Here is a 144,179-nt window from a genome sequence, read left to right on the forward strand (position 1 = left end):
GTGTTTATTTAAGCAAAAGGACCTCACCATTAGATTATAGAGAGTAACCAATAACTGTGACAATAGCTTTTGTTGTTTGGGAGGTCCCATGAGACCCCTTCGGTCAATGATTCAACCCATTCCTGGCACTGGAGGTTTTACTTGGTGACATGGTGGCATAAAGTATCTAGTTCGAGCATTGTCTCTCTTATTTGGTGACTCCATTTAGATTTCTTTTATATATATAATACATATACATATATATAAAATACATCTATATATATATATATATATATATGTATGTATTTTAGGAAGCTTCTATAGTACTAGGTTTTCATATAATTTTTCAAGTAGCCTTTAGTGTTAATTGTTCCTCCCCATAGTCCCTCCTTTACCCTTCTCTCCCAGCGCCCTCCCTATTTTATCCTCTTTAAAGTTTCCCCTTTGTCTATCCATAACACTATTTTCTCATTCCTCTTCCTTGATAAATCCTCTCTTCCATGCTGGTTACTTACTAGGTACCTAACCTCTGTGGTTATACTAATTGTACCACACATATGCAAAGCTGAAAATCTAACATCCACATATACGTGAAAACAAACAGTATTTGTCTATTTGGGTCTGGGTTACCCCACTGGGGACATTTTTTCTAGTTCTATGTATTTACTTGCAAATTTCACAGTTTCACTTTTCTTAGCAGTGGAATGATATTCCATTGTGTCAATGTGCGTGTTCTTTATCTGTTCATTAGGTTGTTTCCAGTTTCTGGCTATTATGAATAGAATGGTGATAGACATGGATGAGCAATTATCTCTGCAGGAGGATGTAGCGTAATTTGGATATATATCCATGAGTATTATCAGCTATGCTTATTACTATTATCATTATACTGGCTATAAGCTGAAATCTAAATTTCACTTTGACTTTTGAGGATCTCAAACTTTATGTTACTTTTGAAATTCATGGTTAAGATAGCTATTGAATTTATTCTTCTCTAAGTAAACAGTGGTGAACCATTTGCAGGAGTGTAGGAAGGTTTAATAGCCATTGTGCTTTGGTAGATTATGATTTTTATAGAGATGACACTTTTTTTGGAAAAGAACTATCACAGCTTAGGACATTCTGCCACATGTTCATATTTAACTACCTTTAATGTCCATTATAGCATTGGCATTTGCATTTTAATTACATAAGTGATTATGTGCCATGAGAAGAAATATTTTATTTTCTGGTGGAGGGGGTTAAATGCAAAGCCTCATTTATGCTAGGCAAACTTTATACATACCACTCAGTTACATCTTCAGAACCAAAAGGACTGTTTTAAAGTAATTGTTTTTGTATAAGTTTAAAACATGTCAAATAATAAGTTACAGCAGTATACTTGGATATGTCATTTTTTTACTTAATGAACTGTGAAAAGTTATGATTAAGTTAAATAAGATATTTTAAATTCATCGCAATGTGTTTTAAGATGTATGTTAAATTTAAGAGTTAACTGAGGAGGGGAGGAGCTGGAAATGTGTGGGCTTATTAAGTTACTTTTGATGGGTTGTATGGAAAATGTCTTCTAATTAGAAGATTTGATTGACTTTACATAGATTAAATTTGTAAGCAAAATCAAGGTGTATATTTGTGAGATCATAAATATTTTGAATTAGGTATTATTTTTCACTATCTATGGAGTTAATGCCACCAGCACACCAAATTCACACATAATTGCACTAAGTATTTGGACTAGCTTCTGATATATAAACATTTCATATCTCTTTGTTTCTATCTCTATTGCTCTGGCTTTATAACACATAACACATTCACATACCCATAAATGTGCATTTATATGTACACATTTCACATCTATACTTGAGACTGAAGACTTGCTCCCATCATATTTTTATTTTCCTTCTACCTGTTTTGACTTCCATATTTCTTTTTGGTTGTGAGCCTAGCCTTTAACGGCTGAGCCATCTCTCCAGCCCCCATATTTCTTTTTATTAAGAGATTTTCTATTCATTTTACATTTCAACCACGGATTCCCCTGCCCTTCCTCCTCCCACTCCCAGCCTTCTCCCCCAACCTAACCCCCATTCCTGCTTCCTCCAAGGCAAGGTCTCCCCTGGGGAGTCAGCAGAGCCTGGTACATTCATTTGAGGCAGGTCCAAGCCCCTCCTCCCTGCACCAAGACTGAGCTAAGTGTCTCACCATAGGCACTAGACTCCAAACAGCCAGCTCTTGCACTAGGGACAGGTCCCGGTCCCACTGCCTGGGGGCCCTCCAAACAGTTCAAGCTAATCAACTGTCTCATTTGTCCAGAGCACCTAGTCTAGTACCATGAGGGCTTCTCAGATATTGGTCCACAGTTCATGTATTTCCACTAGTTTAGCTAGTTGTCTCTATACTTTTTTCAATCATGGTCTCGATATCTCTTGCTCATATAATCCCTCCTTTCTTTCGTCAATTGGACTCCTGGAGCCCCACCTGGACTTCCATATTTAATTGAGGATCAGCTGGTTAGTTTTGAAAGCATTATGGAGGAATTTAGATTATTAATTACATAGAATCTGTCTTAGTGTGCCTATGAAGACCTTCGATGTTTTAGACAGAAGTTGAGAGAGGATGCCTAGGTCCTAGAAAAAGTAGAATTTGTGATGCTAATGTTTTGGTGAAGTCAAATTAAAAAAGGCAAGAGTCATAAACAAAAAAAAGTCAAGAGTGCCATAGGGAGAATCAACAAAATTTGATGTTACAAGGAGCCACAAAGATACCTAGCAGATTGCACATTGGTATGTGAGTTTAGCAAGTGGCACTTTTGCAGAAAAAGAGGAGTTCTCTATGCTTGAATATTTTCCAGGAGAAAAAGAGAAAGGAGAATTTATTTGCCTCCTGTCACTCTCCTTTCAATGACTAACAGTCATTAATAAATAACTTCCAAATAACAGTGTATATAAGATTATGCCTAAGAAGGAGTGGGCAGGGTTGGGGATTTAGCTCAGTGGTAGAGCGCTTGCCTAGCAAGCACAAGGCCCTGGGTTCGGTCCTCAGCTCCGAATTAAAAAAAAAAAAAATAGTAGTGGACAGTTATTAACCAACAGAGAGGAAAGACAAACCATACATTCCTTCTAACCCAACAGCCATCATCTATATATTGTCTTTAAATGTATGGACTAAGATCAACATTTACTTTTATATTCACTCTAAGAATTATTAGATACATCTTTTTTAATTAAAGAAGTTCTCTTCCATGCCAAGGTAGAATTTGATGAAGAATGACTATTATGTGAGTAATGTCAACAAGATAGTACTGTAAACTTTGGTGGGCTGGCCTTTACCTCCTAAAAGTACCATAATAAATATCAACATGATAAATATACATGAATGAGACTCAGTGGGATGCATCTGTACTAAATGTGTTGTTTGTGTGAAGTGTGTTGACTTGTTTGAAATAGCAGCTTATAAAAAGGCTTTTCTTTTCCTTTTGAATAATATACATAGTACACAGGACCCCAGCTCCTATCACAATAAGTTTTTGTCACCATGTAAGTTTATCGTATCCTTGATTATTTAAAAATGTATTCTACCTTTTGAAAAGCTTTGTTATGGTTATACAACTAGCTATACTCACTTTTCAACTCCTTATGGTCAGTTTGCTATTGTATATAGCAAAATATTTTTCTCAGTTGCTCATGGTTCTATCTTTATCAAGTACTCAAAACTCCAAATAATATTTAGTTGTTTGACTTCCTACAACCACCTTAATCTGTTTCTCTTGTGTCTACAACTGTCTTTGAGATTTTATGTGGGGCTCCCTCCTGAGAAGCACCAGGGTAATTGGGCTTCCACATCAGGTAAGGGGAGGAGCTGGAAAAATCTGGACTTATTTGATGTTGCTTTTGATTAGTTGCATGGAAAATGACTTTTAATTAGAAGATTTGATTAGCTTTGCATAGGTTAAATTTATGATTAAAATTTACTAACAAAAATACTTATGAAATTATATGATATATGAAAAGTTCTTACCAATTTGCTTGTGATCTCATTGCCCACAGGATGCTTCCATTCGTACCAGTCCTCTGGCTGGTTAGTTGACAATACTATGCACTTATCGTTCATAATTTTAGATATTTTCTAAAATGTTTACTAGAATCCCCTGACATGTGCCTTAGGGTTTCTATTGCTGTGAAGAGACACAATGACCATAACAACTCTTACAAAGGAAAATATTTAACTGGGGTATCTCACTTACAGTTCAAAGGTTCAGTCCATTATCATGACGGGAAGCATGGCAGAATGCAGATAGACTTAGTAGTAGAGAAGTAACTGGGGGCCCTACATCTTGCAGGCAACAGAAAGTGTTCTGTGACAATGGATGGTATCTTGAGCATATATGAGACCTCAAAGCCTACCCCAGTGATACACTTCCTGCAACAATCCCGTACCTACTCCAACAAAGCCACACCTTCTAATAGTGCACTCCCTTTGGGGGCCATTTTCTTTCAAACCAGCACAATGTATGAACCTAGAGTATTCAAAGTCAATGCTGTGAAGTTTGTATCACTTATTATGTGGTCTGAACTTTTAATCCCATCTAAAATTGGTATGTTGAAACTTTATGCTTCAGGATCCCATAATATCATTATATTTGGAGTGACTGTCTTTAAAGAAGTAATTTAGTTGGAGTGAGTTATTAGGTGGATCTTTGTGTATAGGACTGATGCCCTTAGTAAACAAATAAATAAAATTGAACAGGGACAGATGCAGAGGGAAGCTGAAGTATGTGGATAGAAGAGGATCATCATTAAGCTAAGGAGAGGTGCCTAGAGCACATACTTTCCTGATGGCCCTCAGAAGGAATCAGTGTTCTAATCACTTGATCTCAGACTTCTAGCTTCTAGGACTTGGATATAAACAGATTTCTGTTGTTCAAGCTTCCCTGTCTGTGATGATTTGTTAGACATACTTAGCAAACTAAGATACTTCCTTATGGGCGTCTACTACTACATATACACTTAGAGCTGACTCCAAACTTCCAAATCCATTTACTACATAGTACTAATACTTTTTTTCTGGTACACTCAAAATATATGACTGATATAGTATAATATGTTATGCTTTTACTATTCAATACTCAAAGATTTTGTAAAGTTTATGATCATTTATTTCTAATATGGTATAATATAAATTATGTTTATAGATATTTCTGCTGTGGAATAATCCTCTTATTCCATGCTGTAAAGATTTGTCACTCAAATTGGTTTAATAAAATGCTGATTGGCCAGTAGCCAGGCAGGAAGTATTGACAGGGCTACCAAACTAAGAATACTTGGAAAAGGAAGGGCATAGTCAGGAGTCACCAGCCAGAAGCAGAGGAAGCAAGAGGAGAATGCCATACTGAGAAAAGATATTAAGCCATGTGGCTAAACATAGATAAGAATTATGTTAATAACAAGCCTGAGCTACAGGCCAAGCATTTATAATTAATACAAGCCTCTGTGTGATAATTTGGGAAAGAGATGCTGGGTATTTGGGAGTTGCTGGTGGGACAGAAACTTCTGCATACATATTTCATAAAATTTTGGGATGCTGAGTCTGTGTTTGATCTTGGAATCAGTTACATTCCTAAGTGCTGAGTCTGCAGCAAAGGCAATATGAGCCCATGAAAAAGAGTTGTATACAGTTTTGATGATCATTGCTAAAAAACTACCAGACCATACCAGCAGAGTGAGTTAAGATTTTCCAAACATTAGTTAGGAAGCAAATGAAATATTATGTAGGAGCTTGAAGAATCTTATCAAAGAAAAACAATTTCTTTCTCTCTTTTCCATCTTGTAGTATCCTGAATAAAACCATCTCAATGTATTCTTGTCTTTTACCACAACATACATATACACATACACACATACAGAGAGAGACAGAGAGACAGAGATAGAGAGACAGAAATGTGTTGATAAGAAAGAAAATAGATCAATGTAAATCAATGACAGCTTTCTATACTTATTTATAAAATCAGAATTAGATTATTCTAATGTCTGACTCTTATACTTGTATAAATATTCAATCATAATGAAGAAATGAAAAATAGATTGTAATAGATTCAAGAAGAACACATTAATACATCAGGAACATTAAAATGAATGCATAAAAGGAAACTAAATTGACTTCATTCACAGTGGAGAAGGGATGACAGTGGAATGACTATTTGCAAGGTAATTTGTATATTTAATGGAAAAACTTTTTAGTTTTCTCATAAGTCATATGCAATTTATAAGTCTGTACAATAGCTCCCAGAAAAGCAAGTTGCATATAAAGCCGAAGGCTGTGCTAGGCACAATGTATGATTTTTTTTTTATAGTAAGAATAATTTTTCCTCCATCTTTTAGTCATCTTCACTTAGACTATCAATAATGTCATATTTATTATGATTGCACATGTAAGAGGAACATTGTATTGTTATCATTTTCCCAGTTTGTTCTCTCTTTTCAAACAATTACAATGCTCACATTAGTCTTTTACAGTTGCACTTTTACGTTCCACTCAGTGTGCAACATGTCCAGCCTGATTTTATTTCCCTTTTTCATGCACCTATTAACTGTGAAGTTTCCTTGCCCAAGTGAAGAGGTTATAGTGCTTCCAAAGCACTGGGCTGGAGAAACAAAGAGAATCTTTGCTGGACAATAGATGCATTTCAAGAGCAAATCCATGATTGTTCTGTGCTGTGTAATCTTGGGTGTTTGAGGTTGTGTTTTTTAATGGTGGTAGCTCCATGCCTGCTACACTCACAGCTTCTGCTTCAGGATTGCTCTCGTCTATCATTGTCTGAAAGCTCCTTTTATAGATGAAGACATTTTAATTTAGTTTGTGGAAAAGGCTTTGGTTCAGGCAATTATAGTCCATTTCTGAATTTTAATTTAAGTCAGTATTAAGTAAAAAAACACATTTTACTAATTTGTTCTTCCTATTTATGGCAAGACCCAGGTATAGGGGCTGACTGGTAGGCAGACAAGGGTTTTACCTCCTAATCAGCCTCCATCTCACAGTCTTCTGCCTGAGTGCATTGCTTTACTTTTAGCTGGTTTTGTTTCTCTGCTATTTGTCTTAACCACTCAATATCTATCCATGTCCTTTTCTTCTTTCTGGAGTGGCATCTGTATGCATTTGCACAGAACTCATGAGCTTTGCAGATTTTTCTTCATATTCATCAGTTGTTACTTGCTTAAATACTTGAAGTCCTAGCTTCTTCTTATATAAAATTAAAGATAGAGCTTAAATTAAATAATCTCTGTAAAGTACTTAATATGCTGATCATAAAACACTTGTTAAATTCTACACTGACCCTGTAGCTTCACTCTTGGGCTCTTTGAGATCACTGAATATAAAATTAGAGAGCTAATACTACTGAGGAAAGTAATAATGATAAGAATTCTAGCTAATATTTATTAGGAGTTCATTACAATATTGCCTCTTTATCCATGGAGTATATACTCTGCAAACTTCAGTGGATTCTCAAAACAGGAAATGGTAATGAGCAATTATATATTTCTTTTATACATATACCTATGATAAACTTTAACTTGCAAAGCAATTATAGAAGAGATTAATAATAATTAGTAATAAAGTAGAACAATTATAATTGAACAGTTAATAAAAGTTGTATGAATGCATTCTCTCTCATATCTTTACAAATTTCTCAGCATTCTCATACTATGATGTTTTCTTCTTAAGTTAAGAGGCTTCACTTTTTCTTAAAGGAAGCTCTTTATGGGTTCTGTTTGGCACACCAAAATGATTGTATCACTACTCTGCCAGACTGGGCCATTATTATGCAAAGCAAGTGTTACTTGGACACACCCCTGTGATACTATGCCAGCAGATCTGATAATCAAGACGAAGTGACACGTGAGTGGATGATGTGCACAGCAGGAACTTCATTGATAAAAAGATGATTCATGCTTCAGCAGGAATAGAACATAAGGTTAGGACATAAAACCTGAATTATTAGTGTCTGGAATTCTGGATTTAATATTTTCTCATGATTGATGCCTGCAGACACCTGAAACCAGAAGGTGAAGTTGCCAATGAAGGAGACTGCGCTCTGTAAAATCTATCACATCAGTTATTCAATTTGTTTTTAAAATGAGGTCTCTAGTGATGCAGTGCATTACCATAATCATTGTCAGCATTTCACTGTTACCTTGTTTTGCTCATCTTATGTTAACTGAATATCTGTTGCTCATTTTATTCAACAGTGGGCATGACACTCTCAACAAGATAGATGAAGGTTTGGCTCTTAAACTCTGATATATAAGGGCACGGAATAAATTTACAAATGAGTAACAATAAGAGCAAATAAAATAAGTTCTTTATAGAGCATTTTCACTGATGGAGGATGACTACTGGAGGGAAGTCTTTAGTTTGGTCAAGAGGAAAAGATTCTTTAAGAAATGGCCTTTAAACTAAGATAGTAGTGACAGGTCAACCACAGGAGATTTGTAAAAGGAATGAAGTTCACTAGTATGAAAGTAGCATTTAATCAGGCAGGGAAACATCACGTCAGACTCTTTCTGAGACATAGTGATCCCAAACGACAACGGGTGGATGATAATATTGGAGAAACCAGAACCAAATCACACACCGCTTTCAAGAGCTCATTTTAGAACTTTGGTATTTCTCTACGTAAAGTGAAAAGTTGCTGATAGGTTTTAGCTAGGGAAATGCATATGAAAGCATCAGTGGACAGGGTGGGTTAGGAGGGAATACAGATGCAAACATGGAAGTTAGCACCGAGCCTAAGTTTCTGCCTCAACCGATTATTAGATTCTTAAATTCAATGGAAGAACAATATTTCTCCTTCATGGCAGACACCCACATCTTGTTAACATATTATAGTAAATAGCAAATGTGAGTTAAAGTTTGCAGGTACAATTTAAGTTTCTAATAATCTGATTTAAAGATTAGGATATTGTTTTGGGTTGTCTAGGATCCTTAAAACACCTTCAAGTTATAAGAGAGGCAGGAAGTCAAAATCAGAAAGGAGGTTCATTCATGACCAAGACTCAGTTGTCAGTCTAAGGTTTGAAGAAGCAAGGGCTGCTAAGAGGCTGGAAAAGTCAAGAAAATGGACTCTTTCCTAACACCTCCAAAGCGGAACCTGCTGTTGACACTATGATTTCAGCCAGTTAGAACCACATTCTGAATTTAACCTCAGAACTGGAAGACAATAGGTTTGTGCTGCCGCCGTGTATGTTGACTTCTTTCAGTAGTAACAGACAAATTGAGAATAAGAGAAGGTACAAATGGAGGACCAAGTATTTGGGTATGAGGTTTTATGAAACATATTGGTGGGTAACATAATGTGGGCCTGTAAAAACTGAGTGAGTCAAAATTCATCTTAGGCAGCTGACTGACATGGGAAAGACTGGGGGAAGATATCAGCATTGGAGATGGAGAGAAGGTATGGGTTCTGTATTTAGAATGTTGTATGCAAATTCCTTGGTGCCCTTCAGACAAAAGGAATCTACCAACAACAAAATTTGAGGAAACCAAAATTCTGATTAAGACACTGGGCTTAAACAATGTTACAGTTAAGGGACTGGCAGAATCTTCAGGATGACAAATATTCTAGGCTGGAAGAGCTGTGTTGTCTGTGTCACAGGTTCTTCATTCTATTTCTGAAATGGGAAAGCAGATGTAGGAAATATGAAAACAAATAGGCAGGTTATGTTCCAACAAAGGTCTGTTTAAGAAATCAAATTGCAAACCTATCCACTGAGTGATGTGCAAGAGACTCTCGCTGAATTTATTTGAAATTTTCTTTCTTTTTGAAAAATTTTTACTACTTTTCTTTTTGAAATAAGGCCTCACTCTGTAGCTCTGGCTGGCCTGAAACTACTCAAAATGTAGACCATGCTGGCCTTGAACTCACAGAGATTTGCTTTTCTCCGTTTATAGAGTGCTGGGATTAAAAGCATGTGCCCCCATGACTGACTTAAAACTTCATTTTTTTTATTAAATAACATTAGTTCTTAGGAAAAGCATTTATTTTAACAGGAGATGTCAAACTTGATTACGATATAAAAGGCAAGGTAAGTCAGTGGGCTGAAGATGTAATTCATTGGTCATGGGGCTAAGATTCATGACATTTTTAAAACACTGAGGTTTTTCATGAGCTCTTTCTTGCTTGATCTTGCCCCAGCTTCCCGAGTTTACCTGGTACCATCCTTAACTTTCCAAACTAACTAAAATGTTGGAGGTAGCTAGGGTGTGGTGGGTTGTAAATCTACTTAACTAATCCTTTATTAATTATCAAATGAGATTCTTCACTGCTAGTTAGTACCAGGATTGGAGCTTTAGCCCCAATCTTCTAACCCCAATCACTCCGCTACCTGCTTCTGTTTGTGATAGCATTGCACATGTGTCATGTTATCGCTAAGAATTAGTGTTTCTGAGAATGCAAAACAAAATGTATGAATTCAAATCTTGTCTTAAAAATAAAGGTGAGATTTCATTTTCAAATTTACTAGTCCCTAGTTCCTGTCACCCCACACCAAAATGAGGGATATTTCAAAATGGACCTAGTCATACCATAAATACTTCTATCCCATATGAAAGTAAAAATGCATTTCTTCCACTCCGTGTAAAAGACATGCAGGTATCAATCAAGCCTGGTGGCATATCCCTGTAGTTGGAGAACCAGAGAGACTGAAGTGGGGTCATGAGTTTAATACCAGCCTGGGCTATGTAACAAGACCCTATTTCAAAATGTAGGAACACACATTATGCTGCACACACACCACCACCACCACCACCACCACACTGCCACTACCACCAACAACAACATCCTATCCACAGGTCTAATAAGTATATATATTAAAATTGTAGACACCCATTACCTGTTACTGTATGAAAGGGAGCATGTCTTCACCCATCTTGCCATTTATTACTCACATTTCAAGTAGAGCTTGCCATTTCGAGCTCTAGGCTGTGAAACATTTTTCTGCTTATCCCTTTTGTTGAAAATGAAGGCATTTCTATATTTCTTAACTCTTCCAAATATTTCTCCGAGAAGCCAGTGTGCAGTGCACCCCAAACACACTTTAATCATACTTAGTTTTTAAAATGAGATTTATAATTAAAAGGTGTGATTTTTAGATTTAAGGACAGCATTAACCTAATTCTACCCAAGTAAACTGTTTACAGGTGAATCAGGGAAGTTGATTACTCTACTTAAGACTGCGTGGATAATACAGAGAAGTGTGCTGCATTTTAGACAGGTAGGGCTGATTTCTAACCCTGAAGAGACTGGCAGCAAGAGAAGCTGCTGACTCGTGAGTGGGTGGAAATGACAGGGCAAATCTGCTTTTTGGCTTCTCTCTATGCTCTTCAGCACACAATATGCTTTCCCATGTATTTTGGGTTAGGAAACAACACTTGAATAAAGACTGCAGTATCTTATCAGTAGAATTATTAAAATAATGGCATGGTTGCATTTATTAGCTGTTCTATTTTAAAATACTTTAAAATATTTATTATGTTACTTAATTAAAAATCTTGTTTTATATATGTGGGTGTTTTGTTTGTATATGTGGCTATGCACTGTGCATGCTTGGTGCCCTCGGAGGCCCGAAGATGTTGGGTCCTCTAGGGCTGGAGCAAATACCACTACAGGTAATCATTAGTTGTCATGTGGGTTCTGGGAAACAAACCTGGATCTTTTGGAAGAGCAGCCAATCCTCTCTAACACTAACCCAACTCTTTCTGCCTCATGACTTATCTTATTTTAAGTTACATGTTTGTGTATCACATGGGTATGTGTATATATACATGAGTGCCTTTTGAGGTCACAGGTCATATTCCTCGGAGCTGGAGTAATAGGCAGTGGGGGGCCATCCAACATGGTTGCTGGAAACTGAGTTCTGGTTCTGTGCGAGATCAGTACTCAGTCTTAACCCCTTAGCCATCTCTTTAACTCCTGCTTGAAAACTCTTAACTGAAAGGTTTCACGATAGTATCCATTTTATTAAACACAAAGATTTATGTATATATAACACAAAACAGTTTATGTAACATTTGATATATCTAAAGAACCAAGGAGTTTGTGTCTATGATAATTTCCCTTGCTAATACCTGAAGTATAACCTCTGGAGGTTTTGGAGAAAACTATCATATCAAAGGAAAGAAATTTTCATAGTATGAAATAAGTTTTCCCTGTAAATACTTTTAAGGATTTATTTTTATTTTAAAACTACATGTCTGAGTATGTGCATACTTCTATTTATGGGTAGTTGTAAGTTATTACTGTGCCCACACAGGCCAGAAGAGTTGCAAGTTGGAGTTAAGAGGAGGTTGTGATCTGCCTGTCTTGGGTGCCAAGAATTAGACTCGGGTCCTCTATAAGAGTGGTATACACTCTTAACTCCTCACCATATTTCCAACCCAGAACATTATGAGTTTATAAAAAGGCATCTGTTTTAAAGACACATTTGGATTCTCTGTATAGTCAATTGCAGCTAAGATATTTTCACAAGTGATAATGATGTGATTTTTATTAGAAAACATGTATTTTAAAATATATTTTAGTTAAAATAGAATTACATCACTTCCTCTTTCTTTCCTCCCTCAAATCCTTCCCATCTTTAGATCACCTTTTCTTCTTGGCAACGTAAAATATGTTTTTAAAGTATTATGTAGAAACAAGGAAGTAAAAGTGGAAAGAGTTAGGGAAGCAGGTGAGTGAGAACCTTCCACTTAAAAAAAAAATGTGTTAAGGATGAAAACAACAATAACAAAACACCCTAGCAAGCTGTCCTAAGCTCCTTGAGCTTTCTGATTGGAGGGCATGGAAGGGTGAATTATGATGGTGAAAAGGTGACCCAGTTGAGAACGGACACATACATGGACAAGTTAGGTTTTGGTTCACTCAAAAATCTGGATCAGGGTTATTCCAAAAGTGACTAAGGGGGAAATAAAAATCAGACAAGAGCATTTGCCTGGAAATAGCTAAAAAACGGAAGGAGCAAAAATGCTGGCTAAGCAGAGAAGGCAGAACTATTGTTCTTGCTCACAGTAATGGCTCAGCAGCTTCCCGGCTCACTAAAACTCTCTGTAATCACACATTTTCCTTTGCTACTCTCTATCACCCTGATGGCCAATTTATCCACGGCGGCATATTTACAGGCCTGTTTGCAGAATTGAAATTCTTCACCAGTGCTGATGCTACATTGCCTCAGAGCACTATAGCATTAATTGAACCAGCATGAAAGAACTGATGAATGGCCTTGCTCGGAAGGAAAGTGGTGCGGGGCGGAATTTCAATGGAAGGTTTGAGCCAATACTTAGCTGCTGGGATACAAAACTGCTGGCCGTTGCTGTGTTATCTTTTCCTTCCAAGCGTACGTGTGCGTGATTATTATTTTCTCTGCCACATCCCCTGGGCTTTTTTCTCCCATTTTATTTACTGTCATCCCGTAGCTCAAGGCTAAGCAGCAGGCTGGGACAACTCAGACACAGATGCAAACTTCAGGAGTATTACTTTACCTTGCTTCTTTAAAATATTCCAAAGGAAGTGTGTATTCTGATCACCGCTGCTCATGTTATTGAGACAGAACATTGGAAATCAACTGTAACCAAGTTAGATATTGATGCAGCATGTCCCTGAAATGTACAAGTGTGCCCACTGCTTTTAAATCTTGATATCATTTTTTATGTCCATTTCATTCAGTTTTTGTTTATTGTAAGTTCCCTATTCTTGCCCTCAGGTGGCTTTCCAAATCAAGTGTCTACTATTCCCTTGCCATTTCCTTCCTTGGTCATCCTAATGGGCACAGCCCCATTTAGAATCCTTATGACAAACAGCTCTTTGGTTTGCTATTCTGTCTTTACTTGATGTCTCATAAGACAAATTTTGTACAGGATATTTCCTTAAGTCAACATTTCTCTAAACATTTATTTGTAGTGTTAGGTTTCAAAGTCTGATGGTCATTCTCTTTACATCATATGCTTTCTCCTTTTTCTGTCTAAAGAGATTTCTTCTGTATTTCTGTATAAGAACTAAGAAGGAATTACTCTTATTTCCCCTTCTTAATTTTTTAAAAACTACTAATGTGCTTTTCACCTTGACTTTTCAAGTCTTATCAAGTGTCAAAATGTTACTAGTGGAAGTAATCTTTCATACTTAACTTTGTTATCTCCATGACTAATCTATATATCTATATAGTTATGTATCTATATCTTTCTGTCTATCTATCTGTCGATCTATCTATCTATCTATCTATCTATCTATCTATCTATCTATCTATCTATCTATGTATCATCTATGTATCACCAATGTATTACCTATTTATCTAACATCTATCTGTCTAGTCAGCATCTTCTTTTAGATAGAAATCATGTATTCTTTGAATTTCCCTTTTCAGCTAAATAACATTTTTCTACTTCGCATTCATACTTAGATCTTTTTTCCTTGTCTCCATAGTATGACCATAAAATTTTGATTACTCTTTGATTTATTACTTTCAGGCTCTAGTTTTGGTCCTTATTTTGATATTCTACCTTATTCTACCTCCTTACTTGCTGTTGTGGATATGTCTTCAAATTTGTCATAATTAAGCACTGATTTCTGTCTGTCTGTCTCTATTCATGTGTGTGTATATACATTACATGTATAATTCATATACAATGTATTGCACATGTACATAGGGTTTCTGCTCACTATGGCGGGTTCATTACATAAACACTACCCACAAGGCCAATGACAGCTTTTGGTTCCTTTTATTTTTCATTTGCCTGTCTACATCAGAACATCGAGCTTGGAACATAATACATAATGAATTACGTTATTAATACACCACTCATTGATGTCAGAGAATCCTAAGGATTCATTAGAATGAAATTGTTTCCTCAAAACCACTTCTTATTTTAATTTCTGTTTTTTATTGTACATCTTATAAAGATGAATAAATACAAACTGTAGTTGACAAAAGTCTGTCCAGTTTAAGGTGTTGAAGAATGTATTGTTATCATGAAAATCAGAAGTTTCTGTATTTTATGTCAACTAGCTAAAATGTATTGAATTATATTTTGTACATTGATAATATCAGAAAAATGGTTCTTGAAAATTCTTTCTGAAATGGGTGAATAGTATATTTACCAGTCTCTATATCACTTTTTAAATACTATTTTCCTTTCATATTTTTCTAGCTGAATCAAGCAGGTTTAATTCATTTCTTTTTTGCACCACATTTACACCCTGTTGTGATACATTATTGAATCCACTTTGTTACTTTTGAAGCATTTGTGGCCATACATTATTATATATTAAAACAAAATTGCCATAATTAGAGGTGGTCAGAGACTCCAACACCTACTGATGGACTAGGAGAGCTTATAGTCTGGTTGCAACTCCAAGGAATGGATACAAATACAATAGAAAAGGCAAATTTCTAAATCAAAAGTACTATTGTGATATTGTTAAAAAGGTGCTTATCTTGGGCAGGACATGCCTTTAATCCCAGCACTCGGGAGGCAGAGCCAGGCGGATCTCTGAGAGTTCGAAGCCAGCCTGGTCTATAGAGCGAGATTCAGGACAGGCTCCAAAACTACACAGAGAAACCCTGTCTTGAAAAACAAAACAAACAACAACAACAAAAAATCAACTTATCTCATACTTTGAGTCTTTGTTTCAGATTGTTGAAGAAGATTATACACTTTCTAATATTCTTAATAATATCACTAAGGAAGACTTAAGGTGCCTCAGACTATGGTAAAGGCTTCCAAATAGTTTGAATAATAGAAGCTCTTTTCACATGAAAATCTTAAAATGAAGTAGAAAAACAAAAAGCTGGCATTTCCCCCCAGTCTTTGAAATTACCTTTCCTGTGTTTAAACCAACAGCACTCAGTGTCCAGGGTTCAAGGCGGGCAGAAGGAAAGGGGAGCAGGAGGAACCAGCCCCTTCCTTACACTCTTCTTCCGGTGCCATTTTACATGTCCACACCTCTACACCGAGTCACCAGCTCTCCTAAGATACCATGTCCATACACAAGGACAACATAACTTCTGCTTTCAGTTAGAGAAGACGAAATCACGTTTGCCACCTACTCTTCAAATGTAGATGGAATGTTTGCTTCTACTACTTATGGCGGGAGTGACTGGTTTCACGTTTGCTTGTATTTGGGAACGCTCACTGTGCAGTGGTGGTGTCCTCTGCAGGCTCTGGCACGCACTCTCCCAGCATAGAAGTCAAATGCAGGAGTCAGTGAGCCAAGATGGGGAGGATGAGCAAATGCCCTACCTGCTGTGGCCCAAGCTTCTATTGCATTTACATGGAAAGACCCTTTATTTAATTCAAGAATGGTTGATTTTAGACCATCCTTTTTTGTTGTTGTTGCTGTTGGTGGTGGGTTTTTTTTTTTTTTTTTTTTTTTTTTTTTGACAGGGTTTCTCTGTGTAGTTTTGGTGCCTGTCCTGGATCTCGCCCTGTAGACCAGGCTGGCCTCGAATTCACAGAGATCCACCTGGCTCTGCCTCCCAAGGGCTGGGATTAAAGGTGTGTGCCACCACTGCCCGGCTAGACCATCCTTGTTTATAAACAGGATTGTGTATAATATCAACCATGACCTAGTATACTAAATTCTTAGGATTATGCTTCATTAAAAAAGTCAACACACCTTATAGCAATTGCTGAAAAATAAAGCATAATTGTTAAATATGACTTTTCTTAAATGAACCTGGAATGAGAGTTTTCAAAGGAAATGTGCACATGTTAATATTTTGTTATAGTTTTCATAGACAAAAAGGTCTTACCAACCCTGCCATCAAAGTCATAAGTCCAAAGGCAAACCTAAACTACTAAGTTGTTAAAAACATTTAAAAATGTAAATTATAAGGGGAAAATAAAACTGTATACCACTTCTTAGTAATGTCTGAAAATCATCAATACTTGGTAGGGTCCTATAAGTCAATTAGATGAATTTAATATCCTATTTTGAAATAGAAAGTAAAAACAAACCTGGAAGTAAAGGCAAATCTCCATGTAAACAGGAGCAAAGTTTTGCTTATGACTACCTTGCACAGCCATTTATCTTTATCAGCAGGCAGATGTGATAAAGCTATTTAAATTATGAAAAAGAAATTTCTATGCCCCAAAATTCAGGTGAAAAAAATGTGTCCTTATTAACTAGGAATGGATACTTGTCGAGTATTCCAAACAGAATGTACCAATATTTCATCTGGATTAAATACATAAAATCACATACGAGAGTAAAATAAAATTAAGACTACAATTACTCTCACGAAATGTGAATAATTCAAGTATTTTAAAGTTGTATTCATCAAATGATTGCATCAACTCAGTATCTACATGTGTATAAATATTGGCTGCATAGTTTCCGGTATGAAAATGTTTTTCAATTGTGTGGGTGAGTACTCTGCATAGTATTTAATATAATTTGTTTATATTTTACATATACTTTTTATAAGAAGAGTAAAATGGATTTTCTTTTACATTTTATACTTATTTGTTTATTCACTTGTTTGTTTATGGGTGTGTGCATACACATGACACTATGTTTGTGGGAGTCAGAGAACAGCTGACTTGTGCGAGCCAGTTCCCGCCTTCCACCACGTATGTTATAGGATTGGATTTGGGTCATCAAGCTCAGCAGCAGCCTTTACCAGCTGAGCCATCCATCTACATAGCCCGGGACTTTATTTTCTTGACAGAATTTCTGTGCGTTCTAAACTTTAATAGAAGTTTACTTAAGAAGCCAAAAATGTGTGGAGGATTATAGAGTAATATGAGATACAAGACCATTTTCTCTTAAAGATAAGAAAAATTGAAAAACCTCTGACTATTACCTGACCAAACTGCATAGAAGAAGCGATGTGTCAAGCTGAAATACATAATTAACTACTATATATCTATTTGCCTGGACTGTATGCGGATAAGAATTTCAAGAAGTTTTAAGCTGAATTTTCTCACTTCTTTGCCGTCAGTCTTGTATGAAGGCCTCCACATGAACTGAAAAGCTTTCTGGTAGTTAAGTAACACGCTAATGTTTGTAAAATATGTATCAAGATCCAGTCTAGAAAGGAAAAAATAAAGAGAAGGCCAGTGACTTGAAGAGCACCACTCCCAGCAGGTACATGTGTTGATTAGCGGCAAGCCAGTAAGTGATGTACCAAGCCACTCTTAAAGCTGTGCCTTACATGTGGCTCAAGTACTAAATCCAAAACGGGTCCTTGTAGCACAAATCTTAAAGGGTCTTATTAACAAAAACAAACCTGGGAGCCAGGTATTGGGGTAAACGCTGGAAGACCAGAGAAGTAGAACAAGCCACAGCTTCCTCACCTTGCCAGTTCCTCAGCTGATCCTGTTTCCTCAGACTGGAAGCTTCTGAGTCCTCATCCAAATGAATCTCAGCTGAACTGCTACTCAAAAGCCCAAAAGCTTAACCAGCCTAGTTCCTGGTTTCTGCCATTACTTCCTGGAATTAAAGGTGTGAGTCACCATGCCTGGCTATTTCCAGTGTGGCTTTGAACTCACAGAGATCCGTATGGATCTCTTCCTCCAGAAGGCTAGGATTAAAGGTGTAAGTGCCACCATTTTCTGGCATCTATGTCTGTTTAGTGGCTGTTCTGTTCTCTGACCCCAGATAAATTTATTAGGGTGCACAATATATTGGGGAACACATTATATCACCACAGGTCCTGTTTCAAGGTGTTAGACCCTGGGTCAAAACTGGTAACGTTCAATGGAGAACTGCAGTCAGTCTCCATAAGACAGAGATGCTGAAGTCTAGACCAGGCATGAGAACCAAGTGGCGTGAAGGAACCAGGAAAAAGTCTCTCCCATTTCCTGTGTGGTGAACCAAAAGTGTTGCTTGTAGGAATCTTGAGAGTTGGACAAGTGTTCTTAAATCCTGGAGTTCAGGTAATTCAAGGTCTAGGAATGCTTCCAGATGGTGCAGACCTTCTTCCTCTTCCAGCAAGAAAAATTCCAGTGTTTAATCAATTCTCTGTACTCACTTTTCTCCCAAAATTTTGTTTCAAGAACATCTTCGTGAGCTTTTTTCTTTCTTTCTTTCTTTTTACCTTTTTTATTTATTTTTATTTATTTATTTATTTATTTATTTATTTATTTATTTATTTATTGAGAAAAGGTTTCTCTGTGTAGCTTTGTGCCTGTCCTGGATCTCGTTCTGTAGACCAGGCTGGCCTCGAACTCACAAAGGTCCACCTGGCTCTGCCTCCCAAGTACTGGGATTAAAGGCGTGCGCCGCCGCGGCCGCCGCCACCACCACTGGCCATATTTTATTTTTAAATTTGGAAGATGCTGTGAACCCCAACCATACATGTTGAAATTTAAGGAGGAAGCTTCTTTCCCTTTCACATAACAAACAGGATGGTGCAGATCTGTGCGATTTTGTGTTTCTGAGACAGATATAGAAGACTGAAGGACACAGCTGTTTTGAAGATCTATGCACTGTATTGTAGTAAATACATCTTTATCATTTGGTACAAGAGAAGAAAGAAATGTTATTAATTCACAGTAAAATTTTGTCTGAAAGTAGGTAGTGATGCAATTCCAATTGTAAACTAAGGGATTTGATATTTCTTTACTGTAAAATAAGGAATCGAATCTTGTCAGGTTTTGTTTTATCAATAAAGTCCCTATCAATTTGCAAATCGGTTTTTCATTTGCCCATTTGGGTATCATTCTAACAAAATGACTACTTCCACAGACATGTGGCCAAAGATGGTGGAAAGAGCTAGTAAGAAAACTGTTTGGAAACAGTGATTACTGAGTTAAGACATATTTATAATATGAAGCCTGGAACTAAACTGAGACAGGATAGAGAGTTAAGATGTCTTGCCCATTGTTCATTTCATTCATTAGGAAAAGGTGACTTGTTGTTTGATCTTTCCCTTATATTTATATACACAAGTCTTATATTGTTTTGATATTCACATAGGGGCTGGTTGAGAAAAAGAAAAGAAGAAATGTTCATTTTGCACCTAAGATATGCCGGGTACTTCTTAAGTTGATAATCTAATCCTCATAATTGTCCTACAATATGCATTTGTTGTAATCTCCATTTTACAAGTTATGACTTTTAATTTTTATAGAGGAATTGTTCTCTGCTAGCACAGTTCTAAGAAGTAGAAACTGGAGGTAAATTCAGAACTTTCTCGGTGGAAGACTCATAGATTACATGGAAGTTTCTTGTGAACTTCTAGCAGCAACTCCAAATAAATTCCAAATGGAAATAAAGATAGCTCCAGCAAGAGGGCATTCACTCCCTGGTGGCAGTTACAAGTCTTTTGGTTTCATAGGTATCTCTGTAATCATTTTCATCTCTTCAATACATATGCCTAGGACTCTGAAGGAGACAAGGGTCACAACAGAACTTGAATTAGGTCACAATTCCTAGAAACTACCTAGTAAAAGTTTGGAAAGTCTCTAGAGAGAAAAAGTATATTGCATACACCATTTTTTTTCCTTAATAGTGTTCTTTTTTTCCCTTAAATTAAGCTTACAAAAGACTGGTAAGTAAAAAATTGAAGTATAAAAAGGTTTAGGGTTTATTCAAGAACACAGTTGTCCACGGCTTAGTGACTCACTCTCTGGTACAAAATTGGGCTGACATACTTTCATTAAATACAATAATTTCCTTAAATTAAAAAAAAATTTAGGCTGTTTCAAATTGCTTTGCTGAGTGTTTTCATCTCAAGAACAGCAGGTGAATATGAACAAGTTCAAACCCATTTTTATTTTCCAGTAATCCCAAATGCCTTAGCTTTGCTAGCTAATAGCATCCAAAAACATGCTGATCTTGGCAGTAATGAGAGCCTTGAGAGAAACCAGGCTGAGTGAAGGAATACAGGGCTGGGCTTTCATGGGGAAATTTAAAAGCAATCAATGGAAATACAAAGACTTTTAAGTTCATCTCACCCTAATTCCCAAAATTTGAAATAGCATGTAGGAAACAAATTAACCCAACTTTCTTTTTTTTCCTTAAAAAAAAAATGCATTTCAACTGGAAAAAAAATAAAGGGGATATCACAGCAAGCACCAGGCATGCATCCTGAAGTAAATAAATACGCACTGACAGTATTTCTACTTATGTATAGACACTCAAACAGGCCACAAGCAATTATGAAGCAGTACAGTAGCAAGCCATTTCCTCTATGAAATTTACAGTCCAACTTCTAGGTTGTTTCTCTTCACATTCTGTTGCAAATATGTTGCTTGAATTTTGCATATCTGAACTTCCCAATTAACAACAGCTAAATGAAGATTTTATTTGATCTCTGCTCCTTGAGTATGTCTCCTGAGTTAAGTGTCGCTATGGTTGAACACTTTCTTCCTCGTTTTGATGTTGGCATGTTCGATTATTGGGGCACAAAGCATTGTTTATAATTACAATAATGATACATTTTAGAATGAACTGATTTCCCACTGAGCTGTGGGATGGATGATTTATATTATTGGCATTTGCTCCATATGTAGCTTGGAACATGGACATTCTATACCTTTGCTATATTAGGATCAGTCCTGCAGTGAAAATAGCACACTACCTTTAGTGGCAAGAACAATACATATTTTGCATTTTAAATTTTTATTTTTTGTTATTTTTGAGAATTTCATTGTATGCATATAATGAAATATTATCGTATCTACCCCCAATTTCTCCTCTCCACAATCTCCCATGTCCCACTCCCAACATATTTGACTATCAGATTTACATTCTCATTTTTATTAATAGTCTAGTTAGCACTGCCAATATGTTCATGATTTGTGGGGCCATCCATAGGAGACTGGGAAACCTACAGTGGTCGCATCCTTAAAACTGAATGATCATTCCTTCCTCAACAGCTGTCAACTGCCAATGGCTCCTCAGTAAGGGGTGGTCCCCTGGGATCATCTACTCGACTATGTTAATTTTGTGCTAGTGTTGTGCAGGTAACCACAGTTACTGTGAGTTTATGAGGGTGGGAGCCATGTCATGTGCAGAAGATCACATTTCATAGTATTCCTTCCTATCCTTTAATTCTTTTTTTATTAAGAAATTTTTTATTCATTGTAGATACCAACCACAGATCCCTCTGCCTTCCCTCCTCCCACCCCTTCAGTCTCCCCCCCCCCAAAAAAAAAACATCCCCCATTCCCTCCTCCAACAAGGTATGACCTCCCATGGGGAATCAGCAGAGCCTGGTCCATTCAGCAGAGGCAGGTCCAAGCCCTTCCCACTGCATCAAGGCTGTACAAGGTGTCCCACTATAGTTAGTGTGCTCCAAAAAGCCAGCTCATGTACCAAGGATGGATCCCGATCTCACTGCCAGGGGACCAACAACTGTGGAACCTCCATGGTACTGGACTAGGCCCTCTGCATAAGCGAGACAGTTGTGTAGCTTGTTATACTTGAGGAGCCTATCCTTTAATTCTTAATGTTTTTTGAGTTTTCCCTTCAGTGATGTCCCCTTAGCATTCATGGTGGAGCGCTCACTATAGATGTCCTTTTTAGGGCTGAAGACTCAGTATATTATTCAAAACACATTGGAACAGTTATGCTTCCCTATTGACTGCTTCTCGCTGCAATAAAAGCTTCTCTCTGGGTTGAGAGCAGCTCAGATTTATAGGTATAAATATAAATATTTAGAAGACAATTTTACAGCCTGGTAATTTAGCCAAATAATGGTAGCAGATTCTTTTCTGGGGCCTCTGAGCTCCACAGCCATCAGCTTTTGAACAAGACCATAGTACCAGGCGTAGAATCCCTGTGAAGCCAGCATCAATCCCGTCAGGAAGTGGATAGTTACCGCATGACAGTCATGCCACTGCTGCACTAACAGGCACCTCATGCTGGTAGGTCTACACTGTACTATTCACGTTCCAGTGTTGTAGAAGACCAATGATGTCTTTTCTCACTTGGCAGCCTACATAGCATCTCTCAACAGGATGGAAGACAGCCACAGGAAGGATGCTTCCTTGTCAGTTGAAGATTGATTTCTCCAAGACTGAGCCAAGCGTCCCTGCCTGGACTGAGTCTATCAGGTCGATCCCAGTCCTTGGGGGAGACCTTGATCTGGAGGAGGTGGGAATGGGGGGTGGGCTGGGGGGAAGGAGAGGGGGGCAGGAAGGGAGAGAACAAGGGAATCTGTGGCTATTATGTAGAACTGAATAGTATTGTAAAATAAAAAAATAAATAAATAAATAAAAATAAAAGAGAAGAAAAAAAAAAGATTGATTTCTCTATGTCCTGTAGTCAAAGTATGTGGTATCTTCAGCCATTAGCTCTCACCAGGTAGTTATGGTGTTTAACTAACAGCAATGATAGTGACCCTTGTTGGTTGAGAGTCCTCTGGGATCTGAGTGACTGAGAAATTTGTAGGAAGGCATCCCATGCCTTGTATTGCATTTTTCAGTTAGAAGTCTTTTTTTTTTTTTTTTTTTTTAATTTGCTGGGAGTGATCTTGTCCACCCATGTAGGTAATTTCACTCAAGCTCTTTTTAAAGTTGTGTTTTGACATTAGCTAACTATCTACTAGGTTTCCGTAATGTAGTGGGTAGCCATTCCAGCTTTGGTCTGGAAGTTCCAACCCCCAATGAGGCTTTGGTAACTGTCACGCCTACAAGGTGGGAGCCAAGAGAGGGCCCTGAAGACCTGAAATCTTCAGAATGCACCGTGCTCTCTTCCTACTGGGAGCCCGGATGCTAGAGGTGGACCAAGGAGAGTTCTTGGACTGCTCTGCGTCTTTCCCAGAACCCTCGACCTACCTATCCCTTTATTTGTAAGCTACACCATTAAATAAATCTCTCTTTTAGCTATGTGGAGTGGCCTTAATAATTTCACCAATACCATGAGGTATTTTTTAAAATAAATTCTTAGTTTTGGTTAATCCTCCCACTATGCCCTCTGGTGTCTATCCACACCTATCCCTTACCCTCAGTGCTCTCTCTCCTCTTTCATTGCACATATGTCCTGCTCCCCTTCCACCTATGTTTTCTTTCTGTAAGTTTGGTTATGAGATTATAAGCTTCCATATGATTTTTCATACCTCTTACCTTAAATTAACTCTCCCCTTCACCTCCTGATTTTCCCCATACTTCCCTGTCCTTCCCTGATGAAGCCATTCTACCCCAGTATTCCACCCCACTATCTTTATTTTACCTGCAATGTACTCGCTTACCTCCCCTACATGTTCCTACCTCAAAAGACTCCTTTCTAATTTCCTGAATTCCGCTTGAGCTCCAGGTTAAACACACACAACACAACAGATTGGAAGCTAATATCCACACTTGAGAGAAAATTGGAATTTCAGTGTGCAAGAAAAAAAGAAAGAATGAATGAAAGCAAACAAGCAAGGAAGGAAGGAAGGAAGGAGGGAGGGAGGGAGGGAGGAAGGAAGGAAGGAAGGACAAAGAAGGAAGGACAAAGAAGGAAGGAAGGAAGGAAGGAAGGAAGAGAAGGAAGGAAGGAAGGAAGAGAAGGAAGAGAAGGAAGAAGCTAGAGGGTTATCTTTCACTGTGCACAAACTCGACTCCAAGAGAAAGGACCTCAACACGAGAAATGATGTCCTGAAATTGCTAGAGGACAAAGTAGAACACAGGCCTCAACGTATAAATACAGCGAAGAACTTTCTGAGTAAAACTCACGTAGCACAGGAAATCACACCAACATCCACCAGATGAGGTCTCCTGAAACTCAAAAACCCTGCGCAGCAACGGAAGCTGTGAAGCAAATAGACTGGCAGCCACAGGATGGGAGAAAATCTTTGCTAGCTATTCATCTGGCATATAATTAGTGTCTAGAATATTCAAAGACACAAAAAATACCCAGATATGAAGAAAATAAATAACCCAATTAAAATTGGGATATGGAACTGAACAGAAAATTCTCAAAAGAAAGAAGAAATGCAAATGACTAGGAAAACACTTTTAAAAGTGCAAACATTTTTTTTCAGTTGCCAGGGAAATGTAGATTAGAACTACTTTAAAAGTCAATCTCGCTCTAGTCAGAATGGTCTTCAGAAATACAAATGAAAACAAATGCTGGCAGAGATGTAGCGAAAAACAAAGTTTTATACACTGATAGTTAGGGTGTAATTAAGGCTACCACTTAGGAAAGCAGCCCGAAAGTTTCTAAAAATCAAATTGCCGTATGTCTCAGCTATGCTTCTGCTGGGCATACACCCACTGAACTTTGTATCCTAATACAGAGGCACTTGAACGTTGATGTTCAGTGCTTGATTCCCAGTGTCTAGGGAATGAAATCAACTTAGATGATCATGAAGAGATGAATAGATAAAAAATGTGATCGATGTGTACACACAATGGGATATTACTCAGCTGTAAATAAAAATAAAATGATGACATTTGCAAGTAAATAGATGGAACCAGGGAAAATTATGTTGAGTGAGGTAACATAAGCTCAGAAAGGTATACTTTGCATTTTTGAATGCATAAAGGGAAAACACTCAAAAGAAATTGCTTTTCCCTTAGACAAAGATGATGACAATGATAATAAAAATGAAAATTCTCCGTGAAGGACGTGAATAGGTTTCAGAAATGGATGTTTCTTCAATAACATATAAAGAGTTACAGCAAATAAAAATATACATAACCATAAAGGTCGTGATGAAGTAAATGTCACAGCAGTGGGCAAACGTAGCACTTCAGGGAAGAGCATGGCATCTCATATTTGCCAGTGAGACAGAGAAAAGGGAGGACCTAACTCATCTTACAGTTGGTGTTTCAGCTGATGCCCAGCATTTTTGATCGGTGACCAATGGCTTCCTCGCTCTTACAGTCAGCAGGAGAGTGAGCCGCAGCCTACACAGAATGGCCTCAGAAGTCAGGGCAGTTTAGAAGCTCACAGTGCTGCTTCAATCAGAAGTTTGTTCTCATCGCCACCATATTTTTCTAAAAAGCAGACTTTTCTTAGTGCAGTTCTCTGTCTGACATTAAAAATTTAAACATATACTTCTTTCATCAAATAATCTGCTATTATAAAGTAACTATTACTATCTCAGAAATGATACAGAATTCCAAAGTTTCAAACTACACAGGAAACAAAGCCCAGCACTATCAGTACTTTATGCAGTAACCCATTGGAAACTAGGCATACTCTAAAATCTATTATTTATACTAATTAAAAACATGGAAAAATTGCAATGGAAATTTTGTACCTGAACAGTTATAGATGCAGTATGTTCATGGAAGTGTGTACAGACAAAAAAAAAAAAAAAAAAAAAAAAAAAAAGGTATATAACAATACTCCCCGGACTTCAGTTTCAGGAGCTTTGGGAACATTCAGGCTGATATGTGCAGATTGCACAACTCAACAATTGGCTAATAGACATTAGTAAATGTCAGTGATCTATCTAGAGTGTTGAAGGACACTGTGACACACTGATGAATCAAGTAGGCATCTAGCCCTATGCAGTGTATAGACTAACAATGAAAATGAGATCATGAACATACAAACTGACAAAATAATTCAATTTTATAAGATTATTAAAAATTGGCAAAATGTTGGGGAAATTGTGAGCTACTTACACAGTGAGGTCAAATTAATCTTTGAAATACAGAAAGGCATATTTGCAACTCCAACTTTATATTACTACCAGAAAGAGAGAGAGAGACACTGCTACTGTTGATTTGAATGTTAGCTAGTGAAGCCAAATCAATATGATTTTGCAGTAATAATGTTTGGAGTGGGAAGGAGAAAGGGCTAATGGAATCTGACTAAACCAAAATTGTATGTGAGAAATAAAGTGCACATAAAGCCAAGTTCCTTATATCCCAGAGGGTCCTGAGAAGTATGAAGGCAGTCAGGGTAGAATTTTAAAAGGGAAGAATTAATAACCAATTGTCATCTCCTTATTAGACACAAGGAAAGGCAAAGCTTTGGACAGTTAGAAAAGTGAATTAAGCACATCTATCTGTCCTGCTTTCTATATCTTCAAATACTCTTTGCACCTCAACTCATCTTTGGGATTCAAAGATGATCAAGAGTTTCTCACATTTAAGCATACCACTAATCATGATACACATGATGCACCATGATTTTACTTCTTTTAGCTCAATGTCTCCTATTTACATTATCCTAAACTTCTATTTCTTTGTCTTTAACTGTGGACTGTAACTACAAATAGCGACTGTCTAAGAGGATGAGAGCTTATTAGTGCCATCATATACCTACCAGTCCTTGAAACTGCAGCACCATTTAACTAGTGCTTTCTTATTATATAAATAAATATGCAATTTAATGCAAAATAAAAGATGCATGCGTATGGTGAGTGAGTATGTAACACACTTCTGAGCATATTCCTTTGAAATTGTACCTAGTGCAGCATTTTCAAGTTGGATGACAATAAAATCTTGAAGTTCTTATTCTCTTTATGATTTTGAAAGAACTTACGAAAAGTAGAGAGAACTGATGAAAAATTCCCAAATGGGATTGACTTTGTTATTTAAAAAGTAATCATCAGTAATGAAAATATGCAATTAGATGTTGACTTACATAGGGTTGGCTTTTGTTTAATAGATAAAGTAATTTAGTTATATGAAAAGATAATTACCATTCCAAATTGAATTTTATACCTAAATAATTTGATTAGACATGAAGTTATTATTTGATTTTAGATAATTTGTAAATCTGTATGTTTACCTACATATAAGAAGAGACAGTATAGCATAGTTGTCAAACACAAATGCTTACAGTGGAGAGTGAGAGAGAATTTGTTAAAAAAGTATTTTGTTAAAATTAGTAATACCAAGCTATTTTTCAATTCCTGTGAAATTTTAATGAATACAATTACACAAAACTTTTGCATATAAATGATATTGCTGAGCCTGGGATGTATATTTTTGTTAGACATTTTAGTTATTTATTTTATGGAGGAAGAACATCTGATGTCATGTGGTCTAAAAACTTCTGATAGCCCATCATTGTTGAGCACCTGTTCGTTCATGCGAGTCCTCTGTAAGTAACATGCAAATTATAATGCCATTTACAAAGAGCCTGTGTATAGTCTAGAATATGTAATGTGCAGCTTTTTAAATTTCACATTGAAAGCAGAGTCATCTATGGCAGTATTGGTGAGTGATGATTCAGATAAACTGAGCTCTTATAGAATAAATTCTATAAGCAGCTGAGAGTCATAACAAAAATGTCATGGCGTTAGGTTTGATATTTGCCACATGCCCTGTTCCACACAGAAGAACCTCATGGGCTTCCACTTCCTATCAATAAAATGGGGTAACAATAACTTAAAATTGTTATAAAATGTGAAAAATCGGGCATAAATTTAGTAATAAATCTGGAACAGTAGTTACTTATTCAGTTTTTCCTGTTGGAATTTAACCAGCTTTTCCTGGTTCCCTTTGCCTTGTTCTAGCAACAGATATTCTCTCTGAAAGAATTTCCTTTTAGTTGAAATATGATGCCAATACATTCAGAGAGCAACAATAATATTTTGTATTGATAAGAAGTTCATCCAAAATTGTTCTTTCCAGGTTAAAAAGCAGAGAAACTAAAGTACTGGAATCCTATATTTCTGTGTTCACCCTTTGTTCCAAGGACTGTGGAGCAAAAAGTGGCAGTGTAGATCCTAGAATGGAAGGTCCAGCTTGGAGATTAAGGCTTGCAGAAAAATACAATTAGCTAATGAATTCTAAAAGCCACAAATAAGAAAAGATGTGAAAAATTAATCTTTGTGTGTCTGAGCAGAAGGGAGACTAGGGAAGGGAAGAGACCAGAAAGAAGAAGAAAAGTGGAGGGAAATTGAAAGGCGAGAATGAGAGGGGGATAAATAGAGGAACAGTATATGATGTAGTTAAATTGTCTCTAGGAAACTAACACTATGTCCAGCGAGCAGCTGCCTGTGAAAGATCATTTCATGTTATAGACTTACTTACTAGGAGTCTGAAAAAGTCAGAAAGGAAGCTGAATTCCCCTGGTGTAAACGTAGGATATCTATGTTCACTACATGTGGGTCAATGAAGGGAAGAAATGGATGGCCAGGATGCAGAATTTGATAGGACTGGCAGAGACTGTGTTTGGAGAGAAGACCATACAGCTTTTGCTCAGACATCTGAGAAGGAGATATGACCCAGAAGAGGCACTGTGAAGATGATTCCCACTGGCAGACAAAACACAGGTGGGCAAGTATTCTGAGTGTCCACACAGAACACTGTAGCTGTTGACTTAGTTGCTTCCGAAGGAGGCGACTAAGACTGCTTTACACTCCCCGGTGAGACTGATTGGGTCTTGAAAACACAAACATGCGGTCTCCTGTCTGGCAGCCTCCCAGACACTCTCTGCTGGGGCCTTCCTCTGACATGACCTGCCAAGTGTGGATGTGTTTCTTTGGCAGGAAACTTTGAGAAATTTAGTTTGCAAATTCTCAGGGGTGGGGGTGGTGTAAGAGAAAAATGATAAGGGGGAGAGTTAAAGCCCATGTCATATTTAAGGCCAGAGAAATTAGGTAAAACTGTTAATCTTTAACTCTTGTGTATCAGAGATCTGTCTTCTGTCCAATATCATGCCCCATTAATCCCACTATAAATATAGATCAGTAATATCTAACTTCAATAAGCCTCATAACGCTCCAAGACTAAAGAATTCTTTTATGAGGAAGAAAACTTAGGCTCAGGGAAAGCTTAAAATTAGAGAGCACATTTTCTCAAAGTGACTGAACAATTTATTAGCCTCAATACACCATTTACTGTATGTATTATAGTGCCAACTAGAGAAAAAATAGGGCACTATAATCTCTTACCACAATTACAGCGATATTCAGTAAGGTTTATTGAAAGTATTCATGAAATGAATACCTTTTAACAAACTTAGACTTACAATCAGATTTTTTTTTTAACTAACAATAACAAAGCACACATAAAACACAGATTTGGATTTTGTTAATAAACATCCTTAAAAATGTGAACATTGTGACAGTTAGGTAACTGTCATCATAGAGCCTTTCTCCAGTAACTGATGGAAGCAGATACAGAGATCCACAGCCAAACACCAGGCTGAGCTCCAGGAGTCCAGTCAAAGAGAGAGAAGAGGGATTCTATGAGCAAGGGACATCAAGATCATGATGGGGAAACCTGCAGAGATGACCAAACCAAACTAGTGGGAACTCATAAAATATAGATCAATAGCTGTGGAGCCTGCATGGGGCTGGACTATGCCCTCTGCATAGCAAGACAGTTGTATAGCTTGATTTGCTTAAGGGGCCCCCTGGCAGTGGGATCAGAATCCATCCCTGGTGCATGAGCAGGCTTTTTGGAGCCCACTACCTATGATGAGACACCTTGCACAGCCTTGAGGCAGGTGGAGGGGCTTGGACCTGCCTCAACTAAACATATCCCTATGGGAGGCCTTATCTTCTTGTAGGAGGGTATGGGAAGTGGGGGGTGGGGTGGGATGGAGAGGCTGGAGGGGCAAGAGGAGGGAAGAGGGGGATCTTTGATTGGTATGTAAAATGAATTAAAAATTTTTCTTAATAAAAATGTGAACATTATTTCAAGACTATTTAGTAAAAAAATTTTTTTTTGAGACATGGTTTCACTATATATATCTTTGGTTGCCCTAAAACTTGCTCTATTGACCAGACTGGCCTTGAACTCATAGAGATCCTCCTGTTCTGGCTTCTGAGTGCTGGGATTAAGGGCATGTAATACCAAGCCTGGCTAGTTTTAATTTCTTTAGTGCTATTGTATAACATCTATGATGAGATTATTTCTTGAGATTAATTCTTAAAGATAGTTGTGGCTTCATGCTTTTAATAATAGATATAGAATTACATTACTTATAAATTTCATTTTAGAGCTGTTCAAGGAAGTTTGGCATTTGATATGGTCAAGGTTAAGATGTACATTCATGATGATATACTTATAGTTAATATCCTCAATTATATAATATGCACAGACCTAAGGATTTTTTTAAGTGTACCCTCTCAATTTTTTACATGTAAATCTTTAAAGTCATGGTTTTATTACTCAGTTAATCTGAGGACTCTCAATACTTATATATTGGATCTTTTAACTTACCATGTTGAAACCAATCTTCTAGACTTCCCCAGACTGAATATCTTATTGAGAACATAGAGCTTTAAGAAGAAATAAACAAAAAGAAAATATCAAAACCAACTGACAAACCAAAAACTTAAAAAAAAACCACTCCAGTTCATTTTTTAAAAAATGTTTTACTTTTGTTATTGTTTGAGAATTTCATACATATAATGTATTTTGATTACTTTGACTCGTCACATCTCTCATCCAGTTCCTCTCTGAGATCACCCACCACTCCTCTCTTCCAGTTTCATCTCTCTCCCTCTCTCTTGCTTTTATTTTCCAGCCCACTGAGGCCACTTACTGCTGCCAGTACAGTATGTACATGGGTGTTGGGCCATCTACCAAAACATGGGTAGCATCTCCAGGCCCACATCCCCAAAGAAGATGAACTTCTCTTCTCCTACCTGATATCACTTGTGAATCTTCAGCTAGGGGTGAGAGTTTATGACTACCTCTCCCCTCCAAGCTGGGATTGGATGTGTCTTAGACTTGTGTAGGTCATGTGCCTGCTGTCACTGCTACTGTCAGTTCATATATGCAGCTGCCCTGATATATCTAGAAACCACTGTTTTGCTGCAGCCACCCACTATCTCTGGTTCTTACAATCTCCTCTTTCAGGATGATCCTGACCTCTGAAGAGAGAGGGTGTGATATAGATGTTCCATTTGGATTTAGCACTCTATAGTCTCTTTGTTTAGTTCACTGACTAACGTGTCAGTCACATAATTCAGTCTACTAGGAAATTGTAGTAGACTCTGCCTTGAAACATTGGAATCTAAGATAGTCTCAACATCTCTTCTCTACTTTGGTTCTAGAGCCATTATTTGACTGCTTCTCTCTTAACTTAATGCTATTATTAATAGTTTTCTGCTCTTAATTACTTGCTTATACTCTTGTCTGCAAGTGTTTTTGATTTTCAGTGTAGCCATGATTATTCTATAAGATAACTCAGAGCATGCCCTTTTTCTACTCAATGTTCTTTGGTAAAAACTCCAGTATTTACACTGGATTAAAAGCACCAGACCATACACTAGTCAGTGAGATACAGGAGCCTCTGGCATTTGTGGTTTCTGTTGTATTTCATGTGGTCACTTTATTGTGACCACCACGTTGGCCACGTTTCAGGTTGTCATGCATAACTTTGATAGACCCTTTGCCTGGAAGGACTGTTCTTCCCCTACCGTTCCTTGTCAGGTGTTTGCTTTGTTACTCTTTTCCTGAATTTATATGGACCACTTCACTAAGACTTGAAGACATCCCCCTCCCAGCAAGTGCTAACCCTGCTTTGTTTTTACTGCACAGGATATATTTAGCTTTGATAGAGCAAATGTTGCACTGAACAAAATTGAATAACTAGAAAGGACTTTATTGCAGCAGGGACACAAACCCTCCAAATTGCCTGAATTCTATTTTACTGAACCAAAAGCCTAGAGAGTTTTAAGAGCTGAAGTAGGAAGGATCCTAGGCCAGCTTTGTATACAAATTGGTCTTACCCTAAAGAAAAGTAGAGTCCCTTAAATCTTCATGCTGGGGAGTTTTACAACATTAGCCATCCAAGCCAGGCTCTACCCTCCCACAGAAACCTGGAGGCAGAGGTACTATCTTTCTTCACAACTATATTTCAAAATATGAAAAAAATTACATTTCAAAGCAAGACAGTGCTATGCTGTAAAACAGTCAAGAGGCTATGAGAAGATTTATATTTCTAAGCAGAAGAGAAAGAATTTACACTTTTAAGTTTTCTAAAGTAAATGCTCCAAGAAAAGTAGTGTAGAGAACTCTCTGCTTAGGCCATCTGGAATCTATAAGTATCTGAGAAAAAAGATGATCAGAAGCCTCGAAGAAAGAAGTCAACAACTGCATCTTTTATTGTTATTTAGCCTTCCTTTGGACTATACATACCATACAGATGGGACTATCTTCTCTGTCTTAGTCACTGCCATTAAAAAAAAAAAAATCTGGAAACAATCCCTTCTGCTGAATCGGAATGTGAATCAGACCCTCTGGGAAGACTGTGCATCTGCAGAGATTAACATACTGTTTAGAAATGCAGGACTGTGGAGTGATTAGAAAGTTGCAGGTCCAGAGCCCAATTACATTATCTTGGGCTAGTTTAGGCTCCCTGAATAGCTATTCTTTGCCCACATCTGTTGGGACTAACATCATGTGACTAATGGATAAAACGATCTGTTTAGAACCTGTTATCAGACTCATAACTTTTACCAACCCCAAAGCGAAGAATGTCATCAGATAGTATCTGAGACCCACAGAAAAGTGTCCCCATCTTGCTGAAAACACTTCTCTGATGTACCTACCAATGTATTTTAAGTTTGTCTTGATTCATAACTTTATTGTTCTACAAAATTACAAAACTTCATGAAACTGTTTCTGTGTTCGACCTTTATATTTGGGGAGAACTAAATGTATGTTCCTGGGCTATTGTCATTCATATATGATCCAGAATAAAGTATGCCTTTTCTTTCTTTGGAACAAGAGCTGTTTCTCTTGAAGACAGGAATACAATCCCAATTCAAGTATATGAATTCTCGTATAAGACACCATCTAAGGAAAAGAATTTTGTTGTAGAAAGGTATTAAGTAATAAGACTAATGATTTAAAAGGTGTATCCTAGTATCCAATTAGAATAATAAAAAGCCTTGGAGCCTCCCTATGCCAGCTCTTACACTCTATAACCTGTTTTTATTAAGACTGACTTTAGCCGGGTGTTGGTGGCGCATGCCTTTAATCCCAGCACTTGGGAGGCAGAGGCAGGTGGATCTCTGTGAGTTCGAGGCCAGCCTGGTCTCCAAAGCGAGTTCCAGGAAAGGCACAAAGCTACACAGCGAAACCCTGTCTCGAAAAAAAAAAAATTGACTTTAAATGATAGATTTTACTAATTGATAACATTTCAAAATTAGGCATGCATAAACACCATTGAAGAGCACTTGGCATGTCTTATACCATTTGTCTTCTATTATACCAAGAACTCAAACTGTATTTAAATGATGTGTGATTCTCCTTTCATTAGAATATCATTTGTTTTATTTATTAAGAATTTTTTTTATTCATTTTACATACCAATTACAGGTCCCCCTTGTAACTGTGTGGTCATGAAACAGGTGTGTGAGTTTATGTGGATCCATGGAATGAAGATTCAGAGGCATCTTAAGAATGAATCTAGCCTTTCATGGCTGCAGGGGGGCGTCCAGTCTCAAAGAACTGAAGCATCTTCCCTTGGCCTAGGGCAGTTTTATTTCTCTCCAAAACAGTTTAGCCAGTTAATTTCCATATGCTCAAAACAACCTGAAAGGGGCTCCCAACAATACAATGACACGTGCAAATTCCTGGATTTGTCAGGTATCACGGTTTTCCGGGTTTCCCAATCAAATTTTGCATAGACCTTTGTATCCTTGGGAAACTCCAAGACAGGATTCACACAGAGGACAGCAAGAGAAACAAAAGGTGTCTGCTAAACAAAAGATGGATTAGGGCTAGGTGCTACTCTCTGGAGCCAGGCCAGCTCAGCAGGAATGCCACCACACCCCCTCTCATCCCTCCTCCCACTCCTCCCCGGCTTCCTCCCTAGTTCACCAACCCCCATCCCTTCCTCCAAAAAAGTAAGGCCTCCCTTACTTTTGGGAGTAAGGGATGGGGGTTGGTGAACTCCCATGAGGAGTCAGCAAAGCCTGGAGTTCAGTTGAGGCAGGTCCAAACCCCTCCCCCTGTATCAAGTCTTTGCAAGGTGTCCCACCATAGGTAGTGGCCTCAAAAACCAGTTCATGCACCAGGGGTAGATCACGATCCCACTGCCAGGGCCCCCTTAAACAGACCAAGCTACATAACTGTCTTGATTGTGTAGAGGGCCTAGTCCAGTCCAATGCATGTTCCACAACTGTTGGTCTAAAGTTCATGAGTTCCCACTAGCTTGTTTCGGTTGTCTCTGTAGGTTTCCCCATCATGATCTTGATGCCCCTTGCTCATAGAATCCCTCTTCCCTCTCTTCAACTGGACTTCTGGAGCTCAGCCTGGTGCTTGGCTATGGATCTCTGCATCTATTTCCATCAGCAACAAAACCCCCAAACAACAACAAAACAGAACAAAACAAACAAACAAAAAACAACAAAGAAAATCAGATCCATCGAGGTTTGTTGAACGACATAACTTGGTTAAATGGAAATAATTGTTATCTCACCTGGTGCTGTGCTGAGTACTGAACAGAGCCCTTGGTAAGTGAAGGGTTCACAACACGCACCCCCCCCACAAGGTCGCATTTACCAGGCGGACACTTCCGCCTAGCCAATTCCGGTCAGGCCGGACACCTCCGCCTAGCAAGTTCCAGCCAAGGCATCTCGTGTGACCAGAATCCGTGACGTTACATGGCTACGTAAGCGCGCAACATGACCATGTGATCTACGCACACGCGTGGAGTAGTGACGTGACCTGGCCACGCCCCCAGCCGGTTTTAAAGCGGAGCGCCATATTCCCGGTTCTCTTCTTCTCTCTCCCACTTCTCCACGCACGTGTCTCTCCCACAGGCCTGCGCACTCTGTCCCTTTATCTCTAACAAACTCTTATAAGCGGATTCTGTCGTGTTTCGTGACACTTCCTTGCAGAGTAAGAACACAACACAGCTAAATAACTAACAGTAAGTGCTGACACACAGTCTCATGTGGCCCAGGACCACTTGTGTCACCGTTGAGTTCTCATTTGTTTTGTTTTCCATATCATTTTTAAAACCCATCTTCTGGTCCTCAGATAAAGGGCAAGCTTAGTGGGGGAGAAATTCATATTACCACTGTCTAATTATCTAATGCTATCTTTAGGAACAAAGCCATTCTATTATCCAAATCCTAAAATGCTTATAATCAGAACAGTCATGCTTCAGCCATCAACAAAGGGTGAATCTTACTGATTCCCTCTTAATTGGTCTTAATTCTTAATTGATGTACTATAAAGAGCTCTAAAACCAGACATACATTTTTTTCCTCCTTGAGAAAAGGATTACAACACAATTTGACATACCATGAAAAATTCATCAGCAAAATTGCTTCTTTTCTACCAAAAACAAAAAGAAGTCAATGAATTTTAAAGGCGTTGTGAGATATTTAATTGAAAGTCTCCTCTGTCCTCTGTAGCCCTCTGGAGAAAATTTATGTGAATGATGAATAAAACCATTAAAACGACACAATCGGATCTGAAGTTTAGTTGCCAAGAAGACCTTCCCCCAGTGCTCTGTGGCAGTACAGTCAACTCTCAAATCCACATTTTAAAGGACAGACACATGGACTACTTGAGTAGTCTAAACTTCTTTTTTATGAAGATTATTGTATAAGTGATTTCTATTCGTTGTATTTTAAGAAACAAAACGATATCTAATAGGTTATAAGAAGACACAGAGAAACAAATTAAATAAAACCACTAGAAATAAATGAATTTTTTATTAGATATATAAATCTTCTGTTCTTTTATTAAGTCCTTCAAAGATTTATTAAATTTTCCCTTATTTGAGAAACACTGCAGAACTGTAATAAAAAAGATGGATGGATTTTAATTCAGTTTTTATAATGATCCGATGGGTTGATTGTAACATTTTGATGTAGAGGATATAGAGATAGTATAAAAAGAAGATTTATTTTTAAATTACATTTTTTGGAGTTATAGTAGGTTCTTTAGCACATTTAATTGTCATTAGACACTGAGTTTTCTCTTTAATATCTTACTGTCAATGATCAATTTTTAATTCCAATGAATTACAAGGGGTAGAGTTATAAAAAATTCTTCAAAATCTATCAGAAATAAGTTACATGAAAACATCACATTCCTGCTATGTGTACACCTATAGGCACACTCAATACATAAAATATTGTTCTTATACTATAATTCTATTTTTGAGAATGCTCTTCATTGTGCTGCTCTGCTTATTCAAGCCCACCCCCATTTTCAGCTAAAATTTAGAGCCTACTTCCACAAGGCTCATTTCTTTTTCTGACATTTTGAACTGTGTGCGGAGATATAAGTGTGTCACAACAATTATAAATTTGTATTTTCAACTTTCTTCTGGGAAGAGCAGTGGGTTGCCGTGTACTTTGGTTTGAGATAATGATCTGGTCTTAATGCATTCAACTGGCTGCCTGTACTCATATTCTGATCCTAGTAAAACTTCCTCTTGTCTGCACTTACTCACTGGACAGATACCAGTGATACTGGAAAGGTACCACTTGGGAGGCTCCTGGTGTAGGACTTAACTTCAAACTTCTGGTCATACAGTCTTCATTTTGCGATAATAGAAAAATAAACGAACGCATGGACGTACATGTTATATGCTAGTAAGTGCAGTGAGACTAAAGGATTAGGAGAGACTGTCACACATGATGTTAAAGAAAGATCTCTCGAAAAATGGTTTGAGTGATGACTAGTACAAAGTGAAGGCTTAAACAGTTTCTATTGCTGCGGCACAATACCTTCCTTATGAGGTCAGGATGGCTAGGATGAAGCAGCTAACAGTCGTAAACCACAGAGCTTCTGATTATAGTTCCACAGCCAGTCTTTTCCTCTGAGTACAGTCAGTCACACTCAGAGAGTGTTGAGCAGCAGTGTTAATATTTAGTGTGTATTTCTAATGATGGTTTGAAGTGGTGTTGGGAACGACGCTTCACAAGTACCAAGGTGGCCATTAGGGACACAGCTCAGTGACAGTGTACTTGCCTTTCATGCGAAAGGCTCCGGGTTTAATCTCCAGTATTGTTTATAAAAAGTACCCATGCACTCTACTCTTGCTAGTAAAATCACTGGCATGTTGTTGAAGATTGATAACTCAGAATTACTTCACACACTTGAGTCTCCAGAGATTCTGGTCAAAAGTTGATGAACCTGTAACCATACTATAAATCCTCCAAGCTGAAGAGGCAGCCTAGAAAGCCATGAGCAGTACCTCTGGTGGTCTAACTGCTTCCGATTGATCAGGGACTATGATAAGAAACTTGTGCTTCATTGAGGGAAAATATATATCCAAACATAGAAAAACTTAAAATTATGAAAATTCATAAATATAAAATAAGTAAAGGAAAGGAAACATTGAACCTATGCGCCGAGTAAATGCCGGGTCTAGCAAACAGCACTAGCCCTCAATTTCATGATTTAAAACAAAAAATACCAAAAAAAAAATTATAAAATATAAAACCAAATTAATGTTTCATAGACCCTGGGAAAAGAATTTTTAGCAAAGAACAAAATTTAAAGTGCTCCTTTCTTTAATTGTGTGGTTCTTACTGTGAAATAGCTTGGGAGTTCAGTTTAGTTTTAAGTCACAACTGATTGAGGTTCTGTAATTTGGCTGATAAAATTCTTGCTTTAATAAAATTTTCTTAAATAGTGAAAAAGAAATAAAGCTAAGTCAAGCATTATGGCTTATGATCCCAGTACTTTAGAGGTTGAGGGAAAAAAAACTGTTGTAATTTAAAGGCCAGCCTGAGTTGCTCTGTGGGTTGTAGGTTGGTTCTGGCTACAGACTGAGATTCTGCCTGAAGAAAATACACATAATAAATAAATAAGTGTAGCAGGAATCTTAAAAAGTTCTTATTAATAAAATCAAACCCAAGCCAGGTATTGGGGTGAACTGGAAGATCAGAGAACTAAAACAAGCCACAGCTAATCTCACCTCACCACGCCGGATCCTCAGCTGGTCTTGTTTCCTCAGACTGGAGGCTTTTGAGTCCTCATCCAGAATGGATCTCAGCTGAACTGCTAGAAGCCTGAATGCTTAACCAGCCAAATACTTAACCAGGCCAAAATGCTTAACCAGGCCAAAATGCTTAACCAGCCAAATGCTTCTAGTTTCTGGTCCTCACGCCTTATATACCTTTCTGCTTTCTACCACCACTCCCTGGATTAAAGGCGTTGTGTCAGCATGCCTGGCTGTTTCCAATGTGGCCTTGAACTCACAGAGATTCAGAGGGATTTCTACCTCTGTAGTGCTAGGATTAAAGGTATGAGTGCCATCATTTTCTAGCTTCTGCATCTAGTGGCTGTTCTGTCTCTGACCCCAGATAAGTTTATTAGGGTACATAATATTTTGGGGAACACAATACCACCACAAATAAGTAAATAAATAAATAAAATTTGAAAAAAAATTCAAGGCTTATGGTTGGAGGTCAGCTAGCATACTGATAGAATTGTCTGGATTAGTAGATGTGAAGGTGATAAAATATGGTTGGATCTTGAATATATTTTACAACTTTGTTGATTATTAGTGTGAAAATAATGTGAAAAATATTCGAGATCATACCAGCTTTGAAGGATCAGCTGCTGAACTGCTGGAGTTTGCTAGAAAATGACAAGACAGATTTGGGAAGGGTACTGTGAGGTTTTCTTTGGACATGGTGCCCATTAGACCTCTAGGGGATTTCAAAAGAGATTTGGGTAAAAACCTTCATTCATTAGACCTTTAGCAGAAATGTACTGTTTCTAATTTTTCCCTTCTCCCTGTCTTTAGGTATTCACATATTATACTATGTAACTAATTGAGCAAGGATGAATGGGCTACAAGAAACAAGTCCAAAGTGGAAATGTGAATTTGCATCTTCCAATTTACAGATGAATTTTTAAAGACACAGACTTCACTTCATGAAATAAAAGTCAAGGCCAGAGCATGAATGATAGTTGTACCAAAGCTTAAAGACTGAGTGGAGCCAGTACTGTTTAAAAAAAAATGACAATGTTGACTCAGAGAGGAAGGCAGAAAAAAAAGAAAAAGAATTTTCGGGAAAAAGTGATTGCTTACGAGCAGGCATGCTAGCTTCAGTTCCTTTAAAGGAAGAGTCTGAGATAAGAATTGAAAAAGAGAAAATGTTTTTAGGAATTATGTTCAACTGTACTTCCTTCATAGGAAAGCATGTATTTAATGGGTTAGCATATGAAAAACTGTGCCTTGAATATAGTAAGTAGGCAATAAATGTTCACAACTTTTTTTTTTAGTTAGGTTTTATTGTCAATATGTTACACCAAGAGTCACCTGGAAAGAGGGAATCTCAGGTAAGGGACTGCCCATATCAGATTGGCCTATGGTCCTATCTGTGGGTAATTGTTTTGATAATTTATTGATATGGGCAGGCCTAGTCCACTATTGGCAGTGACACATCTGGGTAGGTAGCCCTGAGTTGAATAAGAAAGCTGCCTGAGCATGATCCAGCGGGAGTCAGCCAGTAAACAGTACACTCCATGGTTTCTGAACCAGGTCTCTGCTATTAGTTCTTGTGCTCAGTGATGGAGTGTGATCTGCACGTATAAACCAAATAACTCCTTTCTTCTACAAGTTGCTTGTGGCCATGTACTTTGTTTGTTTGCTTTTTTTAAATCACAGTAACAGAAAAGTAACTTACACAATTTCTCAATGATGATCATTAATAATAATGGGATTAAAGAAAGATGTAATTATTCATTGTCTAACTGGTTCTGGAAATTGATTTTTTTAACTAGACCTTTAGTAAGACTATACTGTATTCTAAATCACTTTCTTTTCTCTCTTTATATACTGTTTATTGTGATATTTGCAGGTAATTAATTTGGAAAGATGTGTGGATGATCAGAATTTTTAAGATGTCCTGTGTCTGAAATGAATTGACTTTACTTACTTGCCTTAATAATTCACTGTTGGCTTAAAAAGCCTCTCTTAGAACTCTAGAATTGTCATAATGGGATTTGTAGAACTCATTCTAGTCCATCTCTCAGATACTGGGTGTCAGCTTTTATGGTAGGAAAACAGTTGGTCTATTTCTAAGCTGAACTTACAATTCAGAGCTTTCATCTGAGAAAGGAAACATGTGGAGAAACGGAGAACATTTCTTCCAGCTTCTGTATCACCATTCCATGAAAACAGAGGTGGGATAAGACGCCTGCACCGTCAGTTTGCACACATCCAAGAACTTAGGCCTGATTGTTTAGTGTTTTGCTGCTTTTGGCCACATTCCTTACAGAACAGAATGTGCACAAGGAAAGAAAGCTGTGTCTTGCTTCATATCTTGCCACTTGAAGTGATCAAATTTTGTTATTTCTAAGTCTAAAAGATATGTAGAAATATCTTTTTTTTTTTTTTTCCGGTACTACACTCATTTGTAAAGGCATTTCTTTTTTTTTTTTTTTTTTTTTTTTTTTTTTTTGGTTTTTCGAGACAGGGTTTCTCTGTGTAGCTTTGCGCCTTTCCTGGAACTCACTTGGTAGCCCAGGCTGGCCTCGAACTCACAGAGATCCGCCTGCCTCTGCCTCCCGAGTGCTGGGATTAAAGGCGTGCGCCACCACCGCCCGGCCTTGTAAAGGCATTTCTAATCTTTTTCTTTTCTTTTTTTTCTAGATAGAGTCAGGGATTTAATATAAAGCAGCTGGTGAAGAACCCCTATTTGAAAAGCACCCCACCCATGGGACATTCTCACTGCTATCATGTACGTCACACATTACATCATTGATTTGACTTTAACCTCCATATGGGCAGAATACTGGGAAGGAAAGGGGAAAGCTAGGTTTTAAAGACAGTGTGATTAGATGATCACCTCTTGTCCTTTGCAAATGTCTTTGTCACTGATTTCTATGATTTCAGTGAGTTGCAGACACCTTGAAAAAGCATTTGAGTTGAGTCTGTACGTCATTTATGAAAGTACTGACTGCTCCAGAGCTTTTCACGCTTATTTTGTTCCAGTTCCATGGGTGATGGTGACTCCTTAAATTCAACTCAAAGTCAGAATATATTTCCACCATAAGAATCTTGAATGGTTATTTTAGAGTGAGTGCCCTAGGAGTCCCTTAGAAATGTTAATACCACACTAAGAGCCAGGGAAGAGCCATTAACAGACTGAGAATTGGAACTGCAAAGTGAAAATGAGATGTCATCTACATAGGATGAAATGAAGCAAGGAGAACTCTGAAGGAAAATTTGGCTGAGAAATAATGGCTGTAGCCTGTGAGGGAGAGCTGAACCAAGTTAACAGTAAAGGTACATATGGAAGAACACTGTAAGGACAGTCACCGACTTATGTGATTGACTCCATGGTGTGGGGACAAAGCACCAAGCAGGCTTTATATGAATCTCAACCCAGATGACGAAGATAATGAAGAAGAGAGGAAGTTCAGATACTAAAACGGGTCAGGAAAAGTGGAGCTTCACATTCACTCGGGAGGCGTGGTGATCATGTCACCTGAGGATGGATTACAACACTGGCGGTAACCCTGAAAATAAACTTCAACCAATTCATAGAACTGTAAATATTAAAAGCAGTATCTAGACATCCCAGAGTTAGAAAACAGTGATGTTAAATCAATAGACAAATTAAAATATAACTGTACAGCTGACATCAATATAAGAGAATGAAAAAGAAAATAAATGAAGGTAACAAGCTTATTAAATGAGCTTTGAATATATGCCATTGATCCCTGAGACTCATTGTTTTGCCTCTATATAAGCAACACACAACACAGACACTGAGAATAAACAGAGTTTATCTACTGTGATGAGCAGTGTTGATCTGGGACTGATTTAACTTGAGTGAGGCTATTACTATAAATAAAGACCATCATTTAAAAAATAATTAAAAAGAATGAAGTGGATAAATGTGAGGTGTTGATTCCTAGAAAGACTAAATATAGTAAAAATGAAAATGTCTCAAGTTAATATACAGACAAGAATGTACTAGTTACCAGTCTTGTTGGAGGATTATAAAACTTTCATCAATGAGCTGGGCATGGTGACACACACCTTTAATCCCAGCCTTGGGAGGCAGAGGCAGGTGGATCTCTGTGAGTTTGAGGCCAGCCTGGTGCACAAAATGAGTTCCAGGACAGCCAGGGCTGTACAGAGAAACCCTGCCTTGGCAAAAAAACAAAACAAAACAAAAAAAACCCTCCCCCCAAAACAAAAACCAACATTTCATCAATGGAAACAAACTTCTAGAGAAGAAAAAAGATTTTTTTCTTAAGGTATATGTTAGACTTTCCCTCCATGTTGTTCGACTATAAGATAAGCATCTAACATAGGTGGTATTTAAGTGTAAACAACAATACTCTGTCAATTTTAATGTATTAATTCTAACTTATTAAAATTAAGTGAGGAACTAGTAATAATTAAAAACAAAAAGATGAGTGTCATTGTAATTGTAAGGGATAATTAAATGCATATGTGAGGATAGTGTAAATTTGACTGTCACATGTCAGTATATATGGGGTGAAGAAATATTTGTATATTAGGATAATAAAATCACTGTTCATAAACAGCTGAGATGAAGAAGTTTTTAATATTTAAAAAAATCAGAAGAATAGTCATACAGTCTATTAAAATACACACTATAAAATTTAATATTAAAATGAATCAAGAAAATATGTTGTGAGTATAAAAAGAATAGCTTTAGTGCTCTTGCTCTTGGTTGCCCACCCCTCCCCCCAACCCCCAGAGGTGGAAGGCAAGTTCTTATCGCTGAAGACACAGGACCCATAGGCGTCTGAGCTGTTCTGACCCACAAGCCTTCTCTCTAAGGACCAGCTTTCATGGTACCAGATGCAGCCATGCAAGCTTCCAGAGGACAGGACCAACCAACAGTCCTACCCAGCTACGAGACCTGTGAACCACATAAAGACCAGAATGGCACATAACCTTAAGGGTCCAGTCGTGGCACACATACCCTGGTGGTAACCAACAGCTCCCTAACTAGACTTAAGACCTGCTCAGCAAGAGGAAAGCCATGCCTGGTACTGGAAACCTAGCCAAGTACTCAGTGCCAGTGAAGTTGCAGATCGTGGAAAAAGAACCTACAGTGTTACTAAACCAGCATAATCCCTAACGATGCTCTAGATATTTGTCCTCACGTCCACAGACAAATGTAGTCTTCATCCCCCATTAAGGAAACTTCTTTTTGTAACATGTGGAGAACATTACAGAAACCCACAACCAATCAAAAGGCAGAGTTGTGGAGCCTAGTCCCGATGGATATATATATTTGTAAAACACCCCCCACACCCAAGGCTTAGGGAACAATGAGGAAGAGAGGCCTAGAAAGGTGATAAGAACCAGAGGACCATGGAGCTTTCTGTGAGAATGAGTCCCCTAGCAATGTCAAAAGCTACAACCATAAAGTCTCACCAACATGGCTATTGAAATATGAACTAAACAAGGAGGACACCAAGGAGCATGCCAAAGTGGTTGGGGGAAAGCCCATGAGGCCTCAGCCCCACAAAGCACTTTGGCCAGCTAGGGAATGCTGAGCACTGGAAAAATAGTCTTCCCCAGGGCAGAGCACAAGCCGTTGGCTATTTTTTATAACAAGTTATATTTATGTATTTAGGAATATACTTCTATATACTTTCGCAAATATGTATGTAACAATAAATAATGAGAAAAGATGCTATGAATTTGCAAGAGAACCAGGAGGAATAAATAGGAGTTTGGGGAGAAGAACAGGAAAGGATAAATGGTGTAATGGCATCATAACCTCAAAAAATAAAAGAAATCATTTAAAAAAAAAGCAGCCCTTATTCAAATGCATAAAACTCATTAAAACATGTTTATCTAAATAAAAGATTACAATATTTCAAAGTAGAAAGCATGTTTAATTAAAATAATAAATTATTGTTACTTTTTAAAAAAATTTATTTTATTTTACAATATAATTTAGTTCTACATATCAGCCACGGATTCCCTTGTTCTCCCCTCTTCCACCCCCCTCTCCTTTCTCCCAGCCCACCCCCCATTCCCACTTTCTCCAGGGCAAAGCCTCCCCCAAGGATTGAGATCAACCTGGTAGACTCAGTCCAGGCAGGTCCAGTCTCCTCCTCCTAGGCTGAGCCAAGTGTCCCTACATAAGCCCCAGGTTTCAAACAGCCAACTCTAGCAATGAGCACAGGACCCGGTCCCACTGCCTGGATGCCTCCCAAACAGATCAAGCCAATCAACTGTCTCACCTATTCAGAGGGCCTGATCCAGTTGGGGGCCCCTTAGCCATTTGTTCAGAGTTCATATGTTTCCATTCATTTGGCTATTTGTCCCTTGGTTTCAACAATTCTCGCTCATATAAATCCTCCTCTTTCTCGCTAATTGGACTCCCAGAGCTCCACCCGGGGCCTAGCTGTGGATCTCTGCATCCAGATCCCTCAGTCATTGGATGGGGTTTCTAGCACAACAATTAGGGTGTTTGGCCATCCCATCACCAGAGTAGGTCAGTTTGGGCTGTCTCTCGACCATTGTCAGAAGTCTATTGTGGGGGTATCTTTGTGGATTTCTGTGGGCCTCTCTAGCACTTTGCTTCTTCCTTTTCTCATGTGGTCTTCATTTACCATGGTCTCCTATTCCTTGTTCTCCCTCTCTGTTCTTGATCCAGCTGGGATCTCCCACTCCTCCAAGCTCTCTTTCCCTCGACCTTCACCCTTCATTACCCCCATTCATGTCCAGGCTGTTCATGTACATCTCATCTACTTCTCCATCATTGGGTGATCCCCGTGTCTTTCTTGGGGTCCTGTTTTCCAGGTAGCCTCACTGGTGATGTGAGTAGCAGTCCAGTCATCCTTGTTCCACATCTAGTATCCTCCTATAAGTGAGTACATACCATGTTTGTCTTTCTGAGTCTGGGTTACCTCACTCAGGATGATTTTTTCTAGATCCATCCATTTGCCTGCAAACCTCATGATGTCATTGTTTTTCTCTGATGAGTAGTATTCCATTGTGTATATGTACCACATTTTATTTATCCATTCTTCAGTTGAAGGGCATCTAGGTTGCTTCCAGGTTCTGGCTATTACAAACAATGCTGATATGAACATAGCTGAGCAAGTGCCCTTGTGGTATGATTGAGCATTCCTTGGGTATATGCCCAAGAGTGGTATAGCTGGATCTTGGGGGAGATTGATTCCCAATTTTCTAAGAAAGCGCCATATTGATTTCCAAAGTGATTGTGCAAGCTTGCATTTCCACCAGCAGTGGAGGAGAGTTCCCCTAGCTCCACATCCTCTCCAGCATAAGGTGTCTTCAGTGTTTTTGATTTTAACCATTCTGACAGGCATAAGGTGGTATCTCAGAGTTGTTTTGATTTGTATTTCCCTGATAATTAGGGATGTTGAGCAATTCCTTAAATGTCTATGTATGCCTGCACAGAAATTAAAAAAGCTTTCTAAGTCAGAATTTATATCAAGTTATATCATCTCCCAAATTAATAAAATGTTATATCATTCAGATGTTCCAAATACGTTGGTTGATTAGGCTAGATATTAACACCATGAAAAAGTCCAAATTGTAAATTCAACTCATATTCTTGCTAGCAAAAACCAAAACAAAATCAAACAAACAAACCAAACCAAACAAAAACTAGATGGGACAGAGGTAAAGCTTGTCTGGGACCGAGGAGCTTTGCCGGTGTGAAAGAGCCTACTGAGGTAGATGAACTGACAGAACCCATATAAACTTGGAAGTGGTGGCATCTAAGGATTCCTCCATTCTGTGAGACCCAAGGATGCAACTAACCTACTGTCCTACTGGAAAGTTGTATGAATAATGAAAGACTTGACAGAATTTTTAAAGATAAAAGAGTAGAGACGAATAGCCTGCTTTTGCATCCTGGGATTCTGAAGGAAGAGATCTGGTCTGTGAGCCATGAAGAACTGAGACCCTAAAAGGCAGTAGAGAGCCAGAATATACTAGAGAGAGACTAGAAACTGATATTCACAAAAGAAACAACAGAGTCCAGCTTAGAGCATTAAACAAAGTGATGGGAAGCTACTCTCTTAGGTCATACAATAAAAGGAAGGTCCACCAAACAAAGCTTTAGATGTAGAAATGTACACTGTGGTGCAGCAGAGGCTGGGGTTGGACATGACACTTGCCTTGCCTCTCCAACTCTCAGGCTAAGGCAAAAGACAGACAGATTTTCAGAAAAACACAGCAATGAAACTGCTCTGGAGCAGACAGGATATTAGCACTATAATATCTCCAAACATGAAGCCCTTCTCCATGGACTTAGTAAACAATGGCCCTGAGAACCACATACACACATAGGATAGGATCTGACCCAGACACAAGCTCATAGACACAAATATATCTTTACAAAGGCTGCAAAGCACCAGCAGGAAAAAAAAAAAGAGCTGAGTTCTAGTAAGACAAGAATACCTAACCTCTAATATAAGTAGTAACAGGCTGTGGCCTTTTTCAGAGCCTCAGACATTGTAGACCAGGAAAGCCTGACTATGTTGCACATGGATGATATTAGCTGGTATGGTGGACAGTGTGCTAGGAGAACCCCTCACTAAATGAACAGCTTAAGATAGTTTTCAACTTAGCAAATTCCACTTAGCAAAACCACAGAAGACAGACTGCACACAGCTCTCCCTGGTCTAACCTGTTTGAACTTTAAACACTCAGCTGTTCTCTTGCCTTCTGAGTTGACTGCAAGCAAGTTCAGGGTATGGGGAATCCCATTCTCCCAGTAAGGAAGAAACACTGGCTGTCATATTTTAATTTTTCTCTTTTAATTTTTTTGTATTGTTTCATGTGAGTTTTGTCTTGCCTGATTAAATTCCATGATATTTTTTTTGTCCTTTTTCACTTATTCCTCTTATTGTTTCTCCTACATTTAACCCCATATACTTTTCCCCTCATCCCTACTTGATTACTCTATTTTTAAGGATACTCATTTCCCCATCTTTTCATTTTATACTGATTTAATGCCATTAATGTTAACAATACTTAAACTCCATTTATTTTAATTGTATCTTAGCTTCTTTGTTTTATAATGTTATTTTGGATTTAACTGAAATACCCATTTTATTTTACTACAGTTTAGTAAATGGTTTGTTGTCAAATCATTGTTCCTTTTCCACTGTTTGATTCCCCCTTGTAAACAGTAGAGGGGATCATACAGCCAATGAAGACTACCCAGTGTAAAGACTCACACCAAAGATTAATGAAAATGTAGAAAAGGATTGAAAGATGAATTCATTCCAATAAATGTTCAAATCACAACATAGAAGCACTAAGAATTTTAGAAATCAAGAAAATAAGCAAATATGACCAAAATCTCAAAGTCTCCATTAATAACTGAAACCAAGATAAGTAAATAGCTAAAATGTCAGAAAAAAAATCTAAAATCCAACTTTAAATTGTAATGACTTTAAAGAGAATCAAACCAGCCATGAATAAAGTAAGGAAGTCAATTTAGGTTCTAGCTGAGAAAATTGGATATGTGAAGGATACAGAAATTCTGAAAAAGAATCAAGTAGAAACATTGGAAACAAAAAAGTCAATCAACCCAATTAAAAAATAATTGGAAAACATGACCAACAGACCAAATCAAACAGAAAAAAAATATCAAGGATGGAAGACCAAGATAATCAAGAAGATAAAACAGCCAGGAAATAGTAAATTACAAATAAGCATAATCATTACACCTGAGAGCTCTGAATACATACTCTATGTACAAACTGAATCATTGAGGAGAATGAACTTTTTTTTTTTTTTTTTTTTTTGGTTTTTCGAGACAGGGTTTCTCTGTGTAGCTTTGCGCCTTTCCTGGAACTCACTTGGTAGCCCAGGCTGGCCTCGAACTCACAGAGATCCGCCTGCCTCTGCCTCCCGAGTGCTGGGATTAAAGGCGTGCGCCACCACCGCCCGGCGAGAATGAACTTTTGTTTGCTTTTTTGTTTGTTTGTTTTTGAGACAGAGTTTCTCCTTGTAGCTTTGCACCTTTCCTGGAACTCACTTGTTAGCCCAGGCTGGCCTTGAGCTCACAGAGATCTGCCTGGCTCTGCCTCCCGAATGCTGGGATTAAAGGTGTGCACCACCACCACCACCACCACCACCACCACTGCCTGGTGAGAATGAACTTTTAAAGGCATAGGTTAAAAGTTCAATAAAACTATAGCAGTGACTAAGGAAATATTACTGGATCCTAATGGCTCCCTCTGGGGAGGGGCTGAGAAGGTGAGAAGGCATGGTGTCAATGGCACATATACCAGGAGTCAGTTGAAGGCAAACAACAAACTCATTTATTCATTAATGGGGAAGGCCTTATATAACCTCTCCTTGTACCCAAGCTGTGTCCCAGTCTGGTAGCATTGTGTGGTCATCCCTCATTTGCTGTGTATGCTCAAGAACTCTGTCAGCAACCAGGAACTCTGACAGCTCCTGTTGCTAGGCTCTTAGGCAGACTCCAGGTTGGCTCATAAGGAAGTACATTATATATGCATGCCTTGGTAACTGGTTTGAGCCAATTTCCTCAACCCTATGGACCTGTTTTACTATAGGGAAAGATACAGACATACAAGAAAAGTTATTTAGATCCAAAATAGATCTAGAACAAACCTCTCCATAAACATTACCATCAAAATGTCAAATCTGCAGACCAAGAAAAAGTCTAAAATATAATAGAAAAATTCCAAATGAATTATAAAGGCAAACTAATGACAGTAACATCACAACTCTCAGCAGAAAGGCCCTGAAAGTAAAAAATGTCAGTCATGATTTCCATTGCCAGTCAAGTTACTTTAAAAACCAATATAGAAATAAAGACATTTAAGAATTTTTTTGTTTTGTTTTTTGTTTTTCAAGACAGGGTTTCTCTTTGTAGCTTTGTGCCTTTCCTGGAACTCGCTTTGGAGACCAGGCTGGCCTGGAACTCACAGAGATCTGCCTGCCTCTGCCTCCAGAGTGCTGGGATTAAAGGTGTGCACCACCACCACCCAGCTCAAATTAAAGAATTTTATGACAGACAAACCAGTATTTCAGAAAATATTTAATAGAGTCTTAAACACGAAAGAGGAAGAACATTATTCCCAATCATTACAGCATAGAGCAATGAAAACTATGGATAACTATGGCTCTTCTTGGAGGAAATAGCTCCCATGAAACCACTGCATGGCTGTAAGACAACCTGGACACATGAGGTCCCAGTGCTGTGTATTGTCCATAATCTTATGTGTTAGAAAGGAAACAATGAATCAAGCATCGGTACAAAACAAGCCTTGTTGTCAATATGTGGAGATTGATCAAGTGATCATGGAGCCTTCAGTAGGAAATCTATGAAATAATGATCTGCACAGTCAATAAAGGAAAGCAAGCAAGCAAGCTATAAATACCTCAACATTATCTAGTTTTCCTTAATCAAAAGTTTTCATAATAAGACCCTGAAAAGTCCCTTAAAAGACATAGGACCACAGGCCTCCATGACTGAGGATACATCAAATTGTGTTCAGTAAGTACATCATTAGAAACAAACAAACAAACTCCCAAAACTCTTAGGCTGTGATTATTAAGATAATGTAATTTGAAAATATGGGTCTATGTTTTATTTGAAAGCAGAAGTAAATAACAAAAACTCAGCAGATTCAAGAAGAAAAGAAGAGTCAATATTCTATTGCCAGTGAGATGGCAACTTTCTACTAAATGTGACAACAGGAGTTTGAAGGAGAAAGAAGGAATTGCCTCCTGAAAATTGTCCTATGACCTCTATGCATCTAGATGTGTACACACACACACACACACACACACACACACACACACACACAAAACACTTGCTAATGTTAAGATCAATCCACATGAGTATATTTAATAGCTAATAAGGATTTATTAAGATATAATTGAGGAAATACACCCATGAATACAGAACTGAGTAAAGAACTGAAGTCGTCCTCTGTTCTATTCGGGAGCGAATGCATCTGACTGTCCGATCATGCCAGGAAGCAGGAAGGAAGAGACACTTGCAAGAAGCACCACCTCTTTTGGGCCTTATAGCCCAAGGTCATGGGCAGAGCAAATACCACTATACTCTATTACTGTAAGTAAAGTTGAAGGTCCCAAGGAGAAAACTCAAAGTAATCCAGGATAGAGTCTGGAGTCTTCAGCTAAAGGGCTGACACACAACGCAGAAAACAACTTCTACAGTTTGACTTGGCTCAGGCTGACAACAAAGTACCAGAGACTGGTGGAGACTGGGTGGCTCATACAAAAGTCAACTAATTTTTCATAGTTCTGGCATCTGCTAATTCCAAAGTCAAGGTTCATTTCTTGTTAAAAGCTTCCTGTCTGGCTTGTAGAACATTCTACTTTGATTATATCATAATTATACCCTCTCTTCACTTGAGGGTCTCTTACTGGTAGTTAAACTCCACTGGCCCATCTCCAAATGCCATCACATGGAGGCTTATGTCTCAACATATAAATTTTAGCACTGGAGGGACACATTTCAGTCCATTGCATAGTTTAACTTGAATTTTCCATTTAATTCCATTAAATACCAGTTCATTAAATTTGGCGTTGCTCAATGTGCTGCAACAGAGAGTAAACTCTAGAGGTGACTTTCTGGTAAGATAAAAAGGTAGATGATTTAATCTACTTTTAAAAAGGTGTAGCAACGCCCGCGTTACTACTCGTTCATCACGTCCGAGCAAGGTGCTAAGGATTAAAAAGAGAGACAAGACAGTGGGTCATTTGTCTCAGTAGAATGCTGAGACAAATTGAAGAAGGGAGGAGGCCTTAAATACAGACTTACAGCACAGTGGAAGAACCTGGGAGGGCAAAAGTTCACTACAATGTTTTACATTCTAGAATTACACCAATATGCAGGGTATGCAAACAAGGAACCTTTGGTAAGCTGTTTAGGAGGAAGGAAACCAGCAGGGAAATTAGCATAGGGAGGACATCTGATCAAGGTCATCAAGCAAGGCAACAGCTCCCAACAAAAAGGAATTACTTGTTTTAAATATTTTACATTGGATTGGATTTTTTTATATTGTATACAAATTTTGTATTGGACTCATCAAAATAGGATAAATAATGAATTTTTTTTGTCTGAATTTGTCAAATGTTAATGGATTGGACATTGTTAATGTATATAATGGAGTTTTTTTGGTCTGAATCTGTCAAATGTTAATGGACTAGACATTGTTAATATAATTCTTGACTGTATATATTGTATACACTTTCTATATTTTTTCTTACACTAGTTATATATTTTTGTTTTAGACAAAAAGGGGAAATGTGGTGATATTGTGTCTCCCCCCCCACCGCCCCCCAATATATTGTGCACCTTAAAAAACTTATCTGGGGTCAGAGAACAGAACAGCCACTAGATAGACATAGAGGCCAGAAAATGGTGACACACACACCTTTAATCCTAGCATTTCAGAGGCAGAGATCTGTCTGGATCTCTATGAGTTCAAAGCCACATTGGAAACAGCCAGGCATGGTGACTCACGCCTTTAATCCCAGGAAAGTGATGGCAAGAAGCAGAAAGGTATATAAGGCACGAGGACCAGGAACTAGAGGTCTTTTTAAACTTTTAGGCTTTTGAGCAGCAGTTCAGCTGAGATCCATTCAGGTGAAGACTCAGAAGCTTTCAGTTTAAGGAAACAAGATCAGCTGAGGAATTGGTAAGGTGAGGTGGCTGTGGCCTGTTCTGTTTCTCTGATCTTCAGTGTTCACCCCAATATATGGTTCCTGGGTTTGTTTTTATTAATAAGACCTTCTAACAATTCATGCTACAACTTTCTGAGTGAAAACCAGGCAAGGAAAGGCAATGCCATAGTGGAAAGTGGGGAAACTGAGAAAACACAGAGAACAAAAAGAAGAAAATTGTGAATTTGTAAGGAAACAAAGAAAAATGTAAAGCAAGAAAGACAAATAATTGCAAAATATTTAAAATGACAAAATAATATCAAACATGTTTGTTAAGGGACATGACAAATAAAAGGACAGGGGAATACATTTACATGTAACATGTTACATGTAAAGATGAAGGTTTTGATTGCATGAAAACCAAGGAATAAGAGATACAGGTGAAAGCTAGTCATGTGGTCTGTTGGTTACAAAAGAAGATGAAGCTAAGAGAGGGTGTGTGTGCTTGTGTATGTATGTGTGTGAGTTTGAGTGTGTATGCCTGAATGGGTATATGACTGTGATTGTATATGTGACTGTAAATGTGAGTGTGTGTGTGTATTTTATTCATTTAATTTTTAAAGTTTTTTGATTTTTTGACATTATGAAATAATTATATTTTTTTGTTTGTTTGTTTTTTTGTTTTTTGAGACAGGGTTTCTCTGTGTAGCTTTGCGCCTTATCCTGGAACTCACTTGGTAGTCCAGGCTGGCCTCGAACTCACAGAGATCCGCCTGGCTCTGCCTCCCAAGTGCTGGGATTAAAGGCGTGTGCCACCACCACCCGGCATAATTATATCTTTTTACCCTTCTCTTTCCACCTTCCAAACCTTCCCATATGTCTTTCCTTGCTCTTCATTAATTGTTGTTACATACAGGCATGTGTTTGTATATATATATATACATAAATATATATACATATATATGTATACATATTTCTAAATGCATAGTACAGCCTTCTCAGTCTGTATAATGTAACATGTATGTTTTCAAGACAGGCCATTTGATATTGGTTAACCAATTGGTGTGCTTGTCTCTAGAGAAGACTGTTTCTCTGCTCTCAGCATTCTTTGGTTGTGTTCCCAATCCCAAAAGGATACATCTACGATAGAACTCTCATATCTGAGGCTCAGAGATCATTGCAGAAGAGATTGTAAGAACCAGAGGAAAGAGGAATTTGCTGTAAAATTATGTCTCTTAGGAATGTCAGAAGCTGCACCCATAATATGAGCTGAACATGGGAAACTCAATAGATATGCTAACATAGATGACCCAGAAAACATACATGGTGTAGAATGACTCAATGCTACATTTAATTTTTAATCGAGCTGTCATATTTTAGAATTTTAGTTTGGACCCCTAATTCATTGCTTTGCATGTATTATATTTATAGTAAATACCTTGTGAGTACACATATGATATTGTTTTAAATAGAAGAGACATCTTTTAAATGTATTCATAATATTTAAAACAGATGTCACTCTATTATTCATTCAACAAAAATAAACTGTTTTTCTGACAGTCTGAATAGTCAAGTGTAGTTTACTTTGACAGAAAACAAATGCCAAGACACTTTAATTGTCCAGTCCACTTAAGCTGGAAAAGGAGTCGAGCAATGACTCTATAATTATGGAGTGTCCTGCATGTCGCTCCGTCAACCCTGCTCCTGGGAGAAAATCCCTTACATGGGCTAATGCACACTGTTTTTCACAATTTTGCAGCACTTATCCTCACTTTGTCTTCCCAAAAGTCCATTTGGTTCCTTATTTGACCAGTGCCCAAATACCTACACAAATCAGCTCCCTCACACCCTTTGACAACACACAGCATTCTTACACCAGGGTTCAGGTGTTTGTCTTGTTATAGAGAGCTATGGACATCAAATACTTTATTTCAGGTTCATGGAGTTGAAGTAAAAAGAATGACTTAACAATGCAGATGAGCTCTTTTTAAACCGGAGAGATGGCTCAGCAGGGAAGAGCATCAGTGCTCTTGCAGAGGACCTGGTTTCAGTTCCCAGAACCTCTGTAGTGGCTAATAACTGCCTGGAACTCTGGGTCCCGAGGAGATGGTGTCGTAGTCCAACCTTGCATGGGCTCTTGCATGCATGTAGTTAGCATAGATATACTTCAGCAAACACATATACATAGAATAAAATAAATAATATTAAAGAATATAGCTCATGAGTATGCTATTTTTACATTGCTGCCCTGTATACATTAATCATACTCGTTAAGAATGATGTATCTAGGCACTTCAACTACAACAATGCAGAAAAAGATTTATTTTCTATTGTAATTAAAAACAATTACCAAGACAAAATTAAAGACCAAGAAATATGTAGCATTACAGTTGTATTATTTGTTCAAAGATGATTATCATAGGTCCCCTGGCAGAGTGTGTCTGATGTCTACAGAAATATACCATGATTTTTGAAGAATTTTAAAAATAGGCTTTTTAAGGATTTTTAAAAATAGCTTATGTGTAGTGTTGAGCATTCATTCTTTTTATTGCAAATCTGTGAACCAAAACATACATTCTAATTACAACAGGCTTCCTAAGTTCAGTGTTCTGTTCTTAGACATGCCAGAGCTTCAGCTCTAAAGACGAATCTTCCCTCTAACTTCTACAGTATGAGAGAACAGTCCATTTCCTCAACCCCTTCTGTGTCTGAATAATTGGGCAGCTTTTCTTTAAAGAAGGCCTCCTGCTACTTTCTTTTTTTTTTTTTTTTTTTTTTTTTTTTTTTTTTTTTTTTTTTTTTTTTTGGTTTTTTTTCGAGACAGGGTTTCTCTGTGTAGCTTTGCGCCTTTCCTGGAGCTCACTTGGTAGCCCAGGCTGGCCTCGAACTCACAGAGATCCGCCTGCCTCTGCCTCCCAAGTGCTGGGATTAAAGGCGTGCGCCACCACGCCCGGCCTCCTGCTACTTTCTTACTTTATTGTAGCCTGACTAGTCTGCTACCATATTAATGATCCTAAAATATGCACAATTGTAATTAATTGTTTTATTTTTCCTTATATCCCATTTTAAGTAATTTTATTAGGACTTTAGTGAAGTTTTCTTCATTTTTGTTGTGTTAGCTTATTTTTTTTTTTTTTTTTTTTTTTTTTTTTTTTTTTTGGTTTTTCGAGACAGGGTTTCTCTGTGTAGCTTTGCGCCTTTCCTGGAACTCACTTGGTAGCCCAGGCTGGCCTCGAACTCACAGAGATCCGCCTGGCTCTGCCTCCCGAGTGCTGGGATTAAAGGCGTGCGTCACCACCGCCCGGCCAGCTTATTTTTTTTTTAAGATTTTTAAATCTGTAAATTTTTATCAAATTTATAAAATTGTTTCTTCAAACATGCATCTTTTCCATTTGCTAATGCTACTTCTATTCCCCTATCTTTAAAATTCAGGTCTCGAAAAACTTCCAGTTATCTCTTCTCTTAGACATCAACTTTCATGATATTATGAACCAAGTAATGTTTTTCTTATTGTTAGTATAAATGTATATAAAATTAAGCACTCACTTTCTGTCTTGTTTTTCATATTCCCAAGCAACTACAGAGTAATTAGAGATTTTTTTTTTCAGCTAGAGTTTTGGAATAATTTGTGTGAAGTCTTTTTCCATGTAAATGCTGAGTAAATATAAGCTTGTATTAATAACTACTATTAATTCAACTATTTTCCACTCAAAAGTGTCAGGCTTGCTTCTCTTATATCCTCAAAACTTAACACAGTTTCTTATACTTGGTAGTCAAGAAGCCATTTGAGTTCTGGTTAGAGAAATGACTGAATTTCTGGCTACTTGAGTAAGAACCTCAGCCAATTGTACAGAGATACAGAATACATTTGTTCAGTCACTGTCACTATTATTTATGAACTGCATGCTTCTGTTGGTCCTCATTCCAGACACTCCTTCTGCCTTTTTTTTCCCTGAAGATGTTGTGCTGAAATTGTGCTTCCCAAGAAGGCATGTATCACCAAGACCCATTTCAAATGCAATCTACACACCGTAGAAAACAATAATTTTATAAACTAGAATGCCTAATTCGGTGGGTAAGGGGTTAAAGAGATAGTTCGGCTGTTAAGAGAACTTGCTACTCTTTCCGAGTACATGAGTTTGGGTCAAGCAGTTCACAACCGCCTGTAACTCTAACTCCAGTGGATTTTACACCTTCTTGTTGTCTCTGTAGGCACCTGCATACATGTGTGACATACTCACATAGACACACATAATACATACAAAACAGAAGAAAATATAATTTTTAAAGGAAGTCCCATAGTTGTAACCTGTGTATTAAAAACCATAAAACAAATAAATACACAGATACAGATAAACAGATACATACAAGTACACAGAGATAGATATAGATAGATAGATAGATAGATAGATAGATAGATAGATAGATAGATAATTAGATAGATTGATTATTATGCTGGGTCAAAATCAAAAGATACTTGAGGCATAACATGGATTTTACCTTTCTGATTACACTTTGCCCATATTCACTCCTTTTACACTTTCCTTACCCCTTTCCATTGGCTCCCTGTTCCCCCTAAAATAGTCCTTCTCATGGTTTTATATTATATAATTGTTAAAACATTTGTGTGTATAAAATACAAATATATATGACAATGTCTTAACACTATAACTTTCGTGCTATAGGTCTTAGATATCACTATTTCATAAGAAGGTATCAACCTGTAGACCATTTTGCAACAATTGTGAACTTACTGCAACTCAAGAATGTGTGGCTTCCATGCTTATAACAAACTATATTTTTAGTCTCTGATTTAATAGCCTAATTATTATGCTCCTGCTGAAATCTTGCAATTTATAAGAAAAAAAGCCAAAGATCATAATCATGGACATTATTCATATACTTAATGACAGTATATTTCATTTTTTTCAAAAATTATTAGAATTCACTATATATATATATATATGTATATATATATATATATATTCAAATAATTCTAATATTTTGAAAGGATCAAAGCATGGCCACTTTTCTATTTCATACTTAATTGATGTTTATGAATCATAAATGTCATGAACTATAAATTTATTATTTCTATTCACCTAAATTAAAAATAAGAAACAACTTATAGTCATTAAAATATCTTCAAATGTACCATCATTATTTGTATATATTTACAAAATAAGAGCTACCTCTTCAAAAATTTTTTATCATAGTAATCATCAAAAGAATTTTATGGTAAAAATGTATTTCAATTTTCAAAGAAGTTAAAACAAAGGTCATTATTTCAACTGGATATTATTACCTACTATTTAAAGGAAAGAAATGGGTCCATTGAGGAATATCAAGGGCACCCTACAATGTCAAGGACATTAGTATTGCCAAAGAATGGAATGAGACTTTCAAAGCACTCATGAGAGACATAAATGTTACAAAATAATCATATATGAAGTCAATTATCTTACAAGTAGCTGTGGATTAAGACCTCTTCTGAGATAAAGGAGAAATATGAAACAGACTCATATATTAAGAAATTAGAGGATTTCACCTTGGAATAATAAAAAGATTAAGATAAAAAGTACCTTACAACCTTGCTTTAAGGAAACGAGTCATTCCACTATGGCCAAAAGTAAAAAGTCTGTACTAACTCTTTAAGCAATGATGGGATGACTGACAATTACAAAATAACAAAACAAGTAAGAGAAACATAAAAGAATTAATATGGAGAAAACCAGATGAAACTCAGAAACCTCAATGTGGTGGTATTGTATTCCCCAAAATATTGTGCACCCTAATAAACTTATCTGGGGTCAGAGAACAGAACAGCCACTAGATATAGAGGACAGAAAATGGTGGCACACACGCCTTTAATCCTAGCATTCTGGAGGCAGAGATCCATCCGGATCTCTGTGAGTTCAAAGTCACACTGGAAACTGCTGTGGGATGGTCTGTATGTCAAATTGCTCTGATTGGTCAATAAATAAAACACTGTTTGGCCAGTGGCCAGGCAGGAAGTAGGTGGGACAAGGAGAGAGGAGAATTCTGGGAAGTGGAAGGCTGACGCAGAGAGACCTGCAGCCGCCACCATGACCAGCAGCATATGAAGATGCCGGTAAGCCACCAGCCACGTGGCAAGGTATAGATTTATGGAAATGGATTAATTTAAGCTGTAAGAACAGTTAGCAAGAAGCCTGCCACAGCCATACAGTTTGTATGCAATATAAGTCTCTGTGTTTACTTGGTTGGGTCTGAGCGGCTGTGGGACTGGCGGGTGACAAAGATTTGTCCTGACTGTGGGCAAGGCAGGAAAACTCTAGCTACAAATGGTGCCCAACGTGTTGGCAAGAGTTTCTACCTAAAACCTGAGAAAAGATTCTAAAATGGAGCTAAAAGCAGCTTCCTAATTGTCTCTCTCAAATGAGTGGCTGCCTGCCGGTTTGAGCTACTGGCGGGTTCCTAGCGTGCGAGCTCGGTCTGCAGTATGGCGGGAATGAGGCCTCTGCAAGTGGCACATTAAGCTGCGTGGTGGATTTAGCCTTTACTAGTACAAAACAAAAAGAGGTTTCTGGGCTACACGCTGCTTGGATAAAAGCACAGACCCCACGATGGGTCCCAGAGCTGGCGAAAAACGTACCACCACCATGTTGGGAAGCTGAAGTGGGAGGAGCCAGCAGCCACAGCGCCGTTTCAGGCTTAAAAGGCTGCAGTTTAAAGCAATAGGCTCAAGGTAATATAAAACATAAGCCACATAAAGATGGCTACCACACAGAGAATCTGGATTATGTTCTCTTTGATATTCGTAACTGAAGAGAAACATTTGATTGCAAAAGCTGTTGAGTTATGCCAAAATGTGTATTTTAAAGGTACCTTAACTTCAAAATTTGGATGTAAGGATATGTTGCTTTGGAAAGGAGGCTCTGCTTTTGTTTCTACAGAAAGCCAGAGGCTATGGATTTGTTCCAGATTAGGATACATCAGGTTTCACCAGCCAAGACCACCTGAAAGGTCTCCGATGACACCATGGCCCAGATGATCCGACATCCAGAATCGTTTCAAGGCAACTGGTTCAGATGATACGGTCTCACGGACTACTCCATGATCCTAAAATTTTCTTTGTGTCCCCATAAGATACAGCGCCCCCCTCCAGCAGGAAGTAGTAAGAGAAGCTACGCCCAAATTCCCAAATATACCAAGCTTACTTTGGAGATGTGTAAAAGTTAAAACCTTCCTTTTAAAAAAAAAGAAAGGGGAAGTGCTGTGGGATGGTCTGTATGTCAAATTGCTCTGATTGGTCAATAAATAAAACACTGTTTGGCCAGTGGCCAGGCAGGAAGTAGGTGGGACAAGGAGAGAGGAGAATTCTGGGAAGTGGAAGGCTGACGCAGAGAGACCTGCAGCCGCCACCATGACCAGCAGCATATGAAGATGCCGGTAAGCCACCAGCCACGTGGCAAGGTATAGATTTATGGAAATGGATTAATTTAAGCTGTAAGAACAGTTAGCAAGAAGCCTGCCACAGCCATACAGTTTGTATGCAATATAAGTCTCTGTGTTTACTTGGTTGGGTCTGAGCGGCTGTGGGACTGGCGGGTGACAAAGATTTGTCCTGACTGTGGGCAAGGCAGGAAAACTCTAGCTACAGGAAACAGCCAGGCAACACATGCCTTTAATCCCAGGAAGTGATGGCAGGAAGCAGAAAGGTATATAAGGTGTGAAGACCAGGAACTAAGGCCTGGTTAAGCCTTTAGGCTTTTGAGCAGCACAGTTCAGCTGAGAGGCATCCAGTCTGAGGAAATAGTATCAGCTGAGGAACTGGTGAGGTGAGGTAGCTGTGGCTTGTTCTGCTTCTCTGATCTTCCAATGTTCACCCCAGTACCTTGCTCCAGGTTTGTTTCTATTAATAAGACCTTCTGACAATTCTTGCTACAAGTGCAGCTGCCTCACTTGAGGGAGTGTGTCCCCGGGGATGAGCCTTGAGGCTTTACAGTCTGATCTCAAATCTCGCTAATTTCCACTTCTTGACTGTAGATACAGTGTGCTCTGGCTTCCTTCTCTGTCACCATGTCTTCTCCCCCATGGTGGACTAATGCCCCAAGGTACTATAAGCCCAAATCAACCCTTTCTCCCTTGTATTCATCAGGATAGTTTATTACAGAAACGAGTAACAAAACCAAGGCTACATAAAATTAAAGTAATTCAAAGAAATGAGTATGGAAAATACACAGGGACAAAATATGGAGCCAAAGAAGATTTCTTATCTTTGTCATTTTGGTAGCGAATTAGATGTGTAACATTCAAACTAATGTTTATTTGTTTATATGCATTTTCAGGTAGCTAATAGACTTTGAATGACACAGTTAGAAGAATGTGCCTGAAAATATGCTGTTGACTGCTTAAACTGTGTGTGGAAAGTGCCAACAGAAGAGTTTAGGTTCTGCTTATCATGAGTAGGTTTTACAGTGGTCTCCTTTATTGTATGCCTATGATCTCTTTCTCTGAGCATTCACTTGAGAAAACTTGCATTTGCAAATTCCTTCTTGGCACTGTTGGAATGTAAACCTCATAATATTGTTTTTTTTTTTTTTTGTCAGTTTTAGGGTCCAGAAATATCTTTTTCAAGGATGTGCAAATCATTCCTCTGAGATTCATTCATTATGTAATCACTAGAGAAGATATAACCCTATTCTCTAATTTCTGTTGAAGATCGGTAGCTTAGTTTAGACAAATGCCATTTATCAAGGAAAGCTGCCCTAACAACACTGACCACCCTCCATTCATCATTCTCCTAGAGTTTCACGCCGTCTCCTGTTTAAACGGAGCTGTGTTCAACCTCTTTTCTATTGCAGTGGTCTTGAACAAAGTCTTCCTTTCTATTTACCTTACTCAGTGCAATGTTTCTTTAACAATACCTTTGAAAAGAATACCATCCAAAAGCCATAAATAAGGCCAGAGAGGTGGTCAATCAGTTAAAGTACCTGACATGCAAGTAAGAAAATCAGAGTTCAGATCTTCAGAAGCCATGCAAGGTGAGTGTGCTAGCATGTCTATAATGTTAGCCATGGAAGGTAGACACAGGGGTTCACTGGGCAAGGTGGCTAGCAAGACTAACCATGTCATCAAGCTCTAGGTTAGATTGAAAAGCTTCTGAATGAATGAAATGGAAAGCAACTGAAGAGATACTCCAACATCAGCTACAGTCCTATACTCACAAACATGTGTACAACTACACAAGTGTGTACTGATATATACATAAGAATGTACATACAATTGAACATGTACCACATATACACACATACATGCAAATCCATGTGGTGATATTTTGTTGTACCCTAACAAAATTTGCCTGAAGATCAGAGGACAGAACAAGCCACTAGATTAAACATAGAAGTCAGGTAGTGGTGGCACAATCTTTTAAATACTAGCACTTAGGAGGCAGAGATCCATGTGGATCTCTGTGAGTTCAAAGCCACCCTGGAATACATGAAATTGATTCAGTCTGGGAGAGAAACAGAGCTAGGCAGTGGTGGCACACATCTTTAATCCCAGTATTTTGGAGTCACCTTTAATCCCAGCACTTGAGATCTCATGCCTTTGCTACCAGTATTTGGGAAGCACACACACCATTAATCCCAGTGCTAGGAAGGAAGTGATATGGCTGGGTGGAGAAAGGTGTATAAGGCATGAGGAGACAGGAACTAGAATCCTTTTTGGCTGCAAACACTTTCAGCTGAGGACTCAAAGGACATTCGGTCAGAGGATTTGTGAAGATAGGATCTCACCTTCCATTTGGCCTGAGGATTAGGTAGTGGTGAGAAGTTTCTTTAGTGATGTGTTCCTTTGTCTCTCTGATCTTTCGGCATTTACCCCAATATCTGGCTCCGGGTTTTTTTATTCTAAGACCATTTAGGATTCGTGCTATACAGCTGCATGCATTTGTGCAACCATACACATGTAAGCATGCATAGACACATGCATACACACCAGGCACACATACACATGAAAAGCAAGCTCTAAGCACACTTGTATATACTTAGAACAAAAATATAACAGAAAACTAAAACATAAGGAACAGCGAATGCTGGTTATCTAGTATACCAACTGTTTGGTTTTAATGTATCTTGAGGTAGTTTAATCTTATCAGATCAGTCTTCACAGGCTGTACAGTTCCGCCTCACCTGGTGGGTGCTAAATTCTGATGTAGAATCATTGTAACTGCAGTGTGAACACTACACGGAATATCCTTGTCAATTCATAAACCCTAAAATCTGCAGATTGGCTTTCCTAATCTACCACATTCCTTTTAAGCAAGGGACATTTTATTCACTTGGTGTTTGGTGTAGCTTTGATTTTACTTTTTGTGAATGCTGGAGATGATTGCCAGCCTCCAGATGAAGTCTCTGATTTGGCAGCTTCCCACCACGGGAAAGAAGCTCTTGTAGACGTATTGGTCATTTTAGAAACTCTGCAATCACGCTTGATATTCAATATTATCTGGGGCTTTGGTTTTCTACTGTGATGTATCATTCCTTGGTTTAGATTATTCAGGAGATTATAGCTTGGCTACCTCTTCATCAAAACCAAATTCCTTCTTGTTCTTGGTTTAGGCTGAATTTTAGTCTGATGTGGTTTGTGACCAGCTTCTGCAGCTGGAGTATGTCTTTGTAGGCCCAAACTTTTCATATGTGGGGAATAACTTGTATATTGGAAGTTTATGGGTGTGTTTGAGGCTGATAATTTGTATTTGAGTGCCTAAGTCATTGGTGCATGTCAAGACACACTTCATTGCAACAAAAGATTCCATCTGACCCTGTGATCATGAGATTTGTTCTGAAATAGATGGAGATGAATTTATACTGTTTTCCTTGACAAAGGATGTGAGTATGTTGTATGTGCTTGGTGAAGAATGAAAATGGGCAACTGGTAAGTAGGAAGTCAGGGGGATGACTGTCAGCCGGGGATAACTGTCAGGTAGAAGACAGACGTGAATGGCAGAGATGGAAGAAAGGGGCTGCAAGGCAACCTACATCTTAATTCCTGCTAGTGCAGCCTGCCAATCTGTTGTGAAACCCTGCCATAGCCTACAGTGTAAGACTTCAATTTAAAAAACAACAAAATGCTTAACCCTGGAGCAACAATATGTCTTAACAAACAGCAGTCATGAGATCAATCTTTGGAACCTGGCACATTCTCAGAAAGGAGTTATACGAGATCACCAAGATAAGAGCAGTTTCATCTTGGTAACTGTGATGCTTGACAGTCAGATTATTCCTGTGTGTTTAAATGCCACCGAGACTGAAGGCAGGCTGTTACTACTACATCAACATCTGAACAGTGTCAGGAGATATCCTACACATATTCACCAACGAAAGGTCTGAATTATAACACCATTTATACTGTATTTTTGATTTCTTTGAATGGTATTTTCTAGAGGGTCACAAGAAGGAATATACTGAAAGGTAGCTAAGATCCAGATTTTGGATATGGGAGAAAAATGGTCACTTTATTTAACAAGTATATCACCCATCTCACAGATAATCATAAACTCCACTGAATGTTTTTCATTCAAGGAATCAAAACCATGTATCATCATTGGAGACTAAATTTTTTTTTTCTTAGAACCATGATAGTCATCTATTATCCTTCCCATTCAGGTTTGGCCACTCAGTTAATTCTTATCAATATTAAATATGGTGAGGTTGTGTCTATTATTTCAGAACCAAGCTTTGGAGGAACTGGATTTCCTTTTTTATAGTCTTTTACCCTTTCTATGGCTTAGCTGGAGTACAAAAGATAAAATTAAAGATCTTTACAATCTATCACTAAGTCTCCTTCAGTCTAGTTATCTGAAAAACTATGAAGGAGAGATGATGACTCAACAATCTGTTTTCCTGCCCAGGAATCCTCTAAGGGGCATTAACGTGGCTTGCATCCACTGCTTTATGTGTTTTGGAGTTTCTGTCTTTGTAGCTTTAGTGTTAGCCAAATGTTGTTCCATTGGGGGAAATTTGGCCCTCACTGGTATTTTAAAGCTAGAGATATTCATTGTCACAACTGGGTAGGGACTGTCTTAGGGTTTCAGTGTCTGTGAAGAGACACCATGACCACGGCAACTTTTTTTTTGTTTTTGTTTTTTTCTTTTGTTTTTTTAGAGACAGGGTTTCTCTGTGGTGTAGCTTTGCACCTTTCCTGGAACTCACTCAGTAGTCCAGGCTGGCCTTGAACTCATAATGATCCACCTGGCTCTGCCTCCCGAGTGCTGGGATGAAAGGCGTGTGCCACCACCGCCCAGCTGACCACGGCAACTCTTATAAAGGAAAACATTTAATTGGGTGGCTTACAGTTTCAAAGGTTTAGTCCATAATCATCATGGTGGGACATGGTGACATGCAGGGAGATATGGAGCTGGAGAGGGAGCTGAGAATCCTACATCTTGATCCACAGGCAACAGGAAGTGAACTGAGACACTGGGCATGGCTTGAGCACATATGAGACCTCAAAGCCAGCCTCCACCATGGTGGCAAATTTCCTCTAACAAGGCCATACCTATTCCAAGAGAACCATACCTTCCAACATTGCCACTCCCTAATAGTGCCATAAATAGAGCTTATGGGGACCAATTATATTCAAACTACCACAGGGACATTTGAAGGCACTTAGTATGTAGAACTCAGAGACCTTAAACATCCTACAATATGAAGGAATTCCCCCACCAACACAAATAAGGAATTATCTCACTAGAGTATTAGTAAAGCTGAGGTCTTCCTCAACTAAACATTATTGAGCCATGAATGAAAGTTAATTAACTTAATGTGAAATATGTCTTTGGAAAAAATTGCTTAACAGTAATTACAGAGAGAAGCCCTTTAAACATATGTATGTGCTCCTGAACTGTATTTAAACTGGATATACCAATATTTAAGTACACACAAATTGTTATCAACCTTATATTACTCATTAGGACATATAAATAATATTATTTTTAAAGGAGAAAAATATAATTTTGAGGTTGTAACAGTTCCTTTTATTTTTGTAGTGAGATGGATAGTCCAACCAAAACTTGAGTCATGGGTAGTCTGGACAGAGACTGTATGGGACCACTTTAATTTTGTTGGATCTTTGGAAGGTAGAAAAGGGGAAAGTGAACTTTAATAAAAGCTCTCTCCTTTGGAGCCAAAATGGTTTCTTCCGAAGAAAGGAGGCTAATAAAATAGCACAATTTCTTCCTAGTTTTCATTAGATGTATGAGGTTATTTATTTTTCCAGTGGTAGTGTTCTAAATCAAGTCTAGAGCTTCCTGCATGCTAGACAAAGGCTGTACCATGGAGCTATATCCACACCTTGTAGGAAGTTATCTTTAATGCTATTCTGCGTTACTTATAAATAGTTTCTTTTAAATAGGGTGAAAATGATACATCGCAGGGAAATTTAATGAGCTATGAAAATTAAATTATATCCAATTACAATTTAATTATATGAACATTAAAATAAAAATTCAATCAAATGAAGGTTTTTAAAAATGTATACATTATACAGCTAAGTTCTTCTCACTTAATTGCATAAGGTATACATCAATATTAAACAACTTTTTTTTCTGAAACTAGGTTTGTAACACAGAACATATACTTACCACTTGTAAGAGTACCCATAATTGTCCCATCAAAGTATGTTGATTATTTCACTCAGTTGGATTCTACCTTGGTGGAATGAAAAGCAACAGTTCAACAACTCCTAAAGTTTCTAGTATTAAGTTGGAAATTTGATATCTTTTGGTGAAATTCTGGTAAAATAATACATATTGGTTCATATGTCGGAAGCATAGCACATAGATGTGTGCATCCAGGTGCAGAAGGTAACTTGGATCCTGTCACTGCTACTGTGGAGCTGCATAGGACCTGGGAGGAGTGGACTGCACATCATTGTGGACATGGGGGTCTGTCTTGGATTGTTGCTCCTGGGGAAGGAACAGAAGGTCCTCCTATCTGTGTGGCGACCACGAAAGTAGGTGACTACCAGCTTTCAGTCTTCCTCGCCATTGTCTTAGTGGTCACTTGTACTCACCAAAAAAAAAAAAAAACCCCATGATTTGAGGACATATAGTCTATGCCAAGTGTCTTATGATATGAGCTTTCTTCTTTCATCTTCTTTTGAGTCCTCAGCTTACATAAAGTAGGTGTTGGATTTTCCTGAGCTGGAGTTACAAGCAGCTGTCTGTCAACAGAGTGGGCGCTGAGAGACAAACGCTGGTCCTCTTCACTGAGCTCTCTCTTCTGGCCCTTTGTGCCCTTTCAGAGTGGTGTGCCATTTCCATGTTAGAGTGCTACCTGTGGATTTATTGCTTGTTACAGCAAAGGGAAGAAAACAATTTCTTTCACCATCCTTCCAAGTCCTCAGACATCCAACTAAGTACTCAGAAAAAGCTAGTTTAGAAGAAAAGAAAACGAATGGACAATTTTTTAAAGGTAAATTGATCTTACAAAATAAGCTCTGATACAAACATAAACTTTTGGTAAGTATTGATAATTGAAAAGATATCAATTAGTGAATTAAATTTGTTTCATAACTATTAAATGAAGTAAAGAAAAGATTCAATATTTGGCTTTATCACTAAATGTAAAACCGACCTTAATTTGTCTTATTTACTCTATGACTTCATACGAAACTCAAATAACTCATAAATACAACAGTAATTAGTTAAAGAAAAATGTTTGTGAGTAGCATAGACCAGATGTGTAGGTATCAATAAAGCAATTTATGTAAATATTTAACTGAAAAGTCATTAAAATATATCCTCTATACTATGAATACTATGAAACCTTAAATCCCAGTGAAGATTTGACTATTATTATTCTTTCTCTCTCTCTCCCTCACCGTGTGTGTGTGTGTGTGTGTGTGTGTGTGTGTGTGTGTTGTTTAAATATGTGTGAGCTGTTACATGTGGAGACCACAGGTTGATGTCAGGATGCCTTCCTCAGTTGCTTTTCCAACTCAGTTTTTGAGACAGCATCTCTCACTGAAGTTAGAGCTTACTGCTTCAGGTAAACTGGATGCTCTGCAAGCTTCTGTGATTTCCCCCATCTTTGGCCCCTCAGTACTGACATAGAGAAGTTGTTATATGAATGTTGGGAATCCAAACTCAGGTCTTTATGTTTGCATATAAGCCATATCATAAGGCTTTTATTTTAAATGAAATTCTGTCATTCAATATTAAATACCTCTTTTGTGAATGCTGTAGACAGTCTTTCATATTCTTTATTGCATGTTTTCTGTTACTCTCAACCATCGAACGTTGGCCTAGCATCCTTGCAATACACAGTTTAAGTGTATATTTAAGTAATTTTTACATTCTGCCACAGAAATTCTGATTGTAACTCCAGCTAAAATGTATACTTACCTAGCTCAACCTCTCTAGCTATTTATCGACCGTCTTCAGTTCTCCTACGTACTTTCATGCCCTGTACATACTTGTATACATGGCATATGTTATTGTTAGCTTCATTCTCTGCTCAGTCATCCTAAGTAGATTCCTTCATGGGTAAAACTAATTTTAGCATTCTTCATGTCTTCCTTTATTAAAACAATGGTTAACCGAAAATTAAAATATTCAATAAAAGCTTTCATTGGGAAATATTTATTAATAATTACTTGTAATATATAACAGATTATGTAATTAATATAAAATATCTTTTTTAATCTTAGTAAAAATAAAATCATAAATCTTAAAGCAGAAAATATTACAAAGATCAGTTCATTTGAGTGTCACTGAAATTGAAAGTTGAATGAATAATAGCTTATAATGTTAGAAAAATAGTCCCATAATTCTGTTTGGACCTTCATTTCTCATAGAAATGGGTCATCTGCTAGGATTATATGGGTCCAGGCCAATTCTTTCCATACACTTCTGTATATATTTTTTCTCTCTGTAAAACAGTTTTAGGTATGTTAAGCAAGTTCTCACTTTTATGTCTGTCTAGTGAAAATTGAGCAGTCAGTCATGTAGGCTGTTTCTCTGGCTGCTCCTGTCAATGTCCCTGCCCACCCCACCCCACCCTACACCATTTCAGATAGGCAAGTGCAATGAACCAGTACATCTTTTGCAAGTTGTGAAAAAATTAATCTGGTTAACTCAGAGAGCTTTATCATCATTGAGTGGAACTGTCTGAATTGGTGTTTTCTATTTCCATCAGTGTTTGCTACACATCTTTGTTTCTCTAATTACCTCACTAGATTTCCTCTGACATCTGGAGGGTAACCTGAATGCTTATGATTGCTTTGAGACAAGGTCTCACTATATAAGCCAGGCTGGCCTCTAACTTACTATGTTGTCAAAGCTGGCTTTGAAGTAGTAGCAATCCTCCAACCTCTGCCTCCTGAGTGCTGGGATTATAGGTGTAAACACTGGACCTAGCCGTGGGTACTTCTTTGATAAATTTCTGACTGAAAACTATGATAATAATGTATCTTGTATGTAAAATACAGTTTACAGTAATTCAATTGGATAATCTCAATATGACCTATATACTATGCTAGTATATTTTACTATGCTAGTATATTTTACTATGCTAGTATATTTTATATTGGAGAGTATCAGTGATTGAGGTACAACTAAAATATGGCCTACAGGAACACACTTTCTTCTTTACCACACCAGTGATTTTATTAATGCCTGTGATGCATTTGTACATGTGTGTGCAGATATGCCCCCCTCCCCATGTGTGCGAACCCAGAGGAGGACATCAAATGGCCTATCGCTCTCCATCCCATTCGCTTGAGACGAATCTCTCACTGAATCCCAGGCTAAGACTGGTGGCCAGTCAGCTCTACCAGTCCTCCCATCTCTGTGTTTCACAGTTCTGGCATTTCAGTTCTGGGATTACAGCCATGCCTGACTTTATATGTAGATTGTGAGATTTTGAATGTAGGTCCTCAAGTGTATGCAGCAAGTACCACCTCATCTATCTCCACTGCCCTCACTGCTGTATTTTAGAGTAAGTTCGAGTCCTTATGATATTCCATATAATGGAAGGAGAGTCAAAGGAGGTCGGTCATTGGCCCACAGCAGAAGGGACAATATAAGAAGCATAGGACTCGATTGGTTGGTTTCTGTGTCCGAAAGATAATGAGATTTAGAGTCCAGATATACTGTACTCTAGCCATCCAACCATAGGGATATCTATGCGATTCTTTAACAGCCTCTGGTATCCTAAATTGGTGAAAATATTCTAAAAGGACAGACTGAAAATAAACCAGGCCTTTAATCCCAGAACTTTAGAGGTAGAGACATGAAGATCAGGAGTTCAAAGCTACACAGCATACTGGAGGATAGTCAGGGCTACATCAGGTTCTGTCTCAAAAACAAAAACAAAAACTAAACAATAGCAACATGCTAATTAAATATAAAAGAGCGACAAAGAACAGATCCCAAGAGTATTCTACATAGTTATGTATGATAAAATACTGGAGAGATTTTATAAATTTGTTTTAAGCTATTATTCTATTTAAGCTATTATTTTTCCTTTTTTATTAAGAGATTTTCTATTCATTTTACATATCTACCACGGATTCCCCTGTTCTCCCTCCTCCTGCTCCCCAGCCTTCCCCCCCAACCCACTCTATTATTCAACTCTTTATTAATACACATTCATTATATAAAAATATGGGCTTGATTATGACATTGCCATCCACATATCATGTACCCTGCTCATATCTATCCCTCATTTCCCTACCTTGACTTCCTCCCACTGGTCCTCTTCCTCTCCCCAAAAAGTTCCCTCAGAAAGAAGATTGTAACTGGAAGACTAATAAAGCAAGTGGAGCTATAATATTCATTGATTTAAAATTGTGACAGTTGGGGCTGGAGAGATGGCTCAGAGGTTAAGAGCACTGACTGCTCTTCCAGAGGTCCTGAGTTCAATTCCCAGCAACCACATGGTAGCTCACAACCATCCGTAATGAGATCTGGTGCCCTCTTCTGGCCTGAAGTCATACATGCTGTATACATAATAAATAAATAAATCTAAAAAAAAAAAAAAGAAAGAAATAGTTAAGATGATGAGTTTAAAAAAAAATAAAATTGTGACAGTTAGAACATGCAAACCAGGGTTCCCATTAAAGAGTCTTTAGTGCATTAATTTTGGCCTTCTCTATAATTTTATTGCCAAAACCAATAAATATTTAAAGGTGATCTTCAATATTTGGAAAAGTCATACATAAATGGTTTAGATTTCAAGTATTAATTTTCAAAACTGAGCCTGGATTGTATTTTGTTGCACTAAACACAATTGTAGATATAGTGTTGCTGTTAATCATGTTACTTTTAGTCACAGTAAAAATAGAATATAATTAGTCACAGGATAAGTAGAATGTATTCATATGTTTAATTGTTATCTACCACAAAAGCCAACATTTATTAGGACTAGAACAGAAGCACATATAGTTGATCTCAAGGGCAAATTATAGCAAATATAGAAGGTAACCTTAAACGTAGTGTGAATAGAGCACTTACATGTTAAAGCGCTTATGATTTTGTTCCATAATATAAGAATATAGAGCTAATGAGAAGGCTCTGCCTGGTGATCTGAGTTTTATTTACAAGAACCCATGTGGTAGAAGGAGAGAATAGACTCCCACAGGCTAGTCTCTGAGCTCTGCACATTTGCCACGACATATGTGCAGCCACATGCATATGCATGTAATTGAACACACACAATAAATAAATAAATACGAAAATGTGTACTTGTGTATAGAGAGGGCTTTGAGAACTTCATATTTATTATTACATGTATAGTTACAATTAACCAATTTCAAGGGTGGTTAGATATAGATATTTTTTACTAGCTTACCCTAACATATTCTCACTTGATTCAGAAGCTTCATTTTATAACTATCTATATAAAATATAAAAAATATAAAACACACACAAGTACACACAATTAAAAATAAAATATATCAAATATTTGCTAGGCATGGTGACCCAGGCCTTTAACCTCAGTACTCAGAAGCAGACAGAGGCAAATCTCTGTGAGTTTGAAGCCAGTCTGGACTACACTGCGAATTTCATGGTACTCAGGGTTATATGGTGTGTCTCTCCCTTCACCCTCACCCTCTGTCTTTTACACACACACACACACACACACACACACACACACACACTACGTCCACCTGAGAAAGTTGGCCTGAGCTAATTAAATAAGACAATAAATAGAAAGACGCTCTTGTAAGGTCTCCCAAAATGACGAGCACGTTTATCAATGATCAGCAATGAACTCAAAACTATCTGGAATGAGCTGTGAAGTTGTGTATAAAACCCCCGGGTCAACAGAGCAGCAGACAGAGTCGGTGTTGAGCCGCTGATACTTAGCAAAGTACTGAACATCCATCCTGAGAAATATTTTTATTAAAAAAAAAAAAAGGTGATTGTGAAAACGTTTGGTAAAATGCAAAAATGCGGTTACTGTTTCGATGAAATCTGGGCTTGCTTGCTCTCATGCCCTCACAGCCGGTTCACCTGTACCCCTAACAACAGCATTAGCTCTAGTGTGCTGCCCAGGCAGGGTACAGGGCCTGCTGGACTGTGTGCTGTGGCCAGTGAGGTGCAGGGTTAGTTCTCTCGCTCTCCTAACCGCCGGGCCATCTCTCTCCCCTGCTGAAGGTGGTAAGGGGCAGAGAGTGGAGGTCATCTTTCTCTCTCTCATGCCACTGCACAGCAGACAAGGAGTGGGGCTAGTGTCATCTCTCCTGCTCTCACGCCCTCAGAAATGGCTCACCTGCATCCCTAACCACAGTGTCAGCACTGGTGTGCTGCTCAGGTGAGGTGCAGGCCTGTGGTAGGGGGTGGGGCCGTTCTCTGAGTTCAGGAACCAGTTCTCCCCTGAGGGGTGGGTCCAGCTCTCCTGCTGCAGTATCTAGCCAGGGGCAGGGGGACAGTTATCCCAGGGCCAGTGAAGGGCAGGGCTGGTTCTTCATAGAATGATTCCAATGTGCTAATATTGGCCATGGACATCATGGCAGACCCCAGCTTCAGTGGGACCACAGCCCAAGACATGTCCCTTAGCAGCAACTTGGGCCTGGATGTCGTCATGCCCCAGTGGCAGCACAAGTTATCCAGATTGTCATGGCCCTGGTGGCAGCATGGGCCTCAGACACTGTCTTAGTTACAGGTTTCATGGCTGAGAAGAGACACCATGACCATGGAAACTCTTATAAGGAAAACATTTCATTGAGGGGGCTCACTTGCAATTTCAGAGGCTCAGTCCATTATCATCATGGTGGGGAGCATGGTGGCATGCAGGCAGATGTGTTGCTGGAGGAGCTGTGAGTCCTACGTCTTGCAGGCATCAGGAAGTCAGTCTACTGAGACACTGGGAGGTATCCTGAACACAGAAAACCTCAAAGCCTGCCCCCACAGTGACACACTTCCTTCAACAAAGCCATATCCACTCCACCGAAGCCACAGGTCCTAAAAGTGCCACTCCCTATGAGATTATGGGGGACTACCACATCCCATTCCCTGCCTCCCATAAGCTTGCAACTATATCATGATGCAAAATACATGTAGTCCAATTTCAAAAGTCCCCATGTAATAATATCAACAATGGTTTAGAAGTCCAAAGTTCAAAGTCTTTTCTGAAATTCTTATAATCTCTTAATGTAATTCCCTATAAAATCAAAATAAAAAACATCACATATTTCCATCATACAATGGCAAAGGATTTACATTATCATTCCAAAACATAAGGAAAGGGGCAAAGTGAGCAAATACTAAACCAAAGCAAGACAAAAAAACCAGCTGGGCAAACGCCAAACTCTGCATCTTCATGTCTGGTGTGAAAATGCTCTTCAGATCCCCAATTCATTCAGCTTTGTTGAATGCAACACACTTCTTTCTTTTGGGCTGATTTAAGTCCCTGTTAGCAGCTCTCCCTGGCAGGTAGCCCATGACTCTGGCATCTCTAACATCTTGGATTCTCTAAGGCAATCTAGGCTTCACAGATTCACCCAATGGCCTCTCTACTAGGCTTCCATTCAGGGACACTGCTGACACATGACTTGCTTAAGTGGTTTATTCCATAACTTCTCTCTTCTATCCATAACTCTAAACACAGAATCAAAAGACAAAAGCTGTCAAGTTGTGATGCTTTCTGGAGCTGGAACATGGCACTTTCATTCAATTACATCTTCACCAGCTTTCTGTCCTTCACTATCTAAGCTTGGCTGTCCTGAAACTCACTCTGTAGACCAGGCTGGCCTCTAACTCAGAGATCCACCTGCCTCTGACTTCTCAGTACCGGGATTAAAGGTGTACCCCACCATACCCAGTTCTAAGCTTTTCTTTAGTTTATTTCCACAAGTTGGAAATGTAACTGAGTGGGATCTTGCCGTGAGGGCACCACTCCTTTTATTCCATTTTTTAATATATTTATCTACTTGAACACAGGACTTAGTTGCATTCCACTTCCTGGTGCTCTTTTTCTCCCTTAAAATTTACATTCTATATTTTACTCTGCTCAGCTTGTTCCTTTTCATTATAAATCTTTATCAGCATGAATACTTGTAACACAGGACAGTCTATACTAGGCTGCTTTGAGATTTCTTTCTTTCTTTTTTTCTTTTTTCTTTTGGTTTTTCGAGACAGGGTTTCTCTGTGTAGCTTTGCGCCTTTCCTGGAACTCACTTGGTAGTCCAGGCTGGCCTTGAACTCACAGAGATCCGCCTGGCTCTGCCTCCCGAGTGCTGGGATGAAAGGCGTGAGCTACCACCTCCCGGCTGAGATTTCTTTTGCCAACAGGATTAATCCAAAACTCTTCACAATTCCATTTGGTATTTCTGAAACCAAATAGATTTACAGCTTCATTGAAATGTAACACAAGGTTGGAGAAAAGGCTCTTGTAGAGAACTGAGGTTCCGCCACCCAGATCAAGGAGCTTACAACAGCCTGTAAGTCTAGTTCTAAGGAATCTAGCACCCTCTTCTGGCCTTTTCAGGCAACTACATTAAGCTGTTGCACAAACATACAAACACACATACACATAAAGGATTAAATTCAGAAATAAATAATTGCTGCATAAACAACTGAGATGTAATTTGAAATTGGAAGATATATGAATCAAGAGGATGTTCAGCTTTTTTTTTTTTTTTTTTTTTTTTTTTGGTTTTTCAAGACAGGGTTTCTCTGCGTAGCTTTGCGCCTTTCCTGGAACTCACTTGGTAGCCCAGGCTGGCCTCGAACTCACAGAGATTCGCCTGCCTCTGCCTCCCAAGTGCTGGGATTAAAGGCGTGCGCCACCACCGCCCGGCGGATGTTCAGCTTTTAAGGAACACATCCATGCTATGCTTTGCCTTTGAGTTTCAGCTGCATTTAGATTTTAGATAAAGATTTTACCCATCACTGCTGGTGATACACAGCATGCCACCTTCAGCACCCTTTAATGACTAAGTTATTAAAAGACTCAAAGAATTTATGTACCTAGAATGATTCAACTTCTAGTATGCCTATAGAAGCATCAAAATTATCAGTAGCATTCCATTTCACCTTAAAGAATGTTCTGAAGCCGGGCGGTGGTGGCTCACGCCTTTCATCCCAGCACTCGGGAGGCAGAGCCAGGCGGATCTCTGTGAGTTCAAGGCCAGCCTGGGCTACCAAGTGAGTTCCAGGAGAGGTGCAAAGCTACACAGAGAAACCCTGTCTCGAAAAACCAAAAAAAAAAAAAAAAAAAAAAAAAAAAAAAAAAAAAAAAAAAAAAAAAAAAAAGAAAAAAGAAAAGAAAAAGAAAAAAAAAAAGAATGCTCTGACTTGGTCAGAACATAATGAACTATGTGGTCAATATACAAATTAAATTGTGTTTCTGCCCATTATTCAGTCTCCAAGAATGAAGGGAGGATCATGATTACATGTTCCTGCTTTTTCCTGTTGTGTTCCCAAGGTTCAGGTAACAATTCATTCTTCAGAAACTTGATGTTGGAGTTTTATTTTCTCCTAACATCATTTCAATGGTACAACTTCTACAATAGTCATAAATAATACTTAATATGGTAACAGAACCTGGATTTGCCTCAGGACAACAAGCCAGTCAATTGTTTAGAAGCAATAAAGATGGATTTTGCAATGATGATATGGCTTAATCCTCCAGTTATATGAATTAAAAATGATACAACATTATCCTTTAGGCTGTTACACAGAATTTAGTGTTCTGCTTGAAAAAGGAAATAAAGGGCATTATTGCTGCCTGTTCCTCATAGCGCTGCCATAAACTACATTTTAGTGCCATATTTTTATGTACATAACTCCAAGAGTGAAACAAAGTAATAGAACATAAGATTTTGAGTTATTAGGATGAAGAAAAAGGAGAAAATGCCATGGATATATATGTGGCTCTGTTCATCTGAAATATAAACATGCACATACTATGTGATGTGTATGATTATATAGAAACAATATGCAAATGTATGTGTTTACTCATTTTTTTTTTTTTTTTTTTTTTTTTTTTTTTTAGATTTATTTATTTATCATGTATACAGTGTTCTGTCTACATATGTCCCTGCAGGCCAGAAGAGGGCACCAGATCTCATTACAGGTGGTTGTGAGCCACCATGTGGTTGCTGGGAATTGAACTCAGGACCTCTGGGAGAGCAGTCGGTGCTCTTAACCACTGAGCCATCTCTCCAGCCCGTGTTTACTCATTTTTAATGTTTTATGTGTGTATATCTTTCCATCACTATAAACTGTATGTAAGTGGTATTATTTTTCACAATCTTCCTATGCAAAACTAAAAGAAGAGAGGTGTTTTGCCAAATATCACATATTTCAGAGGTAAGATCAAGAGACCATTTGGCTCCAAAGAGCTTTGTTGTTTTAGAAAATGTTTTACCGAGCCAGGGGGTGGTGACGCACGCCTTTAATCCCAGCACTTGGGAGGCAGAGCCAGGTGGATCTCTATGAGTTCAAGGCCAGCCTGGCTGGCTACAGAGTGAGTTCCAGGAAAGGCACAAAGCTACACAGAGAAACCCTGTCTCGAAAAACCACACACACACACACACACACACACACAATGTTTTACCTAATCTTCAGACATGCATGTAGTGTGTTTGGCTCAAACCCACAACTCGTTTTCTCTCCTCCAATTCCTTTCCTATCTCTCCACCACTTTCTCATTATTAAAGCCTCCCTTCCCCAGCAGCCATCAAATAGCTCCTCAGATAGGGGTGAAACTATCAGCTCCTCCCCAGATGATGTTGGGATTCTGACTGGCTCGATCTTGTTCATGTAGTCCCAGCCACAGTGAGAGCCTGTGTTCAACTACATGGTGGTATCCAGGAAATACTGTTTCGTTACAGACATCTACTCTCTCCAGTTCTTAAAACCTTTCTGATCTCTTTTCTGTGGCGACCCTTGAGCCTGGAGGGGAAGAGGTGTGATATAGATGTCCTGTTTAGAACTGAGTATTCCACAGTCTTTTATTCTTTGCACTCTGGCCATTTATGCATCTCCATATTCATCACCTATCTTTCAAAAAGAAAGTGAGACATTTTCTTTAGGTTTGAGAGCTATACTAACCTATGGTTATAAAGACCAATGTTCATTTAGCAGAATAATAGTACTAGATTTTACCAGAGGTCCTGTGACCTAGTCAGCCAAAAATGTTTTAATTCAGATCATGGCACCAACCATAGGTTTCACCTTGTGGGGTTGGCTTTACATTTAATCAGAATGTGGTTAGCCACTCTCCTAACATTCAAGCCAATATTGCAGGAATTGGTATGCCTCGCCAGACCAGTAGTTACTATAGCTCCTAGTACTCACAGCTGGGTAAAACTATTGTTCCCCTTGCAGGAACCCGAAATCTAGACAATACAGATGGAGCTTTCAGGTTAGGACCAGCTTGATTTCTCTACATCCTATGATGCAGATCGGTGTTGTCTTTAGCAACAGAACCTTACCATCAGAAAGAAAACACTGTTCTAAGTCATGAAGCCAATGATCATTGGGGAAAGGAGGTTCTTAAGAGCATCTCCGTTGTGCATAGCATGAGAGCCTAATACTGGATGACTCATCAGCCTTTAGAACCACTCCAAGCCAAAGGCTTCCGGGACCTCTGCCTGCTCAATCTAAAGAATGAAAGTCACAGACTACAGAAAGATGAATTTTCAAAAAGAATTTATTACGCGCTTATGGGTGAGAGCTGAGAAGACAGCAAGCAGAGCTCCTGCGAATTAGGAGTGGTTCCTCAGAAGAAGGAACGAGCTGCAAAATTAGGGGCTTTTTACAGGACTTGTGCCAGAGACTAGGGTGAAGCACAGGCATGAAAGTTGGCCAGTGAGGTGGCCCACCCTTCAGGTGTCCAGTTTCAGTCAAGTTCACACGAACAAATGTGGTGATATTTTATTTGTACTGAAATGTTATTTTAATTTCATGTTAATAAATAAAGTTGCCCTGGGGTCAGAGCTATTAGAGCCATAGTACGAGCGTGGTGGTTAGAAGAGCTAGGTAGATTTCTGTGTGTTCAGGGATACAGCCAGTATTGGAGACATATGCCTTTAAGACCTGGAGGGCGGTACTTACAGGCAGTGATGAGGCAGTCATGTGGTTGGGTTTACAACCAATGAGAAGGCAAAACAGAAAGATTATTTAAACAGGGACACAGGAAGTACCTCCCTCTCTCGGGGAAGCTAGGAGCACTGCAGGAGGTAAGATTTTATCTCTGAGCTCTGACCTCTCGGCTTTTCTCTTTTACCTTGGCTCTGTGTTTCTTATTTTAATAATACGATTGGTTACATCTACATCTGGCGCCCAACGTGACAAGAATCCATTAAAAACTGCTTGGGGCCGGCTCCCTAGCCGGAACAGCCGGCTCCCTAGCCCCGGCCCAGGTCTGGGCTCAGGCTGGACTGTGAGCTGCTTGCTTAAAGCCAGTGCTACAAACAGCTCAGGCCTGCCCTGCTAAACAGGGCCCCTGGCTGTAAAGCCAAGCCTTGACTCGGCTCAAGAGTCAAATCTAAAAAATTTTATGTCTTCTTAAATGTTTGTTTCTGCTTTTCTCTAAAGATTTAACACTATTGGTTTTCTAATAGTCCCAGTTTAATTAAAATTTAAAGCTGACTTTGGAGTTGGAGAATGGCTCTCTCCTTCTTTAAACTCAAGCATGTTGTTAAAATGAAAATACAAACTCCCTGTATCATAACAGAATAAAAGAGCCATTTTCTGCTGTGGGACAGGACAAAAGCCAAATTAATTAAGGGACTATTCTATTACTAATCTCAACTCTTTGATTCTATTCTGATTCTTTAAACTTTTCTTAAAGTATAAATTTTATATCAAAATTTACAAGATTGATATATATATATATATATATATATATATATTTTAAACTTTGTTAAGATATAAATGGTCATATAGAGTACTAACTAATTCTAGAAAAAAGGCTTCAGTTAGCTGCATATATATGTCTTTGTGTTCGAGTCTCTTATCAGTTTTCTGCAGGAAATCACGGCCAGGCCTAAAATCAACTGAAGTCTCCGGAAAGAAGATGGGGCCCCACAACAACAACAACAATTCCACGTGGACAATAATAATATCACTGAACTGACAAACATCATCTACAGATCAGCTTTGAACTACAAGGTGCTCTGAGCAATTTTGAGATGACTAGCTGAGATGATCCAGTCTCAAAGACTACTTGAATAAGGACTTGAGATAAACCCTGAACTTTGGCATTATACACAGACTGGATAATAATGAAGGATATAGTTACCTTTCCTAGAATTTGACAATTAACTTAAATTTTTCTTTCAGGATAAAGATAACTTCGCCCATACCCAGCAGGAAGCAATTTTAAAAATATGACACCCACATTGCCAAAGAAGTGGTGCGGGGCGGGTGGTTTTTTGGTTCTTTTAATGGGTTTTGGGTCTGGGATAATTTTCATTATTTAGGGGGGTAGGTTACAAGTTGTCAAGGGTTAAGAAAAAGACTAAGCAAAGGAGATTAGATTTAAGGTTCTTGTTTAAAAAAAAAAAAGAAAGAAAGAAAAGAAAAGGACAATTACTAGTTTTAAATACTTGACATTATTACCAACTATTAGGATATAAAAAAATGAAAGTTAGTAGTTAGACATTACAATAGAAATTGTAGTCATATTAGATATGTTTTAAAAATTGAGCAGATGTATTTTAGACAGGTCATCTTCAAACCCTTCAGAGATCTACAGAATATGACATTTAAAATGTTTTAATAACTTAGAAATTTTTCTTTTTTGAGACATGTCGGCTCCTGGCAGTACCAATCTACTTCAGAGAAAATATGGGCATTGAAGAAACTACATATGGAGTTAATTTTCACTGTGACAAAAGTTAGCCACTAGACAACAAAGTATCCTCAAATCAACAGAAAAAATGGACAGACAGAACACAAAACAAAGGACTACCAATTCCTGCCAAAACAAGTGTGGTTATGGCTTTATCAAAAGGCATCTTCTGAGGCCAGGACAATATGGCACCATCCCTGAAGTCGCCTTCACAATCTGGAAAAGGTACAGTGCCCTTTTCTTCAAAGGCAGCTGAACAGGCAGTGGGCCGATGGCTTCTGTTGTGCAATGGAACAACAACTGAAAGCTCACGCCTCTCAATAGTAGACTGGCATTTAATAGAGGGATGTGGAGAAGGGGATGCTTAGATAAAGCCATATATACACAGCCAAGAAGAATGGACAGCTAAATTCAAAAACCATCAACAATTTCCAGAATTTAAAATCCTGAATCATGACATGACACTAGTGGAATTCAGGTGTTTCTGGTATATGGACTGCTCTCACCCAATGTGAGGTTGAACTGTTGACCTTGTGTACAACCTACTTCACAAATGAGTCTGTCAGATATGATAAGCCTATAGGCTAAAGATGATGCCCCAACACTGTGGAGAAACCTCAGGTGACTGTCCAGGCAGCTGGCTGTTTCTGTCAACTCACAAAATTTTTGGAAGTTGCTTTTGTGCACTTCTTGTTTTTATTTTTGTTAGCTAATATTATTTCCTTCTTGGGTCTCTGAGGGAGTTGAAGATTAGTTAGTTATAGTTAAAGATTAATTAGGATAGAAAGTAAATTAGATACATTTGGACTTACTAAAATAGGATAGATAAGGGAATTATTTTCTCTGATTTGTCAAATACAAATGGACTAGACATCGTTTAGGTATTTGTTACTTGTATATATTGTATATAGTTATTGTACTTTTGTGTATAGTTTTTCTTTTGTTAGTTATAACCTTTTGCCTTTTTTCTTTTTATTAAAATAGAAAAGGGGAAATGTGGTGATATTTTATTTGTACTGAAATGTTATTTTAATTTCATGTTAATAAATAAAGTTGCCCTGGGGTCAGAGCTATTAGAGCCATAGTACGAGCGTGGTGGTTAGAAGAGCTAGGTAGATTTCTGTGTGTTCAGGGATACAGCCAGTATTGGAGACATATGCCTTTAAGACCTGGAGGGCGGTACTTACAGGCAGTGATGAGGCAGTCATGTGGTTGGGTTTACAACCAATGAGAAGGCAAAACAGAAAGATTATTTAAACAGGGACACAGGAAGTACCTCCCTCTCTCGGGGAAGCTAGGAGCACTGCAGGAGGTAAGATTTTATCTCTGAGCTCTGACCTCTCGGCTTTTCTCTTTTACCTTGGCTCTGTGTTTCTTATTTTAATAATACGATTGGTTACATCTACAAACAAATTTTGGGAAGTGATGCTCATCCAGGTGGTATGAATGGAGAAGAAAGATAAGATGCCTGGACCCAGGAACCACAGCCCCCTTTCAGCATTCCTGGCCTCTGGCCTGGACAGAACCAAATACATTTCTGGGTGTTTTTCAGGTCCCTATTCTAAACTGCTTGGTCAGATCTCCTGTACTCATTATAAGGACAATATTTTAAAATTAAACACAGTGTTAGTATTCTGACCCACCTCTTGGAGATCCTCCCAGCATCCTGATGTCATCTTATATTAAAGCCCCCTTAAGAGGAAAAAACTCCTCCCACTTCTCTCTCTCTCTCTCTCTCTCTCTCTCTCTCTCTCTCTCTCTCTCTCTCTCTCTCCACCTTGGCCAGAGGTAATTCACACCTCTCTTTGTTTGTTTGTTTCTCTATCTCTGTCTCTCTTTCCTCTTTCTCTCTCCTCTCCTTCCTTCCATTCTCTCTCCCCTCCCCTCAAACCCCAAAATAAACTTGCCAGGCAGACTTCGAGTCTGGGGTGTGAGTAGCTTTCCACCATTCACTGTGGTCGCATGGAGTGTCCTTGGTCCAAAACCTGCCAAGGCCTCCCACATGCTATATCATTACACAGGGAATGTGAGAGACAAAGAAAAATGCACAGTGCAATGACTTTTGGAAACATATCAAACCAGAGGATACTCAGCTATCTATTCAGAATCTGCTGTAAGAATGAACATTATTGAATTCTGTTTGTACCAGGTCCTGTTTATTCCCACTCCTCCCCAGTGAATGTACAAGATTATATTTACTGGTCCTTGAACTTTACAGAAACATACCAAATGTAGCTTGCTTCTTAACATCAGTTGTGAAATTCACCAGCTTATGCATAAAAAAAATGAGTCATTCTATCATATTCCTGTGAAGCATTTAATTGAATGATTATATCACAATAGATATTGGAAAGACATTCGCGTTGATCAGCTTTTGAATTGATACAGCTTCATGTTACTGAACAATGATATTGTTTGAAAATTTATATGAATGCCTTTGCCATTCAAATGCATTTCCACTGTATGATGGCCCAGGAGGAGAATTGCTAAATTATAAGGAATCACAGGGCCCATGACTTAATCTCTTAGTGAGTTCTGTCATTGTCTTCCTTTTAAAAAGTACAGTTGTTTGTTTGCTTGTATGACCACTCAAGTATAATCGCCACAGCATTTGTGTGAAGGTCAGAGGAGAGTTGGCAGGGGTCAAGTCTCTCTTTCCACCATGTTAGTGCTAGGAATCAAACTCAGGTCACCAGCCTTTCTTAGCAATTTTGTTTTTTGATGTGCTGAGCCATCTGGCTGCCTCAGATTCTGTCATTTTCTTAAATGCATGGACCAGGATCCTCACAATCAGCAGGATGACTTTTCTGCCTTCAAATTCTCCCCCCATACTGGGCATTTTTTTTCCTTTTTAATTTTAATGCTCTGGAGGTTGTGTACAATATTGTAGTTTTAATATTCATTTCTCTGATGACTAGTGGAGTTGAGCATGTTTGTTGGTTATTTGTATATTTGCTTCTGTGTAATATCTACACCTAGATTTTATTAACTTTTCTTAATTATTTGAAGTAGCTCAGTACCCATTATGGATACAATTATTTTTGTGTGTGGACTAGAATTTCAGCTCATGTCCTTGACTGTACTTGCTAATGAGATTTTTAGATTTCCCAGTGAGATTTTGAACTTCCCAGCTAGTCACTCCATTATTTAAGTGAGCTTCTTATAATACATCTCACATACATCTGCATATGTCTCCCACTAGTCTGCTTCTTTGGCTGAATCTTCCTGGGTACAATGACATCCTTCAGCATGTAGGATTTCCCTTATCTTCTCAGTTCAATAAAAAGGTTTTCATCGAGAATGGATGTTGATTTTTATAAGTGCTTTTCTGAATCTATTGACATGATAATGTGGCTTTATTGCACTCATATATTAATGTGATGAACTATGATTCTTTAATAATGACCCATAATTTATAATAGTTCCTAGAATAAGCCTCACTTGTTGATAATAATTTGATAATCAGGGTCTGTGTTCATTTTAATATCTTTTTTTAAATCCTCTCATACAGTATATGCTCACAGCAGATTCCCTTCCATCCATTCTTCCCAGCACCTCCTACCTCTTCTCTCCCCAAGATCCACTCCTCCTCTGTTTTCCTTCAGAAAAGAGAAGGTCTCCCAGTGATATCAGCTGAACATGGCATAACAAGTTACAATGAGACTAGGCACAAACCTTCATATCATGGCTGGGTGAGGCAATCTAATAGAAGGAAATGGGTCCCAAGAGCAGGCAAAAGAATCAGAAATAACTCCACTTCCACTGTTAGGAGTCCAACAAAAACACCAAGCCACACAACCGTAACATATATGCTGATGGTCTAAGTAAGACCCATGCGGGCTTCGTGATCATCACTTCAGTCTCTGTTAGAACCCTGCTTAGTTCGTTGTGTGGGCCATGTTCTCCTAGTATCCTCAATCCTGTTGGCTCCTACAATTCTTCCTTCCCCCTGTCCCAGGGTTCCCTGAGCTCTGAGGAGGAATCCATTGGAGATCTACAATTTGGGCTCTCTCTCTCTCTCCAGCTAATGTTTGGCTGTGGGTCTCTGCATCTGCTCCCATCAGCTGCCAGAGGAAGCCTTTCTGATGACAATGGGGTTAGGCATCAACCTATGAGTATAGCAGAGTAGCATTAGGAATTGTTTTATTTACATTTTTCTATGTCTCTGAGCTATCCATGTTAGTTATTATTCTTATGCTTGTGTATGGTGCATGTGTGGGTACAAGAGCATCAAGGTACACATGTTGAAGACTGGATAACTCTGTAGAGACAATTCTTTCATCTTTATGTGGGTCCCTGTACTACTAAACACCAGCCAGTAATTTTCCTTTGTTATCAATGTTTTTACTGGGTGTCAGTAAAAAAAAATGCAGTTTTATAAAAATGTTATCATTGTTCCCTTTATGGGAGCACAGTCAATGAAAAATGATTTGGATATTTGCATCATTTCCCTTTTATTTAGAATTCTTTGCCAATACAGTCATCTAAGCTTGAATTTTCCTATATTTCTTCTGGTTTAGTATAATTTCCTGAGCTGTACGCTCTATATTTCTTTAATAGGAGATCATTTGAACATGTGTTTTCTCGTCTTGTGTTAGTTATGGTACATATTCTTTACTAAATTATGTTCCATTTTTTCAAACTATAATATTCATTGGCAAGAGTTATTTTAAGATATGATTTTATAGTGATATCTTGATCATTTATGTTTTTCTTCCTTCTGATTAACTTGAAAGTATTTCACACATACTATTTTATGTCTGCTCATTATTTTAGACATGTCTGTAACTTTGACTTAAATTTCTGTGATGGATTTTTTACTTTGGTTTCATTTTTAGTTTTTTACTTTCTCAGTCTTATTTTCTTTTAAAAGATTTCTTTAAGAATATCATACATGAACAATGGAATGTGATTATATTTACTCTGGCATATTTCTCTTCTCAAAAAAATCTCTCCATTTGCCCACAGTATACCTTTCATCTAACTTCATGTCCTTTCTTTTCTTTTTCTTTCTTTCTTCCTTTCTTCCTTTCTTTCTTTCTTCCTTTCTTTCTTGATTTCTTTCTTGATTTCTTTCTTTCTTTCTTTCTTTCTTTCTTTCTTTCTTTCTTTCTTTCTTTCTTTCTTTCTTTCTTCCTTCCTTCCTTCCTTCCTTCCTTCCTTCCTTCCTTCCTTTCTTTCTTTCTTTCTTTCTTTCTTTCTTTCTTTCTTTCTTTCTTTCTTTCTTTCTTTCTTTCTTTCTTTCTTTCTTTCTTTCTCTTTCTGCCTCTCTCTCTCTCTCTCTCTCTCTCTCTTTCTTTTTTTAATTTATAAGTCTGGTTAGTGATACCCATTTGCATGGGTGTGAGGCCAGTATGGGAAGCCTATAGTTGCCACTTCCTCCAAACAGAATGATTTCCTCCAGCAGCTATCAATTGCCAATAACTACTCAGTAAGGTGTGGGGCCTGGGATCTGGGGAATTTTGGTTGACTTGATCTTGTGCAGATAAATACAGTTATCATGAGTTTGTGAGTATGATAGGCATAAATATCTTGTCCAGAAGACAGAATTTCATAACACCCCTTCCCATCCTCAGATCTTACATTCATTTTACCTCCTCTTCTAGGACATTACCTGAACCTTGGCAATGAAGAGAGGGGATTAATAAAGGTATGCCATTTAAGGCTGAACACTCCATATCTTATTCATAGCATTTTGGCCAGTGATGCATTTCTTTATTGACTACTGCCTACTCCAAAAAAGAAACTACTCCAAATCAAGGTTTGAATCAGCTCAAGATTTGGGCTCAAATCTTGAATATAAATACTCTGACAGAAATTTTACAGCATGATCATTTAGCAAAATGACAATAAAGGGTCTACCCTAGGACCTATGACCACCTCAGCCATAAGATTCTCACCAGGATTGTAGTACCAGAAATGAATTTCCCTCTAGTCAGAAAGTGGTTAGTTATTCCATATTGCACTGGGGGCATATCTTGTCTGGCATGTCTGTATTGTATTGTAGCACTCAGGGTCCAGAGTACAGTCAGACCATTAATATATAATCTCCCTTAGCAATCTGGATAGTATCTTCTGGCAGCATGAAATCAAGCCAGTAGGAAGAGAGTTCTAGGTCAGTTTGAGGTTGATTTCTTACTGTCATGCATGCAAAATGTGAGGTATCATCAGCAAATTTTTGCTATACCTTATATTGGAAATTAAATTTAATTAATTTTAATTTTCATCCTTGAATTTTTCATTTTAAAAATTTTCAAATGTATCCCTATATATTTATTAGTTCCTTGAGAATTTTTGTCTTAGTCACTGTTCTGTTATTGAGACGAAACACTGTGACTAAGACAATGATTATAAAAACAAAAACAAAAACAAAAACAAAAACCATTTACTTGGGGGTTTGCTTACAGTTTCACAGGTTTAGTTCATTATTATCATGGTAAGGAGCATGGTGGCAGGCACCCATGATACTGGAGCAGTATCTGAGAGCTACATCCTGATCCACAGGCTGAGAGAAAGAGACTGGGTCTGGCGTGGGCTTCTGAAATCTCAAAGCCCACCTCTAGTGACACACTTTTTCCAATAAGGCCTCATCCCCTAACCCTACTAATCCTTTAAAAGAGTTTCACTCCCTGGTCATCAAGCTTTCAAATATATGAGACTATGGGGGCCATTCTTGTTCAAACACCCACAACTTTGAACATGTTTTTGATAATATTCACCTTCCCTCCACAACTCTTGACAGATCCACCCTTTATTCCATACCCACCCAGTTTAATGTCATTTTTCCCCATCAAGGACAATGTTCCCAGATTTCTGTCCTTTTACTGGCTATTTTACCCTGCAGCTAACAATTGCCAATAGTTCCTCATCTAGGGCGAGACTTCACTCAGCTCTTATCCCCATTCTGGGATTTATTCCGCTTGAGCCTGCACAGGTCTGGGGCATGGTATCATAACTACTTTGACTTCTCACATACAGCTTCCCTGCTGCGTCCTCCGGATATTGTTGTCTTATAGTCATCCGCTGCTCTGGTTTTCACACTCTTGCTCCCCTTTCTTCAAAAGTGGCTCTAAAGGATTTACAAGTACATTCTTCATGGAGGACTGTTTAAGATATACATCTCTATCCATAATTTCCTTATGAACTGCCTCAGGGGATCACCACGTAGCATGAAAATACCCACATGGGCAGAAGTTACAAGAAGCCATGGTCCAGAGTCTATTTGAGGCTGTCTGGTTCCAATATATTTATTCTGAGAGACTCTCTCATTCAGAGAGAACAATTAGAAGAGGGGGCCAAGCCTCTCTAGACCTTCTGTTGCCATGGTTATTCTTACTTTGCAGTTTTTTTAAACTCTTTTCCTAAACATAGAAGACAGATTTGAATGTATTGTCGATTATCATCTTATGCATCTTCTTTACCAGTGAACCCTACTTAGCAGAAACCACTCCTGAAGGCCTGGGTCCTTTATCATTCAGTCCAGTGCATTTTATCAACTACATTATGCTTTGTTATTTGACCTCTAAGGACATCGGGATGGTGTTCTTTAAGTTCTAAGTCTTTGGGTTTGACTAACTATCATTTCATAAATTGATTTTTAATTTAATTCAATGAGAAAAGAGTTTTAACTTTATTCTATTTTAGCACATGGTAGATCTTAATAAATCTTTCTGACAATTTAAATGTGCCAAAGCTACACTGAATCTCATCTTGTTCTGCATGCGACAATTACAGCTGTAGGAAGCACAGCATAGACCTTGTTTCTATGATCTGCCCATCCTGCCAGAGACAGTGAGACTGTGTGGAAAACCACCACCACTGGAGATGGCTTTCGCTCTCCTTTTATTCTTTCATATTTTGGCCCTGAGAGTTTAGGTATGTACAAATACAGAGTTGTTGTTGAATTTTCCTTTGAAATAAATACTCTCATTTTTATGCAATGCCCTAATTTTGCTTATATTTCTTTTCTTAAAATTTATTTCTTTTTGTTGCATAACTCATGTTCTTTTCTCTTTTGTCTTTTTATTTTCAGCTTCCTTTAAAGGATTTATTTAATGATTTATATGTGTATTTATGTCTTTATATGTATGCACACATGAATGTGGGTGCCTGTGGAGTCTGGAAGAGGGTGTTAGAGCCCTTGGAGCTGGAGTTATAGGTGGTTGTAAGCTGTGGGTTCAGGGAACTGAACTCAGGTCTTCTTTTTTTATTTTTTATTTTTTAAATTACACTTATGATATTCATTACTTACACTCATGATATTAATCACATTTGTGGTATTCATAGATTACATTCACAGTATTCATTCAATTATATATATATAATGTACATATATATACATATAATTGTTAATATACAATTATATATATAATTGAATGAATATATATAATATATATATTTTTATTATTTTATTTTATTTTACAATACTATTCAGTTCTACATAACAGCCACAGATTCCCTTGTTCTCCCCTTTCCTGCCCCCCTCCCCTTCCCCCAGCCTTCCCCCCATTCCCACCTCCTCCAGAGCAAGGCCTCCCCTGAGGACTGAGATCAACCTGATAGACTCAGTCCAGGCAGTTCCAGTCCCCTCTTCCCAGATTGAGCCAAGCGTCCCTGCATAAGTCCCAGGTTTCAAACAGCTAACTCATGCAATGAGCCCAGGACCTGGTACCACTGCCTAGATGCCTCCCAAACAGATCAAGCCAATTGACTGTCTCACCTATTCAGAGGGCCTGATCCAGTTGGGGGCCCCTCAGCCTTTGGTTCATAGTTCATGTGTTTCCATTCGTTTGGCTATTTGTCCCTGTGCTTTATCCAACCTTGGTTTCAACAATTCTTGCTCATATAAACCCTCCTCTTTCTTGCTAATTAGACTCCCAGCGCTCCACCCAGGGCCTAGCCGTGGATGTCTGCATCCAGATTCCTCAGTCCTTGGATGGGGTTTCTGGCACAACTATTAGGGTGTTTGGCCATCCCATCACCAGAGTAGGTCAGTCCCGGATGTCTCTCGGCCATTGCCAGTAGTCTTTTGTGGGGGTATCTTTGTGGATTTCTGTGGGCCTCTCTAGCACTTTATTTCTTCCTTTTCTCGTCTCATTTACCATGGTCTCCTATTCCTTGTTCTCCCTCTCTGTTCTTGATCCAGCTGGGATCTCCTGCTCTCTTTCCCTTGACCCTCGCCCTTCATTGCTCCCACTCATGTCCAGGTTGTTCATGTAGATCTCAGCCATTTCTCCATCATTGGGCAATCCTTGTGTCTTTCTTGGGGTCCTGTTTTCCAGGTAGCCTCACTGGTGATGTGAGTAGCAGTCCAGTCATCCTTGTTCCACATCTAGTATCCTCCTATGAGTGAGTACATACCATATTTGTCTTTCTGAGTCTGGGTTACCTCACTCAGGATGATTTTTTCTAGATCCATCCATTTGCCTGCAAAACTCATGATGTCATTGTTTTTCTCTGCTGAGTAGTATTCCATTGTGTATATGTGCCACAATTTATTTATCCATTCTTCAGTTGAAGGGCATCTAGGTTGTTTCCAGGTTTTGGCTATTACAAACAATGCTGATATGAACATAGCTGAGCAAGTGCTCTTGTGGTATTATTGAGCATTAAAATATATATATTTTAATTTTAAATGTCGAATGTCATTTCTTGAAGGAGGTAGGAGGTATTAAATACAGGCTTACAGCACAATGGGAGGACCCCGGAAGGCAGAAGTTCGCTACTAATGTTTTACAATCTTGCATCTAAGCTGTTAATGCCCATTATTCAGGATACACAGACAAGGAACTTCCCTTAAGCATTCAGGAGGGTGGAACCTGGCAGAGAATTAGCATTGGGAAGATACCAAGGTCAAGATCTGCAAGCAAGGCAACAGTTACCCAAAACGGGGGCCAGGGCTCTGCAGGTCCCCCTTTTATTAAAAAAATGAGCTTCTGACTTGGGTTGCATGGGACGTCAGCAGGTCACCTTACCCATCATGGAGATGCCTGCCCAGGCCACACAGGCGCTCTGTCTTAGGTTGGTGAGTGGCCCCCAGGTATTACCCATCTCTGAATACTCATTATCATACCGGCTCAATCATGTGTGAGCTGCATAGTTAATTGCTGCCAAAGATCTCAAAGTGGCACTGGGCTTGCAATCTGTGTGTTCGATACAGAAAAGACCAACAGAGGTCCTATTTCACTCATAGCCAGTAGGCTAAAGGCAACTGAGCCATTCCCTTCCTTAACGAGCCATACTGTATGTTGGAGTCCTTGTAAGATAGTATCCCAAAAGCAACTGGAATTTGTGAACTCAGGTCTTCTACAAAAACAAAGTGCTATAAGTTAATGAGCCATGTCTTCAGGCCCCTATTGTTAATTTGTTTTTCTTCTAATTAGTTGAAGTGTGTTTTTTGTAAATAGGACAGTATTACATGTTTATTATTATTTTTTATCCAGACTACAAAAACTTTGATAATCATAATGGTGTGTGTGTGTGTGTGTGTGTGTGTGTGTGTGTGTGTCTGTGTCTGTGTCTGTGTCTGTGTCTGTGTATGTATGTCCACACAGGTATTATATGTAGGTATAATGCCTTGGTGATTTGTTGTCCATTGTTTACTGCTTTTTATCACTTTTTAAATTTTTTGATCTCCCTCATTGAAATTTTAGCAACATAGTATATCATTCAGCAATAGCTAGCATACAAACTATAACCATAGGTACTTAATTTTCCATAGTTTTTTCACCATCTCTTGAAAGTATTAAAATCTTACAATTTAATTCCATTTATCCACCAATGAATTCTTTGTATTTTTGCATAATTTGCTTTCTTGATATGCTTTGCATATCATATTATTGTTATTTTTAGAAATCAATATGAATTAGAGAATTTGCTATGATATCTTTAGATTTTTTTTGTTCAAGTCACTCATTTTACTAGGCATAAAATTGTGTACAACAAAATGAAATGATGTATCCAATTAATACATCTTGCCTTAGCAGAGCCAAGACATGAAACATCTGAATTCCGGGTCAGTGCTCATCTCTTTTTAAAAAACAGTTTCAAATATTTTGAGATTGAATCAGAGCTTTGATAGCTATTGACACACATATAGTTATGAATATAAATATGGACTAACATTCAGAAACAAAATGTTCTTTTCACCAGCTACAATTGGAACAAGAATCAGCCTGTGCACATTAGTGAAACAAGAGTCCCCTCCAAATAGGACATATTCCTAATGTATTATTATTAAGGATTTAAAGATTATTCTATCTGACCTCTCCTCTTGTGACAGGTTGGTTAGTTAAGTTAAAGGCATTTGACAAGCAGCAGAGATACAAGGTCACGCTGAGCTTCGTGTTGTCTTGAATGACAAAATCAATGTCCCAAACAACTGATACCTTCCATGTACTAGGAAGAAAGATGTGCTCTTTTTTCCCTTTTATTTTATTTTACAATACCATTCAGTTCTACATATCAGCCACAGATTCCCTTGTTCTCCCCCCTCCTGCCCCTCTCCCCTTTCCCCCAGCCCACTCCCCATTTCCACCTCCTCCAGGGCAAAGCCTCCCCCAAGGACTGAGACTGACCTGGTAGACTCAGTCCAGGCAGGTCCAGTCCCCTCCTCCCAGACTGAGCCAAGCATTCCTGCATAAGCCCCAGGTTTCAAACAGCCAACTCATGCAATGAGCACAGGACCCGGTACCACTATGGCGCTTTCTTAGAAAATTGGGAATCAATCTCCCCCAAGATCCAGCTATACCACTCTTGGGCATATACCCAAGAAATGTTCAAAAGATGTGCTCTTGTAATGAAGATGAGGAATAAAAAAAACCTTGTTGCATCAACACTCATCTTATTTACTTCTCTTTGTAAACAAAGAGCCCAGTCCATGCCCATGTACCTCTTCACATAAGCACATTTTACAACTCTTTGTCCAACATACTATATAATGTTTTGACTTGGGGCCTTCACTGCATTATGAGGGTAATTGTGCTACAAAATGCATGTGAATGGATTTACATGCTTTATCCAGTTCTTCTGTCACCACATATCCATCTAATTCTTAGATCCAGTGGAGATAGTGAAATTATAAGGGTTGATGTTTGTCTCCCATAACTAAGTTTTATCAACTCCAGCTTCAGGGGATTAGGTAGCCTCTTCTGTCTCCATGGGCACTTGCACCCAATATCACATTATCACCCACGTACATATGATTTACAATAAAATAAATATTTTTTTTTGAAAATTTGAGCATGGTTTACATTAGTAGAAAGGCAAAGGTGGATCCCAAGAGTTCATTGACTAAACAGCCTACTAAACATGATTACTTTCCAGCTCAGTGACAGACCTTTTTTCAAGGTAGTAAAAGGGAAAACTAAATGAAGACACTTAGAGTCCTATTCTAGCTTCTATGGCCATTCACACTCACACACCCAAATGCATACAACACAATATTGAATTCTTTGTTATTATCCATGATACATTGCAGAAAAGAGCACCAGGATTCTTCATCCAAACCTAAATATTTTGTTGTAATTTTCAAACACAGATGCCATATAGGAGCAGATCACTTCTGAATTGTAAGCTCAAGAAATCAAGGCCTCTTGTCAGAACTTTGTCAGTGCTTGTTTTTCTCTTTCTATGAGGAACTCAACTAATGGACTAACTGGTTTATGAAATAATTTATTGATATAATCTAGGAAGACATAGTGTACTTCACTTATCAAGCTCTTTGTTTTAGATTGAGTCTGAGATCCTGAAATATAGTGTATTTATAGGTCATAGATGCCAATGCTGCTTGATACTGAATGGGCATCACTGCTTTACACAAAGCCTCATAGCTAAATGCTGTATATGGCAATTCTATGTTGTATACCCAGGATAGACGTCAAATATAGGTATATTTGAAAACTTGGTCTTTCAACTTTGAGAGATAATAAAAAAAATCGAATTGTCAAGAAATTACTTCAAGGCACTGCTGTGTAGCAGCTACACTCTATTTTAACAGGGTTTGTAACAGGCACTAATCTAATGTAAAACAAAAGCAAGACAGCAATGTCACAAATAGAAAATAAACCCTGTTTTCTGGAAGAGCTGTTCAATATCTGAAAATAGAATTGAAAGATAGGAAAACAAAAAAGTAGAAATCTTTTTTTTCAAGGAAATCTAAGAGGGCACTGTAGGTAAGCTCAGTTGATGCGAAGAGTGTTAGGAACTTATATAGCTGCTGATTAAATGGTAAGAAAGCAATACTAATGCAGTTCTTCAAGGCAGAAAAGCTGATTAATCATTAAGGATTCATTGTAAAGACTACAGGGAAAAAATGAGTTGAAAAGAATAAAGAAAAGAAGAAAGCATTTTTTTCCAAAAAGTTATTGTATTTTCAAAAGTACAGTAAAAGGGATTGTTCGATACCTTCCTGCCATTGCAATGAAATGCCATGATCAAAAGCAACTTTGAGGAGAAAGGGGATTATGATAGATTACAGTTCCTGAGAGGATACTGTTCATCATGGTAGGAAAGACATGGTGGCAGAAATGTGAGCCTGGCCTGGCAGGAAGGAAGCAGAGAGATCATATTTTATCCATACAAAGGAACCAGAAAGAGAGAACAGGAAATGAGCCAAAGCTCTACAATCTCAAAGCCTGTATCAAGACATACACAAAAAGAAAAAAAAAATTAAAGACACATACTTCCTTCAGCAAGGTATGATTGTCTAATGGTTCTATAACCTGTCCAAACAGTGCCACTCACTGGGACAAAGTGTTGCAATACATGAGCCCACACGGGAGGGTGTTTCGTATTTAAATCACTCAGTGGGGGATATATAAGTATGACTGATATTTTAGAGCTAAGTTCAACTCAAGATATAGTCCATGAACACAAAGAAATTGGGGATCTAGACTGACTTTAGGGACATGTTGATTCAACCTCTGTATGTTATAGAAAAGCCAAGAAATCCCTGGGAGGAATGACTCCCTAAGGCCTGAGAACTAATTAACTGGTAAAAGTAAGGCTAGATTCCATGTTAATCTGAAATAATTTGCCAATCCTTTAAGACTTTACAACATGGAAATTATGATCATTCTATTGGATGTACCATGCCTTCTTCTGTCTTAGGTACTGGATATCCATCCCTTCCTAGTTGATACTTCTATAACCAACACCATAGTTTTGCTCCTTGAGTTCTGTTATTTGCTAGGAACTGGGTTATCTGCTGTGAGTCATACTGTTTGTCTTAAGAAAAAAAAAATGGTCTCAATGTACCTGTAATGTTTCAAGTAGCCAAATGGGGGATAATTGTGTTATCTATATTCCTTTACCACCTGAGTTCTCTTCTCTGGAGTTATCGATAGAAGTCTGCCCGCTACATTTTCCATACAAGCTTGCTCTGTGATATATGTGTTCAGCTAATGTGGGGCCTCGGCAGGTAATTTGAAAACTAGAAGAACAGAGATGCTTTTATCTTCGCTATAGTGGCTGTTGTTGCTTGCTGTCAGTAATTGCTTCTATTGCTAGAGTCGAAATGAAACGAGTGACTGAGGACTTTGTGGGTCCTATCAGTGGCTGAATTTGGCTGCTTGTTCCCAGCCCTGATATCCATGGCAATTCTCTAGCAGTTTGGAATCTTACAATGCTGGCCTCCAGCAGCCCAGCAGGAGATGCAAGCTCATGAACATTATTCTGGCGGTATTGGAAGGCTTTCAGGTACCACACTCCCTCTGCTGTTCTGCAGGCAACTTAGCTACACCAGGCCTCCTAATGCTGAGCAACAACTGTCTGTTTAGACCCCACCTTGTTGTGAATGTGAAGCATATTTCTATTTTCTTCCTTGTACCTTGACTGATAAAATTTCTAAAACATAATGGCATGCTTACTCCTAGGAAAGAAAAACACAGTGTTTGAATCCACAACATTTTTAGCTGAGAAAATGAACATTATTTGTAAGTTCAAGATGCCAAAATGCCCACAAAAGAGGTTTCGTCAGCATACAAACAAAACTTCTCAGCTTTATCTTCCCGGCAGTAAGCATTCTTTTCTCCTAGGTGAAAGTGATTAAGTCCATTTTCTCTTTGTTGGGGATATCCACCTAACACACTTTCTCAGGGATGTGGATTCAAATGGAATTAAACCTGAAACTCCCTATAGTGATGATAGTCAAAACAAAGCCTCTGCACTAACCAGGGCCAGGCTACAGACATTTTGCAGCCTGTGAAGAAGAAGGGGGAGGAACAGTGAGAGAGGAGTGTGGGAAAGAGAGAAAGAGAGAGAGAGAGAGAGAGAGAGAGAGAGAGAGAGAGAGAGAGAAATTGTTCTAGATGTAAATGGATACTCTACACCTCCCTTCAGAAAAAAATTTACTCAAACACATTATTGAAATAATTATTCACATATGTCATAAGCTCATTATTATAAGACTATTAACAGTATGTTATAAAATAATGCGTAGGCCTACCATAGAAAAAAGAATTACAGAAAAAAATTGACAGTAATTTTTATGACTATAAATAGTACCATATACCAGGGTTTTCTTTTTCATTTTTTTCTGTTTTTTAATATTATAATTACAACATTTCTGCTTTTCTTTCCTCCCTCCAAACTTTTCCATATATATGTCTCCTTGTTGTCTTTCAAATTTGTTATCTCTTTTTTCATTAATTCTTATTGCATGCATAGTTGTACATGCATACACATACACACACAAGTGCGCGCGTGCACACATACACACACACACACACACACACACACACACACACACACACACACTTCTAAATATAACCTGCTCCGACAGTTACTTGTAGGTATGTTTACAGGGCTGACCATTTGGTATCAGATAACCAACTGGTGTGCCCTTCCCTGGGGAAGACTGTTTCTCCAACTATCAATACTCATTAGTTGAATGTGGTTGTAGTGTTGAGATTCCAGGGCTTTTTCCTTGTCCACTTTGACATGACTATTGTGCTTGTTCAGCTCATATTTAGGCAGTCTTGTTGGTGAGACTTCATGAGTAAAGATTCTGAGAATTTCTCTCCTAGTAATGCCAGAAGTTAGGTTGGTTTTCCTTAGAAAAGCGTCTTTGAGGTCAATATGTATTTTCACTTTGGGAAAAAAAGACCACAATTATTCATGAAATAAATAACACATGAAAATAAACAAATACTTACAAATCCCAGTGATTCTGAGGAGTGACTCTCAGTCTCTAAGAACAATCATATTTCTTGATCCACAGTAAAGAAAAATGACAGTGTAAAGAGTAAGAACTTGATCAAGGGTTAAAACAGAGACAACTTTGGAACCGACTAATAAAAACTAATTCCACTTGACAGAAAACACCAGATACAGAAAACAAAGTCAAAGAACAAGATTGTGAGAGTTACCTGTACTAAGACATATCTGTAAGTGACACTGAGTTGGGGAAACTTGAAGACTTCAGTGAGAGAAAAGAATGGAAGAGTTAATTTCTGGACAAAAGGACAAAAACTAAATAGAGAATATTATATATTAGATCAAGACAGAATCCTCAACATAGCTGTTGAAAAAATAGGGATAACTTAGTCATATTAGTTCTTGACTTTAATGGAGTGGGAAGTTTCTTCCCCACATCTCATTCTATTACTTAAAGAACAAGATTTGACTTATTTTAATACATATAAATAACAATTAAAATATTATAGTTCTCACAATTTGAGCCAGCAATCTTGATCTTGTATCTAGTAATGTTTGCAGAAACAAAAACACCAATATTATACTTTATGGAATCAAACTGTTAGAAATTCAGTATCAAAACTGAATAGAAGCCAAGTTTATTATGACATTTGATACTTGCATTATTCCTTTGTACTTGTAGATTCCTTTATAGAAAATTCGGTCCAGACGCTGAATACAGAAGATGCCTGTGATGCTAAAATAATTGCTGCCCATTCTATAACCTCAAACAAATAATGCTTTTGATTTAAGACTGTTTAATCTCAAAGAGATCAGTATAGAAAACAGATTAGAAACGTGGATGGAGTGCTTTCAAACAGAGGCTCCATTCAGCTCCGCAGCTACGCAGTGACATCTCTAAAAAGATGGCTTCGTGATGGGAACTGGAATCAAAGACATGACTGCATTCCTTTGAATTTAAGTGAGCCTTTAAATCAGAGGGTGAGGGTATCAAAAGCAGCCCTTTGTGAAGGACTGAATATGAGCCAATGCTAATTTTATATCTTTGCTCTCCCAGGAAACATATAATGGTTAAAGTGAAAAGAAAATGAAACTCTTCTTATATTTTTAAAATCAAAATTCACGCAGACAGAAATGTTCTAACGCTAAACTTGCATTCACTGCCAAGATACCCGAGTTCACATGAATCGCCACAACAAAAATAACAGCAAGAAAAAAAAAAGAAAGAAAAGCAATTTCAGCAACCACCACCAATATTTACTGAGTGAACAGCGTGAGCCACAGATTCTTTTTAAGTATTTTGCATGTGCTAATTTAATCTTTGAAAACACTGCATAATTTAACAGAAAAAGAAATGGACTGATGAACATCTATGCTCTGAGTACTTGAGCTGAGTAAAATGTGGCTTCTCTTCTTCATAATTAGAATATCATGATATGATTTTGATGTATCTTAAAATTTTAAATTATATTTCATGTAGTGTGTACCTGTGAGCATCCATGTTGTTAGCACAGTTCATGTGTAGAACAGAGAACAACTTAGGAAAGTTGGCTCCCTCCTACCACTATGTGGGCTCTAGGGGTTGAACTCTGATTGTCAGGCTTGGAAGGAAACACCTCTACCCACTGAGCCATTATGCCAGCCTGCATGTGCATGTATTTTTGCAAAGCCATTCACATAAACCAAGCATCTAAACTGGGAAATAAAACCAAAATCACATAAAGATGTACATTTGCAACTTATTAAAGAAACAAAGCTCTTTCATACATGATGGCCTTCCACAGAAAGCTAGACTTGTTAGATGTCTTTATAAAGGCTTTTAATAACACTGGTAGACTAGAACTAGAAAACAATTATAAATTAAGAGGCAATAATTTAAGCAGATTAAGTACAGCATGAGACCAGGGAGTATTTTTATGTTTGGGCATGAAATTTACTATGTTTCCATGCAGCCACAGTGAAATATAAATCAAAGATAGTGTTTTAACTATTGGAAGCAGGGCAAATCCTCTCTCTCTCTCTCTCTCTATATATATATATATATATATATATATATATATATCTGGTGTTTTCTTGTTTTAACCTTAAAATATCTCTAAAGGAAAAAATTTCAGAATGGATACTATGAATAAATCTATGGGCCTGTTTCCAAGTAAAATACTGTTAACTGAAGAAAACTTAGAATTCAAACAAAATTATTCTGAGTCCTTGAAAATTGTTCAAAGAAAGTGAAGCAAATGATTACATTCCCAACTAATCAGAGAAGTGTACTGACTCACTATGAATGGCTGGCCTGTCACACTTGAGTGCTGGTGCACCTGAACTTACAGTGAAGATCTCTACCACAGGCAGGCAGGGACAATAGGGAAGGCTTCCTTTTCCGACCAGATCGTTGCCGATGCTCTGATATCATCTCATCTCTGATATCACCATGGTACCAACATTTGTGAATTCCTTAAGCTATGCATGGCTGAGGCTGGACTCCAGGTGAGTTTGGCCCTAATGTCCAAGCTCATTTGCATATCTAGTGTCTATTTATAAAGTGGAGGCTCTAGCCCAGGCACGAAAGACCAAAGATTGCTAGCGCCTTACCATCTCAATATTCTTTGCCATAACTTTATCTAAATGTGGGTGCTTCGCAGAAAAGTAAGCTTCCGGGCTAAGGACACTGTTTCTGCTCCACATTCTACACATAAAGCAAGGAAGCACCTCAGAGAGAAGATGGCCACCATCAAGCTGTAGCTCTGGATCCCAGGGTTTGGCATGATGCCTATGGGGAAAGAGGAAATAATGGCAGAAATGCTCAAGTTGGCTTTAATAAGAACAGAATGTGGGGAAATTCTAGGCTTAGGGCATTCTCAGACACAATGGAGACTGGGTGGGAAACAACGAGAGGGTGCTGGGGACTCTGGGACAGCACTGAGCTAAATGGCAGTTGCTGTCCCACACAGAACACTTACCATGGGGTACAATTTCTAAGATTTATCCTTGGGCTCACCAGGGAATCCCAAAAAAGGATTCACAGAATACTACTACAATGTAAAACAATGTAACTGGCTTTGAGTACATAATAAGCTATTCGCTACATAAATTGTGTGTGTGTGTGTGTGTGTGTGTGTGTGTGTGTGTGTGTATTTAAAAATGAGACTCCAATTTGAAATATAGGAAATAATATGTATGTATAATTTAAATTACATACTCTGAAATAATTCATGGATCCAAAGAGGAAACACATATTGCAAATGAATATTTAAATCATAATAAACTATAGGATGAATGAAAATACTGATAAGATGTAAAAATCAGTAAAACACAAGATACATATGCTCTAGAGTGGTACTTATTAATAATGATGTAATGATGACTTGTCTGTGCTCTAGACAAACCAGGAAAATTCTGTATAAAGCAGAAGAGCATGGCTGCACAGACAATGCATTTTTGTGGGTCTGTTTGTCTTTCATAACCATAAGCTGGCACAGGAACTCAATATAGATTAGTAATTGCCTAGTGCTGAGGTGCTGGTGTGAAATGGAGAATTGACAGCTGATGGGTACAAGACTCTCAAAGAGGTGATGGAAATTTCTAAAATTTATTGTAGTAATGGACACATGATCTTGAATATGCTAAATCCTACTGAACTGTATTGTTTAAAAGCTTAAATTGTATGATTCTACAATATTCCACAATGGCAATACTGGGTAAAAAGGTAAGTTTTATAGATATATTAGGATAGCTATTACTGATTCCACTGAATAGCTCAAAGATAAGTATTTTCCACAAGACATATACTATGCCTTCCTAATGCTCATTTGTAAACTAGCACATTGAATTAAGATTTCTCATTTAAAACACAAAATCCACACAGCAGCTCACAACTGTCTCTAACTCCAGTTCCAGGGGATCAGACACCTTCTTCATGGACACCAAACACGCACATGCTGCACAGCCATACCCATGTGCAAAACACCTGGAGAAAATTTGTATTGCATGATTGGTAAATACAGTTGTTTATACCACAGCTTGTGTCAATTCTGCAAAATCTCCTCCTGTCTACCTACTTGCCATGAAAATTTCAGAAGGATTTCTAACCCTTTATCTCTTTATTATCTTGTTGATAAACATAATTTTTTTTACAATATAGAATAATAATAAAAAATATGATCCCAAACAGCACAAATGTTCTGACTTTATAACATAGAATGAAAGAATATAATGAAAACGCTTTCTCTGGAAATGAAAAATGAGCCCTCGAAAGCACTTTGGATATTTTTGTGAGAATTAGCTGAACTTTGAGTAAGGAGGTATGTTCCTAGGACTTCACTTTACGGAGGATTGGTTTAGAGTCCCCCAAAGGGAAGTCCTAAAGAATGACAACATCTCAAAGGCTGCACCATTTCCTGTATAATGAAGTTGTGTGAGTCCTCTGCTCAGGTTGCATGCAGTTGCAGCTACCTAGTCGCCATGCCCTTACCTCACAGCGGGCGTCCAGACCCTGAGCTCTACAGCTCCAATTACTGTGACTCACTTACTTCAGCTTTTGCTTTTATGTCTAATGCCGTTTTCAGTGCCCACCTACTCTCCCCTCTCCCACTCCGTTTTATGGCTGTTACTTACCTTCGCTTTCAACTTTCCATTCCTGCTTCCTCTACTTTAAAAAAAATCAGATAAAATCTTTTATTGGATGTATGTGTGCATGCACACATGTGCAATGGCACTCACGTGAAACCCAGAGGATTAATTGAGTGAGTGAGTGAGTGAGTTCTTTCCTTCTGTCTTGTGGGTTCCAGGGGTGAAACTTGGCTTGTGAGCCTTGACAGCAGGTGCTTTCACCCACCGAGTCATCCACAATGCCCTATTCTTTAAGTCTATATTAATTCACTTCCTACTGAGTCTCTATATCAACATTCAGCTCCCACCCTTAAGAGAGAATTCAGTTTTTCCAGTCTGCTAATAGCTATGGCAAAATCACATTTGATAATTTAGACAATTTTGTTTCATTTATTTTTCTTGAGTGGGGAATCAGATCCTGGTTCATGTGCATAAGAGGCAAGTCCTCTGCCACAGGGCAACATTCTTCTGTCCCAGATAAAACTGTATAAACTCTCCATTTTTGTTATTTTTATTAAAAATCAAACAACAAAGTGCTACATTCTATTTTTACCTTAACCAATTAGTTTTATGTCATATTTTTATTGACAAAGACTGACCATTCACTGTGCCAATATATCTTTGCTTGTAAGACTTACAGGAAATAACAGTGGCTGAGAAGAAGGAAACACAAAGAGAAATGGATGTAACTGTTCTTTGTTTTTGTGTTAATACTGTTTAAGTTTTGATTTTTTTTCTTTTTGACAGGTCTTTACTCTGTAATATGTGATAGCCTGGAACTCATACATAGCTCAAGTTGGCCTTGAATTTGCTGAAATTCAGTTGCTTCAGCCTCCTATGTACTGGGATTACAGGCACAAGCCACCTCCTCAGGCTGAACTTTCTTGAGGAAGACAGAGGTTGAGTTTGAGAGAGAGCAAGGAGAGGTATATGGGAAATTTTGGAGGAAATAAGGAAAGGGGGGATATAATAACCTCAAAAAATAAAAGATGTAATTAAAAATTAAATATTATCAGACAATAAGAAATTATAACATAATTATAAATATATGGAATTAGAAACAAATTTGAAATAACCCCAAATGTTAGGAAAATGGAAGTATCTTTCTTACGCTGAAGTGCAGCCAGTTGTAAAGCAGATCCAGGTCAAGGGTAGAAAATCCTGTGGGCTCTAAACTGAGGGATATCCTTCAATCTGGGCACACTGCAACTAAGCAGTAGAATGAATGGAGACAATGAAGAGAATTCAGGAGGTTTCTGTGGGTCAAACTGCCCATATCATACTGAGCATTGTTAGTAGTTTATAAGGAGAAGCATTGTCCCATATCATTAAACACCCATCCAAAATAGATTTAAACTATTTTAAAGCTTTATTGGGTTGGGTGTCTGAGAAATGGATTAATGGCCTTTATAGATTTAACTAAAACATTGATTCTCTTTTTTGATGTTTGTTTTCATGGGAATAAAGAAAATTAGCAACATTTATGCTTGTCCTATTCTTTATAAAACCTAAAATTAAAATTGAGGGTTACTCATTGCTTGTCATTTTGAAAGAAAGTCTAGTAGAGGTCATCAAGGACAATGGTTGATCATACATTTTGTGCCTTTAGGAGTTGGGTTTGCAATGGGTAGAGTCTAAATGGAGTTCTATGTGGTCCAGCCTGCTAGGGAAATATCTCTAAGGAAATAGACTTGTGTCTAAGACACTGGATAATGAAACTACTCTAAAATCTGTTGGTGTTCTCTGTACCCCAAGTCAGCTTTTTTTTTCTCCCCAAGAAGGGAGATTCACTGGGTTCATTTGGGGAGTTTGAAAAGTGATCCTAAGTTATATGAATGCAGGGACTGTGATCAGGCTCACACTGCAGAGGCCAAGAGGCAAGGTTATGTGTGTGATATGTGTCTCCTTTATGTCTAACAAGGAAGAAAAGCAAAGTGCAGGTGTAGATGTGTGTGGGCAAGCAGCAGCCCATGTTCCCCAAGGTCCAAATGTGAACCTCATTAAAAGGGTCTCAAGTCACTTTGTTAGAAACATCAGTGGCAAGGATTCCTAGGTACTAATAGAAGGATAAGAGATGGAGCCCAGCTAGAGGATAAAAGGAGTGGACAGCAGCTATCCTGAAGGGGGCCCATATCAGAGACATCACCACAGTCTCTGTCAGATAGAAAAAGGAGCTAGGAACTGTTCACATGACACACCAGATCTCAAATGGCAACTGATGCATCTAGCTTATTACTTGGTATTTTTAGCATTTGTTCTAAACCTGGTCTCTTGGTATCAGAAACAGTGGCAGCGTAGCAAAGAGAAATCGGAGTGACATAGCACTTGGCCTTGCCGGGCTTTATGATGTGCTGTCCACTCCCCAGTAGCACACTAATGCTGGGGACCCTTCTGCCCTTCACTGCATTATTCAGGTTGGGGGGCTCTGCAAAAAGTCATAGACTTGGAATTGTCAGCAACTGGATGGGATTTAATGATGGAAATGAAACTTCCTACAACTAATGGGAACCCACAGAGTTTGTAATTCCTAAACATAAGGTTCAAAGCATAGACTCTGTGCTTAAAGTGACATCAACAAAAGGTTCAAAAGCCCCTTCAGCCTATAACCCAAGGGAAACATTTTTTTTTTACTATAAAACAGTTACATTCAGAATTACTTGAATTTTTATAATATCCTACAGTACATCAAAGTTACACAGCAGAAAAGAAAGCTACTATTTAAATGTGTGTGTGTGTGTGTGTGTGTGTGTGTGTGTGTGTGTGTGTGTGTGTGTCTGAATTATATCAGTGTATCTTCTTGATGTTAAGACAAAGGATCAATTCTGACAATTCAGTCCAAAATGTCAAACTAGATGTCTGGCATGAGATAAGTATAAACAACTTCAGCATTGACTGAATTTTTAACATTTCAACCAGTTATTTGAATGTCAGAGAGATCAAAATACAGAATTTGGTGACCTAAAGCTTGAGCCAAAAGGTTGTGTTTTCAGATGCTTCATATTTTATGCGTTATAGATTAATTTGCTAACTAAACAATTTCTTCTGGCTTAGCCTTTTAATAATTCACAGGCAGCTCATTGAGTGCAGATAAGTTCACAATTAGTTTCAAACAAATACGTTAGGACTCTATAGCATAATGATTATTTTGGAACAATCATTTACAAAGATTAGAGTGTGTCATTCAGCTAGTCAAAGCTACAATTAATTATCATATTCCTTTTCTTCCTACAAGCTTCAAATACCACACCATTTTCCTTCCCATAAAGTATGTAGTTTCATTTTAGAGGCCTGACGCAAGCTAACTGCTTATGAGGCTTGCAATTGTATAGAAGAGTGCAGGAGATACCAGCCATACTCTGACATTGTGCATTGCTATATGATGGGGCTGTTTGTGTTCTGACTTTTATCTCATAACTTGCAGGGAATACATGTAAATTTTATCACTTACAATCTTCTCCTTCACGTCCTGTGTTCTTCCTTTCTTTGCGATGCCTCTCTTGTCAAGCCAGCAGTGTTTTTATGAACATTTAGGTGAAGAAGTTGCATAGAGGAATATGAGCTGATATTTTCATGAGTTATGACTGAAATGACAAGTAAAGGATTATAATTTAAGCATCTGTGTACTAAAACAGGTTTTTATGTGTCTATAGAAATAAGGGCAATGTTGGGATGTTTCCTTGGAAAGCCGAGGTTAGCTCCATAAAAAAGATTGACTCTTGACCTGCACTTCACACCATGTGACACTGCTCTGTATTGCAGAAAATCCAGATTTGCACCTTGTGATATTGGCTCAAGAGTTTGATAGGTCTAGTATTTGTGTTTTTTAAATTTGTATTCAGCTTCTGTGACATGGCCTGTCAATAGTTCTACTCAGTTTATGATGGGCCAAACACAGGGCTGACGAGGAGTCTTTTATCGGCAGCCAATGCTATTGCATGGGCAGTTTAGCTTTCTTGGTGAATATGGAATTCTTTCCACTACTTAAGAGAAAATTATGTAACCTTTGCATATATTAACCATGGTAAGCATAGTGAATTGAGATATAACCAAATAAAAATGACTATATACTTTTAAGATGGTTGTATATGATAAGAAATGAGGTTATCCAAACTTCAAATGTGCTCCCCCAAAATTTACTTTGATCATGCCACAAATAGTGTCACATTAGCTAAAAATATGTATGGTTTTTAATGTAATAATCAAAAACTAGGTCACAAAATTGCACAAATAAAATTCATTAACTCTGCTTCATAGAAAAATTTCAGAATAATCTAACCAGGAGAAATTATATAACTTTTGTGATTCTATGGTTGATTTTAAAATATTGAGTCCTACAACAAACTCGATGATGATTTAAATTGTGCTAAATATTTTGGTGAGAAGGAATATTAAATAAGCAGTAATTGGACCGATGCTCATAATTTCATGCTCCTGGGAGAGTAATTCTTATTCAGAGGTGAAACAACTTATATATAAGGCATGAGAAAAACATTTAGCTTGATTTCTTGCAAAATAATCTATTTTCTCACTATGCTGTAAATAATCTCACCACTGAATTATGACATTTATAAACTATGAAATATAAAATCACAATTCACAGATGAAAATCCCATCCTTCCAGCAGCCAAGTCAGATCTCACTAGTAGAAGGCCAATGTTCTGCCTTTCAGAATACTAATTTCCAGAAAGGTGGACATGAAGAGTGCATTGCCCTCCAAGGTCTGTTTTTCCTCCCATCTAAACCCTGATCTCTGATCAGGGAGCTTGTTCTCTTAGGAATGTCAGGGATAAAGCAGAATCACTCATGACTGATAGAAAGCTTAATGCCAGTGAGTTCATTTTACATGGGAATGGAAGTAGCCTTGGTGACCATACACTGCATAGTCTGCACCTTCAAGGCAGACTGCCAGGTAACCTAGAGTCACTATCACAACTGCTCATGGAAGGTGAGCTGCTTGGGAGAACGATTGACTTTTTGCATTCACGCTTCTGATGCTTTACTGTGTATCCAGGTATGACGTCTTTACGGCAAATTTTATGCACAATTTTGTGCCAGTTTCCTCATTCAGGCTTGAGAAAGCCAGCTCTGACTCTGTACCTCTAAGCTGGAGGTAATAGTGTCTGCGTTGTCCTTCTTGATTGGTTTAATCTGCCTGCTTAGTTGTCTACCTGTTCTGTTCTCTTTTGACCATGATAGAACATGAATAAACACATTTTAAGATGTAGTAAAGCAGACTCTAGCCCCGGGCCTATGACACAGCAACAGCTCCAGCCATCTGTGGCTGGTGGGAGCAGGACTCAATTAGGAGCGGCCCCGGCACTCGCACTCTAGCTCCAGGCTACAATGCAGTAACAGCAATAGCTCCCCACCATGCCATGTGGTTGGGGGAGGAAAGCTGCTGGACTTAACTGGGAGGCCCCTAGGACTCCAGCCCCTGCTGCAGCATAGCAACAACGCCCAGCCATGCCATAAGGCTGGGAATGGGGGTGGTGGTGTAGACGAATTTCTAAATGGTATTATTAATTAAAAAACATGGAGCCAGATATAGGGGTGAAAACCTGAGAGATCAAGGAAAATAGGGAAAGCCACAGCTAACCTCACCTCACCAACTCCGCAGTTTCCAAAGAGACCTACTCCTGTCTACCCACGCCCATGTGCCTTTCTGTTCTGTTCTCTCATTCGCTCTCTCAGCCCAGCTACATCACTTCCTCTTCCTGCCCAGCTCTGTCACTTCCTGTCTGTCTGTACAGATCTCCAGACCTCTATGCTTGGTGCTGGGATTAAAGGCATGTATCACCACGCCTGGCTCTGTTCCCCAGTGTGGCCATGGACTCACAGAGATCCAGACAGATCCCTGCCTGCCAAGTGATAGGTTTAAAGGCGTGTGCTACCATTGCCTGACTTCTGTTTAATATAATGGCTGGCTTTTTCCTCTAAGCTCCAGGCAAGCTTTATTAGAGCACAAATAAAATATCATCACAGGGGGGAGAGTGGGGGAGGCAGGGGCAGGTCTCAACCAAGTGCTGCCAGGTGCTTATGGTGACAGTATTATGGTAAGCAGATACAGGGTCTAGAGGTGGAAGGGAGAGAGAGGTGGAGTAGTTCTTGGGATGGGGAAAGAGGCAGATCTGTAGAGATGAAGGTGGTGAGGAAGAGGCTAATTTGGATGGCCTGCTAGCCCCCTGAGGAGTCCAGGGTCATTCCCAAGCCTGGGCTACTCTCAAGGTTCAGTCTTGGTTAAAGGCCCTGAAGCAGCTGAGGGGACATGAGGCGATGTCTGTGGCTCCTTTTCCCACCGGGGGCCATGTAGAGGCCTGTGGTCTGGGCTGCCACTTGGGGCCAGGTTGGTATTGGAGGGCCATGCTGCCTTGGGGGCTATGCTGATCTGAGTGACCTGTACTGCCATCTGGGGTCAGGGTGACATCTAGGTTCAGGCTGATGCCAAGGACTACGTGGGGGTCCATGGTCCTACCGTGCTGGGGTCTGTGTTGTTGTCTGGAGGCTCATGGTGCAAAGAGGGGCCACATGGATGCCCAGGGTCTGGGCTGCAACCTGTGCCTATATTGGTGCTTAAGGGCCATGCCAAGTTGAGCGGCCAGCACTGTCACCTGGGCCCATGGTGTCGTCTGGAACAGGGCTGCTGCTGAGGGCCACGTATGTGTAGGAGGCCCTCTAGCAGCCAGGGTCTGAGTTGATGTCCATTGTTCCTGATGCCACTGAAGGCCATGCCAACGCCAGGGGTCTGAGCAGCCACCTGGGAACACGGTGGTGTCTGAGGGCCAAGCTGCTGGAGGGGCCATGCTGAACTCATGGCCTGAGCGGCCACCTGGGGTCATGGTGACATTTGAGTCCAGGCGATGGCCTAGGACCATGTCTGGGTCCTGCTGTGGTTGGGGTTTGGCTGGGGTCTGTCTCTCACTGGCTTTGGGAAAGCTGGTCCTGCCCCTCCCTGGATACTGCAGCAGGAGAGCTGGTCTTCCATCCCCAGCCCTGCAATCAGGAAAGATGGCCGCACCCCTCACCTGGGCAGCGCACTAGAGATGACCCTGTAGTTGGAGACACAGGTGAGCTGGTCCTGAGGTCACAAGAACAACGGAGTTGACCCTGCCCCTCCTCTCCTTGTCAGCTATATGGTAGCTTAGGTGAAGGAAAGATTCCCTTCCCCCACCAACCCCTTGCTATCTGCAGCAGGCAAAAGAGCTGGCCCCAGGGTCATGAGAATGGGGAAACTAGCCCTGCCCTTCACCAGCTGTAGCACACAGGAGAGTGGGCCCGCACCCTGCCTGGGCCGCACACTAGAGCTAACCCTGTTGTGTGTGTGTGTGTGTGTGGGGATACAGGTGAGCCAGCCCTGAGGGGATGAGAGCAGGTGAGCTAACCTGGCCCCCACTCCTATAATCCCTACAGCAATTGAGAAAAAAGGGCTCTGCACTTTGCCTGGGCAAGACAGTGGAGCTGGCCCTGGTCATGTGAGTATGGGTAAACAGAACCCAAGGGCCTGAGAGCAAGAGAACTGGCCTGGCTCTTTGCTGCAGGCTGCGTTGGGTGGGCTGGCCGAGGCAGTGCTGGAGAGTTTGCCCAATAGTGATAATTTGGGACAGCTGGCGGGCTGACCAACCCAGCTACCCCTCAGGCCCAGAACTAGGGCTATGAGTTGGCCCACTCTAGCATCCACCTCATCTGTGAACTGTTAGAGCAAGGTAGAGGGACGAACCTGCAGATCCAAACTGCAGGATCTCTAGGACACAGGCCAACAACAGGATACCCAAGAGGAGGCCCAGTGAGAGCCCATTATCTACGGTGTCATGGAAGCCAGAGGCCTGGAACCAGACCAATGATTTGTGGCAATGAACACTTGCAAGAGAAGATGAAAGGACTAAGGATAAACTGAGTGAGGCTCAATGGACCACACTCCAGCTCTCAGAACAAGATTCTTCTTCTTTGTTTGTTTGTTTTGGTTTGATTTGTTTGTTTTCTGTTTTGCTTTGTTGTTTTATTGTTTTGTTTTTATTTGTTTTGCTTGCTTGATTTATTTATTTATTTATTTTTTTTAAGTATTGTTTTGTTTGGGGGCAAGGTTGCAAGGGCAGAGGGCTAATGTAAGGGGAGGGGCAGGGAGATGAGAGGGATCCAGATGCATAATGTGAAATCTGCAAAAAATCAATAAAAGTAAAAAAAAAAAGATGTTATAAAGCAATTTCATTTTTCTATTTACATTACATACTATATATAGTCATTTCCCTCTTTTCTATATGAGAACAAGTTTTATGGTTACCTGAGATTTTGAATAAGAAAAAATGACATTTGAGATTATTACAAAATCAGCTAGGTAAATATTGGCAGAACCAAGATCTTCCATCATTTAGGCATTTTCCTTCACAAACACAATTTGTCTCTTCGTTGACTCAAGGCTTTTATATCAATGAAATCTTATTATCTATGTTCTGGCCCTATCTAATTTTCTAGTATTTTATATTTTATATAGGGATGATGGTAGATCTTTTTTCATCGTATCTCATTATTACTGGCATCCAGAAACGTTATTACTGAAAATTCTATTTAAAATATTCCCTTGTTAGCATTCTCTTTTATCTTATTTTTTTATTGAGAATTTGATAAAATGCATTTTGATCATATTCATCTAGCTTCCCCAACTCCTCCAAGATCCACTCTCCTTCTCTAACCACCCAACTCTGTGTCCTTTTTGTTTGTTTCTTTGTTTTTGGTTTTACCATGACGTCTGCTTTGTGCTGCCCATATACACTTGGATGTGTGGCCATTCACTGGAATGTGGTTGACTTACCAGGGGCCACATTCTTTAATTGCCAGTAGCTCCTCAACTAATGGTAGGACTGCATGCCCCCCTCCCCTCTCCATGCTAGAGTTTTGTCCGGCTTGAGCTTGTCCAAGCCCAGTGCATGGTATCTAAGTGTTGGGAGTGCATATACAGAGCTGTCCTTTTGTATCCAGAGAAACATTCTTTTGTTAGCTTTCATAGCAACTGAAGGCACAATGCATGTTCCTGGGATACATGTGAAAGTCAACATTAGTCTTAACCAGCTGTGACCTCTGTTAAGTACAATAATGACTAGTGTGGCAAGATAAGTCCATGGGTGTGATAGTGGCACTGATGTGATTGGGGCAACTGATTTCTCATTGGATTTAAAACCTATTTCAGAGCAAGAAACACATGTCTGATACATCAAGTCTGGCCAAGAACCAATGTTTGGGATGACCCTACTTCTATTACTTTGCTTAACCAACAGGACAGAGTATTACATTTTCCTCTAAATGCACATCTTTCTGCCCATAGGTTACACCCCTCATTAGAGATGTTTCTCTAAAACCTGGACATCAGTTAATGCAGAAACTCACAATTAATCAAAGTGCAGAGAATGTCAGTGGGACGCTCAGCCACAAATGGAGTATCTATCTCATGTCACCCCAGGAACTTCACAAGGCTTAAGGATCACCATGAAAGAAGGGGCTGAAAAGACCAGAGCAAGACAGTGTCTTCTGGACATGACAGGACTGCTACACTCCTGAACTTATGGCAGCTGTGGTTGCCTGCACGAGACCTGTACAAGTGTAAGCAAATCAACATTCTAGCAGGGAGAAGGCAGGGGCTCCAGAACACCCACCTTTCCTATGGAGCTACTGGCAGTCGATGGCTTCTTGAGCAGGGAGAGTTTGTTTCCTTGTAGGTCATGGCATGTAGAAAACACTTCTCTGAGTGGTCCCACATCCATAAGTAGCACAAATTGGAACCTATTACTAAAAAAAAATGAAGAGGACATGAAGATGGTGGGTTTCAGGGACTTGTCGGGTAAATATGGGAGGAGTTGTGGGACGGCGGAGGGGTGAAATTGATCAAAATACATTGAAATTCTCAAAGAACGAATAAACTAGTATTTATCATTTTATCTAGGCAGTTTATCGAAGCATCTCACTATTCCTTCCTTGCTCATTAATGTTGGCAGCAGTAAGTTTGCTGTCTTAATTTTAAATGCCCCTTTTTGTCCTGTCCAAGTTAAGTTGTTTGTGTGAAAAATGTGCAGTTGGGTTCCGGAGGGTGCTGGGGATCAGTTCCCCTGTGGTTTTTACTGTGTGGAAAACAGTGTCCAGCTTGTCTACAGATACAGAGTAACCATTCCTTGACTCCTGCTGTTAGAGGGGTATATAAACCCATGTTGGTACGAATAAAGAGAGCTGCTTCCCTGACCAACTGAAACTGGGTGTCTAGAGTGCTGTTTAACCTCGGCGTCCCTCGCCAGATTTTGTGCTGCAGCTGCGCGGGCCATGGCACATTAAGTCACCATCCTCAACTTTATACCCATGTTTTTGCTCAGTTTGGACTTATGATCTTGTATCAGGGCATGATGTGAATGTCTGGAGCCAGAGATAAGAGCTTATGACAGTTGCACAGAGACAAGACATTCTAGAATGGGAGAGAAAATAAAACTGGGATAGAGAGTCAACATTGAAAAGACAAGAACAAAACCCCATGAGTGGGAGGCCTTAAAGCAGTAGGCAGGATAGTAGACCATTGTTGTGGAATAGAATATTTGTTTAACTATATAAAGATGTGTTGTTGCTGCTTCACCTTGCCTGCCTAAGGCACCTGATTGTTCTACTAAAAAGATGAACAGCCAACACCTGATCAGAGGATGGATAGGTGGGGTGGGCAGGCAGAGAAAAGGGGAGTCAGCCAGCCAGATATGGAGGAAGCAGGAAACAGAAACAGATGGAATGTAGACAAGATAAATGAGCCTGGGGACAGCACATAGATGAATAGAAATGGGTTAATGTAAGTTAAAAAAAAATCTAGCTAGAAACAAGTCTAAGCTAAGGCCAAGCATTCATAATTAATAATAAGTCTCCATGTCATGGTTTTGGGGCTGGCAGTACAAGATAGCCTGCTACAGAACACATATGATCTAACAATAGAGGGAGGGAATGTTGGGACAGAAGCATTGAAACAGGGATGGAGAACTGGGATCTGGGGAAAAGGGATAGAGGAGGGCTACTCAAAATCAAGGTGCTGTGAAAAGGTCATGTGGAAACTTTCTACTTTGTAAACTAATGTCGATAGTTAAGCAGAGAAAACTTGAAGATCATTGGAGAACATTATTTTTGCTCTTTTGCTTGCATTTTATTTTGTTACTTTGATGATATGATCCAAGAATCATAACTGATCAATAATAGACAATGTAATCTGCTATGTATCTACTACAGCAGACTCACAGTCTCTAGGGAGACATTTTGCTGATGGTGAGGCAAACAGCCAAGAAATTGATGTTTGATTTCATACTGTTTTCTTACTTGTAGAAACTGCTTTTTAAGAAAATAGCCTGGATACATCTAAGTCAAATTTCAGACATTAGAAAGGTATGAGGAGGGGATTATTGCTACACAATTATGCTGACTTTAAGCCAACAACACTGCCTCCTGAGTCTGAGAGAGTAAGCAGAGCAACAAACACTTAGCTCTATTCAAGGATCACCTTCATTAGCATGGTTCTCATCTGACCCGGAACTGACCCTGGAGCTCTAATTACTTCACATTTAAGTATGACTATACAGTAAATGAAGGATTCATAAACTCAAGTGAATTTAAAGACTCAGCAGTGAAATTATAGATTCCTGGAGCTCAGATTATACTAACATGTAAATCCATAATGATTTTCACCTCCAGAAATAGAGGTTATTTTCCCCTCAAAGTAATTACTATCATTCTGGCTTCATAAGTATGTATTGTTAATGCATTGTAAGACAGACTGCTTCCAAATTTTATTTTCCCCTCTATTTTATATCCTCACCATAGTATTTTTATATTGACCTAGACTCATTTAAAAAATGTTCTTATTTTCTAAAATGTAGCTACAACTGACCTTGTCAAGAACAGTCCTGTTTTTATATAAAATTTCTAACTGGTGAAAGCATGCACAGATAAAAATATGGTTGTAAGCAGTGATGCTGTTGGGCCTATATTCCACAGCATCAGCATGACTAAATGGCCCTCTATATCCCATAAGCCCCTATCCTAAGCTTATTCTTTCCAAAATGTGTTCAATAAATACTGTGAAGAAATAAAGAATTTACAAAAGATGTTTATTATATGATTGTTCTCTGAAACCCAAAATCATTTGAAAACCCAAGACTTGAAAACAAACCTGGAAGTTGGGTTAGGAAACACCAATGCTTATCATTGTTATAGTATTTTTCAATGTGAGATGTATATGCAGAAGTGTTTTCTCTCTATTACTATTTGATATATTAGCAAGGCTTGGCCATGATTAATCTATATTCTTTGATTGACGTCTTAATTGTAACAAAGTAAGCAAACTTATCTTGTTCTTCATAGAAACAGTCATATTTCATAAAAGCTTTGTAATATCTGATGTATATTCAAGGAAATTATCACACCAGCTAATCACTAATTATAGTTTTTGTTTTGACATAAAAATAATGATCATGTAAAGAATGATTATGGAAAAGAAATTATAAGTCATCTGAGGTTATTTTTGATAGAATTATTAATTGAAAGTAAAGAAAGCACCTGATTTAAATCAGGCAGACAAAATTCACTTGGCTCAAATCTCCAACCTCATTTTCTTTGACATTGAAACATTAAGGTAACTAATTAAAATTTCTGTATACATATGCCAGCAAGCTAATTGTGTTTACATTCTAAAACTACAGTCTCTATTTTAGCCCAAATGTGCAACCCAAAGAATTTTCACAATCCTCTACTCTCTACCAAACCACCTGACAACAAGGTAAGATAAGGTATACCAAAACTGGATGGTTTATGTGTATTTCAGATGAGTAAATGGAGTGTTAAAATTGATAAGGTATCTCATGGTGAACTTGAACATAGTGAGGGCAGGTTGTTGACTGAACTTTCAAGGCTGATTGATGCAATTGCACCGTCTGACTGAGACTTCATTTTGCTCCTCTGGTGTCTCTACATAAAAAGCAAACACATTCAACTACAGTGCTCCCGTGAAGCCCTGCACCAAGTCAAAACCATTCATTAGAAAGGCATCGCAGTATCAGGGGAATTACACCACCATACATTTCACAAATTAAATTGTTCTTTTGTTTGTTGAGGAATGAAGTTCTTTATTCATATATGGACTTATTTTTCCTACAAGCTCCAGATATCTGTTTTGCCAGCTAAATAGGTATTTTTTCTGTGACTAACTTACTACTCTAGAAAAAAAAATGATTAAACTGATTCATGCACCATAGAAAGGCAAAGGTAAAAAGGCCACTTCTGCAACCAATAAATTTCCACTTAGGGATTTCTTGATTTTTAACACCAAAAAAGGAGGAATTCCATGAACCTCAAGCCATGCACTACTTATATTTTAGATAGACTTACAAAGGAGACTAAATTGAATATTTAGGTTTTTCACAAGATTAAAAAACACATTTGTAGAAATAGTACCATGGATTACACCCTGAAAAGTGATCAAGTAACAACTTCTTATCCTAAAGTTTAAATTTTATGTTCCTTGAATTCTTTACTTCAAATTGTCCTGCAGCTCATTTTATTTCTGAAAATATTCAAATTTCAGACTTTTTTTTCTAATTTGCTAAGTATTTTATCCTCAGATTAAAAACAAAAAAACAAAAACAAAACAAAACAAACAGAAAACCCCTTTATCCACAGTTTCGGAGTATCCTGAGTGTACAGTCATTACTCTTTCTGAAACCTTTGAAAGGTATTTTGCTTCATGAATGTTATTAATTGCCATACTAGTCTTATATGTAAGGTATCTCTAAATTAATATTTGACAGTGAATGAGGTTCTTGTTTAAATCAATGCTTATTTCTTTTGAATTTTTCATTCATTTCAACCTACAGTGCTCTGCAGTTTTACTTCTTACCACTTTGCTGTTTTCAATTTATTCCACAATGATGTTTTCTTATTTAGAACAACAATCAGTACAATTTTAAAAGAGTAGCTTAGTAACTTTCATAATTCCATATCCCAAATGGCTTTGTGTTCTTTTGAGTTATTTATATTTATTTTGAAGTGAAGTTAAAATTCTAAATATCATCTGGGATCTGTCAACTGTTGTAAATATGCAAAAATGTTTCAGCTTGCCTCACTAGGAAATAGGAAGGTTAATAAGTACAAAACATTGCTTCCAATTTTAACTTAATTTAAAAATAGATTTAAATAGCTAAAAACATGAAGTTGTAGATGTTCCTGAGATACTTTCTGTATATCAGAAGTTTTTATTATCCACCAAATTTTAGAAATTGCAGGGCTGTATATTTAAATTTGCTAGTATAAATCTACAGGATCAGCAGGATATTGAAAAGCATAAAAATGAACTTAATATTCAGTAAATGTGACTTTTAAATTTACCAGAGAAAATGGGCTTCATACTGAGTAGAGTTTAGATATTTGATTATATGTTTGGATGCAAACAGGATAGCTAAATATCTAATGAAATCTTTCATATCAAGAATCTTACAGACTATAGAGTTACACAAAGGAAAACACAAGTTTATTAGGAAAACAAATGTTTTCATTTTAATCATTAAATTTAAATTTGGGGAAGAGTTTTTTTTCTTTTTCAAGAATGCTCAAAGCCTAAAAAAATGAACATGTAATTGAGAGGGAAATGTGGTCAGGGATCCTGGAGAAAGCCAGATGGAGGCAGTAGAAAATGGATAGGATTAAAAATCTCCAATATACATGTAAGAAAACTTCAAAAGATAAATAAAAATCATTAAAGGCCTATGCATATATGTGTGCATAACATAGTAAAACTTGTAATATTTTATAACTTTAAATTTAGAACATTTTATGTAAAAAAGGAATAGTGAAGAAAAAACTCTTTCTAACTAAAATAAAAATTTCATGTTGTGAAGCAGCAAAAATAATTCATATACAATATATGTTTGTAACAATGAGTAAAAACAAGCAACTCTCAATAATACTCAGAAAATTGACCTAGAAAGATTTAGTTCAAAAGACACTCTTCAAGGAAATAGGTAGGCTAACAGCAAATCTCTCTCTACTCTCCTCCAAATCCATTCTCCAATCCTCACCCCCTTCTCTGCAGCAAACCACCTGCTATGGCCCACTTCCTCCCTGCTTTCATCTCTAGGGGATGAGAAAGATCTTCTGTTCCAATTTCCCTCCCCCAATCATTGCCTTTTCCCAGTCCTCAACTATAACAGACACTCCCTAGGGATCTCTGACCAGGGAGACAGGTAGGTTAACTCCAGATCTTCACCTCCTCTTCCACTCCTCCAAATCCAGTTATCCAGTCTTATCCCCAGCTCTTTAGCCAACCACCTATTGTGTGGCCTCTCCTCACTCTCTGCTTCTATTCCACGGCAACCGAACAGATTCTTGAGGGACACCTTGCTTTTCTCCCCAGTGTGGACCCACTAAGTGTCCTTATGCAGTCCACCCCCATATCTAAGGTCAACTTCTAATACTTAGAAAAACATTTTATCTTATCTGGAAGCCCAATTGGGCCACACCTATCAGGAATTTCCTACTGAGCAACACACAGTCACTACATCCTTCTAAGAAGCAGAAAGGGTAACAGGAACCAAGGAATAATGCACCTACCTTACAAAGACAAGACCAGATATCCACACCTAGATTTATAACCCCGCCTAGGCACCAGAGTAAAAACAAAATCAATAACTGCCAGGAAAGTATGTCTCCACTAGAGCCCTGCAGCCCTATTACAGGAATTGCAATATATTTGAAGTAAAAGACATGGACTTTAAAATAGCATTTATGAATATGTTAGTGGTCCTTAAAGAATAAAGTAGTGAAATAAAATGAATAAAACAAGTCAAGACTTTAAAGTGGAAATAGAATCAATACAGAAAACCCCAAATGATGGAATTCTGGAAAGGAAAAATTCAGGCACTCAAATGAGAAACTTGAGGCAAGTCTCTCCAACAGAATACAAGAGACAGAAAAGAGAATCTCAGGCATTGAAGACATCATAGAAAAAATGAATAGCTCAGTCAAAGAACATGTTAAATCTAAAAATCTTCAGGAACAAAATACCCAGGAAATATGGTACACTGAAAAAACAAAAGTCTAAGAAGGAGAGGATGAGAAGAAGGAAGAGAAACACAGGTCAAAAGCACAGAAAATATTTTCAACAAAATCATAGAAGAAAATTTCCCTAACCTATAGAAGATGCCTACCAAGGTACAAGAAGCATATAGAACACCAAATAGACTGGACCAGAAAGGAAATTTCCCTTGGTATATAATAATCAAAACAGTAATATACAGAACACAGAATATTAAAAGCTGCAAGGAAAAAAGACCAAGGAACATATAAAGGCAGACTTATTAGAATAATATCAGACTTTTCAATGGAGACTCTAAAAGCCAGAGGGCCTAGATAGATGTTGTACAGACTCTAAGAGACCAAAGATGCCAGCTTGAATTACTATATTCAGAAAAAAAATTCTATTACAATAGATGGAGAAAGAATAACATTTCATGACAAAAACAAACTTAAGCAATAACTATCTACTAATCCAGTCCTACAGAAGGCACTAGAAGAAAAATTTCAACCTAAAATAGTTAATCACACCCAAGAAAAGACAAATAAATAATCCCAGATCACCAAATCAAAAGAGGAAACACAGCCGGGCGGTGGTGGCGCACGCCTTTAATCCCAGCACTCGGGAGGCAGAGGCAGGCGGATCTCTGTGAGTTCGAGGCCAGCCTGGTCTACCAAGTGAGTTTCAGGAAAGGCGCAAAGCTACACAAAGAAACCCTGTCTCGAAACACACACACAGACACACACACACACACACACACACACACACACACACACACACACACCGCAATATAACAAAATAAAAGTGATCAACAAACATTGCTCATTAATAACTGGTATCAGTTATGTTGATAAAAAAATAAAAAGACACAAACCAAGAGAATGGATGCAAAAACAGGATCCATCCTTCTGCATCCAAGAAACATACTTTAACATCAAGGACAGGCATCACCTAAGGATGAAAGGATGAAAAACGATATTCCAAGCAAATGGACCTAAGAAGAAAGCTGGTGAAGTCATTTTAATATCTCACAAAATAGACTTCAAAGTAAACTAATCAGAAGAGATAGGTAAGGACACTTCATGCTTATAAAAGGAAAAAATCCACCGAGAAGACATTGCAATCCATAACATCTATGTATCAAACACAGGTGCGCACAAGTTCATAAAATCACACATATTGACCCTCACATGTACTGAAAGTGGGAGACTTCAGTACCCAATTCTTGTCAATAGACAGGTCACCCAAACAAAAACTAAACTCAGAAATAACAGAGCTATCAAACATCATAAACAATTGGACCTATCAGATTTACAGAACATTTCACCCAAACACAAAAGAATATACCTTCTTCTCAGCAACATGGTACTTTCTCCAAAAACTGACCACACACTCAGACACAAAGCAAGTCTCAACAGATACAAGAAAATTGAAATAACACCCTGCATTCTATCTAACCACCGTAAGTTAGGGCTAAATATCACCCAAAATTAACAAATTTAGACAGGAAAAGCAGGGCATTTCCTAGATACCAAGGTAATCCAGAAATTCGTAGGGACATACCTTAAAAACATGTATTCCATTAAAGTGGAAAATCTAAAAGAAATGAATAATTTTACAATACATACATACCACCTACCAAGGTTAAATCAAAATCAGACAAGCAATTAAAACAGATCTACAAACACTAGTGAAATAGAAGCAATAATTAAAAGTCTCCAAACAAAGTAAAGTCCAGGGCCAGATGTTATTAGTACAGAATTCTACCAGACTTTCAAAGAAGACTCTTCAAATTATTCTACAAAATAAAAACAGAAGGATAATTGCCCTTTTAAGAGGCCACAGTTACCATTATACTCAAACCACATAAAGACAACATAGAAAGAGAATTAAAAACCAATTTCCCTTATGAACATAAATGCAAAAATTCTCAATAAAATATTTGCAAAATTAATCCAAAAATACATAAAAAGATCATCCACCTTCATAAAGTAGGCTTCCTACCCCAAATGCAAGGATGGTTGAACATATATAAATCAATAAATACAATCCACCATATAAACAAACTGAAAGCATGTGATCATTTCATTAGTTGCAGAAAAAGCCTTTGACAAAATCTAACAACATTTCTGGAGAGATAAGGGGTAGTAAGGGACCCACTTCCACATAAAACAGGCAGTTTACAGAAAGCCAATAACCAACATGAACTTAAATGGATAAAAATGAAAAGCATTCCACTAAAATCACGAACAAGACAAGGTTGCTCAGTTTCTCCACACATATTTAATATATTGCTTGAAGTCTTTTTAGAGCAATAAGGTAACTGAAGGAGATGATGGAGATGCAAATAGGAACGCAAGAGGTCAAAGCAGACGATATGATAGTAAACATAAGTGAACTTAAGAATTCCACAAAGAAAACCCTATAGCTGATAAACATTTCAGCAATTAGCTGGATCCAAAATTAACAAACAAAAACAATAGCCCCTCTATACACAAACGACAAGCAGTCTAAGAAAGAAATCAGGGAAACAACACCTTTCACAGTGGCCTCAAAAAAACATAAAATATCTTGTAGTAGCTTTAGCCAAACAAGTGAAAGACTTAAGAATTTGAAAGTGGAACTATCTCCCATGTTCATGGATTGGTAGGATTAACATAGCACAAATGGCCATCTTACCAAAAGCAAACTACAAATGCAGTGTAGTCCGCATCAGTATTCCAAAACAATTCTTCACAGAATTTGGAAGGTCAATTTTCAGCTTCATATGGTAACATAAACAAAACAAAAACAGGATTGCTAAAACACTCCTATATTTTAAAAAGCAGTCCTGGATGTATCATCTTCTCCAATATCAAATGTACTACAGAGATATAGTTATATATTGTATTGACAAAACAGACATTTTGATCAATTAGAGACTAGACATAAATCCAAACACATATGGACAGCTGATATTTTTAATAAAGCAATCAAAATACACACTGGAATGTAGATGTAACCAACCGTCTTATTAAATAAGAAACACAGAAACAATGTAAAAGAGAAAGCCGAGAGGTCAGAGCTCAGAGCTAAAATCTCACCTTTCCTCCTGCTGTCCCAGCTTCGTGAAAGAGACCTACTTCCTGTCTGTTCGTTTTTTTTATAGTATGTTGTTCTGCCTTTTCATTGGTTGTAAACCCAAACACATGACTGCCTCGTCACTGTCTGAATGTACAGCCCCCTAGGTCTTAAAGGCATATGTCTCCAATGCTGGCTATATCCCTGAACACACAGATATCTATGGGATTAAAGGCGTGTGCCACCACCGCCACACTCTTGCTATGGCTCTAATAGCTCTGACCCCCGGACAACTTTATTTATTAACATACAATCAAAATAATATTTCAGTACAATTAGATTACCACCACACTGGAAAAAAGAAAACATTTTCAGCAGATAGTGATGGTCAAACTGGATGTCTGCATGTAGAAGAATCCAAATAGATTCATACTATCACCCTGCACCAAACTCAACACTAAATGGATCAAAGACTTTAGCACCAGACACACTAAACTTGATAGAAGAGAAAGTAGGAAATAGCCTTGAACACATTGGCACAGAAGCCAACTTTCTAAACAAAACATCATTAATGCAGGCACTAAGATCAATAATTAATAAATGGGACCTCATGAAACTGAGAAGTCCTGCATTGCAAAGAATGTCATTCAGACGCCGGGCGGTGGTGGCGCACGCCTTTAATCCCAGCACTCGGGAGGCAGAGCCAGGCGGATCTCTGTGAGTTCGAGGCCAGCCTGGGCTACCAAGTGAGTTCCAGGAAAGGCGCAAAGCTGCACAGAGAAACCCTGTCTCGAAAAACCAAAAAAAAAAAAAAAAAAAAAAAGAATGTCATTCAGACAGAGAGGCAGCCTACTGAATGGTGAAAGACTTTTACCAACTACACATCCAGTAGAGAATTAATATTCAATATGTGTGTGTGTGTACTCAAAAAATACAACCCAATTAAAAATGTGGAACAGAACTAAACAGAGAATTCTGCAAAGATGAAATTCAAATGGTTAAAAACACTTACAGAAATGGTTAACATCCTTAGCTGTTGGGGAAATAAAAATCAAAACTACTTTCATATTTCATCTTACACCCATCAGAATGGCTAAGATTAATAAAATAAATGACAGCTCAGGCTACTGAGGATGCAGGAACACTCATCCATTGCTGGTGGAACTGCTAAATTATACAGTCACTGTGAAAACCAGTGTGGTGTTTCCTCAGGAAAACTGGAATCTATCTACCTCAAGATCTAGTTACACCATTCTTGGGCATATATCTAAAGGATGCTTCATCTTTATTTCAGAGACCCTTACTCAACCATGTTTATCGCTGCTTTATTCAGAAATAGGAAACAATCTAGATTTTCCTCAACAGAAAAATGCATAAAGAAAAATGTGATGTATTTATACAATGGTGTTGTCAGCTATTAAAAAAATTAAACATGAAAATTCACAGGTGAATGGATGAACTAGAAAGAACTCATCCTGAATGAGATAACCCAAACCCAGGAAGACAAATATGGTATGTTTTCAATTATTGTAGATACTCGCTGTCAATGATAATGAAGCTACAATTCATAGAACCACAGATGTTAAGTATAGAGTAAGAAACTTGGAGTGGACAGATCTATCTTTCTCGGAAAGGGAAATAAGATAGATATTTATTGGTGGATGGGGGTGGGTGGGTACTGGCATGAGAGGAGCAAGTAGAGAGGGAAAAGGAAGAGGGCGATGAGGTAGGGAATATGAGGAATAGACAGCTAAAATTAAAGGCCAGTTGAAGGGTAGTATGGGAACCTAATACTCTAGAAGTTTTCTATAATATAAACATTTATGAAGGCAATCTAAATGAAATGGCCAAGTAATGAGGGAGAGAAAGCCTCAACCAGCCATCTCTTGTCACCAAATGAGACTTTCATTGTGAGGACTGGGTTATAACTAATTAAGTTGTTGGCCAATGTGGTCCCATGGGAACTCCCAAACAAGTGATTTTTTTTTTTGCCAAGACCATAGGTTCTTCTACACAAACTGATAGCAAGTCTCCACTACTGAAAAGAGCAACTATAAAAGTCATTAAACAAGAAGTAAAGCTGGTGCCTACCTACAGACTTCCCACAACCCAATTGCGCTATTATCTTTCATACAGGAAGGTACAATGCACACTACCAAAAGAGAAACATGAATACCATCCCAGCTCTAAAACTTTTGCTGTATAGTGGTGTCCTTCCTATGGTATGCTAGTGCAATAGTGGCATGAAACTTGTGGGAGTAACCAACCACTATCTGATTTGAGTAGGGCACAGTCCACAAGGTGGAACCCATGCCCAGCACTGCACGGGTGAATAAAAACCAGAGACTAGAGAACCCAGGCACCGAGGGTAAAACCAAATACTACTTTTCCACTAAAAGAACATAGCAATAAAAATGACTCCTAATGACATTCTGCTTTATTATACATCAGTGCCTTATTCAGCCATCACCAGAGAAGCTTCCTGCTGCAGGAACAAATAGAGAGAGGAATAGACAGACATTATGCAGGTTGTAAGAGATCTCAGAACACTCAAACCCTAAATGGTATGTCTCCATCAAATCTTTCTCCTTAGGATTCAAGGAATCCCATGAAAGGGACAGAAAGCATGTAAGAGCCAGAAGGTGTTCATTCAGGACACCAACACAACAAGGTCCTATGTATTGGCATGATCAAAGCTCGTATGAGCTCAGATACTGGGGCACCACAAACAGGGCCTTCATGAATCTGTATAAGATAAGGTCCTAGAGCTTAAAGGAGAAGTGGATATATGCCCCGCTTCCTAACTCAGAAGCTATCTACAATTGATAATTATTTCCAAATGAAAATTTAGCTCCTTCCAAGGAAGCCTCATTGGGTTAACAAACTACTCTTAACGGTAAGTCACATGTCCAGCTATAGATGGTCCACAGAAAACAAACTCGATGGCATCTTTGAAGGGTCTTTGGAAGTCCCTTTTCATTTTTTTAATTTTTATTTTATACACATGTACATTTTCTCTCTTTTTTCTCTCACCCAACAGCTCCTTTGTATATATATTTTATGCCTTCTAGTTTAGTGTTTTGTGGGATTCCTGATTGTGGGAAAGAGAGTCTTGGTATCTGTATTTGTTGGGTTTCTTTCTGTGTGTGTGTGTGTGCGCGTGCGCGCGTGCTTTTTCTTCAGCTCTTTTTTTTTTTGTATGTTTGTATTTTCTTAGGCCAATGTGTCAGTTTTTATATTATTTTATTTTCTCTTAGAAGCCTGCTTGTTTTCTAATGAGAGGCAGAGATGATGTGGATCCAAATGGAGAGGAACTGAGAGGAGTAGAGGGAGGGGAAACCACAATCAGGATATAGTGTATGAGAAAAAAAAAACCTATTTTTTTTGAAGAAAGAACTTTTTTTCCCCTTTTATTGAAAATAGGTTCTTTTACCATACAATATATTAATGCTGATAGTTTCCCCTCTCTCAACCCTTCCCAGTTCCTCCCCTCATTCCCTATCCTGGGGATCCATCCCATTACTTTCCCTCATTAGCGAAGGATAGGCCTCTAAATGATAACAACAAAATAAAACACAGTAATATGAAATAAAACCTATCACATTGAGATTGCACCCTGCAACCCAACAGGAGCAAAAGAGTCCCAAGAGCAGACACAAGAGTCAGAGATCCACTTGTTCTCTGAGTGAAGACTCTCATAAAAATACTAATAGCTATAATGTACATGCAGAGGACCTGCTGCTGACTCATGTAGTCCCTGTACCTGCTGATCTGATGTGGAAACCTCTTCTCTGATGACTAGATTTTTTTTTGTATTTTATAATTTAATTTAATTTTACATATCAGCCATGGAATCCTTGTTCTCCACCCCCCCCCCCGCTTCCCCCCCCCCCCAGTCCACCTCCAATTCCCATCTCCTCCAGGACAAAGGCTCCCCTGAGGATTGAGTTCAACCTGGTAGATTCAGTCCAGGCAGGTCCAGTCTCCTCCTCCCAGGCTGAGCCGTGTCCCTGTATAAGCCCCAGGTTCCAAATAGCCAACTCATGCACTGAGTACAGGACCCGGTCACAATGCCTGGATGCCTCCCAAACAGATCAAGCTAATCAACTGTCTCACTTATTCAGAGGGCCTGATCCAGTTGGGGGCTCCTCAACTATTAGTTCATAGTTCATGTGTTTCCATTCGTTTGGCTATTTGTCCCTGTGCTTTATCCAACCTTGGTCTCAACAATTCTCGCTCATACAAACCCTCCTCTTTCTCGCCGATTGGACTCCTGGAGCTCCACGTGGGGCCTAGCCGTGGATCTCTGCATCCAGATCCCTCAGTCATTGGATGGGATTTCTAGCATGACAATTAGGGTGTTTGGCCATCCCATCACCAGAGTAGGAAAGTTCGGGCTGTCTCTCAACCATTGCCAGTAGTCTATTGTGGGGATATCTTTGTGGATTTCTGTGGACCTCTCTAGCACTTTGCTTCTTCCTAGTCTCATGTGGTCTTCATTTATCATGGTTTCTTATGCCCTGTTCTCCCTCTCTGTTCTTGATCCAGCTGGGATCTCCCTCTCCCCTAAGCTCTCTTTCCCTCGACCTTCACCCTTCATTACCCCAACTCACGTCCAGGTTGTTCATGTAGATCTCATCCATTTCTCTGTCACTGGGCGATCTCTGTGTCTTTCTTGGGGTCCTGTTTTCTAGGTAGCCTCCCTGGTGTTGTGAGTAGCAGTCTAGTCATCTTTGTTTTACATCTACTATCCTCCTATGAGTGAGTACATACCATGTTTGTCTTTCTGAGTCTGGGTTACCTCACTCAGGATGATTTTTTCTAGATCCATCCATTTGCCTGCAAACCTCATGATGTCATTGTTTTTTCTCTGATGAGCAGTATTCCATTGTGTATATGTACCACATTTTATTTATCAATTCTTCAGTTGAAGGGCATCTAGGTTGTTTCCAGTTTCTGGCTATTACAAACAATGCTGATATGAACATAGCTGAGCAAGTGCCCTTGTGGTATGATTGAGCATTCCTTGGATATATGCCCAAGAGTGGTATTGCTGGATCTTGGGGGAGATTGATTCCCAATTTTCTAAGAAAGTGCCGTCTTGATTTCCAAAGTGGCTGTACAAGCTTGCATTCCCACCAGCAGTGGAGGAGAGTTCCCTTAGCTCCACATCCTCTCCAGCATAAGGTGTCCTCAGTAAAAACCCCTATTTTTAATAGAAGAAAAAAAGATGAAACACAATCCTTATAAAATTTGAATGGAGGGTGGGCTGGGGGTAAGGGGAGGGCGTGGGAGCGGGGAGAATAGGGGAACCCATGGCTGAGATGTAGAACTGATTGGTATTGTAAAATAAAAAATATATATCACAAAAAAAAAGAAAGAAAAAAAAATTTGAATAGGTGCAAAATAACTGCGCATACACATATATACATAACTCATAAATGAGTATTTAGTGTTAAAATTAGAAAAATTATGTCCGTACAATAAATAGAATTAGCTGTTTCCACATTAAAATATTTCTAAGATACATGTGTTCATTTGTGTCTGTTTTACTCATAACAAGAGCAAGAATACCAAGAACAGCTTCCTCTAGGTCCATACTGGGAAGAAAAAGGAATAATAATATACTGTGATATCCATATTTTATAATGTGAGGTATTAAGTTTTTATATTTGAACATATAGATATATTATTTTAATTTTAAAATAAAATAATGCTGAAATACTAGAACCCATATTATTCAATTCATATTTATTCATTTTAATTTTCAGATGTAATTGATGTTAAAGTTTTTAAATATCTTAATAGATGCATATATGTTATGAATTTAGACATTCTAAAGTTATATTATTGAATTTCTAGGATGATAGGTAATTACATGTTTAAATAGTCATCCATTGAGTTGATCATTGAGTCATTCATTTTGGGATCTACTGATTTGTCCATTTTTTAATCTTTTATAGAGTCTAGTAAGAAGTTCTACATTCTTAGTCTATGAATTTATGTTTCTGTCTTTTGTTTGTAGACTTTTTGTATTGTATCACAATGAGAACATGAACATTGATTCAATGACAGTATAAAATCAATGTTTTAAGTAACTTTGGGAAAGCTTTATATAGAGATTTGTGTTTTCCAAATAAAAATGGACATAGAGATGGCTCAGTGGTCAGGAGTGTAGACTGCTGGACAAACATGTACGTCTCTGTGTCTATACATGTTTCTTGTGTTTTTTTCTTTCTTTGTTCTTTTATTGTGTTTGTTTTGTCCTATTCTGATTTGTGTGCTTTTGTCTTAACTTATTTTATCATTATTCTTCAGATGCGTGTTTGTTTTCTAAGGTCAGAAAGGGTGTAAATTCAGGTGGGAGAGGAGACAGGGAGGATCTCAGAGAGTTGGAGGGGAAACTGTAATCAGAATATATTTTGTGAAAAATATCCATTTTCTATAAAGGAAAAAAATGAAAAAAAAAAGAGTGTGTACTTCTCTTGAAAGGACCCCAGTTCAGTTCACAGCACTAATATCAGATGACCTACAACCAACTAACTATACCTTCAACTCCAGAGGATCCAACATCTTGGTCTCTACTCATGAGCACAATGCCTCCATACAGACATATGTAATTAAAAAAAATAAAAATAAAAACAACATTTTAAAACAAATTGATAGGAAAATGTTGAAGTAAAAACTATTAATATTTGAGTATAAAGTTGAGTTAGGTGAAAAGTTTACTTTTGATAAAAAATGAAATTATAAATCAGTTTAAAGCAATTTTATGATATATAAAATTAAACATGCTGCTGTGTAATCAACTAAGCACCAGAAAAAAAATCAAAGTTCATTTAAAATGCAAAATTGAAAGGCTTTTTATATAGCTGATTATTAAGCAAAATTTTAGAGTGCTATCATAACAGGTATGCAATAAGTTATTAATATTTATTAATTCAAACACAAATTGCTGGTATTACTCACTTCTCTGTGCCTGAAATTATTGTAAGATTCGTATACATCTCATGACTACACTCCTGAGAACTGGTTATGGGAGTCAATGATGCCTGACAAGGCTACCATCTAGTGGTGATTAGTTTAAATTTTAGACAGTTAACCAGGACCATGTATAGTCCCAAGGGAAGAAGGCAGAAGAATTCTGCTACAGCAACAATATTCACACAGATGAATACTTGATTGGAAAAAGCATGACACTCTAATAAATGGTGCTGTAGTTCACTTCCGCACTTTTAAATGGGTCCTATTATGGTTGTGTTAATGAATCTGAGCACAATAAATACGGTGTTACTTTATTTCGTGGACAAGAAAATGAAAGTAATTGACAATAGTGTCTCTCATTTGTGAAAGAATGGATTATTTTTTATTACTTTATGTGATTATCATATAGTACAAAACTCCTCAAGTCATTGTTTATTATATTACAGAGTGTTGAATAATTTTCTTTAAAATAGGTAGGAAGAAAGTGACAGGCAAAATCAGAAACACCTATTGAAATAAGTGGGCAGAGAAAGACATCCAACTACTACCTGCTTACACATACTACTATCAATGTTTTCCAGCCACAGTTCTTCAGGCCAACTTGGTGGTGTTTGGAATTTTGGGCAATGCCTCATATAGCGTGCTAACAAATGGCTTCCATGGCACAACTCACACCCCATCACAGACCTCCATGTACTTGGAATTGGGCAGACCTCATGAGACTTTGCACTCATACACAAAGCACTCTAAAGGATGACTTTATGCTGGTTTTCTCAATTAATTAACCCCAAGTGTCACCATGGACAGCTTGCAACAGCTAATTGAATTTGACATGTTGACTTGAGAGTCCTTCCTCTGAATGCATTAGAGAGTCAGGGCAAGCAAAAGGATGTCCAAGACAGAAAGCAAATCACAAGTAAAAAATTTAGTGGAGTTGTCACTAGGCAGTGTGGAAATATTTATCAGTGAGTGAAAAGGTTATGTCTGTGAAGTGCCATGCCATTATTCTTGGACAGTTGAATTTGTTTCTGCTGTGGGTATTTCATTTTATTAGTTTGCAATTAGCATAGAGAATAGTGAGATTCCTTATAGTATTTTCAGCCATGTATCATTGATGACCCTCCTGGTCCACCTGTGCTCTTTCTTTGGCTCCACCCCATCCCCCACCCCTGGCCCTCTTCTCACCGTACCCCCAGCCACTCACCTCCTCTTTCATGTCACAGGCATTCTATAACCCACTACCTCCATCCAAGAACTGTTTTTCCCTTCTCATACGCTCCTTTCCACTATGATGATGATGTCAAGTATTTCTCAACTAAGATCCTTAGAATTTTGGTGAGTTTTTTTGTATTGTGCTAATATCTGCACAAAATGAAAAGAAATTGCTATTTCATGCTTCCTATTGAGGGTATTGAAGAGCCATGACCAGATAGATGTTCAAAATTAATTTCATTTTCTTGTTCCCCAATTTACTTTTATCTCATTTACTGATATCTCAGAGGCCTGTCAAACAGTAATACCAGAACACTCAACCTGATCCAAATACAATCATGGACCTTTTCGTTTTCTTTCAAAAGTCCTCCACTCACACCTTTTAGGGATTCCCATTATTCTTGTTCTTCAAATACCTTGTAAATCTCTGCTCATTGATGTTTATGGTTCAGATTCTCAATTATGTTAGCTTGCTTAATGATAATGTTAAAAACCTGTATCAGACAATCTTGCTTTCATTTTTTCATCTTCTATGTTCTACTACCTTTGCCTCCATCTTCATCACAATTTTATGGTTCCCCCTAAATTTAAAATTCAATTGCCTTGTTTGCATCTATAAAAGACTATGTACTGATTTTATATGGAATTAAATTGCTTATTCAAATTTAAATGGGTATATGTGGGCTTGAGGTTACTGCACTGCATGGTATAGCTCTGGAAAGGCTTTAAATTGTAAACTAAAAAATCAAATAAAAATTTAAAGAGACATTTTATTTATTCGAAGTACAAGGGAATAAATGAAATAGGACTACAAAATCAGAGGAAGAAGCAAATTGGGACTAGGGAGATGTCTCAGCAGTGAAGAACCCCTGCTGCTCTTGTAGAGGAGCCCCAGTTCTGTTCCCAGGACCCAGGTACGATGGCTTACAACTATCTATAACTCCAGCTCTAAAGGATCCAACACGCTCTTCGGGCTTCATTCATGGGCACCTAACACACACAGAGATACACATAAATGCACATAGATAATACAAAATTAAAATGAAGCAAATGAAAAAATACTAGAAACAATACAATAATATCACCAACTATATTGAAAGTATAAGTTTGGGTTTGATCTTTTGATTGGGGATGTAAATGCTCACCTATAATCTCAGTACTTGGGAGATGGCAAGAGGAGACTCAGAAGATTTATAGTTAAATATTTCAGCTATAAACAGAAAAGATTTTAAGACTGCATTAGAAGAATGTAGCTAAAGATTTCCTGTGTCCCAGCCTGCCGGTGGTCAGGACAAATCTCTCTCACCTGTCAGTCCCGAAGCTGCTCAGACCCAAGTAAAGACACAGAGGCTTATAATATGTATGAACTGTATGGCCATTTGTTCAAGCTTATTACTGACTAGCTCTTACACTTAAATTAACCCATAATTCATATTTGTGTTTAGCCACATGGCTTGGTACCTTTTCCCAGTTCTGCTTTCACATCTTGCTTTTCATGGAGGCAGCTGGCAGCATCTCCTGACTCAGCCCTCCTGTTCCCAGAATTCTTCTCTCTCTTTGATCCCCCTATATTTCCTGCCTGGCTACTGGTCAATCAGCACTTTATTTATTAACCAATCAGAGCAACACATTTACAGCATATAGATATCCACAGCAGAAGAAAGAGCTAGACAGAAAGTCTGTAAAAAGATGAACAGTTGCAAACACAAGTTCAAAGAAGCTGAGTGGCTTTGAAATGCCATAACATAATTTCTAATCATTTTAAGGGAATTAAATTGTATAGTATGCAATTTCTGGCCTGTGTAAAATTGAATTAGAATTGAATTATCCCATCCACTGACACAAAAATCACTGTTTGCCAATGAGATAGTTCAATACATAACAATGCGTGCTGTGCAAGCCTGACCAACTGAATTTGACACTGCAATGGAAGGAGAGAATCAATGCCTAGAAATTCTCTTTTGCCTTCCTCCCATACATCATGACATGTATAAACATATACATTAATAAATAACAATAATCACACAAATATAAAATAAAACAATCTAGACATTATAAATAATACAATTTGATTTCATTGATAGTTCAGTTAAATATTAAAATCCATGACTGGGAGAACATTGTTTGCTTTATGTATATGACAAAAGAAAAATAAAAGAGAGATGTTCTTATCAATTGATAAGTAAAGGAAAATCATCTGATATGAATGGGAAAAAGCTTTGAACAAATAAAGGAAAATATACAAAGTCAATAATAAAAATAAGCAAATGACTCATGAACTGGAAAATCTGTGTCTGATCATTAGACCATTACTGATTAGGGGAATACAAACTGAACTCACAACGAAATGTCATAGCCATGAAAATGACTGAAAGGGTGATGTTGTTCAAGGTTGATTGGTTTATGGAAGAGCAGACACCACAACGCATTACTAATTGTCCTGTACAACATGTAGTTATTTTGGGGAGAGATTGCTGATTTCTGATTAGCTAATACCCAAGTATTGGCTCAAATGATAGGAACACAAATACCCACAAAATAATTAGACAAAAAATATATATAAACTTTCTGTTAAGGCAATTCAAAACTAGAATCAAATGCAATGTTTATCAACAGGAAAATAGGTTAACATTAGTGTTTTATTCAAACTATTGTGTACTACTCAGATATTTAAAAAAAGTTTAAATCTTGACCTGTATATCATTTATATAAGAGATAAATTGTTGCAGAAAGAAATCCAGAAAGAAAAAAATAGGTAATCTTTTATGCCTATTTATTTGAATCAAAGTTTGGCAAAAATTTATGATAGTTATTTAAAGAATAATTTTTGCTGCTGTTAAAGGCCCACAGGAGAAACTTCTGAGATATGAAAATATTTAATTCTCCAATTTTGATGGAATTTGAATACTTACTTGCATACATGTGTGTAATTTCCTTGTATCAAGTTAAGCTGCTTAATTACCTTCTCCTTACTGCCCTTCCTAATGGATTCCTACCTCTTCCAAGATCTCCCTTTCTACTTTTGCAGTATAGTTTTAAATTTCAAATTTCATATATGTGGAAAACTTGCAACACTTGTCGTTCAAAGTGTGGTCTCTCTTGTGTAATACAACTATCCCCAGTTCCACCTATTTACCTGGAAAGATCATGATTTCATCATCTGTATGGCCGAATAACAATGCATTATGCATATTACTCTATTTCCTTTATCCATTCATACATCGATGGGACCCAGACTAACTTCATAACCTGATTGTTGTGAATATTGCTGTATGAGAGAGTATATCTTAAGTGTCCTTACTATGCACACATACACATATGCATATGTGCCCAAACACACACACACACAAACACACACACACACATACACACACACACACACACACACACACACACACAGGCATGCACACGTGTTCACACACATGTAACTCGTGATGATTGACATATTAGTAAAATTTATCACACAAATCATTTGTTAATATATATGTGCATTAAATCGTGTTCTATGCCATAATATGTGATTTTGAGTAATAAATTCTATCTCAATGAAGGTAGAAAATAAGTCACATGCTTATGCTGATGTCTGAAGCAGTATGTATCAGATGGAAAAAATTATCCAAAAGTTATATGCAATTTAAATTTTGGTGGTGTTACACTGGCTGTCCAACACCTAACTATTCTATAGGAATGAAAAGTGAGAAAAGTATCTACTCAACTAAGGTGTTGTTTTTATATTCAAGAATGGTTATTTACAAAAATAATCACATGATTTTTTTTTAGAATATTCTTGTACTTAACTTTTTCTAATATGATTTCTTTTTATACGATTTCTTCATAGAATACAGGATATGCTTGATTTTGAATTGGTCTAGCTATGAGTGAGTTGGTTATTTAACATTCCTGCGAATGGACATGATAGAAAAATGCCATCTCTTAAACATAGAATTTTACTATTTTAAGTCATATCAGCAAAATTTACTAACTTCCATGGAGATCAAATATCCATATGTTATTTAATAGAAGAAATAATGTGGCCAAAAAGTAATCTAAATGATGAAGATTTAAGTTAAAATTTGCATAAATAAAGAACAGAGTGAGTCTTTTTGCCCTTCTAGAAGGTGTTGAATAGATGTAAATATCTATCTTGTCGAAGTCACATTAAGATAGGATGTGTTTTCAAATGTAAAATCTTAATATCTTAATATTAAATAATTGAAACTATTAATATGAACCTATAACTGAGAAATGTAGGAATAAATTATCAATATGAATCTGCAATTGAGAAATGCCAGAATAAATTATCAATATGAAATTACTAAATTATCAATATGAACATGGGAAATGAATACTACAACCAATTTAAAAGTAGAAAATGCACTCAAAAGGAATTGATAATTTAATCTAAGTGAAATATGTTATACTTAAAAGTTCTTATTTTAGATTTTTCATGCCCAGTCAGAACAAGTAATGTTCTACTAAGATATTCTAATGTAATATATTATATATCATTTTTAACATAACTAGCCCAGTAAAAACTAGAATATCTACAAGCTCCACATTTCACAGTGTTGAAGATTGAGGCAATCATAAGGCCTCAGCCCTGACCAGGCACTTCTGTTTTAACAAGCTCAATGTAAAGAAAAAAAAAAGTTAGAATCCAATTACTATTCAAGCAGCAGCCTTTTTGCTTTTAGAGATACTGGCATTCACCCTACCTAGACAACGTGGGTAAGTCCCCAGCTAATAGACAACTTGATGCCAAGATACCATACCTAGGCAGCACGTTTATGTCAAAGCCACACACCCTCTTGTCCACTCTTTCCTCTGTTTCTTCCTGGGAATCAGAATCTGACTTCAGATTCTTTGTGCTGTGAAACCTTCCCCATCCCCACAGAACCCTCAGAAGAGGCTGCCTCTGCCACAAGAGCTCTGCTTTCTCTCTTTTGAAACCCTGTCATGTTGTCGGTCTTTGGCCTGAATTCTCCTTGGAGTTTCCATGATGTTGCCTGTCTGTCTGTCTATGGCATTTATAACTCTCCTAATAAACTCCTTATTCCCCAGTGGACTGTCTCGGTGGCCTCTTGAGGCCGAGGCCCCCTCCATTGCACAGCACAGAAGATGAGAGGTGGGATTTGAACAATGTTTGAGAAGTTGTCAAAATATTCTGCTGGATTTTAGAGTGAGCCTAAATTCATCTTAAGGCATAAAGTTTGACATTTGTTTATTAACACATTTATTCATTTTATGTATATGCATGCATTTGTGTTTACATGTAGTCACACTTACGCTGAGATGTGTGTGTGTAGATCAGAGGAGAATGTTGTGAAATCAGTTCTCTCCTTTCACTACGTGGGTTCTGGGGATTTAATACAGGTCATTGGGCTTGGCAGCAATTGCCTTTCCCTACTGAGTCATCTCACTGGCATGAAGGGCAGATATTTGAACAAATCTATGGAATGAAAGTGTTCCAAGTAAAACCAGAGGACATTTTTAGAACTTAATACTCCTTTCCTATCCCACTGCATCCCAAGTAAAAGAAAAATGGAAGAATGACTGGAAATAGTTTTCCTGAACGCACCACATAGCAACCATAGAAAGTATGAAGACTGTTATTAAACTATTCATTCATTAACAAATATTATATATAATCATGGTGGTTCAATGAGAAATGTTCCCCAGAGAGGTTTCTGGTTGGTGGATAAGGAGATGTAGCCTTGCTAGAGGAAGTACGTTAATGGGGGCAGCCTTTGACAGTATATCATCTTGCTCCATTTCCAGTTCTCTCCTTTTTCTTCCTATTTGTGGCTGAGGATGTCAGGTCTCAGCTTTCTTTTCCTCCTCCCATGGCTGCTGTTGGCTCTTGTGCCTCCCCAACCATCCTGAACCTCTGCAACTGTAAAGCCAAGCAAATGCGCCCTGCTGTAAGTTGTCATGGCCATGGTATTTTATCACAGTAATGGAAGAGTAACTAATACAACAATTAATTGGTATAGATAATAGATAAGATATTAATAGATAAACCATTATTGTGAGATTAATTATCTAGAAGAGAAAAAAATTCATTTATCCATGGTGTCACAAACACACACATAATTCACCAGGTCCAGACCTTTACATAACTAAATTCAAACAATTGTCATTTCAAACATTAGATAATTGTTTCCAAATATAGGAAATTGATTAAGTCTGTGCAATGTTTATATGGAAACAAATATGGCATTGGTGCCTATATTGATAAGCTTATAAGAACATAAAACCAAAAACTATAGCTAAATATTCTCTCTGATAAACACTGTAGCATGAATCTTAAAAGTTCTTATTAATAAAATCAAACCTGAGGCCAGTTATTGGGGTGAACACTGGAAGATCAGAGAACCAGAACAAGCCACAGCTACCTCACCTCACTGGACCCTCAGCTGGTTTTCTCTTCAGACTGGAGGCCTCTAAGTCCTCATCCAGAATGGGTTTCAGCTGAATTGCTGCTCAAAAGCCTGAATGCTTAACCAGCCAAATGCTTAACCAGCCAAATGCTTAACCAGCCAAATGCTTCTAGTTTCTGGTCCGCATGCCTTATATACCTTTCTGCTTTCTACCACCACTCCCTGGGATTAAAGGCTTGCTTTTTGGGATTAAAGGTGTGATGAGTCACCATGCCTGTCTGTATCCTTGAACACATGGATTTCCGCCTCTGGAATGCTAGGATTAAAGGTGTGTGCTACCACTGCCTATCCTTTATGTTTAATATTGTGGCTGCTCTGCCTCTGACCCCAGATAAGTTTATTAGGGTGCACAATATTTGGGGGAACACAATACCACAAAACACCAGTGTGAATATGAAAGTATCAGAATGAGAAATTCATGCAGCAAGACCACTTAGGATTTTTCTTTAGGAATTCAGTGGTGCAAAGATAATCTATTGTTAGGACATCCATTTATGAAATTCATCATGTTGATTGACAGAAAGAAAATACACACAATATAACTCCTATTCCAGATTTTGAAAACTTAGTGAGGAGAAAAAAGACTATTTCTACAGATACCAACTGTGTTCCAACAAAACACAGGATAATTAATTATAAAATCTATTCCAACCAAAAACTCTGCAAAATATCTAGAATTATATTAGCATAAAACTGTAGCTAGAGTTTTCCTGCCTTGCCCACAGTCAGGACAAATCTCTGTCACCCGCCAGTCCCACAGCCGCTCAGACCCAACCAAGTAAACACAGAGACTTATATTGCTTACAAACTGTATGGCCGTGGCAGGCTTCTTGTTAACTGTTCTTACATCTTAAAGTAACGCATTTCTACAAATCTATACCTTGCCACGTGGCTCGTGGCTTACCAGCATCTTCACATGCTGCTTGTCCTGGCAGTGGCTGGCAGCGTCTCCTTCTGCCTTCCTGTTCTTTTATTTCTCCTCTCTGTTAGTCCCGCCTATACTTCCTGCCTAGCCATGACCAATCAGGTTTTATTTATTGACCAATCAGAGCAACTTGACATACAGACCATCCCCCAGTACAGCCAAGTGCAGACCATCTCAGACACCTGTACTCAGGCCCATGGTCCTAATCATCCTCTATGCAAACCTGCTGGGTAACGCCACAAGGAAACCAAGAAGGGCTCCCACAGGACATACATTAACATCCCACAGCACTTCCCCTTTTCTTTTTTTTAAAAAGGAAGGTTTTAACTTTTACACATCTCCGAAGCCAGCTTGGTATATTTGGGAATTTGGGCGTAGCTTCTCTTACTACTTCCTGCTGGAGGGGGGCGCTGTATCTTATGGGGACACAAAGAATATTTAAGGATCATGGAGTAGTCCGTGAGGCTGTATCGTCTGAGCCAGTTGCCTTGAAACAATTCTGGATGTTGAATCATCTGGGCCATGGTGTCATCAGAGACCTTTCAGGTGGTCTTGGCTGGTCAAACCTGATGTATCTTAATCTGGAACAAATCCATAGCCTCTGGCTTTCTGTAGAAACAAAAGCAGAGTCTCCTTTCCAAAGCAAAACATCCTTAGACATAAATTTCAAAATTGAAATACCTTTAAAATATACACATTGATTTAACTGAGCAGTCTTTACAATCAAATGTCTTTCTGCAGTTAAAAATCCCAAAGACAATATAATCCAGACTCTCTGTGTGACAAAACCACATAGTAGCTTTCACAAATGAAAACTCAAAACATGTTAGGAAATAAACAGAAAAGATGACCCCTTATACATTGTATAATGTTTCAGAAAAGCAAAATGAAAAAGGATACTTAAGAAAAATTAGAAGCAGCAACAAAAGCTGTAAGACCCGTGTAATAAAATCTTACACCCACATCAGTGATGTTAAGCACAGACTCAAACAACTGACAATTTGTCCTTCAGAAAAGATACTGTGTGAGACTGGACATGTCGGCTTATGGTGTGTCATCCTATTTGTGCTAAAACTATGTTCCCCAGAATTCCACACTCTCAAGATTCCACCTGGGATTGGCCCAAATTGGCATCTGCTGGATGTCAGGAAGGCAGAAGCGCAGGGTCTACTGTTACTCTTTGGTGGTCACTGGATGAGGTATTGTGAAGAACAGAACAGTTTGGTTCCCTCTCCTTACTGAACATTCTATGTTTCTACTTACCATTACTCCTACTTACAAGCACCAAGGAAGCTATCAACTCATGTTCAGTCTGGAAACCTTTAAAAGCAAGAGTTATGGAATGTGGATTCTTTGCCCTTGCTGATCCTAATGTCCTATGTTCATTTGGCAACTATTACTAGCTTCCCAGAACTTCTCACAGCCCCTACCATTGGGCCATGTCTGTTTTTCAGTACAGATGGCTATTGACTTATACTTAATCACTTCAATCTACTTTTCATATCCTTCTATTCTCATTTATCCAAAATTGTCCAACGTCCTAATCTCATAGTTATTCCTCATCCAAATCCTCCTGGTCAGCCTCTTCCTGTAAACTCTACTGATGTTGTATAAGCAGTGATGAACACCTCAGAATATTATATAGTGTTGCTTTGTAAGATGCTGGAAAATGAGGTTTGCAGGCAAATGGGTGGACCTAGAAAAAATCATCCTGAGTGAGGTAACCCAAACTCAGAAAGACTAACATGGTATGTACTCACTCATAAGTGGATACTAGATGTAAAGCAAAGGATAACCAGATTGCAACTCAAAACTTCATGGAGGCAACCAAGTAAAAAGGATCCTAAGAAAGACACAGGGATTGCCCAACGACAAAGAAATGAATGAGATCTACAAGAGCAAACTGGACAGGAGGGGGGATAATGGAGGCCAAGTGTCCGGGGAAAGAGAACTTAGGGGAGTGGGAGGTCCCAGCTGGATCAGGAGCAGGGTGGGAGAACAAGGAAAGAAATACCATGATAAATGAAGACCCCTTGAGAATAAGAAGAAGCAGAGTGCTAGAGAGGTCCCCAGAAATACACAAAGATACCTCCACAATAGACTACTGGCAATGGTCGAGAGAAAGCCTGAGCTGACCTGCTCTGGTGATCGGATGGCCGAAAACCCTAACTGTCATGATAGAACTCTCATCCAGTGACTGATGGAAGCAGATGCAGAGATTCACAGCCAAGCCCCAGGTGGAGCTCCAGGAGTCCAATCAGCGAGAGAGAAGAGGGATTGTATGAGCGAGAGATGTTGAGACCATGATTGGAAAAAGCACAGGGACAAATAGCCAAACTAGTGGAAACACGTCAACTATGAACCAATAGCTGAGGAGCCCTCATAGAACTGGACCAGGCCCTCTAGATAAGTGAGATAGTTGATTAACTTGAACTATTTAGGAGGCCCCCAGGCAGTGGGACCGGGACCTGTCCTTAGTGCATGAGCTGGCTTTTGGAACCTAGGGCCAATGCTGAGATATTTTGCTCAGCCTTGGTATAGGGAGGAGGGGACTGGACTTGCCTCAACTGAATCTACCAGGCTGAGCTGAATCCCCAGGGCATACCTTGACTTGGAGGAGGTGGGAATTGGGGATGGATTGGGGGGGAGGCTGGGGGGTGAGAGGAGGGAGGACAGGGGAATCCATGGCTGATATGTAAAATTAAATTAATTATAAAATAAAATAAAAATTAAAAAAGATGCTGGAAAAGGTAGGAGAAAGCAATTCTGCTGTTTGTAATTTCATGAGATTTCCTCGGAGTACAGATAGTCCCACTTTATACTGCTCATTTATGGAATAGTAAACAATTCCATTTCCATAAACATCAGATGCAATTTGGCATTCTAATTATACAATTTAATAAACCTTATTTTAAGTATAATATGGATTTGGAAACTTTGCATTGTGAAGCAAATAATTAGTGATGAAACTGTCCTCTTGATAATTAGTAAAGGAGTCAAAGTTCATTTTTACAAAGGCTTTGATAATTCTTTTTACTTTAGATAATTTAAACAAAAGAAAATCTCTTGTTAAGCCTAGTTCATTTTTATCCTTTGCAAAGTACATTCCTTTGTGATTTTTTTCAAGGTCATGCTTAATACACAATGAACACTCCCTTTCTTTCACCAGGGGACATAATAAATGGTGAATTTACACTTGAAAGCAAAGGCTATGTTTTCAGTATAGGGAGAGTCAGCTTCCTTCTTTATATTTCAATTTCCAGTTCTTTGCAGTTTCCTCTCCCAAACAAGTGCTCATTATCACAGGGAGGAAGACTTGTCACATGCAGTGACAAATTGTTTCATTTATTTAAGACCCAGCCTTTGTTTTTCACTCCGTATGCTAATGAAAACACATCTTTAATGATTAGGAAAAGATGAAATCCTTACCTACCCAGAACAGAAAATTTCTGTGTTCACAGGTTTACAGGCCAACCCCATACTGAGTTGCCAATCCAGCTGCTTGAACAATCAGCTCTTTTTAATCAGCAAATCATTGTGCCAATGACAACATCAACAGCAAAGTTATTTGGTTGTTTGAGATTAGTTTCCACAGATTACTTTGCATATTCACAGTTTATCCTTGAGAGAAGTCTCCTACCCAATGACTCAAAAAAAAAAAAAAAGAGAGAAAAAAAGAAAAGAAAAAAGTGGCTTTTATGCTGTTGAAGCATTTCACAATTTTTCTAAATGAGAGTAAAGCCTCTGTGCTTATGAATATGCTAATCCATGACTGTCAATTGTTCATTCACCAATTAACTCTTAACCATGTAGCAGCAACATAACCTGTTAAGATGACAAAGCTAAATTTGTTGCTCACCCTAATAATGAGGAAATAGTTTGTGTCTCAGAGGCAGACCTATAAGGCAGGACGAAAAACAGAATCAAAGAAAAAGAAACCTATTTACCAATAGTTTGGTTATTCCCTGGCTTATGAACTACATACTTCAGTATAAAAAGTATTGTGTTTGAGGCATTAAAAGCAAATGTTTCAAATGCAGCAATGGTTTGAATAGGTAAAGTCTCTGCAAAGTGTCATGTGTTGTAAGCTCGGTCCACAGCTGGTGGTACTTCTGAGACTGGATCAAGACAGCACTAAGTTCAACAATGGGTACATTCATTGTCATTTTCATACTTAATTGTCTCTTAGGAAGTATGCCTCTTTAGAGGAAGTAGATTACTGGAGCATGTTTTGAAGGGTGAGTCTTCTCTTTGGCTCCTTCCTGTCTACTTGTTTCAGCTTCTTGGCTATTAGTAGGTGAGCAGCTTTTCTCTTCATGCTCTTCTGCCTTGCATTGGCTTTGCCAAAGATCTAAAAGCAATAGAGCCCTGTGACCCTGGAGTGAAACCATTGAAACCATGAGTCAAAATGAAGTCTTTCTTCCTTCCCTTGTTTTTGCTGGGATTTTGTCACAGTGAAGAAAATTTGAGGAACACATGGAGAGTATGGGGATAATAGATTTTCTGTGCTATAAGAAATTACTGGTGAAATGTGGCTGACATGTTTTTCAGCTTATCTTTAAATATATCCTTCCTTTGTCTTTGCAGCTCTCATCCTTAGCTTCTGGATGTGACTAAGCTTCTCTGTTTCTGTTTCAAAAGTCATGCCAGATTATATCGAAAAAGGCTAAGTGCCAAAATGACCTGTAAAAAAATTAACCAGAACTCTCATTCCTTTGGAATGGTGGCTAATGGCTAAAGGGAATTTAGTACTTCCCACATGAAGACACCTTGGAATGGTGTCTTTTATGTTATCTCAGCATTTATAATAACCTGTATCAGATTTTATTATAACTCTATATGTATTTCTTTATACCAATTAACAGTGTTACAGTCCTTAAGAATAAAAGATATCTAATAAAAATTCTATCTACAAGGTCAAAATGGTGTTTTAATTAATGAATGAATTTTTACTAATACACAAAATATTAATCATTTCCTAAGAAATACATTAATGAAAAATACGTCCAATATTTGAAAGTAGGCGTTATTGTTGAGTTTTTCTGGGTAGTCTTAGATTATCTGATTCATTTTAACATTTTTAACATGCTTTTGATATATTCAGGTGATTTCAGAGAAGTGATGGACACAAGTGAAAGACAAAAGAGTAAATAGTTAAAACTCCACAAAATCATTACTGTAGATATTTTTCTTTCATTATTATTATTACTTACAAAAGATTTCTTTTACTTTTAATTATGTAAATGTATTTGGATATGTGGATGTGGGTGCAGGTTCCCAAGGAGGCCAAAAGAGGCTAAGATACCCTGGAGCTAGAGTTATTGGCAATTGTTGGATGTTTGAAACTGAAATGAGGTCTTCTACAGGATCAGTAGGCTCTATTAATCACTGAGCCATCTCTTCAGCCTCATACATACTTTCTTGACAAGTGAAAAAATAAAAAAGACATTGATAATTTTTGCAAGTTAACTTTAAAAGGTAAATGACTCCACAAGACTTAAATCTTTGATCATTGTTACTCAAATTCTTCCATCATTGTTATATGAATAAGAGGTATTGGGAGCCTTATAATAACACTTTACAGAATAGCAATAAAGTGCTTTTTTTTCTGACTCAAAGTGCTTTGTGAATAATCACCAGTCTGCCAAAACAAAGGGAACTTGTTCTAGAAAGTAAATTACTTGTATTTGTAAGACCTTTATTTTGATCAGCAGTTATTTAGCAAAACTTTCTTGAAGATTTAGATCTTCAAGCTCCTTATCCTATTGAGAACTTTTTTCTTCAGGAACCAAAGATCTGCAGGGTAAGGTGCAGATGCTTTACCTGTGTCTTGTACATGTTTCAAATATGATTTTGCTTCTGAAGGCATTCATGATTTTGATATCGAATATGAAGAAAGAGCTCCATGAGATCTCAGTCTACTCAGTGGTGAGTCCAAAAAAAGAAATCAAATCAAAACTACAATATGTTCTTCTGGGAAATCCACCAACTAGTTCCAGAATGAAATGATAGCTCCTCTCTAAAGGCATGTCCTTATTCTAATACTTTGAAAACACCTGAAAAATGGTACTTCCTTGGAAAAAGGTATCTTGAGAATTTAATAAATTCTTAATATTGAGAAGATAATATCTGCTGTTTGCCCCTGAACCCATTAAAAATTGTCCTTGTTAAAGACTGGTGGAGGGATTGAGGAGCTGCCTCAGGAGGTCAAAGCTGGTGTGGGGCAGACCTGAGGACAACCTGGAAGCAGTCTTGCAAGTCTTTAATCCCAGCACACCCCACGGGCTATGGGAGGTGGGGACAGGAGACTCAACAAGAGCAAACCTGGTTCTGGCATCCGCAGAGATGACCTCTCCAAGGTGGAAAGACCCCATCTCATCAGAGATGACCTCTCCCAACACAAGGTGGAAAGACCCCATCTCATCAGAGATGACCTCTCCCAAGGTGGAAAGACCCCATCTCATCAGAGATGACCTCTCCCAAGGTGGAAAGACCCCATCTCATCAGAGATGACCTCTCCCAAGGTGGAAAGACCCCATCTTATCAGAGATGACCTCTCCCAAGGTGGAAAGACCCCATCTCATCAGAGATGACCTCTCACAAGGTGGAAAGACCCCATCTCATCAGAGATGACCTCTCACAAGGTGGAAAGACCCCATCTCATCAGAGATGACCTCTCCCAAGGTGGAAAGACCCCATCTCATGCAAGGACAGAAACCCAAAGGTTGAACTAGGATGTTCACATGGGAGACGGTTACCAGAGAGTCTGTACGCTTACACATGAAAAGGTGCATACACACACACATGAATAGACAGACACACACCTAATTATTTATTTGTAGAGACACACAGGGGAGAAGGCATGAAGATAAAAATAGACGCTGGAGCTCGGCCTCATGAAAATAAAGCAAAAGTAGATTCTATCCTCAAACCAGCTTAATTGCCATGTGTTTTGTGGTTCACATAAGCTGGAAGTTTATTTTTCACACATTGGGAATTCTACCAGATTTAAAAGAAGAGCGAATACCAGTACTCCTCAAATTATTCCACACAACAGAAACAGAAGGAACATTGCTAAATTCTTTTTATAAGGCCACGGTCACCCTGACACCCAAACCACACAAAGACTCAACCAAGAAAGAGAATTACAGATTAATTTTCCTCATGAACATTGAGTGCAAAAATAGTAACATACTGTCAAACCAAATCCAAGAATGCATCAAAGATTATCCACTATGATCAAGTAGGCTTCATCCCAGAGGTGGAAGGATGGTGGTTCAACATACAAAAAAAAAAAAAAAAAAAAAAAAAAAAAAAAAAAAAAATCTATCAGTGTAATCCATCATATAAACAAATTGAAAGAAATACACTACATGATCATCTCATTAGATGCTGAAAAAGTCTTTGACAAAATTCAACACCCCTTCATGATAAAAATCTTGGAGAGATCAGGCATATAAGGGACATACCTAAACATAAAAGCAATATACAACACATTAAAAGGAGAGAAACAAAGCAATTCCACTAAAACCAAGAAGAAGACAAAGCTGTCCACTGTCTCCATATCTATTCAACGTAGAACTCAAAATTTAGCTAGAGCAATAAGAAAACAAAAGGAGATCAAGGGGATGCAAATTAGAAAGGAAGAACTCAAAGTATCGCTATTTGCAGATGATATGATAGTGTACATAGGTGGCCCCCAAAATTCTACCTGAGAACTCCTACAGCAGATAAACACCTTAAGTGATGTGGCTGGATATAAAATTAACTAAAAAAATATCATCAGCCCTCCTATATACATATGATAAACGGAATGAGAAAAAAGTCAGGGAAAAAAACTTTATAATAGGAGAAAATAATATAAAATCTCTTGGAGTAACTCTAACAAAACAAGTGAAAGACCTGTATGATAAGAACTTCAAGTCAATGAAGAAAGAAACTGGGGAAGATATCAGAAGATGGAAAGATCTCCCATGCTCATGGATTGGTACAATTAACACAGTAAAAAAAATGGCCATCTTATAAAAAGCAATCTATAGATTCAATTTAATCCCCATCAAAATTATAACACAATTATTTACAGACCTTGAAAGAACAATTCTCAACTTCATATGGAAAAACAGAAATATGAGGATAGCTAAAACAATACCATACAATAAAGAACTTCTGGAGGTTTCACCATCCCTGATTTCAAGCTCTATTACAGAGCTATAGTAATAAAAAAAAAAAAAACAACCCAGCATGGTATTGGCATAAAAGCAAACAAGTGGACATGAGGATTCAAGATGGCGGAGACAAGCAGACGCAGGTAGGCCTGTGGCAGCGGCCCACGGAGGTAGATGGGTCCGGCGGCAGTGGCTGACAGGGACATTTAGGCCCAGCGGCAGCTGGTGGAGACATTCAGGCCCAGCAGCGGCCCACAGAGGTGGAGAGGCCCTGCGGCAGAGATAAGCAGACGGAGGTGGACAGGACCGGCAGCGGCGGCTGACAGAGACATTCAGGCTTGGCGGCAGTCCACAGAGGTGGACAGGCCACGTGGCGAAGACAGGCGGACGCAGGTCGGCGACTTGCGGAGGTGGAAGGGCCTGGTGGCAGCGGCCGACAGGGACATACAGGCCCAGCGGCAACCGGCAGAGACATACAGGCCCCGTGGCAGTTCGCAGAGGTGGATGGGCCCCCCGGCGGCAGTGACAAGCAGAGGTAGGTAGGCCCACGGTGGCAGCCGGCAGAGACATACAGGCCCATTGGCCGCCCACAGAGGTAGACAGACCCAGTGGCAGCTGACAGGGACATACAGGCCCAGCGGTGGAGACAAGCGGAAGCAGGTGGGCCTGTGGTGGTGGGCCACAGGGGTGGACAGGCCCGGGGACAGAGAGGGGCGGACACAGCTTGGAACGGGGATGCCCCTAGCCTCAACACCTGGGGAAGAGGCTATCTCCGTGGGTCAGAACCAGGGCGAGTCTGGACACTCCGTCTGGGGACAACCCAGGGCCCAACTGCTGATCCTGTGAAACCCAACAACTTGGAG

At 38.3% G+C, this 144,179-nt stretch overlaps 1 long non-coding RNA gene across 1 annotated transcript; it reads left to right on the forward strand.

Annotated features, from left to right (window-relative positions):
• Window positions 1-40,781: 40,781 nt before the first annotated feature.
• On the forward strand, window positions 40,782-109,861 carry LOC121822535 (uncharacterized). Its single transcript, XR_006063714.2, has 3 exons — window positions 40,782-40,932; window positions 41,402-41,489; window positions 109,778-109,861. It is a non-coding gene; the product is annotated as an uncharacterized LOC121822535 (long non-coding RNA).
• Window positions 109,862-144,179: the final 34,318 nt, after the last annotated feature.

The sequence above is a fragment of the Peromyscus maniculatus genome, chromosome 14 (genome assembly GCF_049852395.1).
Source record: "Peromyscus maniculatus bairdii isolate BWxNUB_F1_BW_parent chromosome 14, HU_Pman_BW_mat_3.1, whole genome shotgun sequence".
NCBI lineage: Eukaryota > Metazoa > Chordata > Mammalia > Rodentia > Cricetidae > Peromyscus > Peromyscus maniculatus.